Raw genomic sequence first — 142,066 nt, 5'->3', positions numbered from 1 at the left:
AATAACTAATGTAAAGCACTTTGAAATGTGTCAATAAAATGAGCGAGTTCTTTCTTTGGTTTTGACCCACGATTTTCGGGACCGAAAGGTACCTGTTCCCTCCTTGCTTTTTAAGCAATGCAAAGGAATAGGTAAATTCTTGTTTTTCAATGAGCGCTTTGTTTCCTCTTGCAAGTCAGCAGTGTGTTTTCTTTTAGCGTCACTTTCGTGTGCTCACAGCCTCACCCATTTCCAATTAAAGCGGCAAGTGGAGGTGTCTTGGTAACTATAACAATGGGGCAAAATAATAAAAAGCTTTTGTATGAAGCTGATTGCTGACTGTGAAGATGAGGCCATAAAGATTAGCAAAACGGTTTGTGTTCAAATCGTTCGCATAAGGTTCATCAAAAAGATTTAAAAATTCTTGTGTTTCAGATTGGATCAGATTAGGGTTATATTTAATAAATGAACATATGATTATTATTTGGCAGTAACCAGTTGAGGACAAAATCTCATTATATATCATTATATTCTCCCTTACAGATCAATGTATCACTATCTGCTTCTTTGCCCTTGCACTTATATTATGTAGCTCTAACCCACCCACTACACGGCAATAAAAAAGCAAGCGAATGCAGGCGGTGACTCAAAGGATACACTTAGAAACCTAAAGTTTCGATCTATTGGTTCCAGAATAATCCTTGCATTTGATATAATGCCTTATAACGTCTTCGAGACGTTTCAAAATGCTTCACAGAATACACTGCAACGTGAATTGACTGTATACTTTGTGAGTGAAACACGGCAGCCACTTGAGCACAGCAGTGTCTCACCAATCGCCTAACAACTGGGTTCCTACTTACTGCTGGGGAAACAGAGTGGAGTAAGGAAACTTGCCTAAGTTTTGCCTTGGCCAGGAATCAAACCCAGGTCCTCTCGCTTGTGCTAACCAATAAACTACAGGATGCCACATTAACAGGACTAATGAACTGAATTACAACTGTTGGCTTGGCTCAGTGATAGACAAAGATGTTTCTCCCCTCATGCTTTTAAGCTTCCCACTATTGTGCTCCATTCTCATGGCGAAGAGCTGATGTATTACAGAGCTGCTCGGTTGCTAACTGCTAAGATGTGTTGATGAGCTTTGCAAATTTCCACTCTAAAACTCCCCTGGTCCCCTGACTGAGAACCAGTCTCTCACCTTGTGGAGAATTGTAGTGTTGAGCTTCCTCAGCTTGCTCTAAATTCTAGTTCATTAGTACAGCAGTGAGCCGCCTAAACCTAACAAATCATTTGCATTCATTGCTATCGTTTTTTTTTATATGGGATCCATATTTTTCTGGTAACATTTGGTGACTCCCTGAAACTTATTCTGTGCTTATAAAAGACACAGGTCGTGAAGTTTAAAATACACTGGCTACGCAGTTTGCAAATTATGTAATCATTATTTGTTTGCTTTGTGGGTGAATTTCTTAACACTCAAAGTGACCTTTAGACCTACTACTTTTCCAGACCATTTAATGATGTGGTAAACAGCAGTAGGTTTCATTTAACTTTTTTTTTATTATTCTGCCACTGAGGAAAGAACAGGTTAGAACTGCGCTGTAAATTAATTAGCTGGGGAGGTGAAAATATTACCTTCTTTCCAGCTTACGTTGACTTGTCACACACAAAAAAACTATAGTTTAGGCTGGCATTTCAGTTTGGTACTGGGGTATTCTGAATTGCCTGAGGTGTTTGTCCTTCAGATGAGACATTAAACCGAGCTCTTATCTAGCCTGTTCAGGTGAACCAGGGTTGGGTTTTTGAAGCGTGTAGTTTGTGGTAGGTGAGCAATTCCATATTCTTGATGTCATTGGAACGAATGGGGCAAGCAGGAGATGATTATCATTATCAAAGAGTTGCAAAGAGTTTCGGCTTCAATAAAATGAGGAAACAGGAAGTCCTGTAGAATGCAAGTGATCTCTATCTGTCCTGTGTAGGATATATGAGGATAGGCTAACTTGTCACAAATCTTAAATAGGAAATATTTGATATGTCGATGTATTTAAGAGGAAACAAATGCATTTGTGAGGAAGGGAATAGAGGCATTTGGGAGAGGCTCTTAGGAGGGGTGGACTATAAGTGCTGGCCCGCACAGACTTGGAGGATCAAGCGGCCCGTTTACCTCATAATAACACTCTTATGCAATTCAGTTATATCAATGAAGAAGTAAATTGTAGGTTAAAAATTGTAGGTAACACCTCATTACCAGCTTGCTGATTAATCATTACCCATATGACGAACTTAAGAAATTCTTTCAACAAAATTCTGAGTGTGTATGTATAATATATATATATTTCGTGAAGTATGTGCCCAACCTATGATGAGTCATGGCTTTTGTTTGGCATGACAAATGCACTAAATTGAAATTTATATTACAAAGTGGCTCATATCCTGGAGGGGAAGATCAGACTTCATTTAAAGAAAAAAAATGATGGTTATTGTAAAGGAGGGTAAGTGAAAATATGACTGGCAAGAAAATAATGGTGGGAAAATGCTGTGATGATTAGTTAAATGTCAGACACNTTTTTTTGAGAGATTTCACGGTTTCATCCAATATTAAAATTCACTGCATTCAGACTTTTGAAAAGAGATCTGAGTAAAAAAATAGACTCTTAAAATCTGCTTCGGAACAAAAGTAGAGGCGCTTCAATCAAGAAAAGCATCTTTTTTTTGAGTTCTAATCTTTGTTTAAAAAAAAGTGTTTTTACTTGGGAACTTTTTAACATTTCAATGCTTTTGCTTCAGAATCTATAAAACAAAATGCTTGTGCTGAAAAGGGAATTTGGAAAGCAATTTAGCCTTGTGTGAAAGCGTTGAATGAGTTTGAATTCAAAAATCCCAAGCAGGTTGGCTGGGCAGGTCAGCTTTCAGTAGAACGTGCCTATAGTGCCTCCTATATGCCATTATATTTACTAACTTATACTACCAAAGAAAGGCTGGATCCATTCACATCATCAGATGGATCCATTCACACCTTCAAGACTGAGATGAACAGCTATTTGTTAGGTCAGGGTATTAAGGGATATGGGGCAAGGGGGGGGGGGGGGTAATTGGACTTGAGGTACGGATCTTATAGAATGGCGAAACAGGCTCGAGCGGCTGAATGGCCTCGTCCTGTTTCTACCCTTCTAAGAATATTGAGGATTTCTATTGAGTGTTACAGAACCTTAGTACTTGTCTGAGAACAGAGCATATTTTATAGTCGTTTCCAGAAAGCTAGTTGGGCATTATGCTGGAGGCCTTGCACAATTATTACCCCTTGATCATATAATACTGCAGTGCCCATGGACACACCCAGCAATCTGAACGTGTATTTACGTCTGACACCATTGTAAGATCAATCTCAGTCGCCCTGTAATTTTGCTGCACACCTGCAACAATCCTTTTAATACCCTTTAACAATGGCAACATTGACATGTCCAACCCTACTTGGAGTACTAGTACATTGCGGCAAATAGATGGATGAGTGGAATTGGCACCTGAGCCAAGATGGAAAGATTGCACTTAAAGACTTGGGGGAGATTCTATTGGAAGTATTCAGGATCCTAAAGAGCATCAATAAATCTAGTGTGTTCAGAGCAAGGTACAATTAACTACCCAGAGAGGCAGAGGAGGCATATTGAGTTGTCCAATTCAAGAGGGAATTAATTGGGTATTAAAGATAAATTGTGCATAATTAATTTGTGGGGTATTTAAATGTAATGCTTTTTAAAATGATAGAATGCCGTACAATATCTGTTCAGAGTTTACCTCCACTTGGATGTTGTTAAACTTTTATCATGCTCCAGAAACTGCAAGGCTTTTATCAACCACTTAAAACTGCGCAGGCTGGAGGTGACAGTGTTCTCGGCTCGACCATTCTAGCTCGAGAACACCCATCTTCAGAGTTAATCAACTGAGATTCGGATGAAAAAAAGATTAATTAAGAGAGAGAAAAAATTAAGGCGCTCCCAACAGTGCAGGGAAGGAGGAGCGTGTCCACACGCTAGTCATTAAGACATAAACTCTCTCTCTCTCTCTCTCTCTCTCGTTTTCCTTTGGTTCATGTTAGCTTCCTGTGTGCTGCCAATTAGGTATTTTCACTTGTACTTCTGATGCTCCAGAAATGCTAAAGGGCAGTCACGGTGACGAGGTTTCCATGGCTACACGAGAGCTCTCTGATGGAGAGGGAGCAGATAAGCGTCTGATTTATTTATAAACTGCTGGTGACTGATGAGGAAATTTCAGTCGGGCATTTCTTATGGGTGTGGAATAAGTTACAAAATCTCACATGCCCCAATATAATCAAATTATGTTTTGGGTATACGCACGTCGGGACGCAGAAAGAAATACTTTCTTCCCAGGCCACCGGGACGCATTTATGAAAATGCAAGCCCAGACCCGGCGTGCACTTCAGAGGTCAGTATCGAACCCATCTCCTTCTGCGAGTTTTTTTTTCGTAACACTGACCATTCCATTTTCAGTTCCTGTTCAGTCTTAATATTTTTCTGACAGCGAATCAATATTGCTTCACACCGTGGACTTGTTTTGGTGCGATGCAAAATATTTGGGTTAGTGATGAGTCAGGGAACAAGTACACCATCTGTGGTGTATACATCACATCGCCACCCACCCGGTTTTAAAGGGAGGGGCTCTGTTAATGTCCTATCTCGTGCACAATGCTGACATAACCTAAATCAAGAGTGAGATGTGGAATAACCAAGCAGTCAATTGATGAAATTAACGAATTCAGTGAATTTAACTTAGAAGTGTCTGTGGAGATTTCATCATAAGTAGTTTCTTTTGCGTGCAAATTATATCAGTGCAACGAACGGCATCAGTGTTATTTTCAATAAGCATCAATCAAACTGGGTGTCAAATTATTCCAATGCAATTGGAAACCCCCTTTAAGTAATCTATACAAAATTGTTTGTATTAAATATGGTAGTTCTGGTACTTTATACCAGTGTGTATCACCAACACCAAAATTAATGTCAGGGTATCTCTCAAATAACCTTGCAAACCTTGGTATAGTAGGATACAAAAACAGACCAGTTTTTATTAACTTTTTTTTAATCATTCTCTTCGTTACCCCCCCAACAAAATGTGAATCATGAAATATAAATTGCACAGCAGCAGGGGTCAAAATTCACAGTAATCATTCGGCACCAAGCAACCCAAATATTACTCAAACCGCTCATTCGTTAACTAATTCGCCAACTCGTTTGCTGTAATAAACTTTCTGCTCCCAGTCACAAAAGAAAAATGATGAGGTAAAACACTGCTGACTTATCCGTATGTGGCAAGATTCAGAGCAGAATGAGGTTGCTCATAAAAGTTCTTACGTTGGGAAGGGCTATAGAATTTTGAAACGGGTTACTTCAATTTGACAAGTAGAAATCTGGAGTGTCCACAAATGATTTTTGTTTTCTCTACTGCTTTAAGAGAATGAAGATCATTTCTGCCATGACAAATGAATTTGATGACATACCCGTCATTGCTCCTTAACTCGGGGTAGAATTTCAAGGATGTAACATGGTTATAAAGAAACGGTACAAAAAAAAGGATTTATCGACGTCTGCTAATCTTCTGCTGCATTTAACGCTGTTTCTTTGCTGATCGTGTGGTGTAGAACCTGGTGATCCCAGCCCGCTGTACTGATTACAGCAGAATTTAGAGGTGACCAGGATACACTACGAACAAAGTCCTTGTGTGACTGATCTTTAAACCTACAAAAAGAACAAACAATTCATTTCTAGGCTCACAGTTATGTACAAGCACCAAAAGAAATGCCTAGCGACAGATACAGGAAGTAATAGCTTTCCATAGTCCCTGCTTTACTTACACTTTGGAGAGGTCCATGTCAACAACAGCTACAGTACAGTCCTCGCTCACAGAAGCCAGAAGGGGAGTACTTGTAAGACAAAAAGGTAAAACGGGTCCATGAAGAAAATGTATTTTCTCTGTAAAGTGCTTTAAAATGTTTTGACATGAGCTGCTTTATCAAATCAAAGATTATTAAGATATTAAGATAATAGCAAGTTACCTGTGCGAGGAAAACTCAAGCCCAGACACAGCCCGCGTGTGCACTTTAGACGTCTGTATTGAATCTGTCTCATTCTGTAAGTTTTTGATACCGACAATTCCATCTTCAGTTCCTGTTCAGTTAATAAGAGAGATTCAGATGCAGCAAAAAGCAAAATAGTAATAATAATGATAGTCAGGAGTAATCTCACACTACCAGAATAGAGACATTTAATCTGTTGCTCAATAGCTTTTAAATTTAGGCTATAGTTTTGTGAAAAATCAGGATGTTCAGTAAAACATCACACTTTACATGACGTGCAAGAGTGCAACAGAACACAGTAAGAATACCATTTTCCCGATTACCGAATGCAGTTCTCACATTTACTTGGGAGCGACGTGTCTAAAAGGATTTAAAAAAAAAAATTGGAAAGCATCAAAACGAAGGGTTAGGTTTAGTTACCGAAGGCTATGATGTCCTCCTTCTGTGGATGCCACGTGACAGCAGTTGGAGAACAGCATGAGACTCCAATTTCTGAAAGCAGAGAAATCGAGTGTTTAAGAGGAGTGCTGGAGCACATCCTGCTGGTGTGAACTGTAATAACAACTGCACATCCACAACACCGTAGAACAAGCTGCAAATCCAAAATGAGGACAAATTCAAAATCTGAATCTCAACTGGAATCAAACTACCTATTCATATACATAAGCAGTAAGCTAAATTGCTCCCAAAACTGTAATACAGGGTAGAATTGTGTATTGTGGATATTATTTACATGCACTTGGTTGAAAGATAATAGTTACTTTCATGAGCTACAAAATAGTGTCATATCAGTGAATTCTTGATCAAACAAAGGATACGTTGATTTCTCAATCTGACCAAGAATGAGTAAGTCTTACCCCAGATTATATAAAGCCTTCTCAGTATGGACTACTATGCAGTTTGGAAAAAGTCTGAAAGCTGAAATCATTGGCGATGAAGCATTGGAAATACGATAGCAGGGCTAAATAATACTTACCAATTCGAAAGGCTGGTTTGGAATTTCTTCTATCCCACAATAAAACTCTCCTGTCCTGGAAAAGCAAAATCAATTTAAAGGCAGGCCTGGATTATATTTTCAAGTCTAAAAAATTATTGTCATGTACCAGTAGGTAAAGAACAAAGGATTTGACTTCTAAACAAACTTTCTATAAATTAACTCTCAAAGGACACAAGATAGAAATCCTATTCTTTCAGAAGAATAAAAATGATAGGTAGACTGCACGTAATAATCGGCGGAGTGCTTTCAGTCATTACACCCTGAAACTTTGGAAATGTCTCCCTCAATCCCTCCTTCTCCATTTTCAGATCATGCCTAAAGACCGTCCTCTTTGAACGGTCACCAGCCCCTCCCAAGGCTTGGTATCAGGTTCCACCACTGTTGAGTGCTTTGAGATGCTACCCCGAATGAAGGGTGCTATATCAATGAAAGTTGTTGTTGCATGTACTTATGAGCAGTGCAAAAAATCACTTTTAGATTCAAAGTATGCAAGCCAACTAGAATTCTGATTCAAACCGCTTGAGTAGATGTGTGAAAGATTGTCGACGGTTAATTACACACCCCAAATTGAAAACGTGGTAAGATTCTGAACATTTCTAATTTATAGCTAACTTTTTTTTGCAAACATACATTCCCATAACAAAACATATCCAACTTGAAACTTATAATGGATATTGAATATGTAAAACAATTCTGGGCTGGCCACAAACAAAAGCAGTAGGCAGATTAACTCTACATTTGATGCGTTTTTCTTTACCTGACCACAAGACAAGAAGAGACTCTCATTGCTGGGACAGGAAGCTACATACGTCACGGACCTAGAGTGAGCTGCAGGTAGAAACCAGTCAATAATCAATTAATACATAATGGACAGTTATCATCTGAGTAACTAGTTCTTGACAAATTAAAACCTCCTAAAACTGTTCAAACTTCATGCACGGCAAAAATTCTATTCAAATTGAATTGCAGATGTGCAAAGCCTGGTTGGTTTAAACTTCTTCAGTACAATAGAACTGTTCACCAATTATATAGCCCACGTAATTCAATAAAATAATGGCTGCTCACAAGCTTTGTATTGTGCGCTTCCACTCACCTCTGTAAGAGTTGACCACAGTGTGCTGTTCTAAGTCCCAAACCTTCACACTAACAAAACAAAGCAAACGGTTATTATAGTGTTCATTGCGTTTAGTCATCCACAATCAAAGTTAGACATTAAGTGATATAGATAAAGCAGTTAAGAATGTTACTGCTATTTAAATTCACATTTAAAATTGTATTAAGTGGCTTACCTAATATAATTGTGAGTTGTGAGATACTGATTACTTGTGTACTGTTGTGATACTAAAAATTAAACATTGCCTCCATTCCAGTTTTCTGATAAGACTTTCATCGCAGATAGACTTAAGAGTAATAAGATGACACAAACTCAGGACTCAAATGTACCATTCGAGAAGGTTATGGTATGAGAAGTTTGAACTGAGGAAATTCAAAAGGGAGTTAACAACACAAAGAGGCTAATGGTACAAACCTGCAATCTAGACTGCCGCTGACTGCATGTGTTTTGCCAGACAGCACGCTCACTTTAGTAACAATGTCATCGTGCTCATATTTACAGAACTTGTTCATCATTAGGGCTTCGCTCTCAGATACCTCCCATAATTCCACAGCACCTGAAGTCAAAGTAAATAAAGATCAGCTCTCTCAAATTAATATAATTCCATAAGACTAACTCTACAAGCACACAGCTCAAGTAAAGCTCGCTTCCATTCCAAGTAATGTCATGAATTTAAAAACATATTTGTGGGAAAATACAGCTTGTAAACCTTAATTAATTTCTGTATTACAACTCATTTCATAGCTTATTAAGAGAAGGGAATTTCTCCCATGTCCTGGCAAATAGCCCTTCAGATAAAACTGATTGCATACTTCACGGCTGTTTGCAGGATATTGCGGGGCTGATGCTTAAATTGATGCCGCGCTCACCTACAAAATCCAGTCACTACACCTTACTGTAATTTCTGCGAAGCACTTCGAGATATCTTGATGATGCGCAACAACAAATTACACTTGTATCAGCCGCCGTCACGTCGGAAAGATGTCGCAGGGCGCTGGACAATAAGGCTCGAGTTCTGGCGCGATACCAAATACCGTTCACCCGAACTCTCCCTCAACGCATCACGTGGTTAAATAGCCAAATTCATCAAAGGACTTCTTTGCGCCAAACTTACCCGAATCCGATGCCACAAGGATTCCTCGGTCGGAGACCCAACAGGTATCTACCACCCCTGCCTCTGTCTGGACACCAACGGTGCAGAACTCTTCATTTGGAGCCTTGAGCGGATCCTTAAAAACCCAGATCGAACCCAACCAACTGCGTCCAGTCAAGGTCGAGGCACCAAGTAAAAGGGCTCCATCTGCAAACACCCCACCACACCCCACCCCCCCCCCCCCAAAAAAAAAGAGAAAAACTTTTATTAGGAATGAAATCAAAACCACAACAGCACCTGATGTCTGGGCACACAGTGACTGCACTGTGTTGCTCTGCAGGGAGTGGACAGGCGGTGATTCAGTGGCTTTGGTGTCACACTCAGAACGTGTCCGACGAGCGCACAGTACAAAGAGAGGCCGGTGTTCGTCCACCGATGGGGAGGTGTGTGTGTGTGTGTGTGGGGGTCTGTGTGGGGGGGGGGTCTGTGTGTGTGGGGGGGGGGGTCTGTGTGTGTGTGGGGGGGGGTCTGTCTGTGTGGGGGGGGGTCTGTGTGTGTGTGTGTGTGGGGGGGAGGGGGTCTGTGTGTGTGGGGGGGGGTCTGTGGGGGGGTCTGTGTGTGTGGGGGGAGAGGGGGGGGGAGTGAGGTGAGAAAGAGGGAAGAAAGAAAAACGATGCACTTGAGATCGCGCTGGAGCGGGTCAGCATGGCGGGCGGGCGGGCGGGGAAGTGAGTCAAACACCCACAACATATATATATATAATATATATAACCCCCCCCCTCTCCCTCTCCCTCTCTCTCTGGGGGGGGGGGGGGAGAAGGCGTCTTACCGTTCCTGTAGTGAAGCGTGTCGATGTGCCGCTCCATGCAGGCGGGCGCGTTGGGGGGAATGTTCCACGGGTTCTCCATGCTCTCGCTCTCTCTTTTTTTTTGGGGGGGGGGGGGGTGGGGGGTAGGGCTCGAGCCGCCGCCGCCGCCAACCGGCGCCGCGCGTGCGCGCACCTACGCACGCACGCACCGCACCTACGCACGCACCGCACGCACGCAGGCTCTTCCGCGCGCGCCTCCTCCCCACCTCTCTCTCGCGGGATTTCCTCCCACTCCCCCCCCCCCCCCGCCCCTCACACACACACACACACACGCACACACGCGCGGAGCTCTCGCGAGAATCTCCCGCCGCCGCCGCCCCCCCATCTGCGCGCGCAGATCTCGCGAGATCCCTCGTAAGGGGAGGTGGGGGGGAGAGAGAGAGGAGGAGGAGATCTCGCGAGATCTATGGTAAGGAAGGGTGGGGGGAAGGAGGAGGAGAGATCCTCCTCTCTCCCCCCCCCGCACCTCCTTACCATAGATCTCGCGAGATCTCCCCCCTCCTCCCCGCCCCGCTCTCCTGACGACACACACACACACACACACACAGCTCTCGCGAGATCTCCTCCCCTTTCCCCCCACCCCTTCGCCCTCCTGACACACCCATCGCGAGATTACCCAGTTCCCACCCCACCGCCGCCATTTTGGACGCTGGAGAGCGACGGAGAGAGCGAGAGGTCGGAGGGAGGAAGACGGGAGCATTCGCTGCGCGACGGGGGCCGGTCACCGTCTTTCCTCCTGACACCCCCAACCCGCGGGGGCGGCCGTAAAATACAACGAGAGAGGGAGGGAAGAGAAAAAAAAAATGCTGTCCCGCGCCGCCGCACTCGCTTCCGGTAAGGGTCTGGGTCACAACAAGGACACGGAGGTGGTGAGGGGGGGCCTGGGCCTGAGCCTGGGCTGTCAGACAGGAGGCCAGAGACTGCGAACGCGGTGTCTCAAGCCATTGACAGCCACTGAAGTACCCCCACCCCCCCCCCCCCGCCCCATCGTGGAGTCCTGTAGCTCAGTGGTTAGAGCACTCGCTTTGCAAGTGAGAGACCTGAGTTCAATTCCAGGCAGAGGGCGAAACCTCGGGCAAGTTTCCTTACTCCACACAGAGCCTAATAATAATCCCTCCAAAAAAACAATAATAAATTGGTCATTTTCAATCTACGACTGTTTGTGGGACATTGCTGTGCGCAATTGGCTGCCGCGTTCGCCCACAAATATACAGTCAATTCACTTTACAGTGTGTTCTGTGAAGCGCTTTGGGACGTCCTCCCGACGTGAAAAGCGCTATATCAAATGCAAGGATTATTATTATTATTATTATGTGTGAGATGCCCACCAGCCCGACTCCACAGCGAGGGCCAAGGCTAAGGTCGGTCTCTCTCTCACACACACACACACACAAAGGTGTCTCTCTCTGTCTTCAGGACCAAGCCTGCCCCCCCCCCCCCCCCCCCCGCTACACTGCCACAAGCAGAAAGGTTCAGGGCTTCTCTGTGTGTTTTGCACGGTGGTGGTGATGTGTGTGTGTGTATATATATATGTGTGTGTGTGTCAGTCTGGCTCAGTCGCGGTAGGGCTCCGGCCTCTCTCTCTTGAGTCGGAAGGTTTTGGGTTCACGACCCGCCCACGTCGGACTTGCAATTGCGCCGTCTTAGGCCGAAGCTCCGGGCGCAGCGCTTGGGGTTGCGTTGCATCTCCGGAGGTGCCGTCCTTCGGGTTTGGAACGTTGAACCGAATTCCCGTCTGCCTGTTCGGGTGGACGTTAAGGATCCCGTGGCGCTGTTCGAAATGAGAAGGGAGTTTCTCGCTCCTGGTGTCCTCGTCCGCAATCCCCTTCCCCCAAATAAAATTGGCCGCTCACTCCGTGGCTGTTTATTCGAGAATTGCTGTGGGCAAACTGGCTGCCATTCTTCGCCCGTCCACAAAATACACAGTATTTGCACGGTATTTGCTTTGAGACGTCTCAATGACATGATAAGGCCCTGTACCAAATGCAAGGATTATTGCTTGTTATTGTTGTTACTACTATGAACCCCAAGTGACAGGATGAGTTTGAGCGAGAGATTGTGCCAGACACGTCATTGAGCCAGCTCAGCTCCAAAGTGGACCTCACTTAACTTCCCAAAGAAGGATTGTCTACTGGTGTAGTAGGACAAGCTCTTTGCTGGTTGGATTTAGGACACAGGGTTGATTCGAACATAGAGCAGACCTGTTTTGGGAGTGATCAATCTGGTTACTTTGTGCCTGCTATGACAGTGTTTCACCATAAACCGAGATCTATCTCCTTGATCACAATTAATTTATGATTCGGTCCATTGTTTGAAGACAATCTGAACTCATTCCAGTTTTATGCATTTGTAAAATCCTTTTTTTCCAGTGTCTGCTCTGAAGTCAGCGGCACCTGTCAGGTTAGTAATTTTTCATCTATTTGAAGTAAATGGAAATTTCTAGCTATTTTCTTTTATTCTGCACTAAGCTGCAAAGGTATTTACAATGCTGATTTGGATTCTGTTCCCAGTGTTTTGCCAGTGTTCAGGAACCTCCACACCAGTCACCAGTCTAAGGCACCTGTACCAGCACTTCCTGAGAAAGGAGGCAAAGTGCGCTATGGGTTCGTTCCAGAGGAATTCTTCCAGTTCTTGTACCCCAAGACTGGAGTAACCGGTCAGTAAAATAGATTCTCAAAATAGTTTGAATTGTTCAATGTGAGATTAGTCTCAACCCTGTTTAGTTGTTTTGTAAACTAATGTAGACCATCCTTATATATTTTCCCTCCTTTCCCCCTCACTTGCCTCCTTCAAGGCCTACCTCAAGACTTTCCGCTTCGACCGTGCCTTCGGTCACCCTCCTATTTCCTATCCTTCCCTTCTCCTGATCCCAATTCACGGCTCGGGGGCACATCCTTGACTGTCTAGTGCTTCAGAACATCCTCACAACGTAAAAGGCACTATACAAATGTAATTTGTTCTTTTGCTGTCTCAGATTACATATATACTTAAAACAGCCTCTCGTCTCAAATTATAATACATAAAGATAAATGAATCTGGTTCGAATGGAACATTATGACTAGAAGGAAGCTCTGTTGTTATATTTAATGAATTTTGTACCCTTTTCTATGTTTAATTTTTTCCCTCTTTGCCCATTTTAGGTCCTTATATGTTTGGCACTGGACTCCTGGTGTACCTTCTCTCAAAAGAAATCTACGTCCTTAACTATGAGACAATATCAGGTCTATCCGTTGGCATTGTCATCCTCTATGCAATTAAAACATATGGAAAGACTGTAGCAGAATTTGCTGACAAACTGAATATGGTAAGAAATTGCCAGAGTCACTTAAAGGATAGTCTGTTAATAAATATTGAATCATTTGTTACATTTCCACCCATATTCAGTTCTCTCTTCTACTTAAACAAAACAGGCGAAAGTTGCAGAAATTCAAGAGGTGAAGGATGCGACCATGAATAACCTGATGCAATCCATCGACAATGAGAAAAAAGAGCAGTGGCGAGTCGAAGGCCGTAATTACCTGTTTGACGCAAAGCGGGTGGGAATGCATTTTGCTAACGCTCTTATCTACAGTGTTTCTGTGAATGTTTCTGGTTTGCCTCAGCCCAGTTTTGTCTCAACTCCCAGATCGGGTCCAAAAACCCCTGACTGTCCAGCGCCCTGGGACATGTTTTCGATGTGAAGGTCACTATACAAGTGTAATTTGTTGTTGTTGTTCTCTCATTTAGCAAGCACTGATACATTAGAGATAAAATGGTTTCTAATGAATTTTGTGCAACCAATCACTTAAAGTCTGTAATAAACTTCATTAATTAAGTAACCTTTCAGCACAAACATAATTCCTGGTTATATGAAAACAATATTAATAAGTACCACATAATGAGTGTGTGTTTTAAAAGAAAATCCACCCGTGTTGACTATTATACACAAAAGGGTTAAAATAGTCTTATCAATACTACTAATAAACCTTGCATTTGATAGAGTGCCTTATCATATCATCGAGGTCTCAACGTGCATCACAGAATGTACTCTGATGTGATGTACCTGTATTTTGTGGGCAGTATCTGCTCCCCTGAGTGGGAATTGGCTAGAAATTCAGAATGCTATCCAGTGTCCTCAATGGAAAGTGGATTTGGGTTAATGTCAACTGATATCAAAAATGATTACGCCTCACAGACGAATAGACTGGGCTCATGCGCAGAATGACCACTTATTGGAGAGGGAGTGTGCAGAAACCTGTCTATGGGACTGTACAATTGTATCTTTATGTGAATTGGAATCATCAAGGGGTGGGGGAACTGAGTGCAATGATGTGATGTTGAGATGTGCGGGTGCAGTCAACTAAAATGCTTTTATTTGTGGTTTGCAGAACAATGTCACCATGTTGCTGGAAGCCAACTACCGGGAACGGATCCACCAGGTACACACCGGAGTGAAGAAACGCATGGATTACCAAATCGGTTTGCAGCACCTGAAGCAAAGACTTGAACAAGAGTATATGGTGAACTGGGTGGAGAAAAGCATAATTCAGAGCCTGACCCCGCAACAGGTGAGGGGAAGAAACCAGAGAAATGAATGGGTTAATATTTCGCTAGTATTTTGGGAGAAACAGGTAGCATAGCAATACAACTCAGAATGAGTTGTTGGGGGAAAGAGCACAAGTGTAAGATTGGACAATGCCGGAGAGCTTTTTGAAATATACATAATATCTGTCTGGAAATCATTAATTTGATAGACCCATCCAATCTACTAAAAATGAATACTAAGTATGTTCTATGCCTGGCTCTTCATGTTGTCTTTCCACTATCACCCCGTGTTTGCCAGTGCTCTATCAAGCAGATGTTAGTTTGGACGAGGAGTTTTGGGTTCAAGTCTCCCCCGCCCCCCCCCCCCCCCCCATGTCGGGATTTCAGCTGCTGGTTTTAAGGAAGTCTTGCACTTTGGAGGAGCCAGCTTTCTGCTGAGATGCTCAAGCGATGTCTGCCTGGCTTCAGGTGGATGACAAAGCATTTCATAGCATTGTTGCAAAATAGAAGAGACGAGAATTTGAAAGGATTTCATTTTGAGAGCAACATTCACACAATTTCAGAAGAAATTGTTGTCAAGTGCAGTGATTGTGGAGATAAACGCGGCAGTCATTTGCACCAACAAAATCCCCCCCAAAATGACCAATTGTCTATTCGATTCGGAGAACCGCCCCTCGTTTTTTCGAACAGGATCATGGGATTTGCCCTGGAGCGCTGAGCTAAATGAGAGGCTTGATTGAATTTAACAATTAAGATGCATATAAATGAGCCAACGTTTCTTCCCCCCCATGTAGAACTTAGAACCTTTTGAATGATTGTACTAAAATCTGCTTTTCTCTTGGCAGGATAAAGAGAGCATTGCAAAGTGCATCTCTGACCTTAAAGCACTGTCCAAGACTGCTCAGGCGAGGGTCTGACTCTGAACTCTGAACATTTGCTACCTTTGGGCAGCCTGACGGAAGAAATGTTTCGCTTTGGACTGAATAATAACTATCTAATTTCCCCAACAACAAACTGGTGAATGAAATGTTTCTGTATACCAGAAGAAAAAAATATTAAATACTGTGCTAATAGACTTATACGTGACAGCTCTACATTGACTTATTTTCCGAACTGCCCTGTGTTTTGTGAGCTCATACATTCTACTTTAGAAATGTTTTGAATAAAACCCTTGATTGTTCAGTTGCACACCAAAACTGAATGGTGAAAGGTTAGCAATTTTATCGCCATTGGATTTTAAAATGACTGACAGTAATAACAAAATTATGTTAATCTTTAAGCACTGATTGCAATTGTATGACAAACAGGTCAGGAAAACAAGGGACTTGGTTTTCAGGATTTTAGCAGATTTTATCTGCTGCAGTATTTTTCTACCTGAGTGTAATTTACAGTGGAATAATTCTCTCAGGCGGGACCTGTCTAGGGTTTGTCTCCCTTTGTGAACGCAAAAATGCACAGAAATTTTCCACACTTATCTCGTCACACAGAAATACCTGAATGTGACAATGTGCTTAACTAAAATAAACAGGAAGAGCCACACCTCTCATCCAGCAAAACAACAAGAAACACCCATTAGAAAAAAACACATTATGTCAGTCTTGCCACCCAGGAAATCCTGCAAAGGCAGAATATCCTCATTGTTAATGTGATGGAAATAGAAAACTACCACAAGTGACAAAAATAATTTCTATATTTCCTCCGGGCAAAATGTCAAATGGTCAAAACCCTTTTCTCCTGGGTATATGTATGTGAATGAACCATACCAAACTAATGCTGCAGTTATGTCGTCATGGGGGTTTACGTATTATGTTTCTTCTGTTATTCTTCCAACATTACTGATGTGTGTCACTGCAGTAAGTGTTGGTGATAGATGGCATATCTTTATGGGAGAAGCAATTAGTGGATTGATGGTATCTATGTTGTTGATCACATTTTTGGGTGTTCCTCTAAAAGAATATTGCAACACCTATTTTTTGTGTTTCTATGAAGCACGAACACAGTTGAATACAATCAGAATACAGTCAGAGAGGTCATAATTCCATAAGTATTTTATTTCAATAAATGCACTACAAACAACATAGGAATCTCAATAACAATGTTCTTATGGCGACATCCATAAGTCTTAATGCAATACCAAACAATAGTCTGTACAATATGTACGTACTAGTCCTCGTTCCATCCATGAAACACGGTTTTAAACATAATCTTGCTAAATTAATTAGAAATATCTTCAGCAAATACTCCATGTCTGTCCATGTAACACAAGTATCATGTTAAGAACTGAACAAATGTAAGTTACTTTACTTAGCAAATGTAATACTGTAAAATCAGTATTCAGAAGCTGAACAATTCCAACTCTAATGATAAGAAACATTTTACAATTTATCACATCTCAACATGCAATAGAATATGAAAATCAAGAGCAACTTTATGACAAGGCTAGTGCCATTATTGGAGAGAGCCTTATATCGAGGGTGGGTGCGAGGGACAAAACAAATTCATTAAATAAAAAGTTTTAAACAACAGATACAATTTCCTTATGGAAGTATTTAAGATAGTGTGTTGCTGTGTCATTCATGCTTTGCAGTGCAAGGCGGTGCCTATTTCTAATCAAAATTTTCCATCCAGTGTATGAGAATATCGATTTCACCGATGGCTTTAACAACAGCCGCATTCTGATTCAGCTGAAAAAGAAGAGATTGATGAATTAATAATTTATAGTGAAAGCTCCAAAAATATCAGCTATTGCTTATCTTCTGTTTTTCCTCCACTCTTAATGTTGCACTTCTAGTATTTAGTTTGTGTCAATTTAATGTGATTTATTTTTTGTTTGCAGGAGATTGTCTCTCTTGAATTTTATAAGCGTTCTTCAGTCATCCTACGCCAACCCTCCCTTCCCTCTACCCTTCCTGATCGCAACCCCCAGCTCGGGTCCAAATCCCTGACTGTCCAGCGCCTTGGGACGTGAAAGGCGCTATACAAAGTGTAATGCGTTCTGAAACGTTACGCTGTGTGAAGGGTGTTACATAAATGCAAGTTGGTGTTGGCGTTTATCACTGCGAGAATAGTGTTCCAAATGCAGGAAAGGAAAAATGGTTCAACTTACCTCTTCATATGTTTCCTGGATATTGTCCATCCGAGTTTTGGCATCTTCGCCGCAATGGCATTTACCATGGGCGTGCTGTTGGAGGAAGCAAACTACAATGAGAACTGATGTAACCCCCATCACTACTTGAGTAAAAACCAAAGGAGCAGATGTCACAGAGGTCTGTGTAATAAAAACACCACAAATGATTTTTGCAATAAATGTGACACTTGCCATTGTGAACAATAACATTTCAGAGTACGCGGCTTAATGTTTTGCTGATGTTGAAAATTATAATAATAACAATCCTCGCATTTGACATAGCGACTTATCACGCCGTTGAGACGTTCTCAGTGCGCTTCACAGAATATATTTTAAAGTGAATTGTTACCCCAGGAAGCGATTCGCCAATCGACTAACAACCGGGTTTCCCACTTACGTTACTAAAAAAAAGTTAAATTGTGAAAGACTGCACTCGCAGCCAAAGAAGCGTTTGCAAAACGGCTCATTCCAGATTAAAACCCTCAATGGGTGGGTTATGTCAAAATGTCATTAGGGAATGCAAAGCTCACTGTTGGGGAGAATTTTATTGAGGGGCTGAATCCGTATTTTATACCTATATATTATATAGATTTTTTTTTTAAAGCTTGCCCCATGAAATTTAATTTCGCGCAATTGAGGACATGAGGTGACCTTCTGTGCGGTCTTGTTACTTACGCATTGTCGAAGATCTCTCTTGACGCTGAGGAAGGAGTTAGCCAGGCTGCTCGTCTTCCTCTTGATAAGGTCGCTGGTTGGTGTGTAGTGTTTGAACACGTTCTCCACGTAGAATCTCAACAAGTGGCGCAGAAAGCAGCAGCTGTCCTCAGCCTGAAAAGGAGAAATCAATACAATATTCTGATAAGCCGAATCGAGGGTAATAATAATATTAATATTCCAGATGTTCCAAAGCGCTTCACAGAATATGCGGTAAAGTGAATCGACTGTGGATTTTGTGGTATATTGTTGTGCGCAATTGGCTGCCGCGTTTCACCCACAAAATATAACACTTGAATTACGGAGCAGTGCACAGTGGATGGTGTTTATATTGTAAGCAGAATGATGGGTATTTGCAGTACCTGAATGCCATGAAATGTAGATTTACTCAGGAGCCTCAAGTGCCCAGATACATCTTCCGCTTGCTGTTGAGACAAAATCATTGTAATATTTTACATTACTGTTTTCTAATAATTAGATTCAAAGCGAGTTACATATGGGAAGGGGTGTACCCTGATGTATGTCACAATATTAACAATAATAACTACTCTTGCATTTGATACAGAGCCTTTCACGTCAGGCAGAGGACTCAAATTGCTTGTACAGGATTCGCTGTAAGGTGTAGTAACTGCATATTCTGTACTTACCACTGTTTGTCTGATTGCTGAGAAGTACTCTCTGATTTCGGGTAAGTCGACGGACAAAGCACATTTCCCAAAATGCAGCCTTTTGCTTTGTGCAACGAGAGGTTGAAGGACAAAAACAGACACGATGGTCAGGCAGAGGAACGAACCGAAAACCTTCATTGTGGCAAAGGGCAGATTCTGAACAAAACCTGCAATAAAAAAATTATATATATATATTTAGATATCAAATATTTAATCGGATTGCCAAACCCGTATTTTTTCCCCCCATTGCATTTGATATAAAGCCTTTAACGTTAGCACAGTCAATCCACTTTACAATATAGTCTGTGAAGCGCTTTGAGACGTCTCAATGACGTGATAAGGCGCCATATCAACCGCAAAGATTATAATTGTTATCATAATGAGGAAGACGTCTCAAAACATTTCACAGGAGATGCTGTATAAGTGTAGTGACTGTGTATTTTGCATGCAACACAGCTGCCAATTCCTACGTGTCCAAAAAGAATATTAATTACAACATTATTTTGAGAGAGATGGTTACATTCAGGCACACTTTCTGTGACAATAAATAATTAATAAGATATAACAACCTGTTATATACTTTTAGAATACTTTTCTTATATATTAAACAAAAATCTATATTTGATTACAGAGACAATGTATATTTACACTTAACTCAAAATATTGGAATAGTTTAAACCTGCTGTTATAACCCATACTGTTACATTCAACACTGGCAATCTGAGGCAATAAATAGCAAGGAATGGAGAGCATTTTACCTGTGAGTTAGAGCTGTCTTTTCTCTCTGTGTCTCTCTCTTCTGCTTCTGATGCTCTGATCCATGCCAGTGCTTGTCTTCTTTTTATATACACCTGCACAGGGGAAATTTACCCGGATCTCACCCCTGGTTTAAAAAATAAACTTCCTTGGGCGAGATTTGATTTCATGCTTAATTTACATAATCCCAATTGCAGCACTGACAAACTCTAACAAGTATAAAGTGATGATGAAATATTTTTTACTGTATCTGTCTGCGTTTTGCCAAGCACCTCGATATGATTACCAAATTCCTCTCGCTCACTAAAAACTCCCTTCCCAAACACTTTCTTCCACTTTCCCCTTGATTGACAAATTATATTTTCCTCGAGCACCAACCTGTTCCTGCGTCTTGAAATCGGGTTCCTTATTAAAATTGCTCGCGTGCGTTTTTTTTGTGCGGTCGTTTTATTTTAATATGAGACAATATTTTGAAACTATGTAGAATTAAAGTTTTGGGATTGTTTAAAGCCAGCGATTATTTCAGCAGTGAATGTTTTTAAAGTCCCTTTTTGTGCGTGAGGAAGTTTGACCTATTTGTTTTTAAAAAAAAGAAACAGGAATAATATGCTTTCTGCATCGCTTCCAGTGGAAATCTTTCAATTGCTATCACCCTGAAATATTTCTGCTTTGTTTTTATTCGCTGGATAAGAAAATAACAACTGAGCTCAAAATGCAATTGCAGCCTTTATATCCTAATTGGGTTACTTTGCTTAGAAATTCCCCAAATATGCCTCAGTATTATTTTTTGAGGTGGACTGGAGATGGTTTGATTGGTGACAGCGTCTTAATTTCAATGGCCTGAAACAGCTGAGAATGTAACAATGAAGGAATCACCAAAAAGTGAATTGATTGCAACTTTGCTCTCAAGATTGGTAATAATAACAATAATAATAATAATAATAATAATAATAATAAAAAACAACGCCCACAATGTCGATCTGCTCCATGCAGATGTGGAAGGTACCTTGCTGAAATCTATTTTTAAATGAAAATTCTTAGCACTTTTAATTGCTGTGAGGTGCGTCAGGTGCGTCAGTTTGTGCCCTGTTGTGTTTGGAGAGATAACAGTGGCGAGCGACTGCATTTGTGTGGGGAGTTCTGGCTGAGTGCACGCGATGCGTAATGCTATAGCGCATTCTTAGTCGCAGTGAGTGGTTCGTTGTTGTCTCTGTCTGGGTCATTCCAACGTGCGTCTTACAGGGTTTTACAGGGACTTTACTCAAAGCAACAGAAGAAGGAATGCAATTAGAAAATAATCCCTCCGACAAACCAAACTCCAACCTATCCAAATGTATCGCTTTGCCCTTTTGCTTGAGAGCATGAAATATTACAAGTTTTTTTAAAAAAGTGAATCAATGAGAGGATTTCCCCCCAAAATACACTGTTATTTTACCTTACAGTATATCCTGTGAAGTGCTTTGAGACCTCTCAACGACGTGATAAGGCGTGAAATCAAATGCAGGGATTATTATTTTTATTATTTATTTTTTAATCTTACTTTTTGTGTAAATTGCCATGTGTTTCATTTGCTTGAATGACCAAGTCTGCCCAATGACTGAAATAACATTTTTGTTTAAAAGTAGGAATTAATTTAAAATGGGTAAATTCCGGTATTTACCAAAAACAATGCAGGCATTAAAAAAAAACCACTTTGTTTCCTTGTTTTCAGAATCACTGTATACTTCTTTTTTACGCAATTTTCTCTTTTCTGTATAAAATGCTATGGAATCTCTTCCTCCCTCCCCCTCTCCCCACCCACACACACACAACCCCTATTATGGTTTCGGGTCATCTGCAATATTCCGGTGAACGCTGAAATGGAATCAACACGAAAATAAACTAAATTCGATTAAACTTCCCGGGTGATTTCATCAGCTACTGACGAGAAGGGGATAATTCTTTCAAAGTGGTATTATTGCGAAAGATTATCTTTGAAATAACATTTTACTGTAAAATGATTTTTGGGCTGAGCTGTCATCAGCAGTGCCCTGGAATACTACCGACCCGCCCTGGTTCAGAAACCGGGACCGCCGAGACCACCACAGACTGCAGACTTGGATTCCGACATTCGGTTGTCAAGCTTGGATCGAGCTCATTTACTACTACTACTACTAATAATAATAATAATAATCCTTGCATTTGAAATAGCGCCTGGTTACATCATTGAGGCGACTCAATGCGCTTCACAGAATATAGTGTAAAGTAAATTGACTGTATATTTTGTGGCCAAAATACGGCAGCCAATTGCGCACAGCAGCGTCCCACAAACAGTCTTGGATTGAGTGACCAAATTATTATTGTTATTTGTATTTTTATATTTATTTTTGAATGGATTATTACCCCCGGAAAGCGATCTGCCAAATTGACTAAGAAGCGGGTTCCTACTGGGCTTAGGGAACTTACATTTCCAAGGAGATCTCCCACACTCCCATACACATCCACCCCCCACCCCCAACCCCATTTATTATTATTTAGCACCCTCCAAGGGACGAGAGGTTAATAATAATAGTAATATTAATAATTATAGTTACATTTTCTGTTGTTTAACAGCTAAGCATCCTCTCTTATGTTTTTTCCCCCATCATATTTCCTCATCAATACCGACAGGAATCAGAGTAAGGAAAATAACGCTCGTGAAATTATCTGATTTCAAAGACAGGGGATTTTCAGCAATGATGTGAAAAAGCTTTTACACAATAACAGAACCGGAGGACAATAGGTATAGTGGAAAATTTAGTGGCAAAGGGCGATATGAATCAGAAATACACATGTGACTGTGGCTGTGGGTTTGCATCAGCAGTCAGCTGCTTCTTTCGACACTGTCAACTAAATGTGTGATTTCCGTTTCCTTCCCTCACCTTGACAGGTGTGTCTTTAAGCAAATCTGTGTTGCACAATCTATTAACAGTAAGTGTTTTACTCTTTGAAATGAGCCAACATTTTCCAACGTCTAATTCGAACCAACATGTTCTACCACCAACCGTAATCGTTTATTCTTCCTCTAACGACCAGCACCTTCTGCCTGGAACCAGAAGCGAGTTCACGCATTGAGTTGCACTTCCCAGCTTCAACTGCAGTATCTCAGGGCACTGCTGGTGACAGAACAGCTCAGCCTGGTTCTTCGGCAGGACCTGGAAGGGCAGACCAGTCGCTCTGGCAGTTAGTCATCCCACTCAGCACCTGTCATCCTTGCAAAGCCCTAATGGGTAGGGTGTTCCTAGCTGCATAAACAGTGGGAAAGCTTGCCAGACAGCGATATCAACGGAAAGCTCTGTGGTTTTAGATGATTAAGCTCCAGCAGTTACCCCAATGCATTCTCGAGGGTCCCCAAACCTTGGCTCTTTCCAACCTGCGCTTAATACTGTCCAGAATTAAGTAAGAAGGATGCATCCCTCCAGGGAGAGAGAGAGAGAGCGCATTCCATTCCAACAATCTCTCTGGGATTCCCAAATGTAGGTGGGATTCATGGAATTCTCAGCTTGGTTTGGCTACTCTTAAGCACGGTCATGGGTTTCTTTGTGTCAGACTCCCGGCTGTCCCCCAAAAAATTGTCATGGAGAATTTTTATCAGCAAGAAGTGTCCCCTTTAAAACCGACAGAATCACAATGATTCATCAAGTACAATTTAGAGAACAACAACAACAACAGCAACAAGATTGCATTTATAGAGCGCCCAGTAGGTCGGAGAGGTAGGAGGGAGCGAGGCCGTGAATGGCCTTGTAGGTGAGGATGAGGATCTTGAATTCGATCCTCTGGGGGCACACACTTTGGCCTCGGGTGGAAATGTGTCAAATAATAATAATTCTTGCATTTGAAAGAGCGCATTATCACGTCTTCGAGACGTCTCAAAGTGCCTACAGAATATACCATAAAGTGAATTGACTGTATATTTTGTGGGCAAAACTTCTGGTATATCAGCATCCTCAAAACCAATCTTCTGACACTTCGGGAGAGAAATTCAACCTTCGTCCAGATTTGCTGTTTTTTTTTAACGTATTTCAGTAAGTACAGAATTTGACAAGCCTGGCCTTAACTTTGAAGCCATTTTTTTTCCATAGATCTCAAAAGAACTTACGGAAAATTTTCGCCAAATTCTAGATATTCTGAAATGCTGAGAAAATCAAGTGTAGGATCATGGAATCTTACACCACAGAAGGAGGTCATTCGGCCCATCGTGCCTGTGCTGGCTCGTTGAAAGAGCCATCCAACCAGTCCCACTCCCCCCGCTCTTGCCCCCATAGCCCTGCAAATTTTCCCTTTTCAAGTAAAGTCCTTGACGTGGAGTCCTGTAGCTCAGTGGTTAGAGCACTCGCTTTGCAAGTGAGAGACCTGAGTTCAATCCCAGGCAGGTCAGGGCCAAACCTTGGGCAAGTTTCCCTACTCCACACAGAGCCTAATAATAATCCCTCCAAAACCAAAAACGATAATAAATTGGTCATTTTCAATCTACGACTGTTTGTGGGACGTCGCTGTGCGCAATTGGCTGCTGTGTTCGCCCACAAATATACAGTCAATTCACTTTACAGTGTGTTCTGTGAAGCGCTTTGGGACGTCCTCCCGACGTGAAAAGAGCATATCAAATGCAAGGATTATTATTATTATTATTATTAAAGATCCAATTCCCTTTTGAGAGCAACTATCGAATCTGCTTTCACCACCCTTTCAGGCAATGCACTCCAGATCATAACAACTCTCCGGGTAAAATAATTTCTCCTCGTCTCCCCTCTGAAAATAAGCAAAAATAAATAAATCTAAACCCAGGTGGACTTTCTCCAGAAGAACTTTAACTTGATTGAATGTATTGAGAGAAAGTACTTAATACCATATTAGGGAGAGCTTACATCAGAGCGCACAAAAGACTGAGGGCGTTTCCCTACTTTTGGGAATGTTCATACAAGTGCATTTCCAGGAAGGGTTAGGAAGAACTTGTTCCGAAACGTCTGCTACCGTTGACCAGAAGTGAAAGTGGTTGCCGATAATTTATCTGCTGCAGCGTGAAATCTTACAATAAATGATCATTTTTCATGTTTCGTCATGCTCTAATTGTAGACACTTGAGAAGTCCGTATTCCAATTTATTTCAGCGTCTTGGGACGTCCTCCCGACTTGAAAGGCACTGGACAAATGTCATTTGTTGTTATGTATTTCTTTAAAATCATATTTTATTCTCCTGGTCGGTAGTTTTCTACTTTAATTTTTTTCTTTCTCATTCTCATCTCTCTCTCTCTCTCTCGATCTCTTCTGTTCTCTCGTTCTCTTCATTTACTTTTTCTTTCACTGTTCATTCTGTTTAAATTGATCGTTCTTTGCCCAGCGATTTATGTTTTATTTTACTTTTTCTGCTCACTATTCTTTCCTCTATTTCCCATGGCACGTATTATTGTAGGATAAGTCGACCGTGGTATGCAGCACCGTGTGACTGGATTGACTGGTTTATTACATACTGGAGCCATTTACCAGAAACAACACAAAATTCTTTTTGATACAACTTTATTTGTCAGCGTTCAATTATCATGTGATTCGTCAGTGTACATATATTTGCCAAAGGCACAGTTCAACAATGAATAATTAGCATGTTTTCCTTTCCTCTTGAAATAAGACATATCAAAAACATTTCCTTTTTAAATAAAACGTATTAAATCCATTATAAATTCATAATATTATTTAAATAAATGGATAAAAATAATTTATGAAAATCATATAAATATTTAAAAAACGCTGTTATGCCGATAAAAATCTGCTTTAATAAGTCCGACTTCTAAACAATTAGCTGTACAATATGTACCTACTAGACTTCCTTTTCACACACATGCATGAAATTCGAGTTTTGAACACTGTCTCATGAAATTAATTCCAAATGCCTTCAGTAAAATATAAATAATAATAATAAATAATAACAACGACAATAATAATCCTTGCATTCGGTATAGCGCCTTTTCCCCTTTGAGGAGAATATCTCCATGCGCTTCACGGGACACGCTGTAAAGTGTAGTGACTGCGTGTTTCATGAGCAAAACATAAATACTAATGTCATGTTTAAAATACAACAAAATGGAAGTTGATTCCTTAATTAATACTGCAATAAGCACTACCTTCAATATAACTAGCTCTCAGATACCAAGTGGTGATTACCTTATAACAATCTGATAGCATGAAAAGTACTGTAGCGACAATAACTGAGAGTTTTATAATGAAGGCAGGTTATAACAAGTTATACAGAAGAGGGCAGAAAGAAACAAAATTCAAAATGTAACTAATGCATTAAATTAAGAATAAATATAATAACTTACAATAATAATTCAACTATGAAATAAAGCCTTTTTTTTTCAAAAACAATTCTCAGCGTCTCAGCTTTCCTTTGTTCTTCTCGCTCAGCCCTGAGAGGTGATGCTCAGTTCCTTTGAAATCCGTGCATCCAACGTATAAGGATGTCCACTTCGCTGTAAGCTTTGACAGTAGCCGCCCTTTGATCCAGCTGAAGGAAAACAGAGATTTATCAATGAGCAAATCATCAGTAATCTTTTGATTTGATGTAACTCCTTATCACATCGTCAAAACATCTCAAAGTGCTTTGCGGGTTTTCATTGTAAGGTGTAGTAACTGGGTATTTGTAGGCGAACACAGCAACGTCCTGCAAACAGCCATGACGTGCTTGGCCAAATTTATCGGAGGGGCTGTTGGCCAGGACACCGGGCGAAACTCTCTTCCATTTCTCAGTAATGTTATGGGACTTTCAACATCAACCTGAACAGACCCCAAGTTTAAAGGTTCCTCTAAATGAAGGGACCTCCGACATTCCATCTCTATCCCCGGTGCTGTGTTGGCATGTCAGCCCGTGGGCTCAAAGTCCCGAGGTGGGCTTGAACCCACAACCTCCAACTGAACCAGCCAGATGCCTGGCCAAAAGTGCAGTAACATGGCAGAGATAATTATGGTCAATGTGAGGCAGCAAACCTGAGTCTAAGCTTCAGGAAGATTTTGTGCTACACCTCGCAAACTGAACATTATCTTCTCTACACGAGTCTCCAACATACCATTTCAAATGCGTTCTGGATCTTCTTTATCTGAGCTCTGGATTGTTCCCCGCAGTTGCACTTCCTCTGGGCATGCTGTTTAAGACAGAACATTGTGATGAGAGAAAATCCTGCGGGTTGTGGTGTTTGATCAATGAGCCACTCTAATCGCATGAGTAGTCATTAATAAGGCAATGCAAACCCACTCATCATTACTACATCTACCAACACAGAAGAATACTTCTAGTACAACATAAGTCAAGCATCTAAATAATGACATTTAATATAAGATGATTACAGCCAAATACAACCAGAAAATTGGCCATATTGGAAATAATAATCGTTGCATTTGATAAGCTGCTTATCGCATTGTTGAGACGTCTCAAAGCACTCCACAGGATATACTGTAAAGTGAACTTATTATATTTTTTGTGGGTGAAACACGACAGTCAGTTGCGCACAGAGCAGTGATCCAATATTACACTTGATTAAGGAGTGATACCATCAGCCGGTATCAATCGGCACATTAAAGTATTGGATCTGCCATTTAGATATTGCAATAACTAACACTGGATTTCTCCAGATTCAATTAGTGGGACCAGTAACTCCATCGGTTTGTCAAACATCTTCTCCCATGAACTTGGAATCTCTCTCTCGAAACATAAATACGTCTTGTTACTTACACACTGTCGAAGATCTCTCTTGACGCTGAGGAAGGAGTTAGCCAGGCTGCTCGTCTTCCTCTTGATAAGGTCGCTGGTTGGGGTGTAGTGTTTGAACACGTTCTCCACGTAGAATCTCAACAAATGGTTCAGAAAGCAGCAGCTCTCCTCTGCCTATGAATGAGAGAGGAAACACTCTGGTTAGGGGAAGGAAACTAAAATTGGCAAAGCAAACGGATCTTTGCCATTTACATCTCGACCTTCGTTCGGTTCTATTTATCAACTGAAATATCCTTAAATAACTCCTTGTTACTCAAGGATATTTCAGCGGGGCCGACCTTAATCCGATTCAGAAGCCAATCAAGAATTTTATCAATCGTTTCAGTTAATAAATAGAAAAATCAAGCTGGCTATAGTAATAATCATAACAGTAATAATAATTACATGTGACACAGCGCTTTTCATGTCGTCTCAAAGCTCTTCACAGGATTTACTGTAAAGTGACTGTATATTTTGTAGACCAAAGTGGCAGCCAAATTGTGCATATCCATGTTCAACAAAACAGCCACAAGGTGAATTTTATTTGGGGAATTTGGCAGCCAGGGCACAGAGAGGAACTCCCAAATAAATGAAACAAATCATGGGTTTTCTTTGGGAAGCGTTTCACTTTAGATGAAGAAACATTGACATAAAAACTAAAAGCAGAAGCTGTAACATACCGGAATGCTCCTAAATGTAGCATCGTTCAGAAGTCGCATGTCAGTGATGGTATCTACCGCTTGCTGTGAAGACAATTATTTTGCATATTTCAATATAGTATAATAATAATCCTTGCATTTGATACAGCGCCTTATCACGTCATCGAGAAGTCTCAAAGTGCTTCCCAGTGTATACTGTAAAGGGAATTGACTGTATATCTTGTGGGCAAAACGCGGCAGCCAATTGCGCACAGCAGCGTCCCACATGAATTGAGTGCCCAAATTATTTTTTTTGTATATATATTTTGGGGAGAGGGATTATTATCCCCAGAAAGCGATCCGCCAATCGACTAACAACGGGGTACCTACTTACTGCTGGGTAAACAGAGGCGTGGGGAGTAAGGAAACTTGCCTAAGGTTTCGCCCAATATTTAACTTTTTAAATATATATACATATATATCATCACCCCTAGAAATTTGTTGAAATTGTGATAATTATACAAAAATGTATAGAGAGAGAGCGCAAAAGAGAGATAGATAAGCGTTTTACTTACTATTGCATTCCTGATTTCTGAGAAATATTCTCTGATTTCATGCAAATTGGCAACGAATGAACATTGTCCAACGTGTAACATTCTGCAATCTGCAGCCAAGGGCTGAGCCAGAAGCACCGAGACTGCGACCAGGATGAACGAACTACCAAAAGTCATCATTATTGTCTTCCAAATCAAATCGAACCAAACCAAAACTACAAAAAAAGGGAGAATAAATCAGCCAAATGTCACATACGTGACCAGTGAAAAAAAACAACTGTCGAACCATGCAAACAGGAATATTATCATTTTATTTAAAAAAAAAGCCCAAGCTCTCCAATTATGTGCAAATACAGTGAATAAGTGTAAAATTTGGAGTAAAAAAAACCCTCAGTTATCATTATAAATGATCTGGTTGAGTTATTTGCTGAACTAGAATCGCCATCGAATTACATAGTATATAGAATTATATATATATATTTAATATAGACAATATTTTATTTTATATGTTAAATACATTCATATACACACACACACACACACATATATATAAACACACTAACAATGACAGATAGCCAAGAATTGTAATATGTCTTAGAGATACTTTTTTTTTCATTCTACTTAATATTAAACACAAATCACCTGCATTTCACTGTGCACTTAATTCTATAGTCTTCCCCCCCCACCACCCCAACAAATACACGATATTAAAACATGATATTGTACTGATAAAACAATATTGTATTGATTGAGTGATTGATTGATTGATTGATTGATTGATCTCAGGTTCACCCCATCTATCAGGAGATGCCTCTGATCAGAAGAGTCCCAGTTGACTGGGATTGACTGGTTTGCCTCTCACCATCACCATCACCCCTGAAAGTCTGCCAAACCAGTCGCAAAACGATTCGCATGTGAAAAGCCTTTCCTTTTGCTGATCAGAAACCACGATGTGAAACAAAATACTTTAAATTGCCTTCCAGAACAAGTCAGAAAGAAGAGAGAGGACACACACACACAGAGAGAGAGAGACTTACCTGTATCTCTGTCTCCTTTCACTTGACACTGATCACTCAATGTTTGGTCCTCTCTTTATACACAAACACCTCTTGGGATCACAATGGAAATTTTCTCTCTCTCTCCTCTCTTACCTGTCCCTTACCTCACGATCAGGGGGGAATTTTTCCCTGGAAAGGATTGGATTTCGTCAACATATTTTGAATCATCCGGATATCCCATTGACAAACATTCAGACACTTGTCTCTGTCGAAACTTACCCTTGACCCACATTTCAATTTCGTTTCTATTTCGTTTCGAACTGGTCTTTTTCGTTCAATATATGTATATATATATGTATATATATTATATGTGTGCATTTTGAATAAATATACTTACATGAATATATATACTTTTTGAATATATATATATTTTGAATATCGTTTTTGAATAATAATAATAATAATCCTTGCACATCCTTGTATATTTATATATATATATGAATGTAAATGTATCTACATATTTATATATATTCAAATATATTGTTATATATGTATGAATATAAATACATCTATATGTTTATATATATTCAAATACATTGTTATATAGACATGAATATAAATATATCTATATGTTTATATATATTCAAATATATTGTTATATATATGAATATAAATATATCTATATGTTTATATATATTCAAATATATATACACAGGGTGACCGCAAGTTGTGATAACTGCCCTATTATTTAAAGCAAAAACAAAAACATGATTTCTTTAAGACTTGTAAGACATTGTAGTGGTATCACGACTTTTTGGTCACCCTGTAAATATATATATAATATATAGAATATATTCACAAATGTATATATATTGTGAATATATATAATTCTTTTGAATACATAGTTTTTGATTATATACATATAATTATTCTACATTCGGCAACTTAGAATTGCGAGACGCAGTTTTAAGTTGAACCAAAAATGTAAACTACGGTTCAGTTCAGGAGAGAAAGTTTTCATACTTTCCATTGCTGTCCTCAGGGATAATACCTCGCCTGGTAGCCAATTAAACATTATTAATAATAATTATAATAATTCCTTTGCCCTCACCTCCTAAAACAATTGAGTAACATTAAATACGTTTTTAAAATCTGGAAAATTAATATTAAAACGTCAGATTGTTTCATTCAGATAAAATGTCTGGACAGGTATCTGTTATGGAGGTTTAAAGGAATGGTGTGTGTGTCTATCACGGGGTATTCCTAGTCATGTTTTAAAACTCCTAGCCCTTCAATTGTACCCAGTAAATCTGTAAATTAAATTAATAAAATAATAATAATATTCCTTGCATTTGATATAGCGCTTTTCACATCTTCGAGCCGTCTCAAAGCGCTTCACAGAATATACTGTAAAGTGAATTGACTGCATAGTCGTGGGCAAAACGCAGCAGCCAATTGCGCGCAGCAGCGTCCCCACAAACAGTCGTGGATTGAGTGACCAAATTATTATTTTCTTAGGGATTATTATCCCCCAAAAAGTGATCCGCCAATTGACTAACAACCAGGTTCCTATTGCTAGGTAAACAGAAACGTGCGGAGTAATTTCCTTCCTCAACATTTCGCTCAGCCAGGAATACGAACCCAGGTCTACTCACTTGCGAGGTGAGTGCTCTAACCACTGAGCCACAAGACTCCAGTAAATCTCTAAATCCCTGTCGCCTTAATAATTAACATCGCGTGGAATTGTGGACGATTCTTAAATTCGACGTATTGGAGATGTATTTGGAGATTCTTATTTAGAAAATTTCAAATCTTTTGTTTATTGGCAAAGGGGGATTGATTAGCAAGCCAAGAGGATAATAATAATATTAATAATAATAATAATAATCCTTGCATTTGATATAGCACCTTTGAGAACGCTCAAAGCGCTTCACAGGATACCATAAAGTGAATTGACTGTATATTTTGTGGCCAAATTTATTGGCAAACACGGAGGATACAGTTCTGATAAAGGCAACGTCCCTCATTATTGGCACTCAGTGCCGGCATCAAGCACTCCAAAGTCAGGATCGATGTGATGTGGGTGAGATGCGAGGTGACGCTCCTTATACACTGCCCTCACCCAACAGTCCTTTATTGGAACAAGAGCTATTTTTCTTATCTGCGGAGGGAAGTAGATCAGGTTTGTGCAGTGGAGATGCAGAATGTGCAAGATTTTGCTGGATTTAGTTTTGGGATCAGGGATATACTTTCTGCAGGACATTTCCCATTGGGGATAAACTAGGTGTTAAGTCTATGATTGCGTATGTTGTTCTGTGAGAGCACCAGGGCTGGTGGACCTAAGGACCTGTTCCCATTTCCGTGCTTTATTAAGCTCCTTTCTCCTCTTTTTGTTCTTCTCCTTTCTGTTCTTTACATCATCCCATCTCCTTCCTTCGTATTCTTTGATGGTATGGGACATCCTTCCCATGTGAAAGACTCTGCATCAAATGCAAAGTTTGTTTTAAAGCTTATATTTGTTTATTCTAACAGCAAAAACTATTGTGTGTTTCAGGTTGGCTCCCTCAGCCTTGAAATTGTTAACTAATAATAATAATAATACTTACATTTGATACACCTGTCATATCGTGAGGATGTCTCAGAGTGCTGCAAAGTGTAGTGACTGTGTACTTTTGGACAGGGGAACCATTCAGTAAGAGGTGAAAGGGAAAGGGGAAACACTCCTAGGCTTTGTGGGAGCCAATGCCCACTTCTCTACTGTAACATTATAAGACTGACAATTATAAAGTTGATTCTATGTAGTCCTGCAGCTTAGTGGTTAGAGCACTCGCCTCACAAGCGAGAGACCTGGGTTTGATTCCCGACAGGGTGAAACCTTGAGCAAGTTTCCTCGCTCCATACGCCTGATAATAATCCCTCAAGAAAAAAATAATAATAATTTTGTCGCTTCAATCCACGACTGTTTGTAGAACACTGCTGTGCGCAGTAAAGGTTCATTTCTGCAGGTTACTCATTTGTGAAAACTGTTGTTGTGAAGATAAACTGATTAAAAATTGCTTTGTTCTCTGAATTAGATATCGAGGAGGTGGGAGGCAGTAGGTGGTTGTTGTATATGAAATATAAGTGGTTTGATGACTGAACGTTCCCTGTAAATGCTTTATCAAGTACCAAGAAATGTATAATTAATAGGAGCAATCTGTTATCATAGAATTCTGCATTTTCCAAACCACAACCGCAATCAATCTTGCCGATTATAGGCAAACTGCTTGACAGCCTTTATTTTCTCACTTTCAAACAAAAAGATGACAAAAAGAAAAATCACAAAATATGGTTAACATCATAAATTCGCTGCGCATCGCTTATCGCCGTTGAGCAGTAACGTCTCGCAAGAATGCGGGTCGGTTTCATCAGTGATCATGGAAAATAGCTCCATTAGTCAAGACGGTGCTCAAGGTGAGGTCATACCTGTGTCAACGGTTATTTAACTGTACGATACACACACCTTCTCATTCATTGTCACCTGTTCAAATAATAAACTGTTTTTGACCATTGTGTCAGCCTGGTTCAGTCGATAGCACTTTCGCCTCCGAGTCAGAAGTTTGTAGGTCCTTGCCTCACATCGGGACTTTGAGCTCATACAGTCTAGGCTGACACTCCAATGCAGGGCTGGTGGTATGTTGCATTGTTCGAGATGTCGTCCTTCAGGTCAGATGTTAAACCAAAGTGCCTCCTGCCTTTTAAAAATCTTCCGGCGCTCTTTAATAAAAGAAGATCTTCCAGTGTCCTGGCAAACAATCTGCCAGATAACAATCGATCATCACTCAACCCCGGTTTGTTGGACATTATCTTGCCTTGCACACAATTGGCTGTCGGGTTCGCCTACAAAACATGCACAGTCACTACGCTTTACACTAATTCCCGAGAGGCACTTGGAAACGTCCTCCTGACATGTAAAAGGCGCCATATTAAATGTAAGGATTATTATTGAACATACAGTAAATGGTTAACTGACCAATAAGAGTGGAATAAGTGTTGACTTAGGGTTTGGGTTTGGGAAAGGAGGGTTTTTGTGCCTGTTACAGGGAAACAAGCGTTGGGTCAGAAATGGTTTTGGAAAACAATTGAACCTCCTGTCCTAAACTTGGAAGAAAAATCGACGCTGGTTTTAGCAATTGACACACGATAGACTCAATAAAAACCAGGCTGTTTGGTGGGCCAAGGGGTAAGATCGGGCAAGGAAGAGAGGGGATGAAAGCAGAGTAAGGAATTAAAAAAAAGCATATATGTCATCTTATACCATTCGGGGAGTTTCCCTGCGAAATAATTATTTACATATCGCTTGCACAGAACCTAAAATGTTCTGAACCATGCAAAACCAAGCCAATTGTGGAAACGCAATGACAGTATGGAACAGAATGAATCAGAACAGCAATATTGCAGTGTGGGTTCTGTTTACATCAGCACCACCTGCTTGCTTCACCATTGGAAATTACCAGCTTTGCTGAATTTAAATTCTATTTCCTTTCTTCACCTAGGGGCGGGCAGGCATGTCGTTTTAGTGTGTCCTTATTACACAATTGCCTCTCGCCAACAGGAAGGCTTTTTGACATCGCTTAGAATTTTTTTTGGTCCGGCCCCTGACACACGCCTGTCATCAGCATCACATTTCAGAGTGCCCGAGCTAAAGAGGGTTGTTCCACGTACGTATGCCAGCTACACTTGCAAGGTGTCGCTGTGTCCCAATGACTGGAATGGAATGTGCATCCTCTCCCTGGAGAGCCGTAGCTTGTTTGTCTCCATTTTGGAGAGTGTTCAGCAAAGGGGTTGGCGAGCGCCAGATAATAATAATAATAATAATAATCCTTGCATTTGATATAGCGCTTTTCACGTCAGGAGGACGTCCCGAAGCGCTTCACAGAACACACTGTAAAGTGAATTGACTGTATATTTGTGGGCGAACGCGGCAGCCAATTGCGCACAGCAATGTCCCACAAACAGTCGTAGATTGAAAATGACCAATTTATTATTGTTTTTGGATTTGGAGGGATTATTATTAGGCTTGTGGATTATTAGATGTATGGACACACCACAAAGCGTGGGTTGGGGGTTGACTGCTGGTATTTAAGCAGCTAATGCTACGTTGCCTGCCATTCAAAGCACTGTCCGGGAAGCTTCCTGCTGCTTTTCTAGCTACGGCTTCGAGTTATAGGGTTAACATTGCACAGGGTGAAACTTTGGGCAGGTTTCCTTGCTCTACACACACATACACACACACATACACACCTCTGTTTACCAAGCAGAGAGCAGGAACCCGGTTGTTAGTCGATGGGCAGACCGCTTTCTGGTTGGTAATAATTCCTTCAAAATAAATTAAAATAATTTGGTCGCTCAATCCACGCTGCTGTGCGCAATTGGCTGCCGCGTTTCGCCAACAAAATATACAGTTAATTCACTTTACAGTATATTCTGTGAAGCGCTTTGAGACGTCTCGAAGATGTGAGAAGGCGCTGTGTCAAATGCAAGGATTATTATTATTATTATTATTATTATTATTATTATTATTATTAACAGGAGCTGATTGGGAACCTTCCCTAACCCCCAGTAAGATAGAAAATATCTTCTACAACACCTAAGCATGGTTTAGACTGGCAAATCGTACGGGTTAGAAGTACACCATTCTCTCAAGCAGGTGGCGACACATGTTGCCCTATTTAATTCGTAATAATAATGTTACAAGATGAGGATATGTTCGGATGAAGAAAGCTCTTGTTCTCATCCTTCCAGAATAGCCACCCCGCTACCACCACATCACGCGGCTCACGGTTTCGTAGTGTAGTGGTTGGCACGCTCGCCTCACAGGCGAGAGGACCCGGATTCGATTCCCAGTGGGGGGAAAGTTTCCTTACGGCACACGCCTCTGTTTACCCAGCAGTAAGGAGGAACCCGTTGTTGGCCGATTGGTGCATCGTTTCCGGGGGTAATAATCCCTCCAAAAAAAATTTGCCACGACTGTCTGTGAGACATTGCTGTGCGCAATTGGCTGCCGGGTTTTACCCACAAAATACATTTCACAATCTATTCTTTGAAGCGCTATGCGATAATAATAATAATAATAATAATCCTTGCATTTGATATAGCGCTTTTCACGTCAGGAGGACGTCCCAAAGCACTTCACAGAACACACTGTAAAGTGAATTGACTGTATATTTGTGGGCGAACGCGGCAGCCAATTGCGCACAGCAATGTCCCACAAACAGTCGTGGATTGAAAAAGACCAATTTTTATTATTGTTTTTGGTTTTGGAGGGATTATTATCGCGATGTCTCGATGACGTGATAAGTTGCTATTTCAAATGCAAGGCTGATTATATAGTATTCTTATCGTTATTATTTAGCCGGAAAGAACTCATCGAGTGGAATGTCTTGTTGGGTCCTCAGTAATATTATGATGATCCGGTGAATGATTAAATATTTCATATCACATTTCATGTCCCACATTTTGAATTCCGCTCAGATTGGTGACTTGGGAGAAGTTTTGACATGAAGTTCATCTTCTGTGGTTAAAATGATCCATCCATTAAATGCCAAGGATCATTGTTGAAGAGAGGGGAAGGTCTCCTATCTCACCAGAAGATGTCGCCCATGCTCAGCTGTTTCTATGCAAGATCTTCTTGGGAACCCTCAGCTCCTGGGTGAGAGATTCCTCAGGCCACTGATGTTGGTGTCCTTCACGAGACGAGTAGACAGGAACAGAAATCCAGGACATTCTTTAAACGCTGGATTTGTTTGTATTCTCCACTGTAAAAAGCAATGTGACAAATAGTCAGCACAATATTTAATTTAATTTAATTTAATTTTGTCCCTCCAGAAACCCACCCTACCATCCACCCTTCAAAGGGAGTTGCACCTCGGAGCGTTTAAGCAGTGGCGGAGCCTGACACCGAGCCGGTGGGAGGGAGGAGGTGACCGTAAGCACAGTCGAAGAGAAAGCTCTTCATACGTGATCTGAAAAAGGGGCAGGAGGGGGCAAGGCTGAGGGATTGAGGGAGAGAGTTCCAAAGTTTCGTGGCGGAGCAGTAGCTGAAAGCACGGCCGCCAATGGAGCGGAGAGGACAAGGGACAAGCGGGAGGCCGGAGCCAGCCGAGCGGAGGTGGAGGGTAATGGGTTGGGGAGCAAGCAGGTTGGAGAGGTAGGGAGGCGCCAGGGCATGAAGGGATTTGAAGACGAGTGAAAAGAGGGAGCCATTGGAGCCGGGAGAGGACTAGTGTGATGGGAGAACAGAGTTTAGAGCAGGTGACGGGATCTGAACTAGTAGGAATTTGAGGACAGTGAAGCACAAATAGAGATGGATCATTGGCCAGGACACTGGGAGGAGATCTTAGTAATTTCCTCCCAGGCACCTGTCATCGTTGTAACCAACAGAGGATGGAGGGTGGGGTGGGGGGGGGGGGGGGTGGCGTGGGGGTGGAGGGGATAGATGAGCGGTGGGGTAATCATTTCAGTAAGCTTTAATGCAAAGGTGGAGAGTCCATTAACTGCTGAGGTAGTGGATAATACCGGCTGTGATGATGAAATTATAGAGGAAAGACATTTGTTGTTAATTTCTTTGGACCGCACGTACGACAGCTGCTATCAGTGAGTCAGCGTCGAGTCACCCCAAACACCGAAAGAGAAAAAAAAAATGTTTCTATCAAGCAATATTTTAATCTTTTGAAGTTTCCACTGCGAACCACCAAAACGAACCGGTTCCATCCAGCCATCAGGGAAGGAGGGGTATCCTGAAGTGACTTTGCTGTCACGTTCTGGCAGCAATGATATCAATCGCACATCAATCGGTCACAGCGAGTTCATTCACAGCTTGTGTTTGCGTGTCATCGCAGGGTATTTTTTGAAAGCTGATACCAAAGTGGTTCAAAATTCAGGTTGGATCGTATATTGGGCCATATTTGACTCGCGCTGTGTCGTGAGTTCATTTGAGTTCAATTTATCCGGCAGCATTTTCACATCTGACACATACAACAGTAACAACAACAAATTCCATTTATTCAGCACCTTTCACACTGGGAGGATGTCCCAAGGCCCTGGCTGGCCTGTAAGGATTTGCACCCGAGCTGGAGGTTGGGGTCAGGAGGGGTGGAGGGCCGGGAGGGTAGGGGTAGGAGGGCGAACGAAGGCGCAGTCGAAGAAGAGGAAGGTCTTGAGACGGGCCTTGATAATAATAATAATAATAATAGTAATAATAAAAAACACACCTCTGCAATGACTTCAAATGTTAAATGGTCGCATTTGTATAACAATGATTTACATTTACACAATGCCTTTCAGAGCAGGAGGACTTCGAAGGATTTACTGTAATAATAATATTCCTTGTAGTTGATATACACACATAGCACCTTATCACATTGTTGAGACACCTCAAAGCTGTAATGTAAAAACTGTAATGTTTCACAAACAACCATGAGATGAATGACAAACTCCATTCACTTCTTCAACAGTGCCGTGAGACTTGGATCCAACTGTACAGGTAGACAGGACCTCAGCTTAACATCTCATCCAAAGCACAATACAGTGCTCCCTCACCCCTCTCCCCCAAACACTATAGGAGTGTTAGCCTAGACTTTGAGCTCAAAGCCCTGATGTGGTCTGACAGAATGGCTGTCAGACATCAAGACCTGGATGAGAGCTAACGTTCTTCAGTTAAACATCAACCAGACCGAGGCTCTCCTGATGGACTCTTGTCAGTGCCTCCTCAACTCAGCCACTGACAGCATCACCATTCCGTAGTTGCACACTCAACCTTACTAAGCCAGTCCGGAATCCTGGCATCTTGTTTGACCCCCAACTATCCTTTCTCCCCCACATCTGTGCCATGACCTGCTCTGCCTTCCCCCACCTCCACAACATCGCTCGGCTCCGCCACTGTCTCACACCGCAGTCCACCGAATCCCTCATACACGCATTCATAACAACGAGGCTTGACTATGCAAACTCCCTGCTTGTCGGCCTCCCCAACTTCTCCCTCCATAGGCTGCAGATCATTCAGAACTCTCCCACACTAGACTCTGTGACCGTATCGCCCCCATCCTCGCCCGACTCCACTGGCTTCCCATCACACAGAGGATACAGTTCAAGATCCTGGTCCTCACCTTCAAAGCCCTCCATTGTCGTGCTCCCCCCTACCTCTGCGAACCTCCTAACCCCCTACCATCCTACCCGATTCCTCTGCTTAGCAGGTTCCGGCCTGCTTCATGTCCCTCGCTTCACCTGCCCCATCATTGAGGGTGGGCCTTCTGCCACTCTGCCCCCACCATCTGGAACACCATCCTGCAGTCCCTCCACCTCGCCCCCTCTCTTGCCTCTTTCAAGACCCATCTCAAGACCCTCCTCTTCGACCGTGCTTTTGATCACCCTGCTTCCCCTCCCTGACCTCCACCCTCCCCAATCCCGGGACCCCAGCTCGGGTCCGTAATTCTGTCTGTCCAACGCCTTGGGACATCCACCCGACGTGAAAGGCGCTATACAAGTGTAATTTTGCTGTTGTGGTGGTGGTGGTGGTGGCTTGAACCCACAACCTTCTGACTCAGGGGTCTGAGCCAGGCTGACACACACCTGAGGATACAACAGCAACAGTTTACATTTACACAGTAGTGCCCTTCACATCAGGAGGTCATCCAATGGGCATGCCGCACAGTTGATTGACTGCCCGTACTGGGGAAGGTGACAGAGATGTATAACACATCCCGTTTATCAGCTCAGTAACAAATTCCTGGGGTCAGATGAAGCTGATAAAGCGTTTGAAGTTTGCAGTTGTGGTTGATGCCATACAAAGCTCTATGCAACGCACCCCGCATTGCGACCTGATATTTACCACTTCCAAATGTGTTGAAACAAACACAACATGGATCGCATCTCTTGTCTTGTTGCCTCATTCCGAGTCTCTTTGTTGCGGTAGTAGCAGCACAGAAGTTCTACTTCTAAGAACAGGAATGATAAAAAAAAATCCTTTTTTTTTTGCAAATCCTTTTATGTGGTTTCCTCTCACCATCCCAGTCGTCATTGTAAATCGCTGACATGCGATGAAACAATCATTTAAAAAAAATAGTAAATAGAACTACAGGATATATGGAATCATAATAATAATAATTATAATAATCCTTGCATTTGGGATACAGCCTCATCACTTCTTTGAGATGAATTGATCGTATATTCTGCGGGCAAAACGCAACAGCCAATTGCACACAGCGGTGTCCCACAAACGTGGAATGAGTAACCAAATTAACAAGAAATGCATGTTTTTTTGGAAAATATCGGAAAATAACTTTTTCACCCAAGGGCTCTGGATTTGGAACAGTTTCTGCCTCTTTAGGCTTACTTTTAATCGGACAGTTGGGTTAGTTTTAGGCTTGAGTCCTTTGCTTTGTCTTTCGATTCAAGGTTGTGCGGAAGTTTGGAAGATTCTTAAGTTGAATCTTCATTTCAGAAGCATGTTTCCCTCAGTTCAAAAGAAGAATTTAAGAGCTCAAACGGTTCCAAATCAACACTGAGTTTAAGACGCACCCGAAACCGAACACGATCTTACATTTTAAGACAAGTCTAAGGCCGTGAGAGATTTCAGATGAGCTCAGTTGGTAAAATCTGTCAACGGTCATAATTGCGATTGAAATCACAGTCTTTAAAGATATTTATTATTAATAATAATCATCATCATTATTAAAATTCCTTGCATTTGGTATTGCACCCTTTGTGTTATGCGAATGCCTCAAAGCGTTTCACAGGATATACTGTAAAGTGTGTTTTTATCACATTTTTTTCATTAATATTATGACCCTTTTTAATGTAACCCCTAACATTACGACATTTGTTAACGAAGCACTCAGATAATTGGATTTTCCCACAAATAGACAGAATGGTCCCCCTAATGAACGTAAACAGGATTTCGGATGATGCAATTCTCTCAAAACGTGTTCTAGAGGGAGAGTCAAAACGAAATATTGAAAATCAGATTACCAAAATGTTGTGATGCCTCACTTCTTGTTTGTGGATTTTTATTAATCACTGAGAGATAAAAACTAAGCTCATAGATTTGGGGGCATTTTGGCTCAGTTGTAGGCGATGTGTTACATTTACAGTGTTACGAGACATTTTAATGGCATACGTCACAAGTGTCTTTGCGGAAACAGGTTGTGCTGAGTAATAACATTTGCATCTTATCTGTTTGTGCGAAGCTATTCTGAAGGTTTCACTTTAAAAGTTCAAATGGCACCTAGTCTGGACAATTCACATCATTTGCTATTGCACTTAAATCAAACTCACCAATTAGACTGTAACAATCCTTCTGTTTGATATACCTGTAGCTCCCGGCGTGTCTCAAAGCAATCTTTTTTCTCTCCTATATAACATAGTGAACCGTGTTCTTTGTAGGCCAACACGACAGCCGATTTGCGCCCAGCAATTGTCTTGTGAACAAAATGATCAGTTTTATGACTCCGGATTGTCGGCCAGGATACTGTGCAAAACTCCCTTCTGCTTTTTCAGGTCGTGTCACGGGATCTTTGATACCTGTTCAAACAGGCCGATAGGACCTCGGTTTTACATCTCATCTGACCGACGGCACCATCTGACAATGCAACACTTGGTGACATTAAAATGTTTGTAGCAGTCACATTGTTTTACATTCCACATACATTAAAAATTGCTGCTCATTATGTTAATAGAAACAATGTGTTATTAAGAAGTATAAAAAGGTATGGGGAAAAGCCAGGTGAATAGAACTAAGTAGGGGCCAATTGGCTTTGGCTTCCTTCTGCTCTGTAAGTTTCTATGATTCTATGAAGGATTACGATTTCTTTTTGGCTGTATGACATATGTGGAAACCCATCACCTGCTTAAGAGTAACCAAACCAGAGGGTTGTGATAGAGCAACTAATAACCCTTACATTTGATGCCGTGCCTTTTGTGTTGGGAGGATGTCTCAAAGCACTTCACAGGGACAGGCGTAGGTGTCACGGTTGTAGTGACCATGTTTTTCGGAGGTGAGATTACAATGGGGAGCCCAATAGCCGCCCTGTTTGGGATCTGCCCCAATATGGATATGAAAGCAGTGTGGATAACAGGATGCAGAGTTCAATGTCCAGTACCAACCAAACGTTCCTCCATCTGAGTTTATACACAAGTAACAGCACACAGAATGTCACCCTACACTCTCTGCTTCTCGATCTATCTATCGTCTCTCACAGACTGTCTCTCTCCCACCCACTTCCCCTGACACTCTTCCGACTCTCGGTCTCTCACATTCTAACTCTTTGTCTTTCTTTGACTGTCTCTCTCTCGCTCTCTGATTGACTCTTTCCCATTTCTGTTTGACTCTTTCTCTTCTCATATTTTCTCACTTGCTCTCTCTCTTTTTGACTCTCTGTTTTGCATACTCTTTTTTTTTCTGCCTGCCTGACTGTGTGTCTGTCTCTGTCTATGGACGCCCTCCTGACGTGAAAAGCGCTACATCAAATGCAAGGATTATTATTATCTGTTTGTCTTGGATTGGCTCTGTCCAGGCTGTCCTGGCTAGTCTGGCTCAGTTGGTAGCACCCTTGCCTTTGAGTCAGAAGGTTATCAAGACTTTGAGTCTCATCTAGTCTAAGCTGACAATTCAGCACAGTGCTGAGGGGGTCTTGCATTGTTGGAGATGCTGTCATTCAGATATGACGACATTAAAGATCCCATGGCACTAATCGAAAAGAGAAGGGAGTTTCTCCTGTGTTCTTACCAACAATCTCCCAGATAAAATCGGTCATTCACTTCATCGCTGTTTGTGGGACATTGCTCTTACAAATTGGTTTCCACGTTCAATACAACACAAAATTACATTTGTATAGTGCCTTTCACGTTAGGAGAATTCACCTACAAAATACACACTCACTGGACTTTACAGTATAACCTGTGACATCCTCCTGATGTGAAAGGCGCTATACAAATGTAATTCATCCTTATCATTATCGCGTCCTGAGGTGGTGAGTCTTTGCTCCTTGTATGATCATTGACTGTGGAACTATAATACAAGAAACACTACTTTAGCACAAATTAAATAAAGTTAAATTAAAGTTTAGTACAGCAGCAAAACAAGCTGATCGCCGCTTTGGTTTGATTTTTCTGGAGCTGAACTGGGAGATGAGTTTTCTGCCTTTGAGATGGTTCAAAAACATGATAAGGCCCTGTATCAAATGCAAGGATTATTATTACTATTATTATTATTATTATTATTATTAAATAACTGGGGCGCTGGATACCAGAGTTTGAATCCCAGTGTCAACTGACACTGAATTTATCTTAGTCAGTACCTATCTATGGAAAAACAATACCAGGCCATCGGTCATGCAACAAATAGAAAGAACCACAACCCAACAATGGCAGTAGTAAGGGTTAGGTCATAAATGATGCCTTATAAGATTTTTTTCCCAAATTCCTGTACATTTGCTGTGTCACATTTTAGAAGGGAATGTTTCAAAGAGCAGGCTGCCAATTAGTTATTCCCAGAGATAGAAAGAGAGAAAGAGAGAGTCATGCATTTATGATACAACATTCCCAAGACAGTGAGTTGTTAGGATAAAATACGGTATTAAGTATTTCTAATGTTAGATTGCTGTATTAGAAAATGCAAAGCCAGCGGAGTGGAATTTGCTTAAGGCCTGTTTCGGTGCTTGTATCATTCTGAGTTGGAGTGAAATGAAATATTGAACTTCCAGTTAATACTAACAACAACAATAACAAGTTGCATTTATATAGCACCCTTCACACTGGGTAGTGTCCCTGAGCGCTTAAATGGAAGGTGTCCTCACTAACCCCATGAATTTACTGGAGTAAGACAACCCACATTATCTTTTGCATAGTTGATTGTAGACCAAGACATTGCCACAAAGCAGAAGGAAAACCTCTGGGTGTCTATATTGACTGCCAGATTGCTCAACTCTGTGCTTCCTACTCATCACTGCCTGCGGCAATGAAGCAACCTGCTGTCTAGAGAGAACCTCTGTCAGACAGATCAGCAAGATAACCAGATTCACACCCCCTCTTGCAGATGACATCTGCAGACATGGGGTATATTTCCACATGTACGCGGACAACACACAACTCTATTTTTCCACCTCTCTTTGCGACCCCCAGTCCCCTGATGTTCTGTCAGCTGCCTATCAGCCCTCAGGGGCTGGATGAGCGCAAACTTCCTTCAGCTGAATGTTGACAAGACGGAAGCCATACTCTTTGGCTCTCGTCAACATCTAAAATCTCACGGTTCTCACCTCGTCCACCTACCCGACCTCCCCTTAAAACTCTCCGAACCCGTACGCAACCTAGGCGTCAGGTTTGACCCCCAATTATCCTTCCTCCCCCACATCCGGTCCCTCACCAGCATCGCCTTCTTCCACCTCCAACGTATCGCTCGTCTCTGCCAATACCGCTCTTCGAAAGCCGCTGAAACCCTGGTCCATGCCTCTAACGCCCTCCTCGCCGGCCTCCCCTCCTCTATCATCCACAAAATCCAGATTATTTAAAACTCTGCCGCCCGCATTCTCACCCGCAGCAAACTCCGCTCCCCTATCACCCCAGTCCTGGCCAGACTGCACTGGCTCCTGTCCCAGAGAGGATCAACTTCAAGATCCTCACCCTTGTCTTCAAGTCCCTGCACTCCTCTGCACCCCCCGACCTCTCTGACCTTCTCTCTCCTCAAAACAGTGCCCGTTGCCTTCGTTCCTCCGGGTCTGGCCTCCTCCTTGTCCCCCGAGTCCTCCCCTCCACCCTCGGCAGCCGTGCTTTCACCCACTATGCCCCGAGGCTCTGGAACTCCCTCCCTCACTCCCTTCATCTTGCCCCCTCTCTTCCTACTTTCAGGTCTCTGCTGAAGACCTTTCTTTTCGACCACGCCTTTGGTCACCTCCCTCCCCGTCCCCCCGGCTCGGCCCCGGGATCCGTTACTGTGAAGCCCTCTGAGGCGCCGTCTGGCGTGGAGAGTGCTATATAAATCCAAATTTTGTTGTTGTTGGTCTGCCTGGGAAGGTCGCTTTGACGGACCGTAACTTCCCTCTGAGTAACTCAGCCAAGCCTCTCTCTCCTGGATAACTGAGTCGCAGGCAGTATCACAATCAATTGTGTCCATCTCTACATGGTTAGATATTTAATGCACAATTTCCCACCGTTTAACAAACCTGCCTTCGTGAAATGCTTCCGCTAAACCTCCAGCACAACACAAAAAGCAGGCTACAAACTCAGACATTAAATTGGTGATTTTTCTCGTCTTCATGATTGCAAGCGACCTGTGTCGCGGTACAAAATTGCTGAATAACGAACGCCTCAGCAAATTCAGATGAAAGCTTACAAAAGCTAGGAAATCCTTGATAGATTGCAGTGTCAAATATCGCGTGCCTTGAACGGAATGACACCTATTAAAAATTGGACGCAATACTGTTAAGCTGTGTGTATTTCCATTACAAGGGAGTGGCAAGTGAAAAAGCATTGGGTGTGAAATTGGTTAAGTGTGTGAAATATCTGTGAACCAAAACGGGAAATCCAAAATATGCCCGCTTTGTACAGTCAGCGCCAACCAACATTGATGTGTGAAAATGCGCCATTTCCGTAGCTGTGGGAAGAAAGCCATCACTTTACTTTGTGTTACACCCAATCGTAGGTTTTCCTCTCAAGGGCATCTGATTCCTCAGATCAAACTGGTCATCGATGTCACAGCTTATTCGCCCGCACGTGCACATTCATCGCGCTTTACAGTTTGAGACGGTTCAACGACGTGATAAGGCGCTATATTAAATGCAAGGATTATTATATATCATGATTATGCTCCGAATGGCCTCCTACTGTGTATAATTTTTTGAAATGAATCCAGTGTTATTAGGGATACGGGGCAAGGGCGGGTAATTGGACTTGAGTTACAGATCAACCATGATCTTATAGAATGGCGGAACAGGCTTGAGGGTCTGAATGGCCTCCTCCAGTTTCTATGTTTCTATGAATCCTGACCTCAACGACCCTTTCTGGTAACCAGCTCCAGAGGTTAATTACTCTCTCGGTTTAGAAATACTTCTTTGTGCCTGTCCGGAACTCATGCTTAGGAATCGTGAGCCGATATCCACTGTGAGTACAAATTTAAATATTAGCTTATGTTTGTACTGAACACAAGCAATCAACCAACCGTGAGGAGGGTGGTGGCTGGTGCAAGTGCTTGTGACCTGAAACTCTTCAGGTTCATCTTTGAGTAACGAGATTGCAGTTCATTCATTAAAACGCGTCCAAAAAAACAAGGAAACAAATAACATTACGTTCAGCAAACATGTGTTTAGATGATTTGTAACCTACTATAACCTAAAAAGTTCCAGTTGCATGTATCATTAATCTAAATTTATCTTGCAGATAAAGTAACCCGCCTTCTTAACATCCAGTAACCAAACTGCCAAGTTTCAGTAACAGGATTTCCAGTAAATACATTCTAGGTCCATTTCAGGTTATCTCAAAACAAAAGTCGATGTTGAACAGCTGAACAGCAAGAAGACTTTGCTTGCGAAATCGAGACTCTTTGTGATTTGCAGAAACGCATTTATTTTCACTTTAACAACAGAGGAGCCTCGTAGCCTTCGTGAGACATTTCGTCCCTGCTTCTTTTCTTTGCTTTTCTTTTCATTTCTATTCAAATGGATGGCTTTATTTGGTAATCATTCCATTATCTCTGTCTGCGCTCAATGATCTGATCCGTTCTGTTTTCGCAGTCATACAAGGATGAAAATTGCTGCTCAATCTTTTTGCACAGTCAAAGATATCGTTCGTCATCACCACAACCTTACTCTGCTACGAAAGTGGTGCAGCGGGTATATGTATTGGCATTATACTGGCAAAAGAACCCACGAACGCAAGCAAAAACGAGCATGAAACTGGCACTAACTAAACCACTCACTGCAAGCTCGGTAGTGGGAAATTGGTATGTGTTTCTCAGGCTTTCAAGAAATGCAGAGGCGATTGCAGCCCCGATGGCGTAGAGAAGGATGGTCCAACCTTTTGGCTGCCGAGGGCCTGATGCCCTATTTGAGAAACCTTCGCGGGGAAACGTACGTAGTATCTTTGTGTGTTCCCCTTCCAGAAACATAACGGTATATCTCATGAAGCGCTTTGAGACGTCTTGAAAACGCGATAAGCTGCTATGTCAAATGCAAGGATTGTTCTTATTATTGTAACATCGACGGGTTACGGAGGGAGCGGGTGGGCCCAGACGAAACGGAGGGAAGATGGGGTGAAATCGGTCCGGGCGGGCCGGATGCAGCCCTCGGGCCACCAGTTGGACCACCCCGGTGTAGGGCATAGAGCTGCATAAAGCTGCGTGGAACGTACAGACCAGGTTTCAATCCTGGACTCAGCCAGGGCTGTACAGGGAGGCTGAATTGGCCCAAACCTTCCCAGGGTGAGGGCGAGGAAAGTCAGCCCGGGTTCCTGGTCCTCGGCTGAACAGCAATGGGATGGAGGGAGGCATTAGTCTTAGCTAATGATGCCATTTGACGGTGTAATAAGGCTCTACATCAAATCCAATGATACATTAATTAATATTAATACTAGGGTCTGTTCAATGTTTACATCAGCGGGCTTTAAGACTGTCAGAAAGTCTAGTCTTTCTCTCTCTCTCTCTCTCTCTCTTTCTTTCCAGAGAAAGTGGAAAAAAAGGCAATGTGTTAGCTGCCGTTCTCACAACCCGAAAAACAAGTGCGGTGTTTCGAAAAATTTAACAACAACACACACACACACACACACACAAAAAAAAAAAATTCTTCCACCTCTCACCGCATTTCGTTTGTTTTTCTTTACTTCGAAAAAAATAAAAGATTCAAAAAAAAAAGCTTTCCCGGAGAGTAAGTATTTCCAACCCCCCCCCCCCCCTCTCACCCCACCAAAAAAAAATGATGTGATGCTTTAATCTGACATCTCACTTCAGTTCAATTTAGCTCAGTGTCTCTGCTTGGTGTGCAATTATTTATCTGCTGTTGTTTGTTAGGATAAAGCACTCAACTTGCAAGAAAGCGTTGTTGTGAGTTTTACTTTCTGTTTGTGGTGAAAGATGTGATGTGAGAGCAATTGTGAACTGAGGAGCGAGGATGGTTGTTAAACAACAGCCGAAGATTTCCTTGATCGTTGGTCATGTCAATCCACGGCTGTACGTGGGACGCTGCTGCGAGCAATTGGCTGCCACGCTCGCCCACAAAATGCACAGTCACTACACATTACGGTGTATTCTGTGAAGCGCTTTGAGATGTCTCGAAGACGTGACTCATGCAAGGATTATTATCATTATTATTACTATTATCATCCTTAGGATCAGGAAGTAATTGTTCTCACTCAGGAGATGAATGTATGGGATACAGGCCATTAATAATAATAATAATAATAATAATAATAATAATATTAATTTGGTTACTTGATCCAGCACTGTTTGAGGGATGCTGCTGTGGCCACAAAATACACAGTCAATTCGCTTTACAATATATTCTGTGAAGTGCTTTGATACATCTCAGTGACGCGATATGGCGTTATATCAAATGCAAGGATTATTATTATTATTATAATTTTAGGGCAGGTGCTATATGGTGTACAGAGGGATCAGGATTTAATGGGTCCACATAATCTTTTCTCACTCCAGGATCTGTCAGATTATCTTGTAAAGCGTTATAGTCAGATGGCAACACAATTTAACCACAGCAAAAAATCTATATATAGTTTGGAACAAAAGAAAATCTGATTTACCGTACTATTTGAATATTAGTTACGGTTTTGCTCTAATCAGTCATCGGAATGCTTACGCTTTCTCATTCATTTATTACTACACGGTTTTGTCTATATCAAATGTACACATTATGATTATTATCACTATTATTAGTATTATATCATTATTACTATTATTATTATATTATAATTATGAAGAGTATTCAGTCACGGCACTTTGGGGTAAACCCTATCAAGCGCTTTGAGGCAGTCTCCTGACTTGACAGGTGCTTTTTCAAATGTAAATATTATTATTTACCACTTCAAAAGTTCAGTCAACTGCGGGGGACAAACCTCAAAACCACAATTGCCTTGATTATTAGAATAAATCTAACCTTCAAACAATCCTTGCGTTTGACATAATGCCTTTCGAGGCAGGAGGACAGGATTTACTGTAAAGTGTAGTGACTGTATGTTTTGTAAGCGGCTCAGCAGCCCAATTCACGCACTGCAATGTCCTACAAACAGCCATGAAGCGAACAAGCTCATTTATCTGGGAGAGTTTTGGCCAGGACACAGAGTGAAACCCTTTTCTCTTTTCAAATGGGGCCACGGGATCTTTAGCGTCCACCTGAACAGGTAGACGAGATCTTGGTTTAACATCCCCTCTGAAGGACGGCACCTCTAACACTCCAGCACAGTGATGGAATGTCAGCCTCAATTGTGAGTTCAAAGTCCCAATTGGGAAGATTGAACCCACAACCTTCTGACTCAGAGGTGAGAGTGCTACCGAATGAGCCAACCTGGCACCTAATCACTATCATTATTGAATAAATATTATTATTGCTATTATTATTACTCACTCCCAATCGGTTACTCATTCCTTTGCAATTTGTAGAACTTGGCTGGTACAGATTAGCGACATGTTCACTCCCAGTTCCAACAATGACTTAATTTCTAATGATCCAATTTGGTAAAGGGGCATTGAAATATTTCTTTGAAGCCAATGGCGCCATACAAGTAAATGGAAGTCATTGTCTCGTGATTATGGTGGGAAAATAATCACCAAATTCCCCATCACATGTCACAGGTGTGGCAATAACGTCGAATGACTCAATGGATGTTTTTGTCAATCAAGTGACGTGATTCGTCACATGTTTTTGTGGTCACGGCAAATGTTTACCAACTACTGTACCTTTCTGTAGGTTGGCCCTTTAACACAGCTCTGGACATGGGAAATGAGAAGTTGATAACTGCAACGGGTTGCCAAGGAAGGAAGGAAGGAAGGAAGGGTGATTGAAGCCAGGACATGGCCACTCACTTGAAATAAAACAGCTTGATGTTATGATGGATGGACTTTTGGGTGAATGTTCTGGAAGGATGAGCTCAAAAGGGCCGAATAATAACAAATTACATTCGTATAGCGCCTTTCCCATCAGGAGTACATCCCAATGCGCTGGACGATCAGGGATTTGGACCCGAGCTAGGGGTCGGGATCAGGAGGGGTGGACGGCAGGGATGGTGGGTGTAGGAGTGAGATCGAAGGCACGGTTGAAAAGGAGGGTCTTGAGCTGGGCCTTGAAGGAGCCAAGGGAAAGGGCGAGGTGAGGGGACTGTGGGATGGAGTTCTAAAGGGTGCGGGCAGAGAGGCTGAAGGCCCGACTGCCGATGGACCTTCCTTATCCAAACCCATCTTGTGAGAAACAATCCAAAACGTTCAAGAAACCTGCCTTACATTTCAAGAGCAGTTGAAGCGCTCATTGAGAGTCTGAACCTCGGTGTCACACATTCTTTTACTGCTGTGGATTTGAAATTTGGGGCGTATTGAAACGGCGTATGACATTAATAAGTAACACAAAAAAAGCATTCTGAAACGCTGCATAGTTCACACCAAAATCGCTGTGAGTAAAACCACTCCAGCTTGGTGTTTGATTTAGGGACTGAGAAGTGGCCACTTTTTGACGAAAAGATGTTGAACTTCTCATAAAGGGTGGGGGGAGACAAAAAGGCAGCAATTAACACGGTATTATGCAAAAGAATCTACAGTGCACTCATTGGGACTGTCCACTGACTGTCTATGGGTGGAATATCATGTTTCAAGTGCTCATTTTGTGCCCTCAAGCTTTTCAGTCAGCGTTCCACAGACATTTCGATACAAACCACATGCACCGTTCAACAAAACCTTTGTTCACAATTCTCATCATGAGAATGGAAGTGCCGACCCCACCGACGTCGATGCCACTTTGTCTCGTATCAATCGAAAGACCCTCAATATGACTTTGACAACATTTCTCATCAGTACCAAAAGTTTGAGAAACGTGTGATTATCGTTCTTGGAATAAATGGAGATAAAGCAGAATGGAAATGAGTCACATTGATCTACACACTGAAAATCCCAGAGATAGATGGTTGGAATGGAATGGCACTCTCTCTGGAGGGAGGGACGCATTCTGCTCCATCAATTCCAGAAAATATTTGGCGCAGGTTGGCAAGAGCCAAGGCTTGAGGACCCCAGTGTGTGCGTTGGGGTGATTGCTGGAGTCTAACTAGTTAAAATTGCGTAGCTGACTGCCCTACCAAGACCTGAGTGGGAGGATTCCCCGTCCCCAAGGAATAACTGGCCTGCCCTTCCAAGTCCTGTTGATGAATCAATGATGAGGAAAAGTGCAGAGAATGTGTATTTTCTGGATGAAAAGCGGCAGGCAATTGTGCACAGCAGTGTCCCACAAACAGTCGTGGATTGAGTGACCAAATTATAATAACTTTATTTATTGTTAAGGGATTATCAACCCCAGAATGTGATCCGAAAATCGTCTAACAACCAGGTTCCTACATGCTGCAAGTAAAGAGAGACGTGTGGAGTAAGGAAACCTGCCTAAGGTTTTGCCTTGCCATCTGTTCTCAGCCTTCCAAGACACATACCTTATCGTAGCATTGAGCTGCTTTTTAAATGAACAATACGATGAACAAAGTGGGGCTGGACAAATAATCGAACGGATAATTTCAGGTAACACAGAGAATAATAATAATCCTTGCATTTGGTATAGCCCTTTATTACATCTTCAAGACGTCTCAAAGCGCTTCACAGAATACTATATAAAGTGTATATTTTGTGGGTGAATACCTGCAAAGTGAAAGGCAGAATCACACAGCTCATCTGACACTGTAAAGTGTGAAACCTAAAACGTAACTCAAACCTAAAGTTCTATTATTACATTAAACTTCCTTTTACCTAATTACCGTTTTTATAATCCAATGGAGCCCAATTATAAAAACATCCTGTTTATTACTGCAACTTTAAAAACTTCTGAATTGTTTCCAGTCATCTACATCTGATCGAACAGCGCATAAACCTCAGCTGAAAGGATGTTTCAATTAGAAACTTAGAATAGCACGCTCTAATTGTGAAAAGAAACTAAACCAAAACGATGTATTGCTGGTGATCTCCCCTCTCATTTAATTCTCTGCCCTCTCTCCTGCAGACGATAGTTCCAAGATCCCAAGATTGGTTTGGATGAAGAAGAAACTTTGTCCCATCTGATCTGATTTGATCTCATCCCTCCAGAACACCCACTCTACCTACTCCCCGGCCCCACCTGCCACAGCATTGAGCCACTTTTGAAATGAACGATACATCTCCACAGGAAGCCATTGTGTGAACAATCAGTTAATCCTTAATAATTTTGGCACTTGATAAGGCGCCTTATAATGTCATTGAGGAGACACAAAACCCTTCACAGGATACAACAACTTTTATTTAGACAGCGCCCCTCACGTGGGTTAGCGTTCCAGAGTGCTCGACGGTGGTGGAGCTTGATTTAATGTCCCAATCCGAGCAGGTGGGCGCCTCTAAAAATGCAATACCCCCACCCTGTCCAGCACTGCATTGGAGTGTCATTTTAGACTGTGCGATCCCAAGTCCCGATGTGGGGGCTTGACCCCTTCTGGCTCGGAGTCGAGAGCGCTACCATGGCACCAAGCCGACACACCTAATTAAGGGTCCGATGGGTGAAATTCCATCCAAGTTTACTCTGCTCCAGGTTTGCTCTGTTGAGGTAGCATTTTCCGGAGGGCTCAGAATCTGCCCCGTTGCCGAAATCGGTCTTAACTGTGAAGCCGTTTTTCTGCATTTCCGAAAAGAACTTACAGAAAAACCTGCTTCGAAATTATGGCTAACAATTTGCCAAATTCTGGAGACCGAAATGCTAAGACATTGCTAAGAAATCTAGATGAGGGTGAGTTTAGGAATACGTTTAGGAATACTGCAATTTTGACGGGTCGTACCATAAGAATCAGAATGTATTTGTGCTGCTATGATGGTTGGGGACCCGAAATATTAAAAATATATTTTTAAAGTAAACGTGTACGTACAGAGGGTTTTGTGGGCAGGCTGCTCGTGGCTTATAATAACTTGATTTAATAGTCAAAATCGAAACATTATTAACACTAATACTAATCCTACTAATCCTTTCACGTCCGGAGGACGTCCCAAAGTGCTTCACAAGGTATACCGTAAAGTGCAGTGACTGTGTTTTGCGTTCGAACGTGGCAGACATGAAGCGAGCAGCAGATTTTATTTGACAAAACGAGGGAAGGAACATGGGAATTTGCTCGGTGAAAGAAGACCGAGGTCCATCCAGCTCACCTTCCACTATCCTGGCAGTCGTTTGGCACACGTCATATCCCAAACTATACACAGTCTCCCGAGATATTATTTCCTAACAGGAATCGATCAGATTCGTTCTTGAAAGATTCAACGTGTTCTGCTTCTACCGTCTCTCTAGGGAGATTACTCCATAAGTTTACTAAAGAGACAAATTAGTTTCATAACGGGGGCAATTATCTTCTTTGCTTAGTTTCATTGCTGGTTCCACTTTGATCATGGAGCAAAGCAGCCACGAGACACCACTCACGTCACCCATCTGATTTAGACACGCACGTTTGAGGTGATTAAAAAAAAAATTGATCCCACGAAGAAACGTGCTCATGGTCTAAGGCGGGGGGAGGAGAAAGATAAGATGTGATGAATGGCACTTTCAGTTATTTTTTCTATGAACTTTAAAACTAGATATCGGTGGTTTTACGCAACAGAACTTCAACTATGTGCTTTTTTTTGTGGCTACATGAAAATTTGTCAGACATGGACTTGGCTTGAGTCAGTATTACAGACAGACACTGCAGGCTGTTCCCAGCTTGTGTCCCTGTGTCTCAGTTCTAAACTCCTGCTGTACCTCACTGTTTATATATATAAAATATATTTTATTTGTGCCGACTGCACATATTAACCCTTGCACTTGATAATCCATGCAATTTGATGTAGTGCCTTATCAGGAGGGTAAAGGGTGACCTGATAAATAAAGATCTTTAAAATTATGAAAGGTCCTGATGGGGTAGGGAAGATGTTTCCATGTATGGGGAGGACCAAAACCAGGGGCCATCAATATAAAATAATCACAAATAGATCAAATAGGGAAGTTAGAAGAAATTTCTTTACACAGAGAATAGTGGGAATGTGGAACATGCTGCCACAAGGAGTTGTTGAGGCAAATAGCATCGATGTATTTAAGGGGAAGCTGGACAGGTACATGAGAGAGACAGGAATAGAAGGTTACGTTTGAAGGCTCAGTTGAGGAAGGGCAAGAAGAGGCTCACATGGAGCATAAACACCGGCACAGACCAGTTGGGCCGAATGGCCTGTTTCTGCGCTGTACATTCTAATGTATTCCAACGTATTCTAATGTATCACATTGTCGAGACGTCTCAAGACGTTTCACAGGATACACTATAAAGCGGATTGACTGTGTATTTTATGGGTGAACACGGCAGCCAGTTTGTGCATAGCAATGTCCCACAAGCAGTCGTGGACTGAGTAACCAATTTAAGGTTGGATTTAGTGTAAGGCATTGTTGGCCAGGACACCGGAGAGAGAAACTCCTTTCTCTTTTCGACTGGTGCCATGGGATCTTTAACTCCCACCCGAAGAGGACGAGACGGGACTTCGTTTTAACATCTGGTCCAAAGAAATGTTAAAATCTCAACGGAAAATCTGACATCGAAATCTATCCTGAGTGAAGCGTGCTGCGTAAATGCAAGTTGTTGCTGTTTGGCCTGCGTGACTTAAAACATATCTGTATGCTATAAATATAAATCTAACTACACTCTTTAAGCTCTCCGAGACGCTACTTCGTGTGAATTGAAGAGCGCAATATAGACGCAAGTTGTTGTGTAGTCCCAAGTTTATCTTAGATCAGTTCTTCGCTTTGCCTGGTGTGGCTCTTATTAGCCAAAACAGCTTCAGGCAGAAGCCAAGCATTAATCTAGCTGCTAAACCGAGGTCCCGACTGTCTGTTCAGGTGGACATTAAACATCCAGCGGCACTACTCAAAAAGAGAAGGGAGTTCCTCCCAGTGTCCTTATCATCTATCCCCCAAATAAACTTGGTCATTCACTTTGTGGCTCTTTGTGGGACGCTGCTGCGCTCAAACTGGCTGCCGCATTCACCTTTAAATTGCACAGTCACCACCCCTGTGAGTATAATCCCGCAAAGCGTTTGAGATGATCTCCTGACGTGAAAGGAGCTGAACCAAGGGTCATGATGATTTTTTTGTTGCTATTATTTATCGTATATAAGAGAAGGAACAGTAAACTTTGAAGACCCGATTGGTTCGAGGTCGTAACGCTCACAAAAAGAACCAAAAACATTCTCGACGTGTCTCGGTGCGAAGCTATCAGGATGTTTCGAACCTCTGGAACACTCATCCTCCATCCCCCTGCCTATCCCCTCCTTCCCCATCTTCGGATCAGGTCCTTTCTTCTTTGACCGTGCCTATGGTCAGTGCCCACTTCCCCCGCATCGGCGCAGTGCTGTGCTCACACCACTGTCGAGGGTTATTGGCAATATTGGAGACTGACACTTGTCAGAAATTGGCTGTCGAGTTGACTGCAAAGTCAATCAAGATGCAGCTGAAATCAGCACAAGTAAAACAAACTGGAGGGGGGGGGGGGGGGGGGGGCTGCAAGAGCCTTGAAAAAAGTGCAGAATCTCACTTTTTAGCAGATCTGAAATAATCCATTCTTTAGCATTAAATTCCGAACCACTCAAATTTCACAATGGAAACTCACATGCCGGGAACTTAAATGACATTTACCATTTGTCAGTAAGACAGGAAGTCAAAACCTCGATCAGTCACTAAAGGAAAATATAAAAGAAGAATCAAGGTAAAGAAGGCTGTAGAGTGAAGAAAACGTAAACTCGGGTTGTGCCAATCAGACTGAAACCATGCAGCGTGCAACTGTTGTTCTGTGGATGCTGCTCACGCTGTTTAATATTCAGTGTTGCTGTTGCAGTCATAGACAGGCAGCTGGGCTATGCCTTAGCACATCTGTGCTGCATATTCATCTCAGAGAACTCAGGACAGCTAATCAGAAAATAAGCAGCTATTTTGTAAGTATGGAGAAACGAGTTTGTCACGATGTTTGTGTCTCTTTACAGGGTTTTTAACGAAGCGGGTTAAAAAAGTTAAAAAAAAAACCCCCCTCACTGTTCACGTCAAGAACAGCTGTGTGTTGCACATTTTAACGGTGACAGATATTCACAGGTTTTCGCTTAGAGTTCAGACAGGTTTCTTTTATTGTATATATATTCCCCCCCCCCCCCACGCCCTCCACCCACAGCTGGAACATGATTTAAGGTGATTTTGAAGAAGCAGCTGTTTCAAGGTGTCAGCGTTTGGGTTCAAATCGTGAAATTCCGATTTCTGATCTCTTTAGAAAAAATACTTTTATTCTCGTATTGCGATACACTCAGGGCGTTAAAAAAAATAGGTCTGTGCAGATTTGTTCAATTCCACTTTTATAATAACTGTGATCTTAAAATGCGGCGGAGTTGCTGCAGAGTGTGCATTGTGACAATCAGTTCAGGATATTGTTGCATTATTATTATTATTAACAATATTAACAATGTAATTATTATTTATTTATATTAATTATTGCAAATATTAATAATCATTATCTATCCTTGCATTTGATATAGCACCTTGCATGTTGGGAGGGCATTTGAAAGTGCTTAATAATAATAATCCTTGCATTTGATATAGCGCTTTTCACGTCGGGAGGACGTCCCAAAGCGCTTCACAGAACACACTGTAAAGTGAATTGACTGTATATTTGTGGGCGAACGCGGCAGCCAATTGCGCACAGCAATGTCCCACAAACAGTCGTAGATTGAAAATGACCAATTTATTATTGTTTTTGGTTTTGGAGGGATTATTATTAGGCTCTGTGTGGAGTAAGGAAACTTGCCCGAGGTTTCGCCCTCTGCCTGGAATTGAACTCAGGTCTCTCGCTTGCAAAGCGAGTGCTCTAACCACTGCGCTACAGGACTCCACAAACCTGCTTCACAGGTTTTTGACTGTAAAATGCATTTTGCAGGGGGTTTATTGAGCAAACAATATAAATGCAGCAGAATCAGTTACAGACGAGAAATAGAAATCCCTTATCAGGATCAATGATAACAGCAGATAATAAAGACTCAGCTACAAGTGGTAGAGCGTTAGCTACATACTTATCTCAGCTCAGGTCTGCATCTGAGGGGAATTTCTTCGTTTGCGTTTCTTCATTTGTCAGGAGGTTGCAATGTTGTGACTTGTACAATCTGATTCCTTTTAGCAAAGGAGAGACGGCAATATTCGTGTATCGCTGCTGAGAGGGAAATTTCAGCATGAATTTAAGGTGAGCGCATTCGGGTGCAATTAACCGAACACATGAAGTGTGCACGACAAGTAAATGGGTACCGCGTCTAAAGGCACGGGTTTGTAACAGTGGTTGATGACAGGTGAGAAGCTGGGATATCCGTCAGCTGGGAACGAGAAGCCAAAAACCCGCCGAGTTACACGATACGTTCCCTTGTGATGAGAGCTAGTCATGAAATGCATGTGGTAAATATTACACGAGATAATGTTATGAAACGCGTGTGATAACTATCCCACGTAGTGTGTTATGAAACGTGGTAAATTTCACTCACATGTTCATTCTTGCCTGTGGTTGTTTTTTTTCCCCTTGTTGATGTTGCTGATGTTGTTGCTTTTGTTTCGCCCTGTTGGTTGAAAGTGGGGGGCGGGAAGGGTAAACAAGTTAACTTAGAACTAAATTGAAACAAAAGTTGAGGCAATAGCCAACGTGCTACAGGTGCTTTTAATAAGAATAGTATTAATAATGATAATAATAATAATAATAATAATAATCCTTGCATTTGATACAGCGCCTTATCACGTCTTCGAGGCGTCTCAAAGCGCTGCACAGGATATACTGTAAAGTGAATTGACTGTACATGTTCGTGGGCAAAATGCATAGATTAGGAAATAGAATCCGGACTGGGTTGAATCCGGACTGGGTTGCAGAGGCGCAGAAGTTATTGTTGTTTTTGTTGTGGTTGGGAACCAGCGATCATTATCAGATTTCCCATTCAGCGCTTTCTACAGCAAAAGGACAGCATTGTGACCGTGATTTTCCTTTTTGCTCGCTATGTAGGGTCGTTTAGGATGTCAGTTTTTGAAGGAAATGTTAGATTTCTACCTCAGTCACATAATCCCAGCCGCCAAGACGCAAAGCAAAGCCTACAACACCCACATCAGTAAAATCGGGAACACGCTGTTCGAACTACAACAGAACATAGAGAATTGCGTAAGTATCAGAGAGACACGGGGTCGTTCATTTAAGGTGTCAGCTGGCAAAGCCTCTGGGGGTGACTCGATATAAATGCAAGTTGTTGTTGTTGAGTTGGTAGTATCCAAATGAAGTGAGATTTGCTGAATTAACTGCCAATAGCTGTATTTAACACAGTAAAACTTGCCTACGTTATCCAACTTTATTTGGGGGAAATTCAGGATCAATTTCATCCCCAGCCCCCAATTTGAGCTATTCCAGATTGCTTATTATCACCGCTGTGTTAGAACTCCTAAACCGTTGACTGAAGTTAATCAGCGGCTTGTAGATATCGCACCGAATAACTGGGTGGTCAAGAGTGAATCAAACTGAGACAGTGGTCTGGTTCTTTCATTGAATCCACCTCCATGTGCACAAGCCATGATTCTATATATATGGCTAATATTCTGTCAGGGTTACGATCAGCCTAAATGTACCAACTTGCAAACTATTACTCGTACATTATCTCAATTCTTTTCCAGCCTCCATTCATCCAGTAGCTAACCCCCCACCCACCCTCCCAAACCCTGCTCCCCCTCCCCAACATTAGTCCAGCGGACCCTAAATGCATTTCTTTTTTTAAAAAAAAGCCTGGCAAAGGAACAACATGTTCACATCGTTGCATCAATCCGTGTTGCAAGTTTTTGCACAACTAACTGCTGAACGTTTGCATTTATGAAATGCACGGATGTGTGTTGGAAACAGGAGGTTGTGAAAGTGAAATTGGTGCACGCCCTGTCGCTTTGTGTACATTCGCCTTCTCATCACCCCCGAGCATGTGAACTGATAACTGGCTACCCAAAGCAACTCCAACACAGCGCGATTTCGCTTCCAATACTAAAAGGCGCGAAGCAGTGAGAGAGAAAGAGAGAGAGAGAGCTTCATCTCTCCAGTCTGGTGAGCAGGCTGGGTCGCTCTTTGCAAGTCGCCCCTTTTTTTTTTGTTTGAGAAAGAGAAGGAGAGGGGAGAGAGGAGAGAGAGAGAGAGAGAGAGAGAGAGAGAGGGGGGAAGGGGGGTGGGGGAGAGGGGGAGGAAAAGAGGGGTAGAGAGAGAGAGAGAGAGAGAGAGGGAGGGAGGTGGAAAGACAGGCATTTACATCAATTCAGAATGAAACATATGAACGCCCTAGCCACAGCCACTGTGAAAAACTGTTAACCAAAGAGATCTGCAAAAAAAAACACCCTCAACCAACTGCTCCGCTCATGTGAATCATCTAACCAGCCAGATAATAATCACTGCGCTGCCTTTGGGACTCGTGTTAAATTAGATAAGCTCGACCACCAACTTCAATGTCAGGCTCTGCTTTTAGCGTCGATGCAAAATCGAGGCGGTTTTGTTTGATGAATGGCCAGCGTGCTGACTCAGCAAAGACTGGCTCGCAACGTTCCTATTTTGGCAGGAATTGGGAGGCGCAATTCGAGAAGCAACTCTCTCGCTCTCTCCTTCTGTTTCCCCCGCTGCACACGCCTCGTGCGCCCAGCGAAAGGTGTTAGCTTCACATCGCACTCATGAGCGGAGCAGTTGGTTGGGGGTGTTTTTTTTTTTGCAGATCTCTTCGGTTAACGTTTTTTTCACGGTGGCTGCCAAACCTGCCAACTGTGTGAAGCAACAAATAATCCTCGCATTTGATATAGAACCTCATCGGGTCCTCAATACGTCTCAAAGGGCTTCACAGGATAAGCTGTAAAGTAGATTCACTGTATATTCTGTGTGTGTATTTTACTCTTATTGTAGTAAGTATTTACTTGTAGTAAGAGCCAGACCACAATCTGCCGTGGAAATGGAAATATCTATTGCACCCGCCACTTGGCTATTTCCTGAAAAGCTGGAGACATAACAAGGGGGGGGGGAAGGGAGGCATTTAACCAAGTAAATGCTGAAAGGGAAGGCCAGAATAGATGCTGTAATAACAATGATTAATAATTCTCACATCAGGTGGCGTCCACTCCGCAATGGTTCTGTAACCAAAATTCTCAGCGTTTTCAGTCTTCAGAACATTTGCACGTTGTTCAAAGAATGATTTGCAATCAGTTTGATGAAGGTGCAGTGCTGGGAGATGTCTCAAAGTGTTTCGCGGGATTTACTGTAAAGCGTAGTGACTGAGCGTTTTATAGACACATCAGCTGCCCATTGAGTAACAGCGACCTTTGTATCTTCTCAGCACCAACTCTTTAACTGTGACACCTGCAACTGCAATCGCAGTAATTACATCGAGGAGATATACAACATGTACAAGAAGGTAAGGGCAGATAATTGCAAACGATTTGAACACGCAGCACGATACGGTACGCATCACAGGGAGAGAAGACCGAAAGCGGCGGCGTTGAGATACGTTTCGAGATGGGGCTTGAAAGAGTAGAGGGAGGGAGGGAGGGAGTTGGAGGAGGGAAGGACATGAAGCAAGACGAGGCTCTCTGAACAAAGCGAGCAGCCGGATTGGAAGGCCATGGGAAGGATGCATATCAAAGTCTTTGCTGTTGTCTAATGGCACCTTCTTGTCCTTCTCAGTTGCAGGATAAAGGTATATACAAGGCTATGGGAGAGCTCAACACCTTTATTGACTGGCTCGATAGGTTTCTGTCGATGAAACTGAAAGGAGCGAACAAGAAGAGAAAGTGAACACTTTTCCGATGGAGCGAAGCCACTAGTATTTAAACTGACACATAGATATATATATATATTTAGGGGATTTGGCAGTTTCAGGCATTTTTCTTTCTCCAATTTTCTTGCAGGATGTGAAATGACAGTAATTTATTATCTAGTATCTATCTAAACCAATTTGAAATTGGCCGTGTTATATTAATAATAATAATAATAATCCTTGCATTTGGTATAGCGCCTAACCACGTCTTTGAGACTTTTCAAAGCCCTTCCCCAGAATACACTGTAAAATTAATTGACTGTGTAATTCGTGGGCGAAACGCAGTCGCCAATTGCGCACAGCAGTGTCCCACAAACAGTCATGGATTGAGTGACCAAGTTATCGCTTTCCGGGGGTAATAATCCCTTCAAAAAAATAATAATTTGGTCACTCAATCCATGACTGCTCGTGGGACACCTGCGTGCGCAATTGGCTGCCGCGTTTCGCCCACAAAATATTACAGTCAATTCACTTTACAGTATATTCTGTGAAGTGTCCTATACAGTCATTAACTGAGGTCAGTTACCTTTAGCGAGCACCACAAATTGAACTGGCAAAGTGGGCTGTGAGGGTAATCTGTTGCAGTGCCTGTAAGTGCTGGGCAGTCGGTATGCTCTTCCTCCCTCTGAATAATATTTTAAACATTTTATTTTAATCGGAGTTGAGGTAAACATCAGCCACGATCTAATACAGGGTGGCCAAACATTCGTGAAGCTACCCTATTGTCTAAAACGATATACATCATCGTTTCTTTAAGACTTATTAGACATTGTCATGGGATCACGACTTTTTGGTCACCCTGTAGAATGGCAGAACACGCTCAAGGGGTTGAATGGCCTATCCCAGTGCCTGCGTTCCTACATGTTGCTGCAAAAGCAAAAGTTAAAAGGAGCTCCGGCTGTTAATTCTACCTGAAGCGCTCAACTTTAGTATTATGACCTGCGGCCTCAGTATTATAATCCATTTATTTTAACATTGTTATTTATAATAGATTGATTGAGGAGTTTTAATCACTGCCTTTTTTTTGTGACTTTCTTTTACTTAAAGCTCCTTTGCCTCAACGATTGTGTAAGACCCAGTTGCAACTCGACCTTTAGAGAGTCAGTCTTTTATTTCAACTATTTATTCAGTTATTGATATTACTAATTAAGTTCTAACGGATGTGCATTTGTTGTATTTTACGCTATCATGCGGTAGCATAACTCCAGTAACTGTTTACAGTACCTAGAACAATAGAGATTGTTAGCAAGGTAAGATACTATTTGACCGATTGCATTGTAGTAGTCAGTGTTTGTACTCTGGAGCAACGAAAAAATTTAGCCCCAGTTAGAAGCATTCCAGTACCGTGGATTGGGAAAAGAAGGGAGAGAGAGAGAGAGCGAGACAACAGCAAATGACTTGAGGTCAATCTATGTAAATTTTAATGCACTGTTTGCGTGTGTATGTGTGTGTGTGTATGTGAATGAGTGCGTGTGTGAATAAGTGAGACCCCCCCCCCGGGGAGAATTCCAAGCAAGACCAGGATTACCCTGTTTAACGTAGAGCTTCCAGAATCGGGCAAATTCATAACTCGGGCCTTAGATTCTAAGCTGCTTTTTTTTGATCAAAATTCGTTTAAGAACCACAGGAAACCAATTTCAAAGTCAAGACTGAAATTCAAGAAAAAAGCCTCGCAGGAGATTCTGATCGCTCTAAAGTTTTAACGTGAGCACAGTAAACCTAGACCTTGGTGGAATTACTCCCCACACAAGTATTTGTTACCAAGCATACCTCATACTGAAAGCATTAACCGTGCATTCAGCTTTCAAATTCATTCGTGAATTGACTAAACTCAGCATTATGTGTTTTTGCAGCAAGGCCAAACATTGGTTTTAACTCTTTGAGTCACTGAATCCCATTAGCAGCCTTCTCTGCTGACAGTGACTGAAAGCAATCAAGGTACATTGCCCCACATTATGCAGAGAGAAGTGGGCACGTCCTTTGCGGTTGTGGACCCACGGTCGTCAAAGAGTTAACACCGCCTTTGTGTTTTAAGTATTATTCCTTGTTTGATATATAGACGTATTGCATTTACCTCATGTGTTGTGTGTTGTGTGACCAAAATGTATTACTATCGACTGCACTGACTGAATAAACATCTTTGAAAGAAAATCTTTTCAGTTTATTGTGATTTATTATGACCCAATTGGAGTGAAAAATCGACTTTGAGATTGGACTTTGGCTGGTCGGACCAATTCACCTCCTCTATCTTACTCTTTGGCAATTCTTTGGTAGGAAAGAGCGCAAGAAACCATCATATAGCATCACACATTAGTATGCCAGCTCTGGATCATCTAAGCACATTTCCCTACATCGCAGACCACAATGAGACGGCATCGTACCTACTGAAATGCTTTAGCTGGTTAGGCTCCAGCAGTTACCCCCCAACACACACTCTGGGGTCACCCCCAAAGCCTTGGCTCTTGCCAAACTGCGCCTAATACTTTCTGGAATTAGGTAAACAGAATACATACCCTCCGGGCGGGAAGAGAGAGAGAGAGAGAGTGCGCATTCCAACAATCCATCTCTGGAATCTTTGTGTGCAATTGGGACGCAAAGAAATCTCAGTTTGGTCTGGATGCTGTTTATAAGCACGGTGACGGGTTTCCGCTTGTGTCAGACACCAGCCCGACCCCAAAACTAAGCTCACGAGAATTTGCGCTACTTGAATCGTATTCCTTACTTGCCCTTTTGTGGCTTTGCTGGTATGATTTGAGTCAGCAGGTGTTGATGTGGTCACCCACTTTATAGCATCAACGCACCCTTTTGCGATCGCACTGTCCGTTTCAGTAGCACGGTTTGAGCCCAGCAGTTGCTCAATTTCATTCAGGGAAACTAAAGTCAAAGTGATGTTATCGGAGGACTCTTCAATATTAATGCCCAAACAGCTATTCTGTAAAAACAGAAGCGAGTTAAAAGCCGGAATAAATATGCAGTTCTCCCTCCCTTTTTTTCTCTCCCGCAAATTAGAAAGCTTTCTTTGAACCGAACGTTGCTTTAGCAATAAAGGGATCTCAAAATAGATGAGTTTAATTGTGGTCGCTTTGGTCTGAGTCATGCACTGCACCACAGTTCAATTAAACAGAAAGAAACAGGAACCTTTTCATTAGAGTCAGCACTAAGGTTCAATTACAGTATGGAATTGCTTATATGAGCGATATGATGTGCGCTACAATAACAATCCACGCATTTGATGTAGACCTTATCACGCCGCGCTTTTGAGCCAGTACGACCTGAAATTCTGGAACTTTCCACCTCAATCCCCCGCCTTGCTCCATCCTTCCACACCTTCAGGTCGCGCTTAAAGACCTTCCTCTCCGACCGTGCTTACGGTCACCTCCCCTCTTGGAGTCGTGCTCCGCCACTGTCAACACTCTGGGATGCTACGCTGCGTGAACGAAGGCAATTTGCGCACCGCAATGTCCCACAAAACCAATCGCTTGCAATGTTCACAGTCACTACACTTTACAGTATCTTCTGCGAAGTGCTCCGAGGCGCACTCCTGACGCGAAAGGAGCCACAACAGACGTAAATCGCATCATTATTAAATAAACCACCATAAATTGAGCGATCAAATGCATCTGTAGAATCGTCCCGACCCAAGTGTCCAGCGCCTTGGGACGTCCTCCCGACGTGAAAGGCGCTCCATAAATGCAATCTTGTTGTTGTTGTTGTTGCTGTTGACCAGGACATTGGGAGAAACCTCCTTCTACGTGGGACCTCACGTTAATGCACTATTTGTTATGTGCATTATAATACATTCAGGAGGATGGTTAGACACGACACGGGGAAAAATTAACTCCTTTCGCTTTTTAGCGTTGGGGATCTTTAAAACCCACCCGAAAAACAGGGAGATGGGATCTTGATTTAACGTCACAGGTAGAGGACAGTATCTCTGTGTGTCCCAGCCCCGCACAGCTTAGAAATGTGAAACTTTTGTGATGTCGTTCTTGAACCTGCAAACTAGACTAAATTAGAGATAAGCTCTGTACTAATTCAGTGAGGCTGACCCTGTTCAGTTAGTTATTCAAATAACTAGCGAGTGGAAATCCAGCACTTCATCTATGCAAATCAAAGTTGCCATTACACCGATTGAAAGGGGGCAAAGCGTGGAAAATTGACGACAAGCTGAAATCGTACAGGAGGCGCAATCAGTGGAGAAGAATTGTTTGCGTTAGCAAAAGATAATCTCGAGCGTAACTTATCTTCACCGCAGATTACTCGATGCTCAGGTCCAAAGACTCAGTCTAATGTAACGCAAATTCCATCAATCGCAGCAGGAAATGCTGAAAAGTTCCAGCCCCACCCCCCGCCCCGCTCACCGCCATCAAAAAAAAAGTTTCTATTTTGCCGAGAAACCCTTAGATCAGTGGGATCACAGAGATAACACTATGTGTTGCAGATAACACAAAGACGGCAGTACGATCAAGCTAGTGTTACAGTTTAGAAGGTTGTAGGTTCAAGCTCCACGTCAGGATTTGTAACCACATTGTTTCTAAGGTGACTCTCCAATGCGGTGCTAGTGGTGGGGGGTGGCAGGGTGGGGGGGGGGGCTGCATTGTCAGAGGTGACGTCCTTCGGGTGAGGCATTAAACCGAGGTCCCGTCTGCCTGTTCAGGTGGATGTTAAAGATCCCGAGGCCACTATTCGATGAGAGAAAGGAGTTTCTCTCTTCCGATGTCCTGACCAACAATCCCCCAAATAAAATTGGCTGTTTGCACGCAACTGGCTGCCGTGTTTCACTCACAAAATACACGGCCAATCTACTTTACAATATATCCTCTGAAGGGCTTTGTCACATCTGAAAGACGTGATAAGGCGCTATATCAAATAAAAGGATTATTCTTAGTATGAGTATTATTGTTATTATCCTGTGAAGCACTTTGGGACTTCTTCCCGACATGAAAGGTACTGCACCAAAGGCAAGTTTTTTTTTGTATAAATGAAAATAAACTACAATGCTGATAGCTCAAGGCGCAAAATGTCATAAATACAACACCTTGGGGATGATTCAATGAATCGTCACCTTTTACGACAGGTAGGTCATCACATGAAACACGGTGAATCATTTCCCCGTTGTGCTGGTTTCCTCTGATGGCATTCTCAGTGATGCTTCATTCAAGACTCACAGAGGGAACTGGTTATTTCAGATAACGTGCAGTGTCAATGGCCTAGATCCTGTTGTTAACCATCACAGTGAGGTGAAGCAAGCTTTTTATTTCCTTCCTTTTACAGGCTCAAGCTTTGTATTCAGTGTTCTCATTAAAACTTTTCGCCCACAAAATATGCAGTCAGTTCACTTTACTGTTTATTCTGTGAAGCGCTTTGAGATGTCTCGAAGACGTGATAAGGCTCAGTATCAAATGCAAGGATTATTATTATTTTATATCACCTTAACCGGAGCAAAGTTGCCGTGATCTCATTAAAACCTCGTCACTTTCCCTACACGGTGGGGCTTTTCGCTTTGACATCATCAAAAGCAATTGCTTAAGTCAACAACACGTGAAAATTAATGGTTTATACAAGTAGCTGAGATTAATAAGTCTGGGTTCTCATTTGTGGCAAATTACATTGCTTAGAAAACGTGCTTCCCGTTGGGACAGCAGGGAGGTGGGTGGGAGATGCCATCCTTTGGATGAGATGTTAAACCGTCTATCCCTCCGAAAGAGAAAACATGGGTGTTTAGATTTAGAAACATAGAAACAGGAGGAGACCATTCAGTCCCTTGAGCCTGTTCCACCATTCTATAAGATCATGGCTGAACTGTACCTCAAGACCAATCACCCACCTTTGCCCCATATCCCTTAGACAATAATTGTTTAAATATTTGAAAGAAAATGGTTTTGAGGAGAAGGGGGAAAGGAAGACTTTTTCCCCATGAAATAGGGACTCTTGTGGTGTTTTAGGCTGTTGGCACACACTTCACTCGTGCTTATTAGCTAAGATTTTGTCTGAGATCACAAGCTTCCGGTCTCTCTACCACACTCAGCAATAGGCAGTCCAACTTCCTGAAAGTTTGATTTTCCGTTTGACCTGGAGTACACTTATATGGAGTGTGACTAAGGGGTAAGAGTCCCATCTCCCCAGTCTGGCCTCCAGCTACAGGGAATAAGTAGTAAATCTCCTGTTGACGTACATACGGCTCACATCAACCCTTAGGTGTCAGCCTGGCTCAGTTGATCTTGCCTTTGAGTTTCTCAGAAGATTGTGGGTTCAAACCCCACGTTGTGAGGACATCAAACTTGCATAGTCCAACACTCAAACGGTGCTGGGGGGTAAACTACAACGTGAGGTCTTTTGAGACGTCCTCCTGACATGAAACGTGCTCTATCAAATGAACTGCTTCATCTTATCATTACTATTCAGTTGATAATTCAGTGTAAAACAGATTTCACCCCTGTAGCGTTTCACAATACCCTAATTACCTTCTTAACAGACGTTAATTCCAATTTGTACAATGGAACAGAATCCTCAGTGAATCCGGTCACCACTTTCAGATTAGCGCTGTGTAAAGTACCCTAGGAATAACACACCAGAATTCAAATTGGTTTAGATACAGACTGCGCCCACTCTTATCTCCAATTGCTAGTGTAACTAGGAGGTATGGATAAGCCCCATATTGGAGCATAGAACATTCTAGCCTCTTTCTTTGGAAGACATTAGGACCTATGTTCTGTGAAAGCCAATACTCAAGTCCTTAAAATCCGAGCTTTATCAAACACAAGCATTATTTTATTTGGTTTGTGTGCAAAGTTGCAAGGTGGGTTTTGCAATCTTAGCTTGTGTTAAGAAAGAGGTCGTGTTGAGGGAGGAGAGAAAGCAAGAAGAGGAGATGTCAGCAGAGATGAGGGCAAGAAGAGGGTGAAGAAGAAGTTGAAATAGCCCACAAATGCAAGGATTATTATTATTAGTAATAGTAATAATGAGGTAAAAGCTGAGGGGATAATGAGGGGAAGAGGTATCTTGGAAGAAGAGTGTGGAGGCACATGTTGACACGTGTGTATGTGAGCAGGGGGGAAAGTGCTGATAATGCTGAATGTGGTTAGACATCTTTTGAAACTAAATAAATTGTAATTTAAACTAATTTCTGGTTTTGGGGTTCAACGTCTTACAAACTCAAAGGTCATATGGTTAAAAAAGGAGCAGTTTGATCCTCCAAATGAAGTAAGATTTCGAGTAATCGGCGCAGACTGACTGAATGCTTCTCTAGCCTTTGGCTGAATTGCCAAAACGTCAGTTCTTCTTGCGAAGGATGTGGTTTGTGAGTAGAATTGTGGAACAGAATATATATACAATAATGAATATACATCCAGCTGAGCCACACAGTATATGTCTGCTTCAAGACAAATGCACCACTGCACAAAACTACCATTTATTCAGAACATAGGAAAGCATGGACATTGTGTGTGGTGTGGACAACAACTTGCATTGATAGAGCGCCCCTCATGCAGGGTAGCGTCCCAGAGCGCTCGACAGTGGGAGAGGGCGACGCTGAGCCCTGGGGGGAGGTGACCGTAGGTTTGTTCGAAGACGAAGGTCTTCAGGCGCGACCTGAAGATGGGGAAGGAGGGAGCAAGGCAGAGGGATAGAGAATGTGGTTTCTGTATTCTGGAAGGATGAGATCAAATAAGCCCGAGTGGGATTTCTTCATCCAAACTTCTCTTGTGATCTTATTACCAAAGACAGTATACAATTACTTATTTCAGCTTCCATCAAGATGGAACGTAATGCTTGACCAGTCTTCATGTCAGGATTTGCTGTAAAGAGCAAGTGACCGTGTATTTTGTAAGTGAACAAACATTGCAGATGTCAGTGTCAAGAATGTCAAGTTTCTCTGATGTATATGTCATTTAACAATTCTTGCCTGTGATACAGCCACCTGTAATGTCAAAACTCTTCACAGAGTTTGAATAATAATAATAATCCTTGCATTTAATATATCCACCTTATTATTATTAAACATCCTTCCAGATCTCATCCTTAAATGCAAGGATTATTATTAATCGAGATGTCCCAAAGCGCTTCATGGAAATTACTGTAACGTGAATTAACTGTGCGTTTTGTGGGAGAAACGTTTTCGGTAATGTGTACGTGACTGTGAAACGGATGTCTTCCCGACGTGAAAGGCTTTACAAATGTAATTTTGAGGTTGTGTATTTTGGAGCTGAACATGTTTTTGTAGAGCTCCTTCCAGGCACTCTGCTGTGGAACATTGAACTCATTCTCCTCATCTATGGTTAATTTCACAAAATGATATATTTGTCATCTCGCTGTGAGAAAACATATACAGTGGTTGAGGTTCTCCACCGAATGGAGCCACAAAGGTTTTTTTATCCGCAGTCACCTTCAAGTGAACGGAATACTAGCTAAACACTGAACATCTTACCCGCTCTGTAGCTCAGTCTCGAATGTTTCACCAATATCCAAACTAATGTTACTAGACATCTCTGAAGTTGTATGTCAACCAGGCTCTGTTTGCAGGTTCTTGCTTCTAGGTCAGAAGGTTGTGGGTTCAAACCACACGTTGAGGACTCGGAACCAAGAGTCTGGGTTGACACGACAGTAGTGCTGTAATGACAGCGGTTTCACAGGGGCTGTGTTGGCATGCTTCGGATGAAATGTTAAACTGAGATCCCATCTGCCTGTTTAGGTGGACGTTAAGAATCTACGTGGAGCTATTTTTAAGAATAAAAGGAGTTTCTCCTATTGTCCTGGCCAAGAATCTTCCAGATAGAATTGGGCACTCCCTTAATCACTTGGCAACTTTAGCTGTTCATAGGCTTCGATTTTGATGACCGTAATGCACTTCTATATTGCGGACAGGCACCAGGAAGTATTTCTTCCTGTAGGATGTAATCAACAACTGGAACAGGTTACCGGAAAGGGTGGCAGGAGCCAGAACGCTGGACCCATTTAAGAAGCAGCTCGACAAGAAAATGAGTAAACTCCTCATAATTCAACCCTGGCTTAACTTGTCCCTACCACTTAAGTCATCAAGTTGTCAATGCCCCAGCCGCATTTATTGATGTGTTTAAACATGTGCCTAACTCATGACTCCGGATAATGAGCCCTTTTCCTTCGGAGTGCCGAGTTATCAGTTTATTGTATTTGGTGAATGGGGAGGTCAAGGAATAAGCTGAAGGGAAATGGTATTAAGTTGCAGATGAACCAGGATCTAGTAAAACGGTGGCGGAGCCTTAATGGGCTGAATGATTCACTCCTGGAGAATCTTAGCTTCTCTTTCTGATCTGCTGATCTCTAACGTTCAGCTGAACAGGCAGACGGGACCTCGGCTTAACATCTTCAAGATCTAAGTAGCGGTCTCGCACTGTGTATACAAGGGGAAAAAAAAGTTTCTATTTACGCGGCAGATCTCCATTTGATCTTCTCTCCTTTTTTGAACCGTACACTGCGACTCAACCTCAGTCTCTCACTTGGCCGACGCTTCTGATTTCACAGACAAAAATCGAAGTTTCTCTCTCAGACACTATAACCTCTCAAACCAACAATGACTCTCACACATCCTGCCTTTGTTTTTGACATTTTCACCTGTGATCCTTAAGCACGTGCCTCTCGAATCTCAACAATGATTCACTTCGCTCCGAGACGCACCAGAACCTTAGCTACAAAAACTCTCAGACTGTCCAAAATCGCTCACCCGTTTCCGAACAAGACAGGTGACAAGGTTGACGGACAAGAATAAACGGCCACTTTCGTTGGCAGGTGGGTGGGTGGGTGGGGGAGGGTTAGGTTGGGCTGGGAGGGAAAGGGAGGGTCTACTTATCGGCTTATACCAGTCAAACATTAAGAGGCCAAGAGCAAAATTAACCACAAACATCAAGTTACACAGTATTATTGGGTTATTTTGACTGTGCGCAATTGTCAAATGCCACGTTTCGCCCACAGACTATTGTCTATTTGACTATAGTCAAATCACTTCACACTGTATTCTGTGAAGCACTTTGAGATGTTTCGAAAATGTGATAAGGCACTGTATCAAATACAAGGATTATTATTATTCAAGCATTTTGCTTGGCCGACATCTTAATTTCAAAATGAGATGTTTATTGTACAATGACCTTAGTTTTCAGACAAAACTTTACTTTTCGAACAGTAGACTACGGGATCTTTAACATCCCCCCGGAACAGGCAAACAGGACCTCGGTTTAAATGTCTCTTCCAAAGGACGGCAACTCTGGCAAAGCTTCCCCCACCCCATTGCTTCACTGAAGCGTAAGCCTAGACTATGCGAGTTAAGCTTCTGAACGCGGAACTTAAAACAGAACACAAATATAGCAGCAACATCTGAAAGAAAAGTGTCAAAAGGTTTGAATAAATATAATTTTTTTTAATAGCTGAAGGTGGTATTTTGAATACAGGGGGGTACAGTCACTGAACGCCACACAACATGCCAATTCTGCCCCAGAGAGAGAGAGAATAAAAACACCATGTGCAATAGTGAAAAATACCTGATTTCTTTTTAAAATATAAAGAATAAATCCAGACAGACATTGAGACCAACGACTGCAGTAATGGTTATATGAAATTCAGCAGAGATCAATATACAGCCAGATACTGAATGTACAAATACATGCTCTAGCAACAGATTGGGAGCATCCTGTTCAAATCAGCCCTACAGACTCGAAATTTCACCTAGTCTTAGTGGTTAGCGCGCTCGCCTTGCAAGCGAGAGGACCTGGGTTCAATTCCCGTGCGGGGCGAAATGTTGGGCAAGTTTCCTTACTCCACACGCCTCTGTTTACCTAGTAGTAAGTAGGAACCCGGTTGTTATTTGATTGGTGGATCGCTTTTCCGGGGATAATGATCCATTCAAAAAAGAAACAAAAAAAATATATAAAAAACATTTGGTCAACGCAATCCACGACTGTTTGTGGGACATTATGTTCTGTGAAGCTCTTTGAGATGTCGTGAAGACGTCATAAGTCGCTATATCAAATGCAAGGATTATTATTATTAGGCCCTTAATGTTTCAAGCCTTAAGATGACGCAGCACTTTGTAAAAATTCACAGCCTTGATTCGGAAATGGGCTGCCTTAAGAAATTAGGGCTGAATTTAAGAGAAATTATCCACAGTTCTGACCAATTTCAAAATGTCGAAAGACAAAACGGTCTGAATAGGCTAAGACCAGGTGGAATTTCAAAGCTCGGGGGTCGATCTTCAGTGAAAAGAGTTCTATAATTTCTTTCGGTTTTGATAATACAGTATATAAAAAAAAACACTGGCCCAAATCCCATTTTGTTTGTTCTCTCACCAATACCTGAATCTAACCCGACTCAAGTGTATTCAATATACTGACGTGGGTAAGAATCTCAATTCTGCACATCCTTCGCTGTGGATGATCCGAGGTGGGGAGAGGGGGGGGGTGGGGGGTGTTGGGGTAAAATACAACTATCCAGCTTCTAAGCTTTGAGCAGTGTCCGGATGGAATGAATAAATAAACAGAACATCCTCTTGCTAACCCCCATACTCTGCACTACTCCATTCATGGCATTTCCAGCCACGACCCCCCCCTACCCCCCGACCCCTCCATGCTTTTACGCACAAGCCCCATTCATAAAACAAGACCATTTCAGGGACCAGCACTTTCCATGTGCGATTCAAAGAGGGAACGGACGGTAAGTAAGCTGGCCCAGAGAGTGATCACATTAGACATTGCCATTGATATTGCTTCACAGTCAGTCACCGATCAGTTCAGTAATTTGCATTTCTATCAGCAGCTGATAAGTGATACTAGACAATAGGATTACTGAAGGCAGCTTACAGGACTTGTATGAACACAGTTTTTAAGGGTCTATCGTACATTATTTAACATAAAAAGAGACCTCTTTGCCTTACTTCTTTGTAATGGAATATCGCACCATAAAGATGTAGCAAAAAGATGCCTATGTTTTGTGATCAGCAGGAGAGAGAGTACAAGAGATGGAGCAAGAGAAGCAGGGAGGTGAGCATTTGTAAGCGACAGGTTAAAGAGTAGAGCTATCTTCTGGGCTTATTTTTTTATATAAGTTCCAAATATTATGACACAAAGGTGTTGGGATTTGGGCAAATTGCTGAGAGAGAAAATAAAAGGACATTAAAGTCTTCATCCAAAACCCATGACATGAAAGGACATACTTCCTCACAGCGTTCGAGATCAGTTCTAGTGAATAATGAGGAATGTGTCTTTCACCTCCTGCACCCACAATCCTAAATAAAATCCCTATCATGGGGGCGTGGGCGATATCACTCAAGACTCAAGAGTGCCAGAAAACACTGTAAGTGAACAAAAGGCAAAAAAAAAAACGCTTTTATACCGTACTGCTAATTCCCATTTTTTCTCGCTAAAAATATACGTTAAAAATTACGCTTGAATCCCAATTACATCCACTGGCTTACAGTAACTTTTAATATCCTTTGAGCCAAATGGTCCTGGTCTGCGTGTGTGTGTGTGTGTGTGTGCGCAGTCAAAATACTGCCAAAATATAGCTAGCTGCCTTGAGGGACTCGATAACAAAGTGCGAATGTAAAAGAGAGCCTCAGGAATGCAGCGTCTTGTGCTTGTGAAAAAGGTAATGGAGTCAATAAAACGTGCCTTTTCTTTAGTGCCCGTTTACCATTTTCCCCTGGGTTTAAGGGAGAAAAGATTCGGCACAGCGAACAGCGGGGGAGGGAGACTGAGATTGGCACTGCATCGCTTTGAAATTCACAGCTCTGATGGCTGAACCAGAGGTCACTGACTCTGGCAGGAAATGTATACCACACTTTCCAAGCTTACAAGTACGAGAAATAAAAAACCTAACTTAATAGCTTCTTCCCCCTAAGGCCCATTTAGTGGTATTGGTTGTAGTCTTTACTACTACTAGTCCAGCAGTCTTTACATGAGAGGTCAAAGTAGTTCATCTAAACAAGCTCCACCGAGACCAACACAGGGTCAAAAGTGGATAAAAATAAAATGATCAATTTATGGACTACAACTGCTCTCCCTCTAGCCCGCTCCAGTGGAGGATTTTCTAACCTCCTTTCAACGGCGCAGAAAGAAACTAAGGTAAAGGTAACTATACAATGGGTCTGAGGACTGACAAAACTCTCTCGTTTCGACTCTTCATGCAAATTAAAAATATATTTCTCTTAAAATAGCACGAAGGGTCACCCAGCTGTTCTCTCGACGTCTAAAATACATTCTGCAGCTGAACAATTTGCTGGCAAATTGCCTGCATTGGACTCCAAACTGATGAACTTTTATTACTTATTATTCGACTAAAACCAGTAAATGATTCATGTATGTATATATATATTAAGTTATATATATATAAAAAAACACTGAAAAGACTGAAGCAGATCGTATGAACTGTGTAATTTACAAAAAAATAGTTTTCCTTCTTTTGCACCTTTATGTCCTTCAGAGTTTGTGCTGTCTCTGAAACAGGTTACCCGAATATGGCAACTTCTCCTTCCAGACATGAAGAGAAGCAAAAATAATCATTTAGATCAGAGAGGTCCAGAAATGACTGTGCGTCATTTATAAGAGTGTGAGTGTTGGGGTGTGTGTGAGAGAGAAAGGGGCACTGAAGATTAAGTGAGTGACAGCCTGAAATCTTTTTCCCATGTTAACGCTCAGCTAGTACGTATTCTACAAACTCAAGGTTCTTCAACCAAAACAACGATAGTGTCCTCATTCTTTACGTCATTTCTAGTGAGGGTTTTACTGTGTGGATAAAGGATAATGCCTGAATATGACCTATGTATATATATATATATATACACACACACACACACATGAATGAGGGAATTGGATGGTCATCAGAAGGAAAGAGAGAGAGAGAGAGAGAGAGAGAAAGAGAAAGTGCAGCTGCTACGTAAATCACAAGAACAGTTCAATTTGTGTAAAAAAAATCCCAATGAATCGCAGAGATAATTGTGACATTAAGGACTGTGTTTTAACCCTCCTGCCATAACGGTGACATTATACACAGTTCATAAAGGAATTGGGATCATCCCAGTCTAGGCAAGAGCTGAGATTCCCATACACCCAGAAACACACTATAGGACATTTTCATCATTAAAGTTAATATAGTCTATACTGTAACCCTCTTCATTTTCACAGATGAAAAAAAATCAAAATAATTCTTCTGCGATTTGCTTAAAACAATCACAAAAAAATGTACATTGGAAAAAATCCTTGAATAATACGGTTTTTTGTTGCTCTTTTGTATGTATATATATATATATATAAAAAAAAGCAACTTTAACAAAGAATTCTTTAAAACTCTAAAACAATTAAAATCCCAGGTAATTAATGAAAACGGGTTCAGAAAATAACCTAAAGGTTCTGGGCAAAAAGCTGAAGTTACTAAAAGATACACACGAGACATCTCTGAACCCAGGTTTACACAGGAACCAAAAGTCTAGAAAGGAATCTTTAACCGAGATGCAATTTGAAACTTGATTTTTTTTGTTATACAAAAAGGAAAATCACCAGCCGACCTCTCCCCATTATTTATTCTGTCCTTTTCTTGTTAAGCATCGGTTTATAAAACGGGCTAGCGCGCAAGATAATGATCACAGGGTGTGGTGCTTGCTGCCGGACAACAGCTCAAAATGAAATAAAATAATAGTAATAAAAAAAATCCAAAAAAAAAGCCAATTGATTAAAATTTCTGAAATTCATGCGACATTTAAAAAGACTTCTTTCTTTTTTTTAAAAAAAAGGTAGGACTTTTGCACGCTTTACTCTGTGTTTCTTATTTCAGTGGCTGGGTGCATTCGAGGTTGTTGCCTTTTTTCTCCTCTTCATAAGCAGAGGGTTGCAAGACTCCTCGATCTTTTTGATTTTGATTTGTTCGTAGTCCACCCTCATGGTTGCCAAGGCACTGGTCATTTCCTCCTGTCGGGAAAGATGGATGATTGGGGTGAGCAATCAGGAACCAAACTATTGATGATCAATTATTAACTAAAACTAAAATAATACAGTAAAACTCACCCAAGTCTGATCTGTCTAAATCGTATAATCCCCTAGATGGTACATCCGTCCTAGTCCCGTTCAATAATTTATACTGTACGCAAGTTTAACATAACTCACACTTTGCATATTAAAGTCATGTTAAATGTAAGGTCCCCACTGATACTAATACTTAATTATGGAGGTAAATGCAAATATTCGTTATACCTTTACATCCTCCCACAGATCTTTTTCTTCTTTCAGCACTCTGCTGGTATGAAGGGGTGTCTGTGGGACCTGCGTTGATTGCTAAAGGAAAGAAAAAGAAAAAAAGATATATATATATATATATATATATGATCAGGTATCAGTTTCTCCAGGTATGAAATCTTTCACTGAGAAATCAAAATACACAAATAATTTTTTTTTAGAGTAATATTTTGGAGGTGAACGCCAATTTGGGGACCTCCACATCCCACAATAAGGCAAAGAAACCGTTAGTTTGACTTACAATGATCCACGGTTGGTTCATGAACTCGTTGATGGTCATGCGTTGCGTAGGCTCAGTTTTTAGGAGATGTCGGATCAGATCTTTGGCTGCAAAAATGTAACACATTAAGGTCATTCGCAAACATTTTAAGGCCATTCGAGAACCAAGTTTGTGCAACTTCCTCAAGAGGATAGCTAGTGGTTTAACATCTTGGTCATGTGTTATCATTTTTTTTTAGAAAATTGCTGCAGGTTTTAAAGACAACCATAGATGGCCACGGTCGTGATTTAGCAAAATAAAACCTTGTCTAATTGCCCACTAGGGTCTAAATCCCTGACTGTCCAGCGCCTTGGGACGTCCTCCTCACATGTAAGTCCCTATCAAATGTAATTTGATGTTGTTGATGATGTTGTGGTGGAGACATCCTCCCAAAATGCAAGGAATGTTATTAGATTAGTTCAGCTACATTTACCTTCCTCGGATACTTCCACCCACTCCGGGTTGGGGAACTCATACTGTCCCATTCGGATCCGTTTCTTCATTCCAGGTGAGATGGCCAGACCGTGGTTCGAATAAAACGGGGGATACCCACACAATCTGGGGGCACACACAACAAACACACGGTGAGTCTGACACTCACCTCCCACCAACATCCAGAGCGGAAACATCGAGATACACTGGGATTAGCAATCAATTAATTTCAGTGCACGGGGAAGGGGTGAGTGGGTAACGCCTGCAACAGGTTTAACTAGGAAGGGTGGTTGAGGATTCGTTTAAGAGACGGCTTGGTGATGAAGCGAGAGGAAGGGTGGGGCTGGAGGCACTCTGGAAGATTGTGAGCAAATGCATCGAAGCATTATCTGTACTTTAATCAGGCCTCCCTCTCTCCCCCCTCTCCCTACCAGCCATGACTTAAATGACCACGTCCTCTGGTGGTCTGTTGCCCAGGTCACAGATATATATAATATGTATATATATATATACACATATACACAGTAAGTGCCCAAAGAGCACGTGGAATATTCCCTTTTACTTGTAAATAATTTCCCTCGTTCATTGCATCGCTTGCATCGAGTGCACAAAGGGAGATCTGTTCAGACCGAACCGGCAACAACACGGTACTTACAGAATGTACATTATTACGCCCAAGGACCACATGTCACATGACTTGTCGTACTTCTCAGGCCCAAGCACTTCGGGAGCTGAAAGATAAACCAACGGGCGCGACAGTCACTAACAGATGTTGGAAATCTGAAATAACGACAGCAGTCGCTGGGAACGTTCAGCAGGTCAGGCAGCATCTATGGAGAGACGAAAGCGAGTTAACATTTCAGGTCAGTTCTGACGAAAGGTCATCGCCCTGAAACGTTAACTCACTGTCCTCTCTCCATAGATGCTGTCTGACCTGCCAACAGTTACTAGGGCTGTATAACAGGTAACTTGAAGGTCCACATGCGTGTGCGCACACTCACACACACACACGCGCAAACACATACACACACAAATCTCAGCAACACTTATAAGCAGAAACCTCAGTTCTTATGCACTTACAATTCCAACCCGGCATGAAGTGAATTTATAGCAAAAAGAAATTTAAAAAATATCCTGGCATTAATAAAGGAAGCATTCGCTTTCATTTCACTGCTGTGAAATAGGAAACCGCTGCACAAGGAAATCTTAATATGCCGCGTCGTGATTTCAAAAGAGGTTTCACTCCGCAGAGAGGCACCAGAATGACTAACTAAATTGAAACTCTTGTAGGCTTTATTTTTAGACGACTTTCTTGCAGCAGTTTCATGGTAAATGGTCAGAAGGTTACCGCGCTGGAAGCAAACTTACCCACGTAATACGGTGTGTAACAAGGGGTTGCTAACGAGTTGTAGCTGGTGGTTTCTTTGGCAAATCCGAAGTCGGTTAGTTTCAAAATAGCGTTTGGCCTTTTCGTCGTGTACAACAAATTTTCGGGCTGCGGAAGAAATATAATATATATATATATAGATAATAGATATAAAGTCTTTCAATTTGAATCAAATCAATCCATTGGAAACATCCCCATTGAAATGCTAATACCTTTCAACTCAACACTCTGGCTCGTGTAAGATTCGAAGCGGGACTGAGAAACTTAACCCGGACACAATGCGTTCAGGTGCAATTACGACGACTTGCATTTACATAGAGCCCTTCACGCTGGGCAGCGTCTCGGAGCGCTTAATACGTCAAGGAAAGCTGGACAAGAGGGCTGAGGTTCAGGCTTGTGAAGGGCAATTTCAGGAGAGGTACCAGGAAGTGTTTCTTTATGCCAAGGGGAATGAATGAGTGGAACCAGGTTGGGTTGGTTGGGTAGGACTAGGATGTTGGGACTTGTTTAGATCACGACTGAAGCCACATCCTCCTTTTCCCCGGTTGGTTTGGCATCAGGCTCCGCCACTGTTAAGCGCTCTGAGAAGCTGCCCTCCCGTGAAGGCCTCTGTATAAATGCAAGCTGCTGTTGTTTAAGAAACAGCTCGATCTTGTAAATGGGAGGCCGGTAGGTGGGGATTCTCGGGAAGACTGTGAGCAGGACAGAACGTTCTCTTTACCTTGACATCTCGATGGGCAATGTTCACCGAGTGGAGGTGCTGTACGGCCTCTCCGATGTTCTTCATGATTTCAGAAGCCTCTGAAGAAAGAGCACGGACAGAGGAGTCAATTAATTCTCCATTTAATCTTTTGGCAGCTTGCTCCCCTGTCCTCCCCTCTCCTCCCTCGATGCACAAATCCCTGCTCTAATCATGGGCCTTCTCTCTCTTTACTGGGAGAGGCTGGACTGATTTTCACCCTGAGGTTGCTGTCCCTCTCCACCATCCACTAACACAGTGTTGGCCCTTCCCCCTCTATTGGTCAATTCAACTTAATAAAATTAATAAAAATACAAAGGCAATAAAAATAATCCTAATAATAGTAATAATCCTTGCCATTGACACAGAGCCTTTCATGTTAGGAGGAGGTCTCAAAGCGCTTCACAGGATTTATTGTAAAGTGAAGACGATGTGAGTTCAAAGTCCCTGACGTGGGCTTAAACTCACAAAAATAATAATAATCCTTGCATTCGATATAGCACCTCATGACATCTCCATGCTGTCTCAAAGCGCTTTACAGAATATATTGTAAAGTGAGTTGACTGCATATTTTGTGGGCGAAAGATAGCAGCCAATTGCGCAGTCAAAATAACTCGATAATTGATGTTTGCGGTTAGTTCTTGTTCGCTGAAGCTTGACTGCTGCTCTAACCAATACATTACACAACTTTCTGCCTTACAGGCTTGTCACGTTCTCAACAATCAATGTGTAGAACACTCTTTTATTTTAGGTCTCCAGTTACACAATCCTACAGCCACACCCAACACTCTTCTAAGTCCTTGATGCGTCTTGCTTGCTCTCCCTCCTGATCTCCTTCCATTGGTCCTAGACAATTGGTCCTAATTTATTAATCAGTATCCAACACAGCCAACTGACTGAGCCAGACTGACGCCAGCCCTCCATGACTAACCCCTCCGCCAGTTCCATTTTTCATCTTGCTTTTTCATAAATTTCACATTCTTTCACACACACGCGCAAAAAAAAACCTTTCATATCCTCAGCAGTATTTTGTCAGATCTCAGAACCTAGCACGTTACAGGGTGTGTCCTCTCTCCTACACCATCTTTACTGCAATTTTACGAGNAAAAAAAACTTCCTTTTTGAAGTATTGCAAAAAGGAAGGCTTTTTAAGGCGCAAGAAAAATAGGCAATGTCAGGGCATCTGATAAAAGCACATTGGGCGCACCAGGAACTGGCTTTTTTGCAAGGCAAGTTCTGGGCAGAGTTATCTTTGGAGTGTTCAGCACCGAATCGTATTTTTTATCAACGCCTTTCAGACAGGAACTGAAGTTCATCTCAAGAGCAGATTGTTAAAAAAAAATGCCCAAGTTCCGACCTGGGTCTCGGATCGGTCACACAAATAATATTTTTTTGAAAATCGGTCACTGTAGATGCGCGCAAACTGGCTGCCGGGTCTGGCCTGCAAAATAGACAGTCGCTCCACTTTACAGTATACGCTGTGAAGCGCTCTGAGAGACGTCTCGACGATGTGAGAAGGCGTTCTACCAAGTGCGAGGATTGTTACTGAACCCGCAAACTTCTGAATTAAGAGGCAAAAGTGCTTCCGATGAGAGCCAGAGTGCGAGGCCAAGCATCTCAGCTTCCTTTACAGAGTTTCACCTCCATCGCATTATTCTGTGTAGTTAAGGGGCACCAATGCATCAGCATCGCAGCTCCCTTGCTGCGCCCCTTGGCATTTACCTCTTTCTGTGAATGCTTGATCCCCTCGGTCCTGGATTCTGCTAAACAGTTCACCTCCTTCCATACTGTTAACAGAAGAACATGCCACAGTCATAGGTAAATGGGTCACGGGGAAATAATCAACTTAAAGACTATTTGCAGAAAAGCCATGGGATGATCACCTCCATCCTCACTCGGCTCCCAGTTCCCCAGCAGATCGAATCCAACATCCTTCTCCTCAGGTCTAAATCCCTCCACGGTCTGGCTCCATCCGCACCCCCTCCCCAACCTACCACTGCAACCTCCTACAAACCTACCACCCAGCAGCCCCCTCCACCAAAACAAACACCAGCCCACTTCACTCTCTTCACCCCCCACTCCACAAAAACAATCAGTGGAGCTTTCAGCCGTTCTGCCCCCATTCTCTGTAACTCTTTTCCCCTCCTCGCCCCCTCCCTTCCCAAATTTAAAGATCCTCCCCTTTCAACCATGCTTTTGGTGTTTAATCTATCGAATTGCCTACCTACATACCGGGCAAAAGTAGGTCAACATTTAGTTTTTGTGCGTCTTTGAACCTGCTGGCTTTATGACAGCTGCAGCGTCCAAAGGGTTAAAATCGCGTTTTTGCTTTTAAAGCTGGTACATTAGAGCAGGATATTAATAAGAATTGTTAAATATTAAATAGGAAACAACGCAGGGGTATGCGGTGGGTTGCATCATGACTAAGACGTACTCCGGAGCTCACACCTCCCGCTCTGAAGTGTGCCTGCATGGGTCTCTGTGGTTTCACTGATCACACATCTAACCTGAGTCACACGTCAGCCCGTTTGGGGGTGGTGGGGAGGGGTGAGGGTGGGTTGGGGGGTGTGTGGGGGGGGGGGGAGTGTGTATGGTGAGAGAAAGAGGATGGGGGGGGGGGGGGGGAGAGGGAGTGAGTGAGAACGGACAGCTCAGCTCCCCACCCACTCCCACCCCCACACTCAGCTCACTAAACGGTGTGCCTTCGATTCTCCGAGCAAAAGCCGCTCACTTATTGCCAAAGTACAAAGGCTCGATTGACCGCTAAAAAATTCAGGCACACATCGCCGTGTTCAGTTGCAGTCGACGATGATGGCGTAAGATACCAATCGCTTTTGTGCAACAGAGATTCGGTACAGTCAAAGCTGAACTCTCTCACAGGACAGTTATTTCAGCTTCTCACCTTCCCGCAACAAAACAACAAGTTGCAAAAAAAAAGAGAGAAAAAAAGTACAGTTACATTGCATTTTCCACCCTTCAACATTTCAAATCGCTGTGAAGAAATTGGAAACGAAACTACTGCAAAGTAAAATTTGAATATTCTATTAATAATAATAATAATCGTCAGCATCTTCATCTTCTTTCTTTACATTTGGTACAGGGCCTTTCGTGCGCCAAGGACTTCACAAAGTGTTTCACTGTGACGTTTTCTTGACTGGCGGCGATCACGACAGCCAACTTGCACGCAGCACCGTAACCACAAGCGGCCACGTTTGTGGGACAATGTTTGTGGGACAATTCTGTAGGATCTTTAACGTCCACCTGAACTTGCAGACGTCTCAACCGAGGACTGCACCCTTCTCCCCAGCGCTGCTCTGGAGCATCAGTGCAGATTATGTGAGTTCCAAGTACCAATGTGGGACATGAATCCCACAAATTTCTGACTCGGGAGGAGAGGGAGTGCTCTGATGGACCCAAAAGACTGCATTGTAACAGGGGGGGGGGAAAGCAGGGCATTGACTGAAATAAGAGCGTCAAATTGCAGTTTCTATGCAGAGTAAAATGCAAATAACTCGAGGTGAAACGTTTCACTAAAACCCCCAAGTGAGGCAATTTGTGTGGTGCTGGCAGATTACTTTGAGAATACGAGTCACGATTTTCGATTTACAGTCATTTATTAAACACCAGGATTCGGTATGATTAATAGGAGCTTTAAAAAGAGGGACGAATTCTGTACAATGCAAGAGAGAAAAAAAAATCTGCGGCAATTTTTTTTTGGAACCGTTATGTTTTATTCCTCCCTCTCCCTTACATAATCCCTGACATTTTTTTTCTGTGACTAGAAGTCTCACAAAACCCTAAGTCTGTATGGCACATTGGCCACAGAACTGCATACGTTGCTAATGAGAAGGTTTTCTTTCCCAGGTGTGGCTATGATGATGACTGATAAGAATAAAACCACACTGGCCCCTGCCTTCATTCAGTGTTCATCTCGTCACCCAATGCTCTCCAAATTATTTCCACTGGCGGGTGAGTCGGTAATCGGAGGATACCGATTTAAATAGTTGTTCGAAGAAACAGAGGGGAGGTGGGCAGAAATATTTTCACACAGTGAGTCGTTCGGATCTGGAATGCATTGCCTGAAAGGGTGGTTCGATAAGAACTTTTAAACTTGCAGGGCTATGGGGAGAGAGCAGGGGAGCGGGATTGATTTGGTTGGCTCTTTTCAAAGAGCCAGCACAGACACGATGGGCCGAATGGCCTCCTTCTGTGCTGTATAATTCTATGATCCTCTCTGTGCAAACATTCCCTCCTCACGTTGCTACAGCTGCTTTCCTTTGTCCCACTGAATCATCTCAAGCCCGAAATTCCTCCCGGTCTCATTTAGAGTTAGGAAACAAAATCCATTTTATTTGCAAGCCCCATTTCCATCAGAATTTGACCTGCCCCCACTCCTCTACAGCATTCAGTTCTCAGGGTCAACATTCAGGTCATAACCCCTCCACCGTCGTAAAACATGACAGTTCGTTACAGGAACCTTTGTCCAATGTAAGGCAAAATTTTAAGAACTCTTCGCTATTCAGAGCTGCATTAACATCTTGAAGATAATATGATTTGGAATTTGGGGACCTTTTGCATCAGTCACTGAGAAAATACACAAAAAAAATTTGGCTAGCTTTTCGCCCAGAGCAGAAATAGTTGAATGCATTTATTCAGTTTTCACATTCAACCCCAAATTGCTGATGAAGCTCATCAATACTCTATAAGGCTGATCTGTTCAGATTAACATAACGGACAAATGGGACCTGAAGGGGCCAATTTCTTAACAGATATAACATTGTTTCTGGTGACACGATTGTGGAGACATTGTTTGTGGAGTCCTGTAGCTCAGTGGTTAGAGCACTCGCTTTGCAAGCGAGAGACCTGAGTTCAATTCCAGGCAGAGGGCGAAACCTTGGGCAAGTTTCCTTACTCCACACAGAGCCTAATAATAATCCCTCCAAAACCAAAAACAATAATAAATTGGTCATTTTCAATCCACGACTGTTTGTGGGACATTGCTGTGCGCAATTGGCTGCCGCGTTCGCCCATAAATATATAGTCAATTCACTTTACAGTGTGTTCTGTGAAGCGCTTTGGGACGTCCTCCCGACGTGAAAAGCGCTATAGCAAATGCAAGGGTTATTATTATTATTATTATGAGGATGTGAAATCTCTCACTTTTATTTAATCTTAATCATACTGACGAGCTTCCTTCTGACATGGGTTGTATTAGCAGATTGTTGATAACATGTGCGTAGTGTTATTTTTTGCCTGGCTCTTCATTTTATATTGCTGCTGTCTGGTATACAGTTTAGTTAACGACAGCAAATTAGAGAGGGAGAGAGAGAGAAAGAGAGAATGCAGAATCCTTGCATTTGACATAGCGTCTTATCACGTCATCGAGACATCTCAAAATTCTTCACAGGATTTTACCATGAAGCGTAGTGATCGTGTACTTTGTGGGCGAACGCAGCAGCAAATTTGCGCCCAGTGATGCCGCACGAACAGCTATCGAGTGAGTGACCAATTTTACTGTCGGCCGGAACGTCGGGAGAAACTCCTCTCTCTTTAGAGTAGTTCCGTGCGATCTTTAACATCCACCCAAACAGGTAGTTTGGGACTTCGGATCTGGATGTAAGCATTTTGTACGGGTCAAGGGGGAAACATTCCCACAGCTCCATTCCCACAGTGCCATGGCTAAGGGCAAGGCAATGTAAAGCGGAGAAGCTTTCACTCCAGTTGTCCAAGACAACAAGACAAGGGCTTTGTCCAACTGGTTGCACAGCTTCAGTACAGCGCCATCTGCTGCTACACCAATGAGCATTTCACTGCCTCTGCTCCAATCCTGCCTCGCTTCGTTCCAAAGAGAACTTCAGAGCAGTCACCATGAACCTACTGTGCTTGGGTTTGGAAAGGCAGGTCACGTTATACAGGATAAGCAAAAAAAGTTCATTTATAGTGGGCTAATCACAAATTCAATCTCATCCACCAAACGTACAGTCGATTCACTCTACAGTATATCCAGTGAAGCGCTTTGAGATGTCTCGAAGACGCGATAAGGCGCTGTATCAAATACAAGGAATATTATAATTATCATCGAAAGGGCCATCTTATCTATATAGTCAGCGCACAAAACAGTTCATTCCCGTGATGTGCCCTCTCTATGTGATAGCTGCTACAGCAAATATACGGATCATCAATTATCATCGTTAATTAAAAAGAGAAGGGAGTTTCTCCAGGTGTCCTGGCCAATAATTCCCCCACCACCACACCTCCACCCGATAAAATTGGTCATTCACTTCATGGTTCACGCAAAACCAGCTATTGCGGTCGGTTTCCAAAATAAAAACACAGTCACTACATTTTACATTGGAAAATCATTGAAGCCATTTGAGTGGTTGAAGCAACAATGCACTATAACCTCATTAAAGGATCATTAAGAAAGCCCGCACGCGAGACCCTATTATATGAACAAACGATACTTGGCACAGAAACCACAAAAGATGAAAAGAAAATCAGCTCTTCAAAAGGTAGAACATATAAATCTTTTTATCTTTGTTCCACAAGTGTAAAAATAAATGAGCTTTGAAAATTCTAGCTAGACGTTCCCACCACTCTCTGCAGCTCAACCTCTCAGTAGAAGCTGGTTCTGAATGTCATACGTTCCAATCTGAGTGTCCAGAAGGGGTAGTTCCCCTTGCCTGCTTAAACCAATCTATCTACATCATCCAAAACAGCACGAGGGGGTAGAGGAGGTGGCAGACAGAACCCAAGTCTGGAACTGTGATTCCAAACCCTAACCTTCACATGCTACCAGCCACGTCTGATTCATGTTCAAAGAGCCTTTGATGAGCCACTGACTGGAGACAAGTAACCACACATATTATCGTGCGCGTGTGTGTGTAAAACAATAAAGGCTGATTCCCTCCCAGCTTTCTGCTTTCAACTGATTTATTCTCCTCTCCTCTCCCCACCAAAACCAAATCAAAATTGCCACCGCAGCACGAACATTAGAGGATTGACTTACGAGTGAGCGGTTGCAGAGATGGCATTTGGTAGTGTGTGGTTCGAGTCTCGCCTTTTTTATTTAAAATGGCAGAGAACAATCCCGGGAATGATTTCTTCCATTCCGTCAAGAATGGAGTCAACAACAACAACATTACATTTGTATAGCGCCTTTCATGTCGGGAGGATATCCCAACATTGTGTCAACATTGTGCCCCGAGGGTTGGATGGTTTATCCAACAAGTGTTTCTATGAGGAACGTCCCAAGGGGCTGCTCCGTGTTCAACTTAAGGCAGCTTTGAGATCTCTTTCTCACTCTCTCTCTCTATCCCTCTGATGGATACTATCCATCCAGAGCAGATCAGAGAAAAGCTGGCCAAAGTTAACCCTGGTTGGTCGATGGAAGGTGAGTGAGGTCACCCAAGACACAGATTGACACTTGGTTCTGGTTCTCACTGTCACCTTTGCCTTCAGAGACTTAACTGGCTGTCCAAAATAAACTTATAAAATCACCTAAGTCATACATCTTATAAAAAATGTGGTCACTCCAACAACTGTTTGTGGGACACTGTTGTGGGCAATTGGCTTCCAAGTTTCGCCCACAAAATGCACAGTCAATCCACTTTACAATACATTCTGTCAAGCGTTTTGAGATGTCCCAATGACGTGATAAGGTCCTATAACAAATGGAAAAGATGATTAATACTATTATTGCAATCCAATCTGCACATAGGAGAGCACATGTAGTTTGGCAAAGGAATAAGGCTCTTTTTCTCCCTTCATACATTTCTCAAAAGAGTTTTGCTTAATGTAAAACTTTGTACAAGAGACAGGCCCATCTGCTGTTTGAAGGGCCATGTCGTTTGTGCAGCTGGTAGATCTGCTTGAGAGATTAAGACAAGAAGCACATTTAGCCTCCAAGATCCTCTGTGATATGTACAAGAGGCAGATTCCTCCATCGAGACTGAGAGATAAGAGAGGGAGAAAGACAGCCAGAAACAGACAGAGACAAAGAGGGTAACAACAGCAACAACATCAATTGCTTTCATATAGCACCCTTCATGCAGGGTAATGCCTCGGACCGCTTAACAATGGCGGAGCATTGGAGTGTCAGCTTAGACCACATGATTCCAAGTCTTGACGTGGGGCTTGAACCCACAACCTTCTGACTCGGAGGCGAGAGTGCTACCACTGCAGCAGGCTGACACACAGAAAAAGGGGCAATTGTTAATGAAAACATTGAATGGCAGATTTTGTAATGAAAAAATACATTGTGTGATGAGATAAAACCTAGTAATTAGATGCTCCATCCCACCAGGAGCTCAAGCCTCCAAAGTGTCTCATCGGTCAAACAATCACGATTGAGAGTATTTCAGCAATTCAAAGCCAGGCCATTATGCGGCACTCTAAATGGCAACCCTCCATTCTGGGGGCAAAACTACCAAGTACAATAAAACTTCATTTAATAAACCGTAATTTCATTTAATGATAAATAAAATAATAAACCTCCAGAAAATCACTAACAAAATCTCTCATCTAACAAAATCTATCTGGGTCTTAGATAATTATTCCATATAATAAATTTGTTTTATTTAAAATAGTCAACCTTCTCACACCTATCCTGAACTTTGGATCAATTTGTAATTAGACAGGATGCAAGAGTTTTGTTTTTTCATTGCTCAAAAAGACACCCGTTTCTAATTCATGACGTTATAGAATCATAGAATCCAACAGCACAAAAGGAGGCCAATCAGCCCACTGTGCCTGTGCCAGCTCTTTGAAAGAGGCATCCAACTAGTCCAACTTCCCCGCTCTTACCCCACAGCCCTGCAATTTATTTCCTTTTCAAGTAAATGTCCAATTCCCTTTTGAGGGTGATTATTGAATCTGCTTCCACAGGCAGTGCATTCCATTATCTTACCATCTCCTCACCATACGGAACATAGAAAATAGGAACAGGAGTAGGTCATTCAGCCCCTCGAGCTTGTTCCGTGCCTCAAGTCCAATTACCTGCCCTTGCCCCAGATCCCTTGTTACCCTGACCTAACAAATATCTATTTACCTCAGTCTTGAAAATTTTAAAGGATCCAACATCCACAGCCTTTTGAGGGAGACAGTTCCAGATTTTAGTGTATAGTTTGGGACACGACATGACGTGCGACTGCCAGGACGTTGGAAGGCGAATTAGATGGACGTTGGTCTGACTTCGCCTAGCAAACTCTTACGTTCTTATTTCCACTACCCTTTGAGTGACAAACTGCCTCTTGATTTCTTGCTGAGTGGTTTGCAAACACAAGGTAAATTAAATTTCGTTTTCGGCAGATGAATTACATTGACAAAAAAAAGTAGAATGGCAAAGTGGTTTAACCCACTTCCTCGCCCATTTACGGACATCTCACCCACCTAGAAGCGTCTCAGCGACAAGAGGCAAAGCTCAGCGTAATCATTAGAATATCTGTGGTCAACCTCAAAATGTACTGTGGCTCAATACCAGCCCTGTTTTAGACTTGCAACGATGAATGTCCTCTAAATGATGGCTAAATAGGAAGTGCAAGGAAACAGATAAGAAGATAAGATCGCTTTCTTGTAAGCACATCGTGCAGTGGAATTCTTGTAAACAATACCACAATCTTGTCTGTGGGCTCTCTTTCATTCTCACCGTTATCAGCCTGAAGGACTTTGAGCAATGATGAAACCATAGTTTATTTACTCACTGTATAACCCATAGAAAATGTTATCTGTTTTCCTTTCCTTCCCCCACCACGCCCCACCTCAAGACTGTTTACAGAAAATGCTAGAGAGTCATAAAAGAAAAAATACAAGCTAGGCATAGCTGTTGGTGACTATTTGGTTCAGAGGTCTCACCATTTAAGGTACACATTATCTGCGGTCTTAAGCATTTGTGCGTTAGCCTGGCTCAGTGGGAGCATTCATTCTCTGATAGCATTCTATGGGTTCAAGTCCCAGGTCAGGACTTGGAATCACACAGTCTAAGCTGACACTCCAAGGCAGTGCTGGCAGAGTGTCGGAGGTGCCGTCCTTTGGATCCCGGGGTGCTATTCAAAAAGAGAAGTGAGTTTCTGTCTCCTGGTGTCCTGGCCAACAATCCCCCAAATAAACTTGGTCACTCACTCCACGGCTGTTTGTGGGACATTGTTGTGCATAACTGGCTGCCGCATTTCACCCTCATGTGGAGTCCTGTAGCTCAGTTGTGGAGTCCTGTAGCTCAGTGGTTAGAGCACTCGCTTTGCAAGCGAGAGACCTGAGTTCAATTCCAGGCAGAGGGCGAAACCTTGGGCAAGTTTCCTTACTCCACACAGAGCCTAATAATAATCCCTCCAAAAACCCAAAACAATAATAAATTGGTCATTTTCAATCTACGACTGTTTGTGGGACATTGCTGTGCGCAATTGGCTGCCGCGTTTGCCCACAAATATACAGTCAATTCACTTTACAGTGTGTTCTGTGAAGCGCTTTGGGACGTCCTCCCGACGTGAAAAGCGCTATATCAAATGCAAGGATTATTATTATTATTATTATTATTTCACCCACACAGTTAATCCACTTTACAGTATATACCGGAAGTGCTTTGAGTCGTCTGTCTTGACAACATGAGGTGCTATATCAAATGCATGGATATTATTATTATTAATATTAATACAAGTCAGGCCATCAAAGATCATATCGTCACACCAGCACAAGAGGGAACTTTAAAAACAGAATGCATTGACCCTGAGGAATTTTGCTTGCAATGAAAGGACTGCAGTAAGAAGACACTTAGTAGAGTGATTAAAAAAAATACTTTGCAATATACTTTTATGAAACCCACAGGATGTGATATGGTACAACTTCTGATAAGGACAAATCTAGGCCACCTACTGAACAATCTGTTCTAGTGCTGCTGATGAGAAGGCAAAATTTAACCAACTGATTTTTTTTGTCCGAGGATTATATATCAGATAGTCCTGTCACTATTACAGCAGTGGAAAGGATATATATATATACACATATATAAATGACTTGGATGAAGGACTAAAAAGCTTTATATCCAAGTTTGCAGATGACACTAACCTCGGAGGCTCAGCAAGTTGTGTAGAGTAGGAAGTTGGAAAGGGACTTAAGACAGATTAAGTGAGTGGGCAAAGCTGTGGCAGATAGCGTTCAATGTAGGGAAGTGTGAGGTCATCCACTACGGACCGAGAAAAGATGAAGCAGAATATTTTCTTCATGGGGAGAAATTAAGAACTGGGGAGGAGCGAAGAGTTATTTGGGTGTCCGTATCCACAGATCACTAAAAACTAGTTCCCAGGTGCAAAAAGTAATCGAAAAGGTGATGGAATGTTGGCCTTTATCTCAAGGGCCTGGAATACAAAGGGGGAGAAATGATGCTTCAACTATATAGAGTGTTAGTCAGACCCCATCTGGAGACTGCGTTCAGTTTTGGGCACCCTAACCCTCAGGAAAGATATATTGGCCCTGGAGGGGGTGCAGCGCAGGTTCACCAGAATGTTACCAGCCTAAAAGTATTAAGTTACGCGGAAAGGCTGCGTAAACCTGGATTGTATTCCCTGGAGTTGAGAAGGTTGAGGGGTGATTTGATTGAGGTGTTTAAGATGATAAAGATATTTGATAGCGTAGGTAACAGCGAGGCTATTTCCTTTGTTGGGGGAATCCAAAACAAGGGGGAATAGTCTTAAAATTAGAACCAGGCCATTTAAGAGTGAAATCAGGAAGCATTTTTTTCACTCAAAGGGTGGTAGAGATCTGGAATTCTCTCCCTGAAAGGCCATGGATGCTGGATCCATCCACACGTTCAAGAGTGCGGTTGATAGATTGTTGGTAGGTCAGGGTATTAAAGGATATAGGGAGAAAGCGGTAAATTGGAATTGAAAGGATTAGTTGAGGTACAGATCAGCCATGATCTAATTAAATGGCAGAACAGGCTCGAAGGGCTGAACGGCCTCCTCCAGTTCCTATGTTCCTATGGTAGAATCCCCTTTTTAATGTTTAAACAGTTTACGGGCAAAATGTCTTCAAAGCTCACAATTAATTAATTCTTTCTTATTTGATAGTTCAAAGAAAACTTGAGTTATAATGGGAGGTTGACAGTAAGATTTGTAAGGAAACGCCCTTCTGTCAACGGAGTTTAATCAGCATTCAGACTAAGCTTTCGAGAAGACACAGACCTGCCTGGCTCAGAAACCTTCTCATTCACTGCTCCTCCATGAATCACACTCAGTATTTTTATTACATTCTTTTTATGTGTGTGCGTGTGGGGGGATATTAGAAGGGAAAATAAAATAGGGAATTTATTATAAGTGTGATTTCAGCACAACAGCGGCACTATTGCACTAATGAGACAATTCAATACGCTTTGCAAAACGTTTGAGGGGTGGGAACACCCAGAAATTGGCTGGATTACAAGGAAGTAAAAATTCAGCACGAGAGATTTGTAGCCAGTGGCACAAGGTGTCGAGCGGAAAAATTACAAAAGCTTGTGAAATCTTTCCACTATCCCTGGGCGGCTCAACCAACTGAAGGATGAAGGACAAGGCGCAATTTCCTGCCCCGTTTTGCCCATACAATACAGTGAATTCACTTTACAGTGTATTTTGTGAAGCACTTTGAGACGTCTCGAAGACGTATAGGGCACTATATCAAGTACCACAACAACAAATTACATTTGTATTGGGCCTTTCACTTCAGGAGGACGTCCCAAGGTGCAAGGATTATTATTATTATAATAATAAAAAAGGTCCAAACTGATGAATGTGTTTTGGAGCGAAAGGGCAATATTTTCACCACACTAAACCTTAAAAATGTTCCTTTATGTCCACAAGCAGGTATTACATCTTATGGAAAAGTTCGATTTGCTTTCCAAAGCATTTTTATTGAATAATAATAGTAATCATCATTTATGGAGAGCAAACCGGGTTAAAAATGAGGAAGCGAGGTGAGATCTGTAGCCATTGGCAACTGTTAAGCAGGAAAATTACAGAGATAATTTATTAAACGAGAAAATAAACAGAACTAAGATGGGTAGGACAGAGGCATTTCTTCACACAAAGGACTGGGAAAGTGTGGAACGAGCTGTCCCAGAAAGCTTGCGACATTTCTGCAGTGATTTCTTCAAAGGAGTTTGTGCTACTTACAGTCCTCACCTTAATCCTGTATTAGAGCAGTTTTGTGAGTGAAACACCCTCAAAAAAAAAGGTTGCACCAGGCAATTCTTGCTGAACTGGTGCCATAAAATGAATGGGTCAGATAATTCGGGGCTTCCATTGGCTCAGTTGGTAGCTCTCTCGCCTCCGAGCATAGAAGGTTGTGGGTTCAAAGCCCCTCATGTTGGGACTTGGAACTCACAGTCAAGGCTGACACTCCAATACATTGTTGGAGGTGCCATCTTTCAGATGAAAGGTTAAATTGAGGTCCCGTCTCTCTCTGTTCAGGTGGGCATTAAACATGGCAATGTCTGATAAGAGTGAGGAGCTTCTCCTGGTGTCCTGGCCAACAATCCTCCAGATAAAACTGATCGCTCGCTTGACGGCCGTTTCTGGGACACCGCTGCGCACGTTTGCGTACAGTCACTACACTTCTTAGGAAGAATGCTGCGAAGCGCTTCAAGATGACTTGACTGGGCGATAAGACGCTATATCAAAATGCAAGGATAATTGTAAATGCTTCATTGGCAGTCTAGGTGTGAACAGCAGACAGAAACTCGGAGGAGCGCAAAAGTACGTCACTAGCTTGAGGTGCTAAGTGTTTACCTCAGCCAAAACCCCCAAACTGCGCACGAACGAAAAGGTACCAATCTCATCTGCCTTGCTGACGCCATTTCAAGGAAGGGAATGAGAAAGCAATGTTCTCTACACACCGTTGTTCTCTACACACTTGGAAAGTCGCTTACAAATCAAATCAGCCTCCTCGATCATGCGACTGAATGAGTAATACCTGCACGTTATACAAGCGGTTTTTTTTTGGCTGTGGCTTTTCAAGAGAACCGCGAGCTGCACAAGCCACCTATACCTGCCAGGATCTGTGCAGAGTTTGCGTTAAGCGGGTCCGCTGACACATTTGCAATTTTATCAAATGACACATTTTACAAGCTTTTCAAAAGATTGTTTTGAAAGGAAAAAAAACCATCAAGTGGCTTAGGGCAATCGTGTACGCAGGCACGCACTCGGTTGCGTTTACAGTGCACTGGAAAACGCTGAGTCTTAACATCACAATTTCGGGGGCAAAGTGGCCAGAATGGGGATAAACATGAAAAGGGAACGTGCGGGGGCGAATAAATCCAGAAGCTTCATAAAGATTAAACCAGTCAATTGCTTCTTAACACAACACACGAGGCACCATTCAGGGGCCAAATCTACATTTGGGAAAGTTGGCTTTTGGCAGTTGACCTGAACTACATCCAGAACTTCCCAAGTTTTATAAAACTCGGGAACGTGGGAAAATAGGAACACGGGGCGGTCATTCAGCCCACCAAGCCTGTCCCTGCGCTTGATTAGATGGTATCGGCAGATCTCTTAATTCCAATGCTCTGCTATTTTCTCATACTCTTCAATATCTCTATCATCCAAGTATGTCTCTGACTTGTAAAGGTGCTATTAATAACTAATGTTTTAAACAACCCCCCCACCATTAATAGCAACTCTACAACTTTCTGGGGCGAAGCATCTCACAGCTTCAAAACACTTTGGGTCAAGAAGTGCTTCCGATCTCAGTTCTAAGGACCTTAGTTCTGATTTCTGCCCACCTTGTAATGAATCTCTCTCTCTACCAGAGGCAAAAGTTGCCCACTCGCCATTCTAGATTCACTCCCTCTATGCAGCATTTTATTGAGTTGAGCAAGAATTAGCAGTAGAAACAGAAGATGGAACTGCAGGCGAGAAACGGAATTCTTTTAAGACCATTTTAAGAGACGTGAAATCAGAAAACCGTTCTTAGGTCGGAGGGGTGGGTGGGGACATCTGAAAAAAGAACACTGCCTCCAAGTTTGATTTGAAGCCACAGACTTTGAATGAATATCTCAAGAACAAGAAGAAAACTTATCATCCCAGTATTGGGCACCACTGTGTATGGAAACAATGGGCTATCATAGCTTTAATATACGTGGGTTAAACATGGCATAGAAAACTTGCCTTGATGTCACCAGTCAGTTCAGTACTTGTGGATTTGTTATGTGCAAGTCATATAAAACTAGACTTGTACACAACTTTACACAAGTCATACATGATACGATTTAGGCAAGTTTGACACAACTCATACTTTGAAAAGTTATATTATACATACGGTCCTAACGGATTTGACTTATGTGAGGTTTAATATATGGCAAAGTCCTGTTTTTTCCCCTGCCAGGACCCAAGCAGTCAAATAAAATTATCAGGGAGTGCTTTGATACCNTTTTTTAAGTTATCAACGAATTTCCACTCGCAGTGAGTAAGAGAAGTGATACAGCAACCACAAATACCTTGTAGTCTTTTACGTTAAATTTATGGAGCGCTAGGTGCAGAGACCCGCTGAGGTTAATGCACAACGAAGAGACGACAGTCAAAACCAGTGCAGGCTGGTAATACCTAAAAGGTTATGACAGTGTTGTGGTATAAAGTGTTAGAAACCCCAGGAGTGAATCACCAAAGTGAAATGCTGCGCGAAAACCATGGCAAGTCATGGGAAACACAACACAGAACACAAGCGTGCGGTGACATCAAAGAAACCGCATTACCTTAAGGAAATTTGATTACCTGCAAACTCAGTTAATAACTCAGACACGCGCCACAGGTTTTAAAAACAAACGTCAGCAACGCAGACCGCAGAGCTTTCAGATTTCTTTCTGAGAGAGAGAGAGAGAGAGAGAGAGAGAGAGAGAGAAAAGAATCGGACCATATCTCTTCTCAGAAGATGATCTCTTGCTCCTCTCTTATGGTGCACTCTGGCTTAAACGTCCGGTCCCCACTGCATTCGGTGGGCAACCGTTGAATGTCTGCGGATACACAGCAACTTACCACTGCACAAAAATCGGCGGCTTTGTACTCCAGCAGCACACTGCACTGCCAGAGAGAGGTGCTGCCTTTTGGATGGGATGTTATTAAACCAAGCCCCATCTGCCTCTTCAGATTTCAAGGCTGTATTCGATAAGAGAAGGGAGTTTCTCCAGTAACCTGGCCATCAATCCCACCAAATAACGTGGAGTCCCACAAGCGAAAGACTCAGATTTGGTTGGATTCCCGGGCAGGACTAAACCTTAGGCAGGTTTCGTTACTCCACACGCCTCTGTTTACCCAGCAGTAAGCAGGAGCCCAGTTTTAATTGATTGGCGGATCCATTTCCAGGGGTAATAATCCCTCCCCCACCACCCACAAAAAATTTGGTCACTCAATCCACGACTGTTTGTGGGACACTGCTGTGTGCAATTGGCTGCCGCTTTTCGCCCAAAAAACAAAGTCAATCCACTTTATGATATAATCTGTGAAGCACTTTGAGACGTCTCAACGAAGTGATAAGGCACTATGTCAAAGGTAAGAATTATTATTATCATTACAATATTATTATTATTAGTCACTCACTTCACAGAAGTTTGTGGGACATTGCTGTGTACAAATGCATTGTCAAGTTCACCTACAAAGTACAGTCATTATACCTCAGAGCGATTTGAGACGTCCTCCTATTATTTTAACCTGATATAAAAATAGTCACGGGAGAGGGGGTGGACTAACAAACTCTCTTCCACGAAGAATAAACTCAAATAAATTTAATTGGCTTTGAATCTTTCTTGGCAGCGAGCTAATGCCCTTCAGCACTTTACTAGCAAACTCCAACATGCAAAAGACTTGGACGAAAGACTTTTCATGACGTGAATAAAAGTCTGCCCGGGTTCCTGTAGGGAATCCTGTTCTTCCCGAAATTTACAGTTGAGTTTCCGAGCGCTGTGATGCAAATCCTTTCCCCAATGATGTACTTCTTCCATGTCACAAGCCCTGTTGGCTCTCCATTACACAACAGCCTTCTTCACCCGTTTGACACTGATCCCAGCAAGACATGAGTTTGTTATTACCACAGAGAGGAAGAAGAGGGGAAAAAAAACATGGGCATTCTAGAAAGCAATGGGGAAAGTAGGAGTGAATTAGGGACATGGTCGATGATCTCTCCCTCGCTCCAAACCGTGAAATACTATTAACGTCAGAATCAGCCATGTTGCACGGCAATAATCCATGCATTTTTTAGAAATAAATATGTCAAAATGTCTTATAGGATTTCACAAGCAATTCCTGTCAAGTGACCTTGCACAGTTTAGCCTTGTTGTATCCCAAACATCGATAAACTTGAACTAACAGCGAGGCACGATAGCTTGTTTTACTGCGTTTTCCAACCACCCAACCCCCTACCGCCCCCCACCCATGCACACACACAGACCCACCCAACCACATTGGAACATCAGTAAAGACTGTGAACTCAAAGTCCTGGTGCGGGGCTTGAACCCACATCCATCTGACCTAGAAGCGACAGTACGACTGACTGAGCCAGGCAGACCGAAGAGCACAGCTCAGCGAAGCTGAACAAAATGTCACTTTGCATACATCGGCAACCTGAGAGCTCAGAACCCCACCCAGGTCACTGCTCTGAGGCACGCCGAGCCCGAGAAGTGTGACTCACATTTTTCACTACTTAGAACGATAACCAAGAATGTCTGGGACCTTCAATGCCTTATCCCAGCCAAGAGACTCATACAGGTCGTCAAATATCAATCAGGTTGATTTTGAGACGATAAAGAGGTATGACTCAATATCGCCAAGGCGCTTGTTTCCTGTAACTGGTAGTCATTGAAACAATGAATTTTCACTTGCACAGCAAACCGCGTTTTCTAAGAACGAAGAACTTGGCGCTTTCTCACCAGGACTTGTGTTCGTTGAGAAATACGACAGCGCGTGGTTAGGGACACGTTCGAGGACAGCAACAAGAGGGTGTCACAACAGCACACGCCTTCATACAGCCCGACTGACCGGGTTCGTAACAAAGCAACAATGACCACTGCAACAACAACGTGCACTTATATAGTGCCCCCTCACCCCCCACGCAGTGTAGAGTCTCAGAGGGCTGAAAGCACCTCGTTATAAGAGTGGGGCTAATGTAACGGACGCAAAAATCACCATATCCTCCCCCCACGCTACTCCTGGCACACAGCACCTGTCAACATCTCCCCCATCCATTCCTATCCTTAAATATACAGCGCCAAAGCTCTGTAATTCTGATGAACAGGATGACCAGCGAGAGGCCAGTTAGAGGCTCAACACAAGGACTCACCATTCCATTACAATAAGTAGACACTTTTTACTCTGGTAGAGATTTTCGTAGACGTCTATAATTCGTACAATGTGTGTGCAGCCAGATGCTCTCCAGTGCAGATCTACCTCTCGCCGGGCTTTCGGGCAATCCTGAAGCATCTGAGGGAAAAGGAGACACCGTTAGCCGTTATTCAATGGAGAGGGAGAGAGGAGCGAGCATTTTCGGTGGGGTGGGGGGTGGGGGGTGGGCAGAAGGGGGAAGGGAAGAAGAATAGAGAGAAAAAAAGTTAACACATTTAAGCAAGAGGACCTGGGTTTGATCCCCTCCCGGTGGGTAACCTATAGGAACAGGAGTAGTATAATACAGTAGATAACAGTATAATATAATAGTATAAGTAGGAACCCGTTTGTTATTCGATTGGCGGATCGCTTTTCCGGGGGTAATAATCCCTTCTGAAGATAGAATAACAGTACAATGCAGTATTGCCTCACTGACCCACCCAACGAAAAAAAATATCAAAAAGATTCGAGAGAATCATTACGTTTTGCAAGTGTTCTACGAGCAAGTCAGTCTGCAGTAATAGAGATTCATATCTTGCAGGACTTTTGGAACCGTGACTACATCAAACAGCAACAATTGCGTAAACACAGTTCTGCAATCTAGGAAATTCTGATGTACAGTCAAATTGGGTCATTGCTATACAATGGATCGACGTCTCCGTCAACTTACTTAACATTAATAAGACGATTGCAATCCAATGTAAACGGACTCAAAACAATAGCACGCCAAGCCTAAATCGATTCCTCAGAGATTCCTCAGCGTTTCTCACTGGTCTTAATTAGAAAGAACACAAAAAAAAACAAACGAAGAGCATTCTAAGAAAAATGACAGAAAGCACCAATTACACATTTAAAGAAAGGTCTTCACAAGATGCGCGAGTCCTGTAGTGTAGTGGTGAGAGCGATCGCCTCGCAAGCGAGAGGACCCGGGTTCGATTCCCGGGCAGAGTGATAACTTAGGCAAGTTTCCTTACTCTACACACCTCTGTTTACCTAGCAGTAAGTAGGAATCCGGTTATTAGTCAATTGGTGGATCGCTTTCTGGGCGTAATAATCCCTCCAAAAAAAAATTTGGTCACTCAATCCATGACCGTTTGTGGGACGCAGCTGTGCGCAATTGGCTGCTGTGTTTTGTCTACAAAAATACACAGTCAATCCACTTTACAGTATATTTTGTGAAGCGTTTTGAGACGTCTCAACAACGGGATAAGGCTCTCTACCAAATGCAAGTATTATAAAATGATGTTAACTCTCATCCCTTCCCCCACGTAGACCATGACAACCCATTCTCGCCTCCATTCCCTCAACGACACGGTGGGGCGATGGCGGGTGGGGGGGGATTTGCCTTCAATCTCTTCTCAAAACAAAAGGTTTGTTTTTTTTCTTCAAAAAATTACAAATCTTACCAAAGATCTCCTCTCCTTAATATCTACAAAATGAAAGATTTTCACACAGATTTCAGCGTTGGTTTGCTCAGGAAAGGAGACAGTGCAGTGGTCTAACACCCAAAACCACTGAGGTGTTTGTTCTGTTGGCAGTGTGTGAATGGCACAATGCCAGATCTTGATAATAGGGAGCTTTTTGGTGTTCAACTCACTACGGTTTACAAACAGTGGGGGTTCAGAGGCTACAGCAAGTACTCAGCGTGCATCCAAATTAGTGCGCATTTCATGGGGTGAAAACCTGTAGTGTTCGCTGGGACTCCACTCACTCTTCACACACACAAACACGGTGCGTGTCCGTGTGTGTGCGTGTGTAAAAAAAAGAAAAGCGAGGTGTTTTCCGTCTGCCTTCTGCGTGCCCGTCCCGGGAAACGGCGCATCGAGAATAACGTTGGCTATTTTATTGAAATTAAAATAATAATTTGGAGGCATCTAAACCCACGACTTGACATGTGAGATCAGGGGCTATATATTACAGTAAGACTCACAAAAGTCCGATCTGTTTAAATTGTATAATCACCTAAATCATACATCTCACCAAAAAAATTAATTTGGTCACTTCAATCCATGACAGTTTGCGGGACGCTGCTATGTGCAATTGGCTGCCCGCGTTCGCCCGCAAAATACACAGTCAATTCACAGAGTGTTCTGTGAAGCCCTTTGAGACGTCTCGAAGACCTGATTGAGGCGCTATATCAAATGCAAGGATTATTATTATCTGCTCCAACTGGGCACAATGTGAGTTCGCGATGCGAATTGTTCCAGGAAACAAGTCCAACTGGGAGGGGTGGGAAAGGATAGGAAGCGAGGGAGAGAAAGTTCCCCTCTCAGCAGCTAACACCCATTCAGAGTAGCAATAATAAAACCATCCCAGATCTGACAGATGGGTTCCGATGAAAGAGGGGAAAGAGAAAGACAACAGCTGAAGCGACAACAGGTTCTCGGTAAATGCGTTCCAACAAAAGAACATTTAAACAAACAAAACAAAAAAAAGACTTCATATTCAGCAGGATAAAGCCAGGTCTGTTTCTTGCTCACAGCATCCATGCTGAAATTCACACATGCAGCAGAACAGATAAAAATAGAGGGGTTGAGTTCCCACCGATATTTAACCCAAGTGTCAAAACTCAACCCGAAGAGATTCCAGTAACTGAGCCACTTGCAATGCAGTGCAGACTCCCTTGTAACAGGAAACCCAACATCGTTGCCTTGAATTTGAACCCAAGTGTGAAGCCCACTCTGAGCTTTCATAGATTGAGAGTTATTTGTGGTGTGTCAGCCAGTCTGGTGGTGTGCAAACCACACAGAAATGTGCCAAGCTTGATCCTCACTCTGGTTTTGAAGGCGGTTAATAGTAAAGTACACGGTGTATACTGTAACACACTCCCTGCACCCCACCCTCCTCTACGTGAGTGAGAGCAGCTCTGTCACATACGCACTTCTGTGGAATCCCATAGCATATCGGTTAGAGCCCTCGCCTCGCAAGCGAGAGGACCCGGGTTCAATTCGCGGACAGGGCGAAACCCTCGGCAGGTTTCCTTACTCCACCCGTCTCTGTTTACCAAGAAGTAAGTAGGAAACCGGATGTTAAGTCGACTGGCGGATCGCTTTCCGGTCATGATAATCCCTTCAAAAAAAATTTTTTATTCCTGGCCGGGAAAATAGTTCAGGCACGTCATTAACGTTGGAGGTTTTCCCAATTTACAACACTGCTCAGCGTCAGCAAGTTCCAACGCATCCTCTTCAGTCAAGCGAAAGAACAGGACAGCTCATGGCGCCTTGCAGTCGGTTTTCGGGCACAGGCTTTCAAATCTCGCTTAAAGACCTTCCTTTTTTGACCGTGCTTACGGTCAACTCCCTCATCCCCTGGCTCAGGGTCAGACTCCGCCACGGTCAATCCCACCGGGACACTAGCCCGCGTGAAGCGGGGTATATAAATGCAAGTTGCTGTTGCTGTTGGTTGTACTCACCACGGTTTTACCTTGAATACAATGAATTTGGTGCAAGATCACCCCAGTCCCCAGTAAGGTTCTAGATCTGCTCCTATAATAATAAAACTTGTGTTTGATATAAATCCTCATCATGTCATTGAGAAGTCTCAAAGCACTTCACAGAATATACTGTGATATACTATCTGACAGTGTCGTTCGCCCCCCAAAACGTCCAGTCAATTCACATTACAATATATTCTGTGAAGCACTTTTGAGACGTCTGAACAGTGTGATAAGGAGCTATATCAAATGCAAGGATTATTCTTATTATTTTGTGGGCCACACACGACAGCCAATTGAACACATCAGTGTCCCACAAACAATTGTGGATCGAGTGACTTTTTTTTGGAGGGATTATTACCCCCCCCCCGGAAAGCGATCGGCCAATCTCCAAACTCCACGGAGGTGTGTGGAGTAAGGAAACATGCCTAAGGTTTCGCCCCGCCTGGGGGAATCGAATCCGGGTCCTCTAACATGCTCTAACCACGACGATACGGGACTCCTAGGAAATGAACAAAAGAGAAGGCCACAAACTCCTTTGAAGTGGCTTCTGCAAGGCACCCCCACAGTACAGCAGATAGGTTTTCAAACGATTGGGCTTCACACAGGGGACACTGGTGTCAGGCAGCACAGATAACACTGTGCCCAAAGCATTCCTCCTGCCATATTTAGGCAGGTGGCGTTGAGAGGAGTTCCTAGTGACTTGTGCGGTGACTGAAGGAAAGGGTAACATTTTCACCTCGCCTTCTATAAATAAAATCACTGCCGCACTGAGATGCGCATGCGTTACATGACAATATGCGAATGATCTCCGTGTTAGATACCACACCTGGATCGTCTAAGTATTTGGCCGGGAAATTGCTGCCAATCATAGCGACTGTGTATTTCAATGCAAATGCAGAGATGATCTGCACACAGCAAGCTTTCATTGGGAACTGGTGGAACAGGTCATGTTAGGTGGGGATGGGAGGGAGGGGAGGGGAGAAGGAATGTGTAATGTAGGCATTGGAAGAACTCAAACCCCAAGCGTTCCTTTTTTTGAGCACGTGTGTAAACTTTGGGGAAGTTTAAAGCCAATTTCTAACCAGCTCTCTAATCCTCTGGTTTCTCAATTGGTCCCCTCGGCTCTCGATCAGAGTCTGATGGAACATCAACACCGCCGTGGGTTACTGCAGAGTTCCCCGGGTCACCTGGGGGACCATTCGACCCCATCGACAACGCAACAGCTTCCCAGGAACCTCGAACAACAACAAAAAAATGCAACAAACTCAAGGCGGAACATCTGGAGTCCTGTATCTCAGTGGTTAGAGCACTCGCTTTGCAAGTGAGAGACCTGAGTTCAATTCCAGGCAGAGGGCGAAACCTCGGGCAAGTTTCCTTACTCCACACAGAGCCTAATAATAATCCCTCCAAAACCAAAAACAATAATAAATTGGTCATTTTCAATCTACGACTGTTTGTGGGACATTGCTGTGCGCAATTGGCCGCCGCGTTCGCCCACAAATATACAGTCAATTCACTTTACAGTGCGTTCTGTGAAGCGCTTTGGGAGGTCCTCCCGACGTGAAAAGCGCTATATCAAATGCGAGGATTATTATTATTATTATTATCTGACCGTCTGTGGCACGCAACCAGGTGATTGCGTTCATGGGCTGTGCGCCGTTGCGGCCTAGTGGACACTTGGTGAATTACAGCCACGTTGGAGGGCGCCCCAGTGCGAGAACACTGCCCTTTGTGGTCCACCGTCGCCCTCTCGTGGGCTCGTGTACGAACAGCCACGAGCTCTTCACCTGGCAGTGTAATCCGACCTCAGCCCTGGCAAAGAGGAAGGACAATTCAGAGCAGCCAATAAAAAGGGACTGACAAGTGTCCTGGGAACGGGCCACGCAACTGGTCTCCCAACCAGGCCTTCCGTCTCAGTAAAGCGGGTCACCTTCACGCCCCCGCAGCCAAACAAGTTTGCCGCACAGACTCCCAACCGACAGAAACAGGGATCGCTCACTTCAGTGCGTTCACTTTACTAGAATTTTGCGGATCTTCCCCACGTCGCTCACTTCCCACCTAACATGCGCCTCGCAAAGTCCGCGCAAACTCACTTAACTCGCCAACACGAGAGCAATAAATAATCTTTACATCCGATGTAAAGGAGGACGTCTCAAAGCGCTTCGCAGAATACACCAAGAAAAGTGTAGGGACTGTGTATTTTGTACGCTGCAAATGCAGAAAGCGAAGGATATTTAACGAAGCTGCCAGGATTTTAGTAATAAAATCTTCAGTGCTGTGGTAAGCCGGCCATTAGCAGCGACAGATTAAATGCTTCGCAAGAGAATATTAAAGGTGAAAATTTAGAAGATGACACAGGGAGCTCTAAATAGAGCAGGGCATGCCGGGAATGGTGCAAGATATCCAGACGAGTGGTGACAGGAGGAGAGTGCACTGATCGAGCAAGAGACGGATGCTGGGAATTAACATGAGTAGTTTTCCCTCAAACGTGCTTCAGTCACTGAGACCACAGGCGCACCGTCACCACACGTTACAGCATACGCTGTGAAGCGCTTCGAGGTGTCCTCCTGATGTGAAAGGCGCTATAGCAAATGTGGTTTTTCTTTTTTAAAAAAAAAGCAATGACAAGCATTCAGGGAAAAGTTAGCAACGTTTTTAAACAATCATCAAAAATATATATGATCAGGGCCAGAGTACACTTAAAAAGCTTTCTGTTTTACTTCGAGACACTTGGAAAAACAGTCAGACTGATGAGCGCATTAATTCCTCTGGCAAAAATTGCCCAGTGATTTGTTGTTGCTCAGCCGGGTGTCTGACATATGCAGAGAGCCACCAACGTGCTTGAGAATATCGAAACCATGCAGTGTTCGCCTTACCTACGTCATCCGCACACGCAAATTTCCGTGTCCGAAATAAAATCTGCACTCTCTCCCCCCCTGCCCCCCGCACCTCCCCTACACCCCCAGCCGGAGGGACGCATCCTGCCCACCCAGTTCGGGAGAGTATTCGGCGCAGGTTGGCAAGCGCATGGGAACACCGTAATGTGCGTGGGGGCGACTGCTGGAGTTTGCCCAGCTAAAACCTGCACAGCTTGTGCTGATCCTCGTATTTGATCTTGCGCCGTCTCACGCCGTTGAGACCTCTCAAAGCGCTTCACAGAATAAGCTGTAAAGTGAATTAATAGCATATTTTGTGGGTGAAAACGCAAAAATGTATTGGTCAATTGGGAACGACTGACCTGTCAGGGCTTTGGCTTGAACAGAGAGGTTGGGGGATGTGGGGTGGGTGGGGAGAAGGGTTGGTTAAGTAGCCATAGAGGTAGGTACCTGCCAGTCCCTATACTTATCCCCAACACAATCATCCCCCCCACCCCCAAAAAAAACCTATTCACCAGCTCTCCAACAAGTCATTAAAAAGAAAGGCCACTGAAGTTGCCGATCGAGTCAGCTGCTCGTTTCCAGGAAACAAAAGTGGCCGATAGCCGAAAGGGAAGGAGAAATGTGTGACGGGCTTTGGAAAGAATGCAACGGTGGCCGGAGAGTACAGGGGATAATGTTGCAAGCGGGAGGGGGGGGAATGCTCACAGCCACAGTCGACTAAACTCAACTCAAGCAGGTCACATTCCTAAGATATCCCATTCCAAACCTGCTTTCCTCTTCCCAGAATCCCAGCAAGCATCTCGTCTTGAGTCAATAAACAAGAACTCCTCCTCGCCTCCTCGCCCCTCTTCTCCCCCCCTGAAAACTCACCAGTGACCAAGCTGCCTGGTAAGCTTCCCATTGCTTGTCCAGCTTGGACCAGCCTACTTACTAGGGCTTTGGCTTGCAGTTTTAACAGGAGCCGAGCGAGAATAATAATGACGATAATCACGTCTTCGGGGCGTCTCAAAGAGCTTTGCAGAACATACAGTAAAGTGAATTGACTGTATATTTTGTGGGCGAAATCCCCGTTCTCAGCAAAAAGTTCTCTTGTGAAGGCCAGCTGAATGATGGAAGTTATGCTGGAAGGTTGATAAAAAGGTGTAGCGAATAAATAAAGAAAAATAATGAATAAATAATCCTTGCATTTGATATACTGCCTTATCACGTCTCAAAGCTTATAATAGTCAAGTACATTTAGTGATCTGTGTAAGGTGGACCCCAATCAGTCATTAAATGGATCCAGTACTACACTCTTGCCACAAGATGGTAGCGTAATAGACTGTCTGTTGAAATAAACAAAATAAACAAAAATTAAGCCCAACTGAGAGAGAGTGTAGAATATGGGGTCGAGCTTTGACATTCCCGCTAGCATGCAACATAAAGACTTTATTTGGACGAGGAACTGGAGGAGCCATAGAGCAGGGCAACTTTGGCAAGACCAAAAAAAAAGTCCAATTCACTATAAATATACATTGGAGCGTCCAATTCTAACCGCAGTGACGATGAGTGACAATGGCCGAGGTTGCGATGTGCCGTGCAGTGCCGCCCGCTGGCTGGAATCAGGTCGTGCCAGAGAACGTTTCAAATGATAGGGTTACTCTACCACCTTGTGGGAAGCAACGGGTTCCGGGAACAATAGTATTCACCGCGTGCAAACTCACGGCTGTAATAGGTCCAATTAGCAACCAATCCTTTTCAGCAGCTGTTACAGTTATAGTATTCCAGGGCACCCAGTTATTCCTTCTGCCCGCAAATGCTGTTAAGTCTGATATCAAAGTCCTGTAAGTATGCATACAATTCACATTTATTCAGTGCCTTTCACCCCAGGACGACGCCTCAAAGTGCTTCACACTGCTGGCTGGGCAACCCGAGTTAAAGGAGGGGTGGGTTCGGGGGGGAAGAGGGCGCAAAGCTGAAATCTTAGGGAAGGGTAAAGGTGTTTAATAGTAGTCAAAAAGGCCACACAATTCAAAATTAGTCAATAGTAATTATCCTTGCATTTCATATGTAGTACCTTATCAAGTCATTGAGACGTCTCAAAGGGCCTCACAGAATATACTGTAAAGGGAATAGAGAGAGATGGGGGCGTGGGGGGGTGGGAAGAGAAAAACACACACTATTTTGTGCCTAACTCGCCAAAGAGGCAGGAAGCTGCCACCAAGACCAGGCTAAAAGGAGAAGACATCCGGAGCTAAACCTGAAACCAATTGTGGGCTTGTGTTCTCCAACCCTCCCCAGTGCGAGTCAAACAGCAGTGTGACAAGCAGATGACACAATGGCTATATTGGCTGTATCCAGGGGGCTGGCAGTGTAAGGTCAAGGCCTATATTTAGCTCCAGTCATCGCGCTGGCCAGCTCGCCACACGTAGAAGGCACTTTGGAGCCATGAGCGGATCACACTGGCTCTAGAAGGGGAACACAGTTGATACAGAAGCCAGATACTGTGTAGTGACGTGGCTGCAAAGAAAGAAAGGCCAAGTGGTTTGTGGAGTGAGTTAGCACAATGTGCAGTGTAAACATGGACGTCTGTTGGGGGAAAACGATACGATACACACACACACACGTCAGACACAAAGACACACATACAAACATATGTTCATCACACCCACACTCAAATGTCAGACATACAGACACACAAATGCACATCAGACACCACACACATCAGATCCTGGGGAAGCCGAGATGGTGATGATCTAATAAGACTTTACATTCCCCTCAAGGAGACAAGTTCCAGGTCAAACATACCAGCACGCACTGTCACAGGTTGCAGTTGGGTCGGGAACATGCTGACAACTGGTTTATCGTATCAAGTCCAAATGTTAAGCCAACAGTTTGAGTAGCACCTCGAGCTTGTCACTGCATCTCACCCTTTATAGTGACTGTTTATTTGCAGGTAATTCAGGTAAAGCAGCCATTCTGCACACAACAAGATCCCGCAGTCACGAGGTGAGCGACCAACTCGACAACACTCCCCCAGTGCCAGTCTGCCCTACGAGCTTCAAGTCCCAATGTGGGCCCTCAACCTTCTCACCCAGAGGCCAGAGTGCTATCAACTGAGCCAAGCAGATACCTGACACTGGAGAGAATGAGGACCATTTGGGACTTGCCAATGTAAATGTGTCGCAACTTAAGCCAACAAAACAGCGCGTTAAATTTCAGGTTCAGGCGAGGTAGCAACATAATCCCGTTCAGGTTTAACTAGATTGGCTCAGGCTCTTGTGGAAGGAAGTCGGAGAATTGAACCTGCACAGACTCGGAAGGGTTAATTCAGCAGCAGCTAACCTTTTAGGAAAACCAATAGTTCTCTGTGAGTGACGCCAAACTGTGAGTCAGCCTTTTTTTTTTATTTTGGTCTCCGTGTCTTTTTGAAAGAGCACAGCTTGATGCTGACCGCACTTTCTCTCTGTTGAAATCTGTCTCCTTTCCTGGGGGGGTGGGGGTGGGGGACCTCAGCATAGAGACACTGACTGATCTGACACAACAAAGCTGGCTTTAAAAACCCTGAAGCCCCACTCGTGCCCTTAACATTAGAGAAGGTCCATTCACTTGGGGCTAAAGATGGGCATTTTTCCCTTTCTTAAAAAAATAAAGCGCATCCCCCCCCCCCACCCCCCGTGAGTGAATGTCAGCTCGTGCGTCACCTAACACATACCCCAGCCCCACTCCCACACCTAGCGATTGGACCTCTGTTCCCTGCGTCTGTGCTTCGACTAGCGGAGCTGTGATCCAGCCAAAAAAACAGGAACTGGTTTTACTGGAAATGCGGCTGCTCAGCCACACGCACACACACACAGTGAGAGATCGAGATCGCAACGACCCAGCACAATAATCCTACTACCAATAATGATCCTCGCATTCGATACAGTGGCTGACGGAATATACCGTGAGGGTGGTTTGACTGGTGTATTTTGCGTGCAGAGGTGACCCACAAACAGTCGTACGAAGAAGTTGGGAAGTTCGGGACTTTGGATGTCTGAAAATGCCTCACGTCGAGTCTGGAGAAGTTTTACAACACCCCCCACCCCCCCCCCCACCCACCCATCACTTGTGACTTCAAAGCAAGTCGCTTTCTAATTAAATGACATTCAACAGGGTTTGTTTGGTACACCGCGTGATTGACGTACATTGCGTTGGGGCAAAGAGGCACGCCAAATGCCGGGCCTTCCCTTCCATGGGAAGAAATAAGTGACCTCCCCCCTTCCCCCACCCCTCCCCTTCTTCTTGAAAAGAACACATCTGTCCTGTCCTGTGACAAGAGTCTAAACTGGCTCGCTCTCCGACCAGCATGGAAACTAGCAGGATTGTATTTCCTTTGTGTTTACCCTTCACGATTCACAGAGCAGCTAGTGACCCCGGTGGATCCTCAACTGGACCCTTAATAGGACGAGAGGCGAGGGGAGGGGACATGACGTAAAGGAATCTCGTACGGAGCTATGTAAAAAAAAACTATTAAGCATCCCTGGCCTTCGATACAGCGCCTTTCACGCCGGGAGGACATCTCGAAAGTGCTGTGCAGGCTTTACTGTCAAGTGTTGGCGACGGTGGATCTTGTAGGCGAACGGGGCAGCGGATTTGAGACGCACCCCCAACACAAAAGGCGTTTTAGCAAATGCAAGAATTTTTTATAGTGATTATTAAAATTAATTATTATTAGAGACCCGCTATTAGTGACAGTTGCCCCCCTCCCCCCCAAAAAAGACCTTGGTTTAAGATGTTGCCCCGAAGCAGAGCTGAGAGATACGGATTGAAGGTCGCGGGTTCGATCCCGCTCTGTGCTAAAGTAGATGATCTCGACCCAGGCAACAGGTGGCGAGCTAGAAATGGCCCAGGCTACTGTGGGGGAGGTGGGGGCGGTGGGGTGGGGTATTGAGCTATTGTTCTCACATTCTGCTCCTGATTAATACCCGGTGACTCCTTGCAGGAGAGTGAACATTTAATAATCCTCGAATTTGACACACAGATCAACTACTCCTTATTATGTCGTCGAGACTCCTCAAAGCGCTTCACAGAATACATTGTAAAGTGCAGTGACTGTACATTTTGTGGGTGAAATGCGGCAGCCAGTTACACACAGCAGTGTCCCACAAACCATCGTGGATTCAGTGACCAATCGATTTATTTATTTTTGGAGGGATTATTACCCCCGAAAAGCCATGCGCTGATCAATCGACTGACAACTGGTTTCCGACTTACTTCTTGGTAAAACAGAGGCGTGCGGAGAAAGGAAACTTGCCTATGGTTTCGTCCATTTGCGGATGTCAGGCCCGGTCAAAAAAAAACTGCCAGCATCCAATTCATACACGAATGATCGTTACATGGGCGAGGTATAGGAGAGCAACCTACATAGGGGAGCACCATTGGAACCCTGTTCTAAGAAGGAGTCCAGGGAAGGGAAAAAAATTGAACAAAATATATATATTTTTTTAAAAAAGCATTTTATCACAAAGAAAGTGCCTGAATTTAAGACCATTCGAGACATTAATCTTGTTCAGGAGGACTCGGCTTTCCTCCTGAACAAGATCAAAACGGAACTGAAAAAAAGCTTTTTACTAAATCAGTCTGACTGTCTTATCCCAATAACTGTAATATACTTTTGCTTCCTCTAAAGGAGCTATGTATAAAGCCGTTACCAAAGGCAGCAACGACTGGCCAGAATCGGTGACTGGTCCACATCAGGAAACATTGCTAACAATGCAAACCTACTAACAGATACCACATCACTTGGTTCCAGTTTAGCTGAGAATGAGTGGGATGATCGTAAGCAGCAATTGATTAGCTGTTTTTACCCTAGAATAATAATAATAATCCTTGCCTTTGATATAGCACCTTATCACGTCTTCGAGACATCTCAAAACGCTTCACAGAATATACTGTACAATGAATTGACTGTATATTTTGTGGGCGAACACGGCAGCCAATTGCACACAGTAGCGTCCCACAAACAGTTGTGGATTGAGTGACCAATTTCTTTTTGAAGGAATTGTTACCCCCGGAAAAGCGATCCGCCAATCGACTGATGACCGAGTTCCTACTGACTACCAGGTAAACAGAGGCGTGTGGAGTAAGGAAACTTGCCCAACGTTTCACCCTGTCCGGGAATCGAACCCGGATCTCTAGATTGCGAGGGGAGTGCTCTAACCACTGAGCTACAGGACTCCACAATACTGAAGGCAAGGGACTTCATTGATTATCTATTGAAAGAGCAGAGCACCCATAGCTTATCTCTGCCTTTCCCCCACATCCTTCCTATATCCGCGCACCCCCCTCCCCACAACAACAAATTACGTTTGTAAAGTGCCTTTCACGTAGGGAGGACGTCACAAGGCACTGGACGGTGAAAGGCAAGATTTGAACCAGGTCTAAATAGCAGTGAAATATATTGAACGAACACACACGTACATACAACCAACAAGCCACACAATGTCAACAGCTGCCTCGGGCAGGAACAAACCAACAAAATTAAAAAAAAAACACACACACAAAGCAAATACCAGGGAGCGAGTGAAAGGAAGTAATTTAATCCGGAGATACGGATGTTTAGAGTACAATACCTCTATCCTCGTGGTTCAAAAACATCGTTGGAATCAAGAAAATTAAGATTAATTGTATTTTTTTTAAAAAATCACTCCCTATGCAATGAAAAACACTCTCAGGTTTACATAATATTGCCTAATTAAGTAATACCTACTGTATATCACACACACACACCACACGTGTCAATGAGGTCACTGAAACAGTAGCAAGGGCAACACAAATAACTAACAGAAATGCAGGCGAGATAGGGTTTATTTAAGTGCTTTTGTCTGAATACTGTATTTGCTTTATTAGTGAAATTGACTTATTGCCTCATGCGAAGGTTCAGTTTTGCTCAGCAACGGACAATGATTTTGAGTGTAACAAACAACACGAACACCTGTAATAAAAGGCAGGTCACTCGCTCGCTCACTGATTCCCTGCTTGGGGCTTGCAGTTGATTTCAATATTGCACCGACCGACATATGGAAGCCAGTCACAGTGTAAACATTCCCTCTCGGAAAAAGTACAAGATATCCTCTGGTTCATTTCAAATTCAACTGAACAGAAAAAGACTCGCTCGTGATGCGAAAGATTCGGCGCTTGCGTAAGAAGGATAAGATAAAACGAAATGAGCCGGAGGGATTTCTTCAGCCGAACTGTTCTTACGAGTGAAAAGTGGGTACGGTGAATGCTGTTCCTTGAGCCACCTCCCTCTCCTCAATGTCCAACCCCATCCCTGTGAAGCGTTCTGAGAAGTTATCCTACCCTACGTGAAGGGCACTGTATAAAAATGCAGACCGTTTGTTGTTGCTGCCCCCGGGAGCAGACTGGATAGGGCCTCTTTCATAATTTCCCCATCGCAAACCGTTTCCCTTTACTGAGATCAGGTGCGTGGGTGCATGCCAACAAAGTCTGCTGCAAAGGACCTGCAGCACTAAGGCCTTTCAGACATTGAAAGATGCTGTATTGAATGCAAGATTTTTTTAATAAATAAATAAAAATAAATAATAAACATTGATGAATTGATTTTAAAAAACAGCTCCAGACAACAGTCCACAGCAGTCTGCAGGCCACGTGTTTCGATGGGCTAATCCTACAGCATCCATCATTCCACTCATCTTGCCAGGAATTGTGCGCGTTCCTGCGGTTCAAAGTGAAATCTGTGGCCGGGTTCCCAGATCGATCCGGGGACAGAGTGTTCGGAGGCTGAGCTGAGCTGCGAGCAGTTCCAGTCCGAAGCACAATCTAAAAGGCCCAAAGCTCCGGATTCCTTCACAGGTCAAACCAGACCCACCCTGGGACCATGCCAACTCTGCTCGGGCTGTAAACGGGGATTGATTGATGTTAATGGATGGATTATCTTGAAGACTCCTGCAGCATGTAATGAGCCTCACTTAGAACTGATCCAGCGCCTTGCACGTCGAGTGGACGTCTCGAAGCGTTTCACAGGATACACTGTAAAGTGTAGCGACTGTGTATTTTGTAGGTAAACATTGGAGACTCCATGAAAGCAAACTAGAAAGCCTCACGGGGTAGAGGGGGGAGCAGGGGGAGACAGGTTGGTTAATGGGACGTAGGGAAACTATTGCCAAGTGCATGTTGTTACAAATCTCGGATAAAAAGAACTACCCACATATATAATATACACAAAAGAAATCAAGTCAGGAATGCCATAACCTGCCATGGAAAGACATGGCATCCTGTTCCGTAGTTGCAAGGGAGTGTTTTATTATTATTTCAACAGCAAAAAAAAAGTTCATTTTGGAAAAGCGATGGGTGGGAAGGGAAAATACACTCAGAATTTCTAGTCACTTCTTTCATTTCCTCTCACAGAAGATTGAATGTAAGAATGATTCCCTTCTCCCCACCCACCCAGTATCTGAATTTAAATTTTCCCACCCTTCCCCCAATTATTCAAATTAGAACACATTCCGAGGAGTGGGCATCATCTTATGCGACAGGACACACGTCCTTTTTGTTTTCCCCCGTACAAATTTGTACAGTTCTTGTCGTGTCTGCCTGGCTTCCTCAGTGAAAGGAAAAAGTGACTTAAAAAACATGCGTGTTTATTAAGAGTTGTGGGGGAATCTGTGTAATGGGGACAACAATATTTTCAGGGGCTTGTTATTAAGTGCAGGCTCATACATTACACTACTTTGGTCAGCCCTGATGTATTGAGCCAGCTGTCTTCCCTGGTCCTTTTCTTTGTGTGTTGTGAGAGTCAGAGAGAGGGGCGACATAAAAACAGCAGAGGAACTCCTCAATACTGCTTTGAATATCAATCAGTCCTTAGCCCCCAACTCCGCTAAACCCTCAACCTTTCCGACGCGCAGCAGATGTGGCTGCATTCAGCTTCTCGAGGGCGCGGAACAAAAGGAGCTTTAGGGGCACACAGAGGGTGAGCGAAGTCCTGTGTCTGAGAAAGAGGGTCCACCTGCTCCTCCTCAAAACCAGAGGGATTACATCAGTCGCCCTCGCGCTTCGCTGACACCACTGGAAGAAAGACGATCATGAAAATACCAACTCCCCACCACCCTAACAAATATCTGCCCACCCCCCACCCCCAAAAGGTTTGAAATCCACTTACGTGAAACAGGTCAGGGCAGTTAGCTGCTTACTAAAGCTCGCAGTCGTTTGACCTTCAGACTCAATCTGTCCCTGTGCTTTCAGTCCAAAGACAACAGCAGGTTCCTTGTACCAACAACTCAATTGTGAGAAATATATACATCAGGTGTGGGTTCTGTTGAACGCAGCCCCCATCACTCCTCACCCCCACCCCCGAGGTAACTTTGCCAGGACCTCAATGCAGTATGAAACTCCTGTCGGCTCAAATGGACTCACATTACTCTAAGCCGACATCATACAGATACTGTACGATGGGGATTAGGAAAGTTTAAAATCCTCATACAGTCGGGTCCCGTTACAGTGCAGTGGTTTGTGTCCATGACACAAGACATCCCCTCCCACTGTGATCATGTGCTATTGTATAGTCATATACATATACTCGTGACATAGCCGATGACATGAGATCATCTCTGCATGCCCGCTATGTCACCATCAGAAGCCGGAGGTATTCTGTACTGCCACTATACAAATACACAGTCACGGCACTGAACACATAAAATTGCGTGAAGCACTTTGAGAGGCTATCATACTAATAATCCTTGCATTTGATACAGCGCCTAATCACATCGTCGAAACCTCTCAAGGCGCTTCACAGCATATGTTGTAAAATGGATGGACTGTTAAGGCAATTAATGATAAACTAATTTATTAATCTGACAATACACCAAGGCACTAAGTGTTCACAATCATACAGACGCAATGAATTAATTTAATTGCATCGGTTGACGTGTTTAGACGCTAAGCCGGATGCACAAATTAAAGTACTAATTATGCCGAGGCTCCACTGATTATCCCCACTGGCCCAGAGTAGCGGTTTACTGAAGTTAGAACTGCACTCACTGCATCGAGAGGAACATAGAGGAGCAAAGACCAGAGAGAGAGAAAAGCAACTGAATCTCCAGTGTTAGTGAGATGAGCTCTTGAGAATGACTGGATGAAACTAGGGCTCTTCAGCCTCAGATTGAGGCAGACATCTCAGAAGGGGATCTTACAGTGAGATACAAGACACTTAACAGGGAAGGGATAGAGAATCCAGAGCAAACATTTCTCCCTGTATTTTTTGACCGCTGATACGCCAAGGCACTGTGTGTCTATATTCTCAGTGGTATAGACGCATTCCTTCACACGGAGCGTGATTGCAGGCTAGGTCTGCTTACCAAGTGCCACCGAGACCACAAAGCTGAACCAATTTAAGAAATAAGTAGACGCTGTCACGGGAAAGACGGTAGTGCGGGTTTTCTGGAAGGACAAGTTCAAATAGGCTATAATAATAGTAATAATAGTCATACTTGCATTTGATACAGCGCCTTATCACATCTAAAGTGTCTTCTTCACCCAAACCCCTCTTGTGATCTTCCGTCGACATGAATGAGTACCACTGTAAATGGGTCTGTAATGTCAGGATTCCCCCACCTTCTCACTCGCTCCGCCCTCACCCCGACCAGAGATTAGCTTCACCACAATGTGGCCTCATCTGCATTTATACCCACGCCCCGACATTGTCTCGGGCATGGGTGTAATCCGAGGTCACGTGAGGTGTTTGGAACCAGGCGCGAATGCACGGAATTCGACTGATTTACTTGAAAAAGAGTCATTTCATAACCGGCTAGACATCAGGATCAGTGCCACCCTCTCCAGCCAAGGAAGGAGTTAGTTTGTTTTATAAATTCGTGAGCCTTGAGCTCACTCGTCAAGCAAAGCCAACTTGGCCTGGAGTTTTATTAAGCGCAACCTCTTATTGTAATCCAATTCTGCACTTGAGACATTGCATGGCAGGCAGTCAGTGGTGAGGTACTGTAAATTCCTACGGGATATTATTTAATCCTGAGCCAAGAAACAGTGGTACAGGAACTCGAGATAAGTGGTGGATTAAACATGGGAGATATGACACACACAGGAGACAGAGAGGCTGCATACCAACTCCAATTCAATTGAGAGCAGTTTGTTCCGAATGAGAAACATGATTTATAATGATTTTAACAAATCAGAAGTTCTGGTTTTAAATCTACACGGCTTCTCAAAGGGATCAGGCCAATGCACGGTGCTGCGCATCAGGAAGGGCTCACTTAATACAAAGACACTTAAGATTAAGGAAACATTATGTCTCATGCACAGTTATACTGCTGTGCACAATTGGCTGCCGTGTTTCACCCACAAAATAGTCAATTCATTTTACAGTATATTCCTTGAAGCACTTTGAGACGTCTCAAAGACGTGATAAGGGATATACCAAATGCGAGGATTATTATATACGGTCAAGGCTTCCCTTGATGATGTTTAGTAGTGTTATGATCCAACAAGACACCATAAAGATCTAGAGAGATCACAGTATTGATCCCTGATCTCTGCCCATTGGTTTAGGTGATGAGTTAGAGATACATATAAATTTAAAAATATAAATAAATGCAGCCGGGATACTGACAGCAGAATGACTTAAGTGTTAGTGACAAGTTAAGCCAGTGTTGAGTTATCGGGAGTTTGCTGTATTTCTTTTACCCAATAAACATGCAAGGAGTTTTCTCTGGTCTTGTAAGGGCTTCTGTAGGATTGTTGGCCAGGCCAATATGAGAGACTCCCTTCTCTTTCCACACAGTCCTGTGACGTCTCTCACATCCTTGGGGATGTTGGGTGTTTCGCTTGAAGGACGGCCTCTCTTAACCGTGAAACGTGAAGATCAGGGCGAAACCTTGGGCAAGTTTCCTTACTCCACACAGAGCCTAATAATAATCCCTCCAAAAAAAAAAAAAAACAATAATAAATTGGTCATTTTCATTCTACGACTGTTTGTGGGACATTGCTGTGCGCAATTGGCTGCCGCGTTCGCCCACAAATATACAGTCAATTCACTTTACAGTGTGTTCTGTGAAGCGCTTTGGGATGTCCTCCTGACATGAAAAGCGCTATATCAAATGCAAGGATTATTATTATTATTATTAAGCCCTGGTCCAGGCATCTCACTGGAGTCAGCATAGACCAATCTCAACATGGGGATTCTAGGGCACGCACAAACCTAGATCCTTTCTGACCCAGACTCAAGAGCCAAGTGAAACCTCTTATGTGGGTTAAGACCACCGCTCCCTCTGCTCAGTGAGCAGAGGATCTGCTCCATGTCCCCCGCCTGGCCTATCCCACCATTGGCAGTCAGGCCTTCAGCCTTTTTGTCCCCACCTTCTGGAACTCCATCCCAGAGGTCCTTCGCCCGCCACCCACCCTCCCTCCCTGGCCTCTATCCCCCTCCCTCCCTGCCCTCCAGTCCTCCTGATCCCAACTCCCAGCACGGGTCCAAATTCTTGACTGTCCCATGCCTTGAGACGTCCTCTGGATGTGAGAGGCGCGGCGTGAATGTAATTTATTCTTAAATTGTGGGTTAAATTTCTGAGAACTCCAGCCACATCTTTCCAGGAGCATCCTGCTAAAAAAGAAAGTTTCAGGAGGAAACTTTCAAACAGTTTAAATTGCGAGTCCACGTGACTCTGTGGAACCACTTATAAAAGTTTTAAAAAGTACAAAGCAGTTTATTTTTAAATGAAGGAATAAGCTGGATTTCAAACAGGGAAAGGACTTAGGACAAATCCATCCGGTCAGAATGGAAACTCCCCCCCCCCCACCCCTTCGTGTTTAAGAGTATCCAAACCAGAAAATTCCAGGCATCCCACTTACACATGGAAATTCCAGAGATAGATTGCTGGAATGGAATGCGCATTCTCTCTCTCCCTGGAGGGACGCATACCGCTTACCTAATTCCAGAAAGTATTAGGCGCAGGTTGGCAAGAGCCAAGGCTTGGGGACCCCAGAGCTTGAGTTTGCGGTAACTGCTGGAGTCTAACCACCTAATACCGTATAGCTTGCCATCCTGGAACAAAAAATGCCTCTAATCTCATGCCTTTCACCAATGCTACACTTTGTATATACTAGTTCTTGGCTCTTAAAAATACTTTTGTATCTACACGTTTGAGGGGAAATTCCACCTGGGTCTCGATTTACCCTATTTATACGGCACTTTTGTTTAAAGAGCATCAGCTGAGTGTTTTGCTGGCACGACTCACAGTCGAGAGGACCCAGTTTCAATTCCCTGGAGTCAGCACAGGGAAGGACAAAACCTGGTTGTTAGTAGATTGGTGGATCGGTTTCCGGTGGATTCATCCGTTNAAAAAAACTGGGTCGTTCAATTTTTTTGTGGGACACTGCTGTGCGCAATTGGCTGCCGCATTTCGCCCACAAAAATACTCAATTTACTTCACAATATGTTCTGTGAAGCGTTTTCAGAAGTCCCATCGACATGATAGGGCATGATATCAAATGCAAGGATTATTAGAATTTGGCAAAGTGTCAAACTCAATCTTAAGTTCAAAGTTGATTTTCAAGAGTTTCTTAAGGGAAAGGACAGAAATCTCTCTCAAAGTTAAGGTCGTATTCAAGAAATTGCTAAATTCCACGCAGATGGAATTTACTCTTTTTGAATAATTAATATAAAAATGATAACATTTTCATAATTGAATATGGAATAGAATTGAGGGGCTAAACGGCCCACTATTATAATAGTACATCTCTTTCTATATAAATTGCCCCCCCCTACCCAATTCAATTTATTCCCAGCCTGAATTAACACGGGTGGGGGGGGGGGAAATGCTTTCATATTACCAAATACTTGAACAGAAAAGTGGCATAAGGATTTCACCGCAGTTTCCTTGTGTATATTAACATACCATTTTATTAAAAACAGATTCTTCACATCACAGGAACAGATTGTTCCCCGACAATAGACGGGAGTTCAGAGATTTTTCCATCGCCTTTGCCCAAATTCTGGAGAGGAATAAAGTTCACAGAAACCCAGGCAATGGGAGGACACGATAGGACTTAAAAGGGTTAAGTCACATGTAGATTATTGTTCCAGCACTTCATTGGGTCACGTCAGGTCTTTTAAAAGCAACACCTTGTATGTACCCACCAGCCTTCGCATGGGATAATGTCTCGGGAGCGCTTCAGAAGGACGGAGGTCAGGGAGAAAGGTAGGGGGGGAAGAGGAGAAGTGGGGGGGGGGAGAGAATCCCATTTCCCCAACTTGTCTCCACACCTCTTAATACCCTCACTTCGAAAAAATATAAACATTGTGAGAGATTCTGCCAAGATAAAGCAGTGAAAAAAGTTGCACCAGACCTTTTCCTTAACCATCTCCACAGTTGTGTTCCGTGATCACCGGTACAAGTGGCAGATCTCTGTCTCTATTGGAAAAAAAACAGCGCTGACCTGGGATGTGAGGAGGAGCACTTCACACCCAGAGAACTTCCTGGGGAATACCGATAATTGTTCTTTTTTTAAAAAAAAGTCACTTTGAAAACCTCGCATCAGCTCTCAGCTGTTTAAGGATGTTCCCTCCTATTTGTACAATATTGAGAGAAGTGTCTTTCTGGGTGGGAATGTCAATGGGGTCTGTGATGGTAACAAGAAAGAGAAAAATGAACTAGACAAGGGGGCATAATCCAGAACGAAGGGGGGGGATAATCTTAAAATTAGAGCTAGGCCATTTAGGAGTGAAATTAGTAGACGATTTTTCACCCAAAGGGAAGTGGAAATCTGGAACTCTCTCCCACGAAAGCCTGTGGATGTTGGATCCATTCAAATTTTCAAGACTGAGGTGGATCGATATAAGTTAGGTCAGCGTATTAAGGGATATGGGGCAAGGGCAGTTAATTGGACTTGAGGTACATGATCTAATAGAATGGCAGAACAGGCTCGAGGGGCTGAAGGGCCTACACCTGTTTCTATGACAGAGATGTGAAATGGCCAGAGAGACTTGAAATATTTAATTGATATTGTAGATCGTCAGCAAACTCCTGATAACTCGACCCTGGCTTAACTTGTCTCTCCCACTTAAGTCATCATGCTGTCAATATCCTGGCCGCACTTATTTAGGTATCTATACATGTACTAACTCGCCGGTCCCGATAATTCGTCACTGAACCCTTAATCCCTTGGAGTGACTAGTTATCAGGAGTTTGCTGTATATAAGTACATCATGGCTTTCAAATTGGAGTTGGTACTTTAGTGTTTAAAAGATTACTATAACAATTGACCCCACCCACCCCACAATAGACCGCCGCAGATTAGATTAAGTAAAACAGAACAATGAAGCAAACCATCCAGTTGAGCTGCGATCAGTTCAGTGGTTACAGAGCAGGAGCACTCACCCCAGCTCAATGTTTTAATAATAATAATCCTTGCATTTGACAGAATGCCTGATCACATCGTTGATACGTCTCGAAGCGCTTCACACAACATACTTACTGTAAAGTGAATGGACTGTGTATTTTGTTGGCGAATCGCGACAGCCAATTACACACAGCAATGCCCAGACAATTCCATTACAATAACTGCGGGCGGGTGAAGTGGGGAGAGATGAAAAAAAAAACAGTGAACTCACTGATTCTTCATCCAAATTACCCAAGGCAGGAGGCAGCTTGTAAACGGGCCAAGAAAAAAAACATTTCCCATCTTATGAAAGGAGGATGTCACTGCCAAAGGGGCAATCAATATTTTTACTGAAAGTCACTCCGCTACTGTTTGACGTGCTCCCACTCAAATCACTTTCCGGCTGAATCACTTGATGGGAATATTTTACGCAGATTAAGAAAAAAAAGTTTGCATCCAACCCACCCACTCTGGCCAGCCTTTCACTCCAGTGCGTATATATATATATATATATATAAACACACACAAAAAGCAAACTCATTGTTGCTGAATGTCTGTTAAAATTAACTGTCTGAGTAGCTTTGTACAACTTTATACAAAGAGAATGAATTGGGAGTATTGCAGAGGATTTCAGTGGACAATTTAACTGCTTTGTGGATATTGAATAGGACACGGCATCTGTTGCTGATAATTTATTTAAACCTCACTGCCTTTATAGATAGTTTATTTCCTGCGTTAGTACCTGGGCAAGGTGCACACACACACACACACACACAGCCCCAGAAACACAGTAGGTTTCATTACGTCATTTGGGATATTTATAACTATGGGTATTAAACACTTGGAAAGTAAGGCTTTTGAAGATCTGCCACAATTTAATAAACTGGAGGAACAGCAGTCTCGACAAGCTTTGTGGTCTCTATTCCTAAAGTCCCTCACTTGCAGGAAAGAATGGACAGTTTACTCAATAATAATGATGCTTACTGTAGTATATATAGCATCTGCAATGTCGCAATGCCTGTTTTTCACAGGGGAATTCAGTCGAGTGCAGTGACTGTTTTTAGGTAAACATGGCAGCCATTTTAGCATAATTCAAGGTCCCACAAAAATTACCTGTTTTCTCGGCTCATCCGAAATCCTAAAATAAAAGAACCATCTTTATCTCAGAACGAGGCTATTTAGAGACTTAATCCACCTCTCTGCTCTTTCACTGCCCCCCTCAAGGATTCTGGCTCGGGGTATAAGTAGACGGCTGCTCTCAAACCTGAGAAGACTTGCTCTCAATTACATTCTGGATCACCTTGCTAGGAAGAGAGTCAGCAACCCTGAACTGGTTCTGCCTCCTCACACAGCAACTTTCACTCGGTGTCTCCCACAGAGGAATGCAAAGAAAGAAAATCAGAACCACTGTCGGAGAACACAGTTAGAACATCTCAAACACGCTCTCCATGAGGCCTTCTGAATAAGAATCATAGAAAGGAGATTTTCGTTGTGTCAACAAGCACTAGACCTGGGGAGGCAACTCCGAACGGTCTGTTTGTCCACAGACAGCTGTAAGCTTTATGTTTGTCGGCTTCACAATTAATTCACTGCACACCAGCCCCTGCAGTACAGTATAAAGAAAGCAGTCAGAATCGCATCTCATCCTCAGTTCAGCACCTGTGACAATACAGCGCTCTGCTTCCTAGTTTTCCTCCAGCCCCACCCCACATACTGGACTTGAGCATCAACCCAGAAAAGCCCCAGTCAATAGCCCAATACAACAACAACAACTTGCATTTATGTAGCACCCCTCACACAGGATAGCGTCCCAGAGAGCTTTACAATTTGGCACACGCTCGCGATACAAAGCGCCTTTAATTGATCGTTCCCCCCCCCCCCCCCCCCCCCCCGACAATGGGATGACCGTCCTGGGTAACTGTGCGGGTGCCATCGAGTGGAAAAGAAAAGTTTGCCAATTTTTTTTCTCAAATCCCACAAGGAAGCTTCCCCTTTAAACAGTTTGGCAGGTTGCCACCCTCGGATTCACAGCAGCAGTCTCTGGCAACTTGTTCTCTCGAGTTGCTAACCTCGCCCTGCAGTAAACAATTAGGCTTTATTATAAAGGATGGCAGCAGTGAACTAATTAAAAAATATCAGAAGGATCGTTTTACACAACTCAATCGACATTCCCTGAGCCAGTTCATTTCTGCTAAATTGGTGCTCAGGCAGTTAGTTACCCATTCGGCACAAGCGTCCTATTGTACTGCAGCTGAAGTCTCCTGTCAGCGAGCTGTCCATCACTGGGTGAGTGAGGCTGAATTGATTCAGAGAATTATAGCACCTATCTATCTCCCTTCCACATCACCAGCCCTGTCTTCAAAGCGAATAGGAAGATGGTGTCAGGCTGGCTCAGTCGGTACCGTTCCAGCCTCCGAGCCAGAAGGTTGTGGGTTCAAGCCTCGTGTCAGGACTTAGAATTGCATAGTCTAGGCTGACACTCCAATGCGGTGCTGGGGGTGGGAGGGTGGGGAGTCTTGGGTGTTGCTTTGTCAGAGGTGCCGTCCTTCGGATGAAACGTTAAAAGATCCCGTGGCGCTATTCGAAAAGAGAAGGGAGTCTTTCTCTCTCCCAGTGTCCTGGCCAACAAATCCCCCCCCCCCAATAAAAATTGGTCAACCACCCCATGGCTGTTTGGGGGACAGAGCTGTGTACAAACTGGCTGCCATGTTTTGCCCACAAAATGCAGTCATTCCACTTTACCACATATCCTGTGAATCGCCTGAGACGTCTCAGCGACGTAATAAGCCGCTATATCAAACGCAAGCATTATTATACGTCACAAATGTACTGTTAATCTACTTGCATCCAAAAGCAAACGGGACATTTCCGTTCCTCTTTCAATCCCCCTGTCCCCCTGCTCCTGACCTGAGCCCCAAACCCCAAAAAAGCAGCAACTCCGAATGTAATGGGAGTCACGCCTTAGGTTACAAATGTGAAACACTCATTCAATCATCCTCTCCACCCATAATAGACAGCAGATATAACCTTGTAAGTCACTGCTTTGATTCCTCCCATAACCTGATGGTGAATCACAATGATCGAGACTCTCTTGCTCTCTCCTCCTTTCTCCCCAACCCTCACCCCCAACAAATGACGTAAACAGAACACAGAATTCCACCTCCAGAAGGATGGAAGGCGATAACCCTTACATTCATCCTTCCTCACGGTCAAATTAAGTGTGCAAAAGTGTCCGTATCGTGCCGAAAAGCTGTAGGGAGAGCATCAAAAGTCCTACAATCTCAGGGTTCAAAAAGCATCAACAAATCATTGCAGTGTCACCAATCTCGGACGCCTGAAATTTGTAACAACCTTGTCTTGTAGGCTCAGCCATCTGTTGTGCTCCAGGGTCAATAAAAGCAGACGTCTAAGCTGAACATTCAGCTCAGTGGGTAGCGCTCTCGCCTCTGGGTCGGAAGGTTGTGGGTTCAAGCCCCCACGTCGGGACTTTGAGATCGCAGTCCAGGCTGACGCTCCAGGCTGACATGCTGGGGGGGGGGGCTGTAGTGTCGGAGGTGCCGCCCTCTGGATGCAAGGTGAAACCAAGCACTTAGGAGGCACTTAAAGATCCTGAGACACTATTTAATTAACATCAACAGGCTCTGTATTTGATATTGCCCCTTACGTTTCACCCACATAATACACAATCCACTTTACAGTACATTTTGTGAAGCGCTTTCAGATGTCTCAACAATATGATAAATCACTATAATCAAATGCAAGAGATTATTATTATTATTATTAAGTGCCTTTCACATCGAGAGGACGTTTAAAAGGGCTTTACAGGATTTACCATAAAGTGTAGACGGCATCGTGCAGGCCGACACATTTAAAAAAGAGAAGGGAGTTTCTCCCAGTGTCCCTGGTCTATAATCCTCCAGTAAAACTGGTTTATTCCCTTCACGATCAAGCGCTGGACCTTTTCTGCGTGCAAAACAGCTTCAGCAATTTGCCTCCAAGCACAGACGTTGCACGCGGCTGTTATAACGTGCTTCGAGACGGCGATATCAAGTCTTCGTCTGCTCATTGACTTACTGATTTAAAAACGCCTCCGATTAAAGCCCCGAGTAAGAGTCTGGAACTCATCAGAGCACAGCTCAGGAAGGGAAGGGGATATTTTTCAAGTTGCTCACACGACCCACGTGCTGTTTGAACTGGGACACACGCAGGTCAATCCAGTGAAGCCATTTGAGACGTCTCGACGACGTGATGAGGCGTTGTATTGAATGCAAGGATTAAGCTTATAATTATGATTAAACAGGAGGGAAGAGGCCTTTTAAATTCGATTGCACGTTTTCAACAAACGGAACACAAGTCAGCAAGCAACTGGCGATGGGAGATGGAAATCTCTCTCCCTCTCGCTCTCTCCCTCTCACACACAGCAAACCTGACTTGCTGTCAGCTGACAAGTCACTTCATGTCCTGCTTTGCTCCGCACTCGCTCACTGGGCTGTGATACAAGCGCTGCAGACATGTTGCACGTTGCTCAGAGCAATGAATCATCTCAGCCACAGCGACTGCACAACCGACACAGGCGCAGGGACCTCGGGAAAGGACAGAAAAAATATGTTGCATTGAATCATAAGGTTCAGAGATGACATTTTGATACTAAGTGAGTCCACTTTCAAGGTGACTCCCTCGGTTCTCTAAACTCACAATTTTTCGATGATTGCGGTTCGAGAGGGTGGGGGTTATTTGAAGATTAAACTTTAAATGCAGACGCCAAAGGAAAACTGGGTAGTGTGTGCGTGTGTGTGTTTGTGTGTGTCATCGCGGGCCTGTTAACCCCATATTTGCCACACTCTGGGCAAGCGCTACCGTCAAGACAGGTTTAGGCATCTCAGTGCATTTTAATTCAATGGTTCAGTCCCAAAAACTGAATTCGCAAGAGACATACTGAGGGAGAACTTGCATTTACGCAGCATCCTTTACAGGGGATAATGTCTTGGAGTGCTTCCCGATAACAGAGTCGGATGCCATAAAGAGAGAGGTGGGAATTAGTGCGGTCAATAAAGTAGGTTTTAACAATACTAATTAATCTTTACATTTGATATAGCGCCTTATTACGTCCTTGAGACATATCAAACCGCATCGCAGAATATATTGTAAAGTGGATTGATGGTTTATTTTGTGGGTGAAACGCGGCAGCCAGTTGCGCACAGCAAAGTCCCAAAGCACGTTTTAAGGTGTGATTTGGAAACGGATCGAGAGGGCTGGACAGAGGGAGTTCAAGAGGTTAGGGATGTGGTGACTGAAAGCTCAGCAACTGATGGTGGTACAGAGGGGAGAGGAAGAAGATCTCCTCTCTCTAGAACACTGCCCCATCACTCCCCCGTCATCTTCCCATCACAGTCAGATTCAAGCCGTTGCTGAAAGTAGTACATCATCCCAGCCTCAACCACCCTTCTGGGCAAGTCCTCTGAGTCATTTGTTATTTACATTGTGCGTCATACAATACTTTCTGTAGTGTCATGACATTATCCTTAATACCCCTGAACCTGCGTCTTATTGTTCTGTGCCTCGGAGTATCTTAAGAGCATTGTTTGGAGCTTGTTTGTTTTTCTTGTTCAGCCGGGGGTCTGACACGCGCGGAAACCCATCACCCTGCTTAAGAGTCTCCAAACCAAGCTGAGAAGTCCATGCCGCCCACCGACATGTGGAAATTCCAGAGATAAGTTGGTGGAATGGAGTGCGCACTCTCTCCCGTGGAGGGACTGTTCCTGCTTATCCAACTGTTGGCCAGGACATTAATTAAACGCTAACAGTACCCCCAACACGTAATGTGGGATCGCCAAGCCTTGGCTCTTCCCAACCCGGGCCTAAACTCTCCGGCAACTGGGTATTCTATCAGGGAGAGAGTACGCACTCCGGAACACAACAAAAACCATAGATACTGTGCGCAGAATTCCCTGTAGGTTGGTTTGGAGACTCTGAAGCACGGAGATTGGTTTCCACGTGAGTCAGACACATGGCTGACGCAAAACAATGATCTGCCCGCCCACGGTTTACCCGCGGACACAGCAAACCCAGGTTTCCCTTTGGGATTTCCCCACTCTTCCACATTCCCCGATTGAAGGCAGCCATCAGTGACGGAGACGGGCAGCAGAGCTTTGTATGCGACAGGCTCCCCTGGGGAGACCGTGGGAGCAGAAAGCGTTGTTTCTTTCAGAAGCAAATTAGACACATTCCTTTTTGGAAATAATATCGTGGGATGCAGGATATAGTTTGGGACATGACATGTGCAAGCGGTTGCCAAGATGGCGCGAGGCGAAATGGATGGACCTTGGCCTTCTTTCGTCGAGCAAATTCTTAACAGTCTTATCTTCTTAGAAGCTGAAATAGGCAGACGCTCACACAGCCAGAGATTGTCGGAGAGTAGCGGCTAATCTTTCATACGCAATAGTAAGGCCCATCAAGGTCGTATTTTTAAACTCCCCAAAAAGTAAAACGGTGTTTTTTTTTTAATTATTCGGTGTCTATTTTGATAGCACCTTTCCCCCACAACATACAGTCACTTCACTTTACAGTATATTCTGTGAACTATATATAACAAGATACACACACACTCCCTGTGTACTTTGAGATGTCTCAATGATGTGATAAGGCGTTATATCAAATGCAAATTATTATTATAATAATTATAGAGTTTGGGGCTGCACGAAACACTGCATGAAAAGTCTCAGGACTTATGCTCTTGCCACACGCCAAGGTTTCTCTCCCGTGGCAGCAAGTTTGCAGCATTTGAAGAAACAAATGCAAGTATTTTATATAAGAACAATGGGGCGGACTGAGTTTTACAAGGGAAGAAACGCTCGCTTGAATCCTAGCAGACAGACTTTGCAAACAATGAGTCCGCAAACAAACAATATTTGACAAGATTTCATGGTTTGAATGAACAGCTTGAGAGAGATAGGCCGTTACAAAGTACACAGGGGATGTGCGGGTGCATATATCTCGTTTCATATGGTTCTTTTCAACCTTCACAGGGAGAGAGGGCGGGAATTTTCTCTCCTAAAACCGGTTGCAACTTTGTACGTTTACAACAACGATCAGTAATCTATGTGAAAGTATACAGACGGAACTGACACTCGAATGAATTGATAGTGACAGCGTATTTGATGGCCGCCTGAAGGCTCCTTTAGGGCTTGTTAATGACGGAAAACAAAGGAACACTTGTCAGTCAGTCCGTGATTGCAGACACCGACTGCTATTTCACTGCCATGTCTTTTTACACGCGCTCACATATACACACACACACACCCAAACATATAGATGTATGTGTATACATACACACACACTATAGATACACACACACATAAAAATACACACAATTTAACGTTTCTATCCCCGATCAAGCAAAAACACACCCAGTTTGTTCAAAAGACAGTAGTTTCACCATCAATTTAATCTGCAACATGCTGGTGAATTGGGGGGGGGGCGGTGGGGGGCGGTGGGGGGCAGGGGGGGGGGTGGCTGTATGCGAGGAAGAGTTTATTTAAATTTCCAAGTGTTGTTTTTTTTTTATTTTGAAACGCAAACTTTCAGTACTGAAAAGAGCGTTTCAGGTATTCATTTCCAAAACCGAAACATTACTGCAAGTTTTGCCGTTTCGGTACTGGAGCCTTTGTTTGGGTTTCATTTGTGATCACAAAAAGTTTGTGTTTGTGAAACGAAACGCGCAACGGTGGCCCTCCCCTTCCCTCTGAAGTTTCCTTTTCTGGGGAGAGGGTCTACGGGGATCAGAGGTCCAAATGTAATTGTTATTATAATTATGAGTGAGCCTTTGCGGGGAGTTGTTAGCACTGAATGTTTGACGATAAGCTCGTCACAACCAAGGTGTGCAGACCTGGAGCGTAATGGTTACCACGCTCACCTGGAGACTGATAAAACCCAGCAGTAATTAGGGACCCGGTTCTTAGTTGATTCGTGGATCACTTTCCAGGGGTAACAATCCCTCCAAATAAATAAATACATAAATATATAAATAAATTAGGCACTCAATCCGCAACGGTTTGTGGGACACCGCTGTGCGCCATTGGCTGCTGCGTTTTGCCCACAAAATCCACGGTCAATTCAATTTATGCATTCTGTGGAACGCCTCGATGACATACGCCCTGTAGCTCAGTGGTTAGAGCACTCGCTTTGCGAGCGAGAGACCTGAGTTCAATTCCAGGCAGAGGGCGAAACCTTGGGCAAGTTTCCTTACTCCACACAGAACCTAATAATAATCCCTCCAAAACCAAAAACAATAATAAATTGGTCATCGTCAATCCACGACTGTTTGTGGGACATTGCTGTGCACAATTGGCTGCCGCGTTCGCCCACAAATATACAGTCAATTCACTTTACAGTGTGTTCTGTGAAGCGCTTTGGGACGTCCTCCCGACGTGAAAAGCGCTATATCAAATGCAAGGATTATTATTATTATAAGGCGCGATATCAAATGCAAGGATTATTATTATTATTAAGATATGATCTGTTCCACAGTGATCCAGAATGGAAACCCTGATTGATTTCTCCTCCCTCCCTCTGGGGAACTTGGGTCAATTTATAGCTGCCTAACAACCAGCCAATTTGGTTGAGATCAGCCAACTCACTCGGCACAGAACAGGATTTGAACCGATGATCTCCCGTGACCTGACTGGCGTTGCACTGGGTGGAGCCTTGAAAAACACAAGGCCAGAACATCAACATTAACAGGGAGACCGAGAGGAAGGGGATAAAACGCACAGCTTCCTGCGGGGAGGAGGATTTTCTCTATAAAAAAAAATGATGGTTCCTCTTGACTGCGTTAAACGTGCACAGCTGCATTAAAATGTACAATTCAATAATCGTTATTGATGTCCCGCTCTGGTACAGGCAGCAGAAAGTATATTTCACTCACAGCGGAAGCAAACCTGATTAACACACCTCAGGATTTGAATAGTGCAAGTTGCAGTGCAATGAATAATTTGGGTGTTGTGAGCCAGTGCGTGTCCAATGCCCAAGATTGGATCAAAAACTTGGTTAACTTTATAATAATCCTTGCATTCGATATTTCTCCTTATCACGTAGTCAGGGCGTCTTAAAGAGCTTCACAGAATATATTGTAAAGTAAGTTGGCTGTGTGCTTTGAGGGCGAAACACGGCAGCCAATTGCGCACAACAGTGTCCCGCAAACAGTCGTGGATTGGGTGACCCGATTATAATTTATTAGTGATATTCTACCATTTATTACAATAATATTGTACTTTCTTGGCTCTTTTCTTCATTTTGTGGACGGTTGTAGGTGGGATATCCCTGTGCGCAAATTGGCCCCCCCCAGTGTTTGCCTACAAAAATACTCACTTAAGAATAAAAATCCTACAAAGCACTTTGAGACATCCACACCATCTTGTGTTAATCCCAATGCCAGCCCAAGAAAACATACAGAGTCAGACATAAGTGTCTCCAGATTGCTGAACCAAACCTGTAAAGACTAGGCCACACATTCCATTACTACAGTAGTAATCAGTGAAGTGCACCAGTCTTATCAGTTACACAAAGCTATCTAGTTAGAATAGCTTTTGTCAAACAATGACCCAAATTTCAGTGACATGACTGGAGGAAGCGAGTGAGACGATTCTCTCCCCGCAGATCTGGTTATCTGGTCTCGCAGTAAAGAAAAACAACTTTTTTTTTCTGACCTTAAATCTGGGAGAACCCACATAAAACTGCCATTAGTAATTCAGTAAATCTGATATTGTCGCACAGAGAGTATCTATCTCCGCAAAACACACAGTCAATTCACTCTACAGTATATTAGTGAGGCCCTTTGAGACGTCTCGACGACATGATAAGGCGTTATTTCAAATGCAAGGATTATTATTGTTATTCCCAGCACTGAAGTGAAACCAGTCAAATGCACCGTACAGTGGATTCCTTTGCTTTTTTTTTGTTAATGATAAATTGGCAAGTAGGAAATAAACAAACTGGATAGGTGAAATGTAACAAAGCATAACCACAAGATAAACTAAAAGAGACTGGCACAGATGGCGACATGGGAACAGCGTGTGTGTATATATATATACATATATATATATATAGTAGGTAAATACTGGATAGAACACAATCGTATGTAAGTGTTTGCAACACAAATTAGCGTCACCCCAGCTCAGCAAGTGACGATCACAGTGTCAACACAGAGTAAAGTTCACATTTTTTTCTCTCTTTACGCTTAGATCCATAATTGGACCCGTAGAATCATACGGCACAGAAGGAGGCCATTCGGCCCATCATGCCTGCGACGGCTCTTTGAAAGAGCTATCCTGCTTTTTCAAAGACGCCGTTGAAAGAACTGCTGTGCGCAATTGGCGGCCACGTTTCGCCCACAAATATACAGTCAATTCGCTTTACAGTATATTCTATGAAGCGCTTTGAGACGTCGAGAAGACGTGAAAAGCACTATGTCAAATGCAAGGATTATGATCATTATCATCCAACTAGTCCCACTCCCCCACTCTTTCCCCACAAACTTTTCCTTTTCAAGTATACATCCAATTCCCTTTTGAAAAGTATTATTGAATCTGCTTCCACCACACTTTCAGGCAGTACATTCCAGTTACAACAACAACAACAAGATTGCATTTCTAGAGCGCCTTTCACATCGGGAGGACGTCCCAAGGCGCTGGACAGTTGGGTCGGGACCCGAGCAGTGGGGAAATGGTCAGGGTGAGGGCAAGGAAGTGAGGGAGCGATCAGGGGAAAGAGTCGAGAGGGGAGCTGAAGGCACGGTCAAAGAGAAAGGTCTTGAGACCGGCCTTGAAGGAGGAAAGGGAGGAAGCGGCGAAGGCACTGGGGATAGAGTTCCAGAGCCTCGGGGCTGAAAGCCCGGCCATCGATGGTAGGGCGGTTGGGGCGGGGGATATGGAGCAGACCGGAGCCAGAGAAACGGAGGGTATGGGCAGGTACGTGGGGGGATAGTAGGTCGGAGAGGTAGGAGGGAGCGAGGCCGTGAATGGCCTTGTAGGTGAGGATGAGATAGTAACAACTCTATGCGTAAAAAAAATCTCATATTCCCTTCTCGTTTTTTTTTGCCAATTATCTTAAATCTGTGCCCTCTGATTAACGATCCACCCACCTGTGGAAACAGTCTCCCCTGATTTACTCCATCAAAACCCGTCAGAATTGTGAACACCTCTATTCAAATTCCCCTCAACCCTCTCTGCTCTAATTCCAGCACGAAATGAGCAGAGAATCTGACCCAACATCAGTGACTCCAAATCTATGCCCTGAGCAAAGCGCAGGCCGTCAAAACTTATTCAACTCGACAGGGCCTCCAAAGTTCAACTATAATTAGACATCAAAGGAGTTGCTGTTACACACCAAAAAAATGTGGCTCCAATGGACGGAACAAGAAGAGGGCAATGTGGAATGCCGAAAATGTGGGAAACGCAACCATAACCCTGGGCTGGTTAGATAGTCTGTCTGTCTGTGTGTCTGTCTGTCTGTTCGCCCACATACCATTCATTTCACTTTCACAATAAAGTAGGGAGCAGAGCACGTTTCCAGCGGAGGTGTGTGTGTGTGTGTTTTTTTTAAGAAGAAAGAAACAGAACGAAAGGAACTGTAAATAGTGGGTCTAAATCAATGCAACAAAAAAAAAGAAGGGCGACGACTTTCTAGCGGGAGGGGGAGGTGGGGAGAGCTTGCTGAAGCCACACCGGGGGGTGGGTCGGGGGTGGGTGGGTGGGGGGGGTGTGTGCGAAAGGAGGTCCACATGCTGCGGATTTAAACAGCTCGAGACAGAAGCACACACTCCTCTCTCGCCTCCTGCGACAAAAGAAATGTACAGAACACCATTTCCTTCCCTATAAGGGCCTGGTCGATGCGGAGATGACAAGTTAACCTTTCACCTGCGTCAGAGCTACTACCGGCTCCCAAGGAAGCTCAGGCTCGCCGTGAGGCACCAGTTACCGGGCGCGACCTCTCGAATTTAACAGATCTAGAGTGAAAAAGACAAGTCAGCTCGCCACCACCCCCCCCCCCACCCCAAAAAAAAAGCTACCATTTTCCAGATAAAGAGCAAAAGTTGTGTACTGTACTTGGCAGTTTCCCAAAGTGGTTTTGAATTACCAGACACTTTCTCTCTCTCCTCCCCCCAATGCTCAGCTACACACACGACTGCACCATCCTACTTAGATTGGAAGTGCTTTGGTTGGAGGGAAGTTAAGACGTTATATAATAATACTTGTGATTAATTTACTCCAACTCTGGATGGGTGGGTGTTGGCGAGATATATAGTTGAGGTAGATATTCTGCTTGGATTGAGTGTGTGTGTGTGTGAGAGAGAGAGAGAGAAACTTTTTTTTTGGGGGGGTTGGAAAATTAACACAAGGCTATATATACAGTACATATATATATATATATATATATTTTATCCTCCTCTCCCTTTCATACACATCTCACACACACACACACACATATATATAAAGAAACACACTATATATATAAAGAAACACACTATATATATAAAGAAACACACTATATATATAAAGAAACACACTATATATAAAGAAACACACTATATATATAAAGAAACACACTATATATATAAAGGAACACACTATATAAAGGAACACACTATATATATGCATAAACAAACACACTATATATATATAAACACACACACTATACATATAAACACACACCACATAATCTATATAAACACACACAATATATATATATATATATATAGATAAATAAATAAATAAATAACCACACACAAATATATAATATAATTTACACAGAGACTTAAGATTATGGGTGGACACGCAATCGTTTTTTTAAAAAAAAACAAAAAAAAGAGAAGAGAAGACAGACAAACAAACAGATAAATAAATCGATAGGATCATTAATATGATCCAGACCCCCCCAAAAAAAAAAAAACACACACAACACACAAAAGAGAGAGAGAGAGAGAGACAGCATTGTTTTTTTTACCTTTAGGGCGAATTTATCTCCAGTCTTTTTGCTGAAACACTCCAAAACTTTGCCATTGATGCCCAGTCCCAGGACCTGGGCTGTGACCTTGTAGTCGTCGGTGATGGCGTTCTTCTTGGTCTGAACCCCGGCTCGGGGGGCTGGTGGGGGGGGGGTGCAGCAGGGCAGGAGGGGGGGCGGCGGGGGGGGGGGAGGGGGTGATGGTGGGGAGGGAACAGGCGGCAGATACATTGTCGCTGGAGGCTCCATGACCTGCTTCAGTGGTTGCGGATCCCTGTTGGTCAACATGTGTTGGGGGTTGGGTTTGGGGGTTGGGGTGGGATGGGAGGGGTTGGGGGGGGGGGGGGGAGGAGGGATGGGCGGGGGGTGGGGGGTGGGGTAAGAAGAGGCGGATACTTTGTAGCCCCCCAATAAAAAAAAAGTTGCAAGTCCAACACAACACACACTTAGGGTTTTTACCTCCACCACCACCACCCCCCCACCCCCACACACACCCACCACTCACTCCCCCCCTGTGCTGTGTCAGGAGGGGGGAGGGGGGGGGAAGAGAGGAGAGGAAAGGAAAAGTAAGTGGCTTTGAGATGAGAGAGACTTGCTTCACTACCCCCCCCCACTACTGCTACTACTACTGGTACCACCACCACCCCCTCCCACACACCTACACCCCCTCCCACACACCTACACCCCCTCCCACACACCACCACCCCCTCCCACACACCTACACCCCCTCCCACACACCTACACCCCCTCCCACACACCTACACCCCCTCCCACACACCACCACCCCCTCCCACACACCACCACCCCCTCCCACACACCTACACCCCTCCCCTCCCACACACCTACACCCCCTCCCACACACCTACACCCCCTCCCACACACCTACACCCCTCCCACACACCTACACCCCCTCCCACACACCTACACCCCCTCCCACACACCTACACCCCCTCCCACACACCACCACCCCCTCCCACACACCTACACCCCCTCCCACACACCACCCCCTCCCACACACCACACCCCCCCCCCACACACCCCCTCCCACACACACACACCCCCTCCCACACACCTACACCCCCTCCCACACACCTACACCCCCTCCCACACACACACACACAGCCCAGTTTGGATCAGTCAAGAGGCAGCCAGGTTGACAAGGGTTTCCCTTCCCCCCCCACCTACCTACCTCTCTCTCTCTCTCTCTTTCTCCCCTCTTTGCCAATTCTTCTTCTCCTCCCTCCAATCACCACCACCTCTCTCTCTCTCTCACCTTCTCTTTCTCTCTCCCTCTCTTTCTCTTCTCTCCTTTGCCAATTTCCCCCCTTCTCCCTCTCTCTGTCTCTCTCCCTCTCTCTCCTCTTTGCCAATTTCCCCCCTTCTCCCTCTCTCTCTCTCTCACACACTCACTCACTCTCTCAAAAAAAAATATATATATTAAAATGAATTCATTCGGGGCAGAAGAATACCAATAAAAAAAAAGAGAGAGAGGGAGAGAGGGGGAAAAAAAAAGCCCTCAGTGCCAGGGAATCTTTATAGGTCTCCTTCTCTTCCCCCCAACACCAACCCCCAACCCCCAACCCCACCCCCTACTCTCAACCACTTCTTTTCTTTTCTTTTCTTTCCTTCCTTTTCTCCCCCACTTTTTTTTTGGAGAGAGAGAAGGAAAGAGGGAAAGAGATATAGAAAAAAAAAGTCCTCCCTTTCTGGAAGAATTTTACACTCCTTTTTTTTGGTTTCCCCCCTTCTCTCTCTCTCTCACTCTCTCTCTCTCCTTCTCTCCAACCCTCTCTTTCTTTCCTTCCTTCCTTTCTTTTTTTCCCCCTCTTCTCTTCTCTTCTTTTCTTTCCCTCCTTTTTTTTTCACCCCCTCCCCTCCACTCCACTCTCAATGAAATTTTTTTTTGAAAGAGAGAAAGAGAAAAAGAGAGAGAAAAGAAGGAGAGAGAGAAAAGAAGGAGAGAGAGAAAAGAAAAAAAAATCTGCAAAAAAATCCCACTTTGGTCAGTTTTCACACAGTTCTGGTGAGTTTCACTGGAAACCGACGCGCTGACGTCACGTGTCGCGTCACGGTCGCGTCACGTGTCGCGTCACGGTCACGCCGCCCCGCCCCCTCCCTCCCTCCCTCCCACCCACCCGGACGGCGGCGTCATGACGTCGGATTTCTTAAAGGCGACGGTGCCCGGGGGTTTCGTGTGTTTTTTTTTCCCCCCACTTTTAAAGGCAACGTCCGCTTCACCCCTTTTGGTGACAATAATAATAATCCCTCCAAAAGCCAACAACAATAATAAAAATTGGTCTTTTTCAATCTCCGACTGTTTGTGGGACATTGCTGTGCGCAATTGGCTGCCGCGTTCGCCCACAAATATACAGTCAATTCACTTTACAGTGTGTTCTGTGAAGCGCTTTGGGACGTCCTCCCGACGTGAACAGCGCTATATCAAATGCAAGGATTATTATTATTATTATTATAATAATAATAATAACGCGTTTCACGTCCCGAAGCGCTTCCCGGAACGCACCGTAGAGCGAACTGACCGTAACGCTTGTGGCCGGACGCGGCAGCCGATTGCGCTGCGCACAGCGACGTCCCCACGGACAGCGGCGGACGGAACATGACCAATTTATTGTTGGTTTTTTTTTTGGGGGGGGGAGGTTCTGGAGGGATTATTATTATGAGGCTCTGTGCGGGAGTGAGGAAACTCGCCCGAGGTTTGGCCCCGACTGAACCCCCCCCCGGGGATTGAACTCAGGTCTCTTCGCTCGCAAAGCGAGTGCTCTAACCACTGAGCCACAGGACTCCGCGGGACTTTGTGTGCCACAGAGAGAGAGAGAGAGAGCGAGAGAGGAGGAAGAGGAATGATCAGAATACCCTCCACGGCGGCCTCGCCCCACCCTACCGACCCGCCCGCTCCCTCCGCTCAGCCGGTTCTGGCTGTTCCACATTCCCCCCCCCGACCCCCACCCACACCACCGTCGGCGGGAGAGCCTTCAGCCAATCTGCCCCCAACCTCTGGAACTCCATCCTCCAGTCACTCCGCCTCGCCTCCCCCCACCCCCTCCCCTTAGCCTCCTTCAAGTCCCGCCGCAAGACCCTCCTCTTCACCATCGGTCACCCTCCCTTTCCCTTCCGACTCCCCCCCCCCCCCCACCTCCCCACCCACCAGCTCGGGTCTGAAATGCTGTCACTGTCCAGCGCTTTGGGACGTCCTCCCAACGTGAAAGACGCTATACAAATGTCATCCTGTTGTTGTTGTTGTTGTTGTTGTCATTTGATACAGCGCCTTTTCATCACGTCGTTGAGACGTCTCGAAAAGCTTCACGGGACACACTGTAAAGTGGAGCGACTGTGTGTTTCGTGGGCGAAATGCGGCAGCTAGTCTGCGCGCAACCACGTCCCACAAACAGCCGTGGAGCAAAGTTCAATTTTTTTTTTATTTATTTATTTATCTAAGCGTTTCGAGATGAGAAAATAATAATAATTATAAGAAGAATTTGGTCACTCAATCCATGACTGTTTGTGGGAATGCCGCTGTGCACAATTGGCTGCCACGTTTCACCTGCAAAATATGCGGTCAATTCACTTCACAGTATATTCTGTGAAGCACTTTGAAACGTCTCGACGACGCAACAAGTCACCATATCAAATGCAAGGATTATTTAATATGGTCACCTTCCTATCCTCTCTTGCTGGGTGTCTGACACCGTTCCTGTGAAGCCCTCTGAGACGTTATCCAACATGAATGACGCTATATATAAGCACTTGTTGGCCTTATTCGACATATATATGATTCCTTATTTACTGTCACTATAAAAATACTATCACTACACTTGACAGCTATTACCCATGCAACGCTTTGGGATGAACTTGCCATTAAAAGTGCTATATCAAATGCGCAGATTATTTATTATTTTGCTGTGGAGGTGCGTACATCATAAACTCTATTGCATTTGTTCTTTTAACTGCACTGATACTAATACGAAGGCCTGTTGCCTCGTTCCTTGTCACCCACCCTTCCAAGATAAACAGACTCCCTGAGTGACTTTCTTTTAAAGAATCTTGGTCACCACCAAAATGGGTCAACAGGAAATAGTGCTACGGCGTGGGTGTTTCAATCTTTGCGAGCATCAATATACTGCATAACAGTGGTTAACGAGTCAGCCTGGAGCAGCGATAGTGCTCTAACCTTTGAGTCACATCAGGACTTGGAATTACACAGTCCGAGCTGAGGCTCCAGTGCAGCGGCCGGGGGTGTGATGCATTGTCCGAGACGCCGCCCTTCGGTTGAGAGGTTAAACCGAGTTCCCCGTCTGCCCGTTCAGGTGGACGTTAAAGATCCCGCGGGCCTATTCGAAAAGAGAAGGGAATTTCTTTCTCGCGCCAACAAATTCCCCAAATAAAATGGGTGACCCCCGCAATAATGACTGTTTGTGGGACATTGCTGGGCGCAAACTGGCTGTCGCATTTCGCCCACGGTGAATCCACTTAACAGTATATCCCTTGAAGCACTTTGAGAAGTCTCAATGACATGATAAGGTACTGCATCAAATGCAAGTACAACATTATTATTCTATTATTCTATTAACGGATGCAGATAAAATCCTGTATCAGGCTATGGGTTGTCAAAGCCTGTGACCAGGCCATGGCTCTGAAGTGAAGGGAGAATCACAGGGAGAGATCAAACTAGATCAAAGCTGAAGTCTGGGAGGAGGCCTGGGAGAGGTATCTGCCCTCGCTCCAGGCTGCAGATAATAACAATCCCTGTGTTTAACACAGCATGTACAATGTTGAAACTTCTTAAAGTGCTTCACAGCTTAATTGCTCCTGAGTGCAGTGACTGTTTACTTGTCGTCAAACACAGCGGTCATAAACAGCCATGACGTGATGAATGACTAACTTACCTGGAGGATCGGTGTCAACAGTATATCCCTTGAAGCCCTTTGAGATGTCTCAACAGCATGAAAAGGCGCCGGATCAAATATAAGGCATGGAATTCCAGAGGTTGGCGGTGTGGTTGCTGAAGGTCACCAAGGATGGGGTGGGGAGGAGGGCAGGGGATGAGGGATGTGCAGCAGGCAGATATTAACCAAATGGAGTATTACCTAAGTAATTATTACTTTGAGTAGATGCAAGAAACAAAGGCAAGGCGTAACCATCCAGGTTTATGGGCTTGTTTCTGGTTCTTGTGTTAGTTCTAAAGGAGAAAACAGCACGTACGCATGAAACCAGTCTTGAAGGTTGTTTATATAATATTTTATTGACTGTGGTTAAAGAACTCAACAAACTCCATTATTGTGGACATAATGTTGACTGAGTCTCTCAATGCTTTCAATAAAGTACTGAGAGCAATTAGAGTCAGGGATGTTTTCTGTGAACTGACTGGGTTGTGACAAATAGTGCAGTTACATAGGCTGATGATTCATGTCAGCTGCAGAATAGTCACTGCACTTTACAGTAAATCCTGTGAAGCGCTTTGAAGTATCCTCTCAATATGAAGTGTCCCATATCAAATACAAGGAGTATTATTACTACTATTATTATTATTATTATTAGAAAGGCAGAAAGTGTTTGGTGAAGTGTCGGTGAGGTTAGGGTTAAGGTTAGTGTAAGGGAACAATAAAGGTTTGACTTACACTACTGCTAGAGTTTAAAGAAAATACTTGTGACTGGTAGAGTGCAACAGTGATGGCAGTTTCCATCCACGAGGAACTAACATTCCTTTCAGAATAAAAGAATGTTCCTTGCCCAAAAGAATGACCCCAAAGTTGCACTGATGCTTATCTCTCTACGAGCTGCTGCAAAAAAATGGTTGTTGTAACTCTGTCACGCAATAAATCATTGTTAGCATCTTGCGTGGATCAATGTGTTATTGTGAGGCTTGAATGAACTTAGCCTTGATGACGTATTTGCTTATTGGCAGAAATATTTGCCAGATGTTTGTAGATTCCCTCCTTCCCATTGCTCAAATCCCCCGTTAAGTTCTGTAGTTCAGTGGTTAGAGTGCTCACCTCGTAAGCGAGGGACCTGGGTTCGATTCCCGGCAGGGTGACACCTTGGGGAAGTTTCCTTACCCCACACGCCTGATAATAATCCCTCGAGAAAAAAACCCAATAATAAATTGGTCGCTTCAGTCCACGACTGTTTGTGGGGACACTGCTGTGAGCAATTGGCTGCCGCGTTTCACCCACAAGTATACAGTCAATTCACTTTACAGTATATTCTGTGAAGCGCTTTGAGACGTCTCAAAGACATGAAAAGCGCGATATCAAATGCAAGGATTATTATATATATTATATATTAAGTTCTCAAAGTATTACTATTTCCTGCGTTTATAGCCACAGTAATGGCAGTCTGTTCCACTGGTTTATTTGCAACCAATGGAAATGGGGTATGCATTAATAACCTTGCATTTGATGTAGCGCCTTTCACATAGGGAGGACGTCTCAGAGCATTTCACGAGGGTGGAAGTGACCGTAAGCACGATCAAAAAAGGTCTTTTGGTGAGATTTGAAAGTGGGGAACCCTGCACTACAAGGCTCCACAATTTGATGGAACGGCAAGTGGTTAAATCATGGATTAGTTATTCAAGTTATTCAAATTAATGTTTTAATGACACTGGAAGCAGACGTGAGCATTTACATGCAATCTGTTTATTCCGCTGGTCAATTAAATGGACAAAGTGCCAACACCAAGCTGTTTAATTTCAGGCTTACTCAATTTGTCTGCTTAAATTCATCTAATTCAAGCCTGCCTGGAAAAATAAATCCGTTGAGCAGCGCGCAGGGTCCTTGGTGAGATAATCTGCTGAGTGGATTAATTCAACATGGGGTGACTAATTTGGGCCCGTTCAATGTTAATACAGCACGAGAATCCCTTCCTGCAAGGTACATGGAAAATGGTTACGTGCCAATTGTCACATCAAAATTACTCTGGGATTTAACGGTTCCGGATCACAAATTTGCTTTCAAAACATGTCCAAAAAATCTTTTTGACTGCGTCTTGAGTTACCTGTCACCTATCGCAACCCCCCTCCCCCCTTCATCCATCATCCATCCTGCTTGCCGCTATTAAAAGGTGTTTGAGACATTATCCTACGTGAAAGGCACTATATAAGTGCGAGTTGTTACTGCAGTGATTTTTTTCTTTGCAGGCACGGGATTAATTGAATCCCATAGTGTAGCGGTTAGCGTACTACGAGAGGACCCAGGTTCAATTCCCGGGCAGACCGAAACCTTAGGCATGTTTCCTTACTCCACACGCCTCCACTGAGCAGTAAGTAGGAACGTGGTTGTTCATCGAATGGTGGACTACTTTCCGGGGGTAATAATCATTTAATCCACGACCGTTTGTGGGACGCTGCTGTGCGCAATTGGCTGTCGCATTTAGCCCACAAAATATACAGTCAATTCACTTTACAATATATTCTGTGAAGTGCTTTGATGTGATAAGGCTCTATATCAAATGCAAGGGTTATTATTAATCGCAAAATGTCACCAGAAAGTCCCAGGATAACACAGTAACATCTAGCTTGCGTTATTTCTTAACAAGAAATGTGCATTTATCAACTTTCCACAGCGTTGAATGAGCTGAAAGAGCCGTTTGGTGTTTCAGGAAATTCGATTGGAACATTTTTCTTCGGTTTCGACACATACATATATATTTTCTGCAATGCACGAAAACTCAATGGACCGTGTGTAATTGTCTCCTTGGGTTGCTGACACACTCAGGCTTTACGGTTTATGTCTGAGTCGTCCTGAATCAAAACTAAAATATCAAAATAATATGCAGTTCACTCCACTCCGCTATTGAAGGTCCTCGGATGTATTGACTCAGACATGACAGCAGGTGGAAGCAAACACAAGCTCAAGAACAGATAAAAGTCATTACAATGAGACTAATGAGCACAGTTGAGACAATAGGCGTCATGTTGATTTGGGAGAGACTCACAGTATTATTGCTCCTTTTTTTTTACAATTCTTATTAAAAAGCAGGGCTAAGATAGAATCTCGTTTTATATTATCTCTGCTTTGTTACTTTCCTAAGTTCTGCCATTGTTCTGGGTTGGAAATGATCCTGACGAGGATCTTCAAGGTTCAAATGAGAAAGGAAACTTATTGAAGTAAAGCATTTGCGTTAGACAAAGTCCCCCTTTCGGCTCAGGAAGAACAGTGAACAGAACTGATTACATTTGAAAATGAACGCCAAGGTCTTTTGTTATTCTTCTGGAGAGAGAGCAGGGTTCTACTACAATTTGGCAATTTCTTCTAACATCCCGCCTTGAATTTGAGGCCACTTTTGTGTAAACCTCTCTGAAGAAACGTAAAAAAAAAACAATGTTAACATTAAGACCGGTTTCAACAATTTGCCAAAACAAAAAGCTATGTCAACGGAGTAAATCTAAACCCATGTGGAATTGTGTGTGTGTGCTTTAACCAAATGAATAGAGAAGTCTAAACATTAAGCTCTGAAAGTTGGATAACCATTAAGATGATGGACAAGGCAAGGTTAGGTACCACAATGGACGCATTCAACCAAGCACACGTCGAAACAACACGTGGCTTCATCTGCCACAGATTTCCTCCTGACATGGCTGACCTTGTACTTTTCACGGTCAGTAACAAGTTACTCTTAGTGACGAACTGATGTAGTAAACAGTCACACGCCGACTGTGTTTTATTTAGCAGGATCTCAAACCCACTGAGTTTTCAGAATAGGGGAAAACCTCTTCGGAAAGTCAACAGCCGGTCAGGGAAGGATGCTGAATGTTTAGAATTCTCAGCCAACAAACCCGTGATCAATATTAACACTTCCAATATTCCTCTTTTCAGTAGAGCAGCCCCGCAACAGCACAATTTCCAAGTAACTTCCCTTTTCACGTGTGACGCGATATGTGCTGAAATGGTCAGTACTTTTTTAAGCTGCCTCGCAGAGCTAGGGTATTGCCAAAGCAATTTTTGGGGGTATTCCATTCAGACTAGGTTTCCAAGGGTGGTGGGGTGGGTGGGTGGGTGGGGTGGGGTGGGGTGGGTGGGTGAGGTGTTGGAGGGCAAAGAGTGCATCACCATTTCCCATTGTGGCAGAAAATCTGCTTCTTACCGAAAATCCCCCAAACCATTGTGGGACATTGCCGTTTTGGGACGTCAGTTTTGTCAGTTGTCAGATTTGCTATCAACGGGGAAGAAATTCCACCCAGGGCGGAACTTGGACTTTTCTCTTTCAGAGCATTACTGAATGTCAGAAAGTCTTGACCGTTCTTAAATCCAGTTTTAATTTGGAAGCTGTTTGTCGTTTTTAAAAAGAAGTTAATCGTTCAAGATACTAAAAAAAAATGAAAGCCCACGCAGCAAAGCAAACTCCCAAAACTTGATTAAACCCCAGAAAATCTACGACAGGCGGTAAAAGTTGTGAAGTTATAATAATAATAATAATAATCCTTTGGATATAACTGCTTATCACATCTTTGACACGTCTCAAAGCGCTTCACAGAATATACTGCAAAGTGAATTGGCTGTATTTTTGGGGGGCGAAACGCGGCAGCCAATTGCGCACAGCGGTGTCCCACAAACAGTCGTGGATTGAGTGACCAAATGATAGATTTTATTACTTTACTTTACTAGTCGTCAAAGGGAGCCACTTGCCTGATGACTCTCTTCAGGGAATTGGAGCTTCGAATACATTCAGCTGTTCATTCTTCCCCTCTGCTCCCTACACCAGAATAGATTTACACCCTAGTTACTGTGAAGCTCTCCGGGGCATGATCATACATGATCACATGTGAAGGGCGCTAAATAAATACAAGTTGTTGTTGTTATCACAGTTGGCCTGTCAGTCTAAGTGCCAACACAAGGCAGCTTCTGTTTCGTAATTCAAACCCTCACCTTTCACTAACGCGTTCTCAGCTGCCTCACCACAATAACCTTCAGGAAAATGATTGCACCAAATCACCACAGAAATAAGAAGTCTTAAAATGAATCGATTGAAAGGCGTCTCAATAGTTTCTTAGTTTAGCATTCGACCCACGTCTAAGTT

The 142,066-nt window shown here is 43.4% G+C and overlaps 6 protein-coding genes across 6 annotated transcripts; 2 read left to right on the top strand and 4 right to left on the bottom strand.

Annotated features, from left to right (window-relative positions):
- Positions 1 to 5,058: 5,058 nt before the first annotated feature.
- LOC103182498 (methylosome protein 50) lies at positions 5,059 to 10,206 on the bottom strand. Its single transcript, XM_042342225.1, has 10 exons — positions 10,104 to 10,206; positions 9,296 to 9,481; positions 8,596 to 8,737; positions 8,161 to 8,210; positions 7,825 to 7,895; positions 7,047 to 7,101; positions 6,491 to 6,562; positions 6,050 to 6,161; positions 5,849 to 5,917; positions 5,059 to 5,732 (listed from the first exon to the last, which is right to left on the bottom strand). The coding sequence occupies exons 1-10, from the start codon at positions 10,180 to 10,182 to the stop codon at positions 5,585 to 5,587; spliced, it is 984 nt and encodes a 327-aa protein (XP_042198159.1). The 5' UTR covers positions 10,183 to 10,206; the 3' UTR covers positions 5,059 to 5,584.
- Positions 10,207 to 10,781: 575 nt separating this feature from the next.
- On the top strand, positions 10,782 to 15,744 carry atp5pb (ATP synthase peripheral stalk-membrane subunit b). Its single transcript, NM_001292685.1, is given in 7 exon segments — positions 10,782 to 10,976; positions 12,512 to 12,542; positions 12,653 to 12,798; positions 13,283 to 13,446; positions 13,553 to 13,678; positions 14,510 to 14,689; positions 15,512 to 15,744. Coding segments are annotated over 7 exon segments (750 nt in total). The 5' UTR covers positions 10,782 to 10,945; the 3' UTR covers positions 15,584 to 15,744.
- A 1,528-nt stretch (positions 15,745 to 17,272) lies between these two features.
- On the bottom strand, positions 17,273 to 19,313 carry LOC103182558 (interleukin-20-like). Its single transcript, XM_042342248.1, has 4 exons — positions 19,151 to 19,313; positions 18,870 to 18,928; positions 18,469 to 18,621; positions 17,273 to 17,350 (listed from the first exon to the last, which is right to left on the bottom strand). Exons 1-4 carry the CDS (start codon positions 19,311 to 19,313, stop codon positions 17,273 to 17,275), a joined length of 453 nt encoding a protein of 150 aa, XP_042198182.1.
- A 7,050-nt stretch (positions 19,314 to 26,363) lies between these two features.
- Positions 26,364 to 28,405, bottom strand: LOC103182557 (interleukin-20-like). The gene is made up of 4 exons (XM_007899623.1): positions 28,367 to 28,405; positions 27,669 to 27,821; positions 27,007 to 27,081; positions 26,364 to 26,447 (listed from the first exon to the last, which is right to left on the bottom strand). The coding sequence occupies exons 1-4, from the start codon at positions 28,403 to 28,405 to the stop codon at positions 26,364 to 26,366; spliced, it is 351 nt and encodes a 116-aa protein (XP_007897814.1).
- Positions 28,406 to 55,875: 27,470 nt separating this feature from the next.
- Positions 55,876 to 61,098, top strand: il10 (interleukin 10). The gene is made up of 5 exons (XM_007899549.2): positions 55,876 to 56,055; positions 57,279 to 57,341; positions 58,140 to 58,292; positions 60,475 to 60,552; positions 60,822 to 61,098. The coding sequence occupies exons 1-5, from the start codon at positions 55,891 to 55,893 to the stop codon at positions 60,930 to 60,932; spliced, it is 570 nt and encodes a 189-aa protein (XP_007897740.1). The 5' UTR covers positions 55,876 to 55,890; the 3' UTR covers positions 60,933 to 61,098.
- A 14,116-nt stretch (positions 61,099 to 75,214) lies between these two features.
- On the bottom strand, positions 75,215 to 134,189 carry LOC103182495 (MAPK activated protein kinase 2). Its single transcript, XM_042342247.1, has 11 exons — positions 134,173 to 134,189; positions 132,038 to 132,197; positions 97,311 to 97,450; positions 80,742 to 80,806; positions 79,002 to 79,081; positions 78,262 to 78,388; positions 77,549 to 77,624; positions 76,895 to 77,019; positions 76,444 to 76,529; positions 76,161 to 76,241; positions 75,215 to 75,878 (listed from the first exon to the last, which is right to left on the bottom strand). Exons 1-11 carry the CDS (start codon positions 134,187 to 134,189, stop codon positions 75,741 to 75,743), a joined length of 1,095 nt encoding a protein of 364 aa, XP_042198181.1. The 3' UTR covers positions 75,215 to 75,740.
- Positions 134,190 to 142,066: the final 7,877 nt, after the last annotated feature.

The sequence above is a fragment of the Callorhinchus milii genome, unplaced genomic scaffold (genome assembly GCF_018977255.1).
Source record: "Callorhinchus milii isolate IMCB2004 unplaced genomic scaffold, IMCB_Cmil_1.0 Scaffold19, whole genome shotgun sequence".
Classification (NCBI taxonomy): domain Eukaryota; kingdom Metazoa; phylum Chordata; class Chondrichthyes; order Chimaeriformes; family Callorhinchidae; genus Callorhinchus; species Callorhinchus milii.
Note: the sequence above shows the minus strand (reverse complement) of the source record. Positions and strands in the feature narration are given on the sequence as shown.

Bases quoted from the DNA above. Each gene is read 5' to 3' on its own strand.
- LOC103182498 (XM_042342225.1), bottom strand. From the start codon at position 10,182: ATGGAGAACCCGTGGAACATTCCCCCCAACGCGCCCGCCTGCATGGAG. The intron at 7,102-7,824 runs GTAAAGAAAAAC...TTGCTTTTCCAG, and splicing joins TCTTCTTGTCTTGTGGTCAG to GACAGGAGAGTTTTATTGTG. The intron at 6,563-7,046 runs GTAAGTATTATT...CTCTGCTTTCAG, and splicing joins CAAACCAGCCTTTCGAATTG to AAATTGGAGTCTCATGCTGT.
- LOC103182558 (XM_042342248.1), bottom strand. From the start codon at position 19,313: ATGAAGGTTTTCGGTTCGTTCCTCTGCCTGACCATCGTGTCTGTTTTT. The intron at 18,622-18,869 runs GTACTGCAAATA...TCTCCTTTTCAG, and splicing joins CTACATTTCATGGCATTCAG to GCTGAGGACAGCTGCTGCTT. The intron at 17,351-18,468 runs GTAAGTAACAAG...CTTCTTTTTCAG, and splicing joins AGAGAGATCTTCGACAATGC to CTGAATCAGAATGCGGCTGT.
- LOC103182557 (XM_007899623.1), bottom strand. From the start codon at position 28,405: ATGCGACTTCTGAACGATGCTACATTTAGGAGCATTCCG. The intron at 27,822-28,366 runs GTATGTTACAGC...TCTCATTCATAG, and splicing joins CTACATTTAGGAGCATTCCG to GCAGAGGAGAGCTGCTGCTT. The intron at 26,448-27,006 runs GTATGTTGGAGA...GTTTTCCTTCAG, and splicing joins TCCAGAACGCATTTGAAATG to CTGGATCAAAGGGCGGCTAC.
- il10 (XM_007899549.2), top strand. From the start codon at position 55,891: ATGCAGCGTGCAACTGTTGTTCTGTGGATGCTGCTCACGCTGTTTAAT. The intron at 56,056-57,278 runs GTAAGTATGGAG...GATTCCTTTTAG, and splicing joins AGAAAATAAGCAGCTATTTT to CAAAGGAGAGACGGCAATAT. The intron at 58,293-60,474 runs GTAAGTATCAGA...GTATCTTCTCAG, and splicing joins AACAGAACATAGAGAATTGC to CACCAACTCTTTAACTGTGA.
- LOC103182495 (XM_042342247.1), bottom strand. The intron at 80,807-97,310 runs GTGAGTCCTTGT...TTCTGTTAACAG, and splicing joins CTACTTATTGTAATGGAATG to TATGGAAGGAGGTGAACTGT. The intron at 77,020-77,548 runs GTAAGTACCGTG...GTGTGCCCCCAG, and splicing joins GGCGTAATAATGTACATTCT to ATTGTGTGGGTATCCCCCGT.